At 40.7% G+C, this 144,179-nt stretch overlaps 7 protein-coding genes across 7 annotated transcripts in view; 3 read left to right on the top strand and 4 right to left on the bottom strand.

The window, feature by feature from the left end:
• socs5b (suppressor of cytokine signaling 5b) overlaps nt 1-12,251 on the bottom strand; it is a 14,701-nt gene extending 2,450 nt beyond the window's left edge. Inside the window, exons 1-2 of the mRNA XM_061087217.1 lie at nt 11,982-12,251; nt 1-5,419 (exon numbers count right to left, since the gene is read on the bottom strand). The exon at nt 1-5,419 is cut by the window's left edge and continues 2,450 nt beyond it. Coding sequence (XP_060943200.1) covers nt 3,709-5,400 — 1,692 coding nt within the window. The 5' untranslated portion in view covers nt 5,401-5,419; nt 11,982-12,251 and the 3' untranslated portion in view covers nt 1-3,708. The remainder of the gene's footprint in view (nt 5,420-11,981) is intronic.
• An 11,536-nt stretch (nt 12,252-23,787) lies between these two features.
• Nucleotides 23,788-26,070, top strand: LOC133020915 (GTP cyclohydrolase 1-like). Its single transcript, XM_061087680.1, has 6 exons — nt 23,788-24,064; nt 24,322-24,431; nt 24,524-24,579; nt 25,125-25,156; nt 25,252-25,336; nt 25,885-26,070. Exons 1-6 carry the CDS (start codon nt 23,788-23,790, stop codon nt 26,012-26,014), a joined length of 690 nt encoding a protein of 229 aa, XP_060943663.1. The 3' UTR covers nt 26,015-26,070.
• A 3,928-nt stretch (nt 26,071-29,998) lies between these two features.
• LOC133020800 (rho-related GTP-binding protein RhoQ) lies at nt 29,999-44,789 on the bottom strand. Its single transcript, XM_061087510.1, has 5 exons — nt 44,648-44,789; nt 44,108-44,166; nt 35,152-35,316; nt 32,285-32,380; nt 29,999-30,459 (listed from the first exon to the last, which is right to left on the bottom strand). Exons 1-5 carry the CDS (start codon nt 44,787-44,789, stop codon nt 30,298-30,300), a joined length of 624 nt encoding a protein of 207 aa, XP_060943493.1. The 3' UTR covers nt 29,999-30,297.
• Nucleotides 44,790-59,512: 14,723 nt separating this feature from the next.
• tmem254 (transmembrane protein 254) lies at nt 59,513-65,002 on the top strand. The gene is made up of 4 exons (XM_061087023.1): nt 59,513-59,653; nt 62,937-63,040; nt 63,637-63,696; nt 64,291-65,002. The coding sequence occupies exons 1-4, from the start codon at nt 59,567-59,569 to the stop codon at nt 64,409-64,411; spliced, it is 372 nt and encodes a 123-aa protein (XP_060943006.1). The 5' UTR covers nt 59,513-59,566; the 3' UTR covers nt 64,412-65,002.
• A 2,241-nt stretch (nt 65,003-67,243) lies between these two features.
• LOC133020280 (L-threonine ammonia-lyase) lies at nt 67,244-78,786 on the bottom strand. The gene is made up of 11 exons (XM_061086778.1): nt 78,671-78,786; nt 74,527-74,854; nt 72,636-72,752; nt 71,507-71,748; nt 70,448-70,613; nt 69,553-69,652; nt 69,374-69,449; nt 69,015-69,140; nt 68,574-68,741; nt 68,425-68,482; nt 67,244-67,342 (listed from the first exon to the last, which is right to left on the bottom strand). Exons 1-11 carry the CDS (start codon nt 78,784-78,786, stop codon nt 67,244-67,246), a joined length of 1,596 nt encoding a protein of 531 aa, XP_060942761.1.
• Nucleotides 78,787-84,418: 5,632 nt separating this feature from the next.
• On the top strand, nt 84,419-90,753 carry LOC133021069 (placenta-specific protein 9-like). Its single transcript, XM_061087835.1, has 3 exons — nt 84,419-84,661; nt 89,962-90,053; nt 90,467-90,753. Exons 1-3 carry the CDS (start codon nt 84,598-84,600, stop codon nt 90,608-90,610), a joined length of 300 nt encoding a protein of 99 aa, XP_060943818.1. The 5' UTR covers nt 84,419-84,597; the 3' UTR covers nt 90,611-90,753.
• Nucleotides 90,754-96,307: 5,554 nt separating this feature from the next.
• LOC133020918 (serine/threonine-protein kinase 32C-like) lies at nt 96,308-122,532 on the bottom strand. The gene is made up of 10 exons (XM_061087683.1): nt 122,399-122,532; nt 114,656-114,829; nt 109,333-109,370; nt 108,047-108,136; nt 106,588-106,691; nt 106,343-106,459; nt 102,924-103,049; nt 102,227-102,355; nt 99,358-99,425; nt 96,308-96,509 (listed from the first exon to the last, which is right to left on the bottom strand). Exons 1-10 carry the CDS (start codon nt 122,515-122,517, stop codon nt 96,308-96,310), a joined length of 1,167 nt encoding a protein of 388 aa, XP_060943666.1. The 5' UTR covers nt 122,518-122,532.
• Between the last annotated feature and the right edge of the window lie 21,647 nt (nt 122,533-144,179).

The raw sequence follows: 144,179 nt of genomic DNA, 5'->3' as shown, positions 1-144,179 counted from the left end.
CCCAGACCCAGGGGTGTAGAAAGCTCATATCAACTTAATTCAGAGGCTGTCAGGATGCTTCAACAAAACCTAAAGTAAATTAACTATTTCAGTTTTAGATGTTTAATAAAGTGGCTAATATTTGTAAAAACATTTTCATTTGTCATTATGGTTGCTGAGTAAATTGATGGGCAATTTTGTCAGTTTATAAACACATTAAATCTAAAACACATTTCTGACTAATTTTGGGGCAGTGGAAAAGGTTCCAGGCTTTATGGGAGGTAACGTTGATCAATTGACAACGCAGTGTGAAAGGTAAAACTTCAGGTCAGTCAGATGAGAAATATGAACTTCTTTAACTTCATCTCATTAACCACCTGCATCGAATATGTCTAGTCACTTATAAATATGTGAAAATTGATTTTTGAGTTTCAGGGTGTAGATGAGAGGTGGACATGGCCAGCTATTTGCAGAAATATGTTGATGCAAAGAGCAGTCTAAATCCCAATTCAAGCTTCTGCATCAAAGCTAAACCGTAGCATTTGCGTGGTCGGGTACCCAACACAGCGCCGACGCCGTACCCCGATGTAAACCGCCCCAGAAATTTAACGCAAGAGCCGTTATTGGTCCGCTGGGTGGCATCGTATTTCCAACGACTCAGCACCACTTTTGAATCAAGTTGAAGAAACGAATGTGGACAACCTCTTTCTTTTCTTCATTCATTGCAACACGACTCACATTCACCAACGCACAACTATCAGTGCTCGGCTACACATGTAGACTACGTGCGTACCTACGGCCTGGCCTCGAAGCAGAAGCATGAATTCCTCCTTAATGAGAATGAAAATAACCTTTAATGTACAGTATGTGTGTAATGATTAGACATGACACATAAGACTGAAAACATTTTTTTAGAGATGAACCTGTCCAGTGATCATCAACTTGGCTGTTTCAAAAATTATGTTTTTGTTTTATGCATTACTTGCAGGGTTTCATTTACATGCTTTGTAGTTAAGTTTCATGTATTTTAGGGAATCTGCTGTCTTCTCTGCACCCGTCTCATTCTCCAAGTCATGTGCATGTGATTTGTTAATATTAATCAGTGTTTCCCATTAATTATATAGACTGCAGCGGCCCCCCATATTTAGCTTGACCCACCTTATAGTAAACGAGATCTCCTACTTGGTATGTGCAGCACTATTTGCAGTTTGCTCACTCACGCTGTGGCACGTCCATGTGGTTGTACTACCGCGTGTTCGCACTACAGTCCATAATGTTTTTACTGTTCATGCAGACACAGACCTTATAGTTTTAGCTAGTTAAGGCATCAATGCAATTTTGTCACTCCCGCGAGAATTTATGTTTCACTGAATTTCATGTATCTTTCATTTGGAATCTGTTAGAGTGACCTTCATGCATGTGAACCCGCTATAACCGCAAATATGAAATAAATCTGTGGGAAACACTGAGGTGACTAATGTCACTAGCGTGGCACTGTCATTAGAAGCTGAATTATTCTGATTAACATGCTCACAGTATAGATTTTACCTTCTCATCGAGATTTGTTGGAGCTAAGACCCTACACATGTGAGGACCAGACAAACATGGATATCTATCACGGATATTTGCTACCGTAGGGCTGGCATTGGACCCTCTAACGACCTAATACTACTTACCACACAACCCATAATGTGGCGACTAATGCATGCATCTGTGGGTGAGATGTAACTAATGTAAAACTTATTTTTATAACCTGTCATGTCTAAACCAACACAGCACCACTGATCTTTTGTTTTTTAACGAACATCAGAAGTGAGTGAACCATCTTGCATGGTTCTTCTTTTCAGTGTCATTTGAGAGCATCCATCTCTCCAGGTTTGGACTGATTATGGAACGAGACAAATGGTTTTTCTAAAAAAGGCACGTAGGTTACACTTCCTTCCTCTTCATGCTGAAACGACCAGCAGTGTTTTTTTTCCCCGAGAAGCACAAACTAAAATCATTGTGATTACATAACTAAAGCTCTCAAGTATATGCTGACATCTCAAGAGTTGAGTGCGGCCTGCACTCAATGCCATGACTGTAAATGCAACCAGGCAGTAAGGGGGTTGAGTCCTCTTAGTAATAAGTTGTGAAGTGGAGGCGTCAACTCCCAAGAAAAAGCCCTCATGACCACTTTCCTGTTGGAGACACGGGGCTCTTCATAAAAACAGCTCCACATATTTAAAATTGTTTTATAAAATAAATATTAATTCAGAAGGGAAGTAAAATAAGAAGCAATCTAATCATGGTAGTTTTGCTCTACTATCTCCATTAGCAGATTCTCAGAAGAAACTTTAATTTTACATCATCTGTCCTCCACACCTATGATATTATATTATTTGGGGTTTCACATGGACGAGCCCCCTCCGAGTCAAACTCAGGTAGTTTGAGCAGATTAAAGTCAGTCATGTTTAAAGGGACACTGGCATTTTGAATTTGTATTGATTGTCCTCACCTGCAACTTGTCACACGCACCCTTAACTTCAACACCTGTTAGTATTCCTCACAATAGTGCGAAGCTAGCTGCACCAAGGTTACAAGAGTATGGTGAAAATAAAAGAACAATGACCAAATTGGACACAGGGTCAAACCCTGTAAAGCCAGATGCCACTAAAGAGAGTCGATTGAACAAAACAGGTGTAAAACTAAACCCTATAAAGCCTTAGTGCAATTCCATAAAGACACCAGACTGCTCAAATGTTCCACTAGGAGCTAACTTTTATACAGGTTGAATTGATATAGGTGATGATGAATTGGGACTGGATGAACATGTGCACAGAGAGTTGAAGAGCCTGCGGCCAGGGAAGAACTGACGGGCCGCTATTGACGTCTGTAGATTTGAGTATTTCCTCAATCTGCCCATCTAGTTTCAAAGTAATTCTGCACAAGTATGGAAACATGTTGATTTCACTTAATAGGACACAGACTGATTTATTGTTTAAGAAGGAACTAGAGTTTCTTAGGACTTATCTATTATCCTTAGAAAGCACTTAATTTCCCTGATTTGCTGTCCTGAACTCTGTGGACCCCCTCAGAATCGGTTCCTTTCGCTGGCTTAGCTGATCCTCATGCGTGCAAAGAGATGGCAAAGAATGTGCCTTATGTAGCTTTATCCATGGGACAAGCTCTGACTGCAATTTACCAATAGCACCTCCATATGCCCTCTGAACCCTAACACCCCGTAAAACCATCCTGGGAAGGTGCTCCACTAGGTGCTTTAACAAGCTAAGGAAATAAAATAGGGGGGAAAAAATTGAAAAAGCACAAAGTGAACTGTACAACGTAGCCATGTAGGCCCAGATAGTAATTTGGGATGAACATGGGAGGCATGCAGGCAGGTCTACAGGGTGATGTTGTGGGATCAGGCAGACATTTAGCACAAGCGGAGAGAAAAGACACAAAGCACTGATATTTGTGCTTTCCCTTCCTGTCAAAATAACCTGTTCAACACAAAAACATGTGCTTGCCAGAGAGCATTATATTGAATATAATCATATGTATTTTCTGTGATGTAAGTAATAACTAAAACAAAGATTAGAATGAATCTTGTATAGCTTGTTACACTTAAAGTCGATCGCTCACCAGAAAGAGAACAGACATCAGTATAGCCTCTAATTGACTAATGAGGAATTTCTCAAGTTCTGTGATCCTGCTGCAGTGTGTGTACAGGCGATGGAGAAGCCCACCCTATTTGACCTTGAGTGGCGGTTCCCTCTCCAGCCAGCGTACTCGTACTTTTTGTTTATAGTGATACTCCTTGAGGAAGTCCTGCAGGGCAGGGGGCAGCGGCAAAGAGCCTATTCCATCGTACGTGGTCCAGCGGCAGATGGCAGCTCGTGCCAGGTGCTGCAGCCCAAAGGGGAAGGTTCGATGGAGAGGTGCTGTGAGCAGCGGTTCAAAAAACATGCAGGCGCTGGGGTCCTTGTAGTGCTCGAGCAGTCCTGTGACTGTGGAAGAGTGGAATACACAAGGATCATGAGCGTCAAAGCTGAAGTTGTGGTTCCATTGCTCGATGCGGGCGTGCAGTGAGCGGTTGTAACGGCGGAAGCTAACGGAGAAGAGGTAGTCCTCTTGGGCGGAGTCACGCAGCAGGAAGGTGCCCTCTGGCCGTCCGTCCAGCAGAGCCTCGGCCTCATAGCGGTCCATCACACCCCAGTAACAGGGCAGAGCTGTGATCTGCATTAGGTCGGGCACCAGACAGTGGATGTAGTCTATCTGGGTGTGAACCTTCCAGGGCCCAGGTTGCTGCCGGCTCAGGTGACCCTCCCCAGAGGCGTGCCTCTGCTTGGGCCTCCTGGCCTGCAGACAGAGGGTGGTTGAATCCTCCTCAGAGTCACAGTCCTGAGCTGACGCTGAAGCCCCCAGCACTGGCCCACAGGCCCCTGATGATCCAGCACCCAAGGAGCTGCCAGTCCCTGAGGCCCGGCCGTCCCCAGAGGCCTCTCCAATGCCAGGAGCCGTCTTTGGTCCCAGTTTGTAGAGAGAGGAGCCCGGCACTGAGGCCTCCAGGGTGTGGATCTGTGCATTAGGTGGTGGGTCCACACCTTCCTCAATGCTTAGTCGGCGGCGCTCACGTAGACGTTCCTCTTCATCCTCAGGAGAGGTCTGGGCCGGGTCAAAGGCATCAAGCAGGGCGGTGGAGGAATGCGGGCTGACCGGTGCTGTGTGTTGCTTGATCAAGTGCCACTTGTGAGCAAGGTCTGAGCCTGGTGGGAAGGGGCACGTTTCTAGCATGAGCTCTGTAAGGTGAATCTTTCGTTTAGAGGTGACAGGGTTCTTTGATGAACGAGAGCGTCTACGAGCAGGTAGGGGTAAGCACAGTCCCACTGTATCGCTTAGCCGTTGACGCAAAGACCGGGAATTTAGACTGCGTCCTCCAGATACAGAGTCACTCATCTCCTGGATGGAGCTGACTCCATAACGCCTTTCCCTCCGGTTCCCACTCCCCCGTAAACGCCCAGAACGCCTATCTGCTTCCAGAGAGCTCTGGGTTTTGGTGGAACATGAGTGTTTTTTCTTGCCCCCCCATGGAGCATGACGGGAATAGGAGTCTCTCCTGGCATGGGGAACAGCCCCCGACCCACCTCGCACATCCTCTGCGTCCTTGTCAATACTAATCTCTACTATCTGAGGGATGTCTGACACACAGTTGTGATGGCGGCGCCCTGCGGTTGCCATTGGCACTGGTAGAAGGCTCCGTGTTGGGCTGGAGGCTCCTGATGCATTTGCATCACCTGAGCTGCCTCCTTGGCCAAGATCCACCACACATAGGACAGCATCTGCCTCAACCCTGGTCTCACCGAGTCCTGAACCGTTGTTTTGGAACAGCGTCTGGCATTTGTTCTTCAGGTTGCTCCACATGTTGCCCACTTGCTTCATCAACAGGAGCCCCTGGGACCTGCAGGTGACAGGAGAAAAACTGACTTAGTCACAGGTGGAGAAATCTTGCAACAACTTCTACATTAAACACTGAGGTTCAAGTTATATAAAGAATGTCCTATATTTAAATTCCCCAGACTACTGTGTATCTAGTAATTAGACATGGTGTGATGATAGCAGGGCCAAAGTGTCTGAGAGGTGGGTGAGCTTGAGTAGTTGGAACAGCAGAGTTAGGAGTTGCCAGGCAGACGTGCAGGGACACAAGGCCACAGCTATAAATGAACCCAGGATCTGCTCACAGCTGATCTGCTGGTATGTACTGTATTACAGAGCCAGTCTAGACCTGACCAAAAACTTTCCCTGGAAGAGCAGCAGACAGGGCACATGCACACACACACACTCCCATATGCCATTAATTTATTACTCTGCTAGAATTTGACATGGATTTGGAGGCAGTAGTACCAAACCTTGTTTGCATCTAACAGTGAGCAAAGTCACCACAGGTGTGTGACCTGTCAAATGCTAAATCTCGAAGGGTTCAGTAAAAGTTGTGGACTTCAGGGATTAATTAGGCTACAAATTTTAGTGTTGCCAGAAAATCCAAATCACTGCAGCTTACAGCCTGATCCATGAAAAACAAAATGGAAAATATCCCAAAACAAACTCCTCAAACTGAGGTTTTAGTTTCTTCCTATTATCCCTTGTGTGCATGGATTTTCACTGTTAGAATATAATTTACTCCTTTCTTAATAAATGTAGGAAATACTGAAATAAACAGTGACTGACAACATTATCTAACAATAACTTCATCCAGAAAAAAGCTGCAAGCAGTAATATGCATGCACTTCTAATTTTGAAAGTTCTCGTTGAACATTTGAATTTTTAACTCTTCCAGTATTAGTTTTGTGTGCTATTCCCTCTGGGACTTGTCTATCTCACTACTTCCAACTTCTAGTCTTCTTTGATAATTTAAGTCAATATGCCTCTGGGCTAAAAGCAGCTGTCAAGCTAGCTAGCATCATGTTGACATGCATGCAGACTTTGTCTCTTGATATTGATAAAGACATTGTAGATTGTCTCTGTTGTCTGTGACAGACAAGGGTTCTGTGTTACAGAGGAAACCAGACTTCAGCACATGACTGATTAAAGTTGATTTGCTGAGGGCAGCTCTAAGGGCATCACTAACAAACTCATGACGTCTCTCCAGATGTGGCCATGGTTATCAAACCACATACAGACTTTCTTTGTACTCAGAGAAGACAATGGCTCTCCACTTGAAAATCATTAGATAATTGTGATAAATAAGTCAGTGATCAATTGCTTGCTATGAAAAAAATAGTCAAAAACGACTAGATACCAACATCAAATGTGAAATAACTGAATATGCAGTGATTCAACTCATTCTGTATGAAATGTGCAAGCACAAAATAATCCTGTCAACATGCATTATCTGGTCCACTACTTTTGTTTTACTGTTAACACAAAATCCATAATAACTGGTTAAAACAGAGAATGGATACCAGGGCCTGATCAAGCAGGTTGGACTCGATTTAAAAATGATGTTCAGATTTGGGTCAGGTAGACAAATAATCTACCTATATAGTCTGGATTAAACAATGCATTTTGATAGTCATGTTTACAAGGTTTCCAGACATGTACTAGAACCATGGTTATGACAAGGTAATAGTTATTTAGTGCTTCACCTTTATTCAAGTTAACTACCATCTGGTTCTGACATAAAACACAGTATGTCTGTCCAGTCCGGGTGAGACTCAGTTACTTTGAATCATGTTGGGTTTATATAGAAAAATGCAGCCTGAGCTGGACTCTCACCCATCTCAACGACACTGGCTTGAGATTTGCAGATTCAGCAAAGCATGTTTGTAAATGTTCTTGCCCTTATGGATTTCATTGTACCAACATCTGTTTGTGTCATTAACAACGCTTGCCCATGTCATCAATGCAACACGCACGCATGCACGAGACAATACATTTTCTAAAAAAAACAAACTTTTTTTTTAAGTGGGAACACAGATTTGTACCCATTTTGACAAAGTGTCCCCAAAGCTACATGGACACACACACACACACACTGACTGAACTGTGATGCTGTTTGTGTGCTGCTGCAGATCAGATTTCTTATTGAAGTCTTAATTAAAGTGTTATTGTTGATTCTCGCCAAACACAACATTTAGATTACACAACAATCTAATGTGGTTCTAACTAACTAATGTACTCACCCTAACCCTTTAGAGAAAGACAAATTTAAATGGGGTTTTCTTACACAATACTTAATTCTTAATGAATATGACGATATATATTTACGCTGTGAAATCCTTGTACACAGTGGTAACTACCTCATCAAATACTTTTCACTGATTCATCATTTCCCAGGGGATATTGAGCAACATTGGTAACACCAGTCACTAACTTTACACTCATGCTTTTTCCACATCAGATTGAAATCTTTCTGATTGAAGACTGTGTGATTTCATAAGCTGTAATATTACCGTGTGCCAACGCATCTAATTAAGCAGAAGTGTGAACTGCGCAGACTTGACAAATATGTTCATCTTTCCCAACAGCTATCTTATCTCTTTGGCATATGATCACGTGACATGAACAAATGTACATCTCCACGCATTAACGCAAAGACAGAAAAAAGATTGTATATTTCCTTTATGGTACAATTTTTCTGTTGATCAGTTTATGATAAGGGTCAGCCAATAATTTCAAATGAGTTTGAGGGCATTTATTCTGATTGAGGTGATAATATGGAGCTTTTAATTCTGCTTGGGTTCCAAGTAAAAATACCTACTGTGAACCGGTAAGACAAAGTGCTGCAGGTAAGAAGAGGTGGCTCCAGTTGAGGTGCAATCAAATCTGCAACATGTCACCACGGCAAGAATCACCTTTAATGGCATTCCTGGTGTATGGAAAACAACTGGCACTTTGCCAACAGCACCAGCTCTGATCATGATTCCTCACAATATGTCAAGTCTTCACACAGAGCGTCACTTCGGCTGTCCAACAGATGCACACATCATGATGTGCCGGCTAATTAAATCTTGACTAAGCTCATAATTACCTTCATGTGGAACAATTAGTAAGTTATCCATGCAATCAAAATAAAATGATTTGCCAGATATTTAAATCTGGATTCTTATCTTTGAGATTTATTTTCAAACAATGCAAATCATTGCTTTTGTGCTGTATGATAGACATGTTTTTTACCGTTTTCTCTGCCAAATGATTAATTGAGAAAATAACTGTCAGTCTAATAAATAATGAAATGATCATCGGTTGTAGCCCCATTCTTAACAGTGATCATCGTTTCATAATAACATTGCTAGCACATTTCAATCTATTAATTAGTCTGTCTAAAACGCAATAGTAACAATTTAATGATTTTGATTTATTAATCCAAAAAAAATTCACTCAGTAGAGCGCATACATCTGCTAGGGCCAAATAATTACCTTATATTCTATCAAGCTGCTTCAAATTTCACACTCACAGAAATCAAACCCCTAATTGTCAGATTTTTTTATAATTTTTTTTATAAAAAAAAGGTCAAAAAATGTATCTCTAGGAAATAAATGTTGAAAATTCCTTATAAAACTATCTAGGTGGAAAATAACTTAAACATTACTTGGTACTTGAACATTTGTCCAGCCAATCCCACTTGCTTTAGAAATCAAACCATGCCAACAATTACATATGGTTCATTAAAAATTTTGTTGGAGCACAAAATCTTACTAACCACAGCCTTAACTAGACAGCATATATCTTAATTCTGTAATTGTACCGACAGCATGAGTGCACTGATCTTTGAGTACAACTACGTGTTTCCACGCTGCTGAACCGGATTTGTGAGGCTCGTATTATATCAGTACCATCTTGAGAGGCTGGATTTTCCATCCGGGTTGGTGGCTTTTCATAACTCAGCTTGCTAATCACTTGAAAAAAATACAAACAATGAGAAGTTCCAGTGACTATTGGACAATCCTATAAATGAACTCTGTGACTCTCTGCAAGATCATAAGCGTGACAGGCTAAAGGACAGAATGCTGGGAGTTTAACCATGAAAATGCTTTGAATCTGCAAGTATGTGTGCAACAATATTAGTTCACCAATCTATTCTGTATTCTCATTGACAAGACTCCAGTATGTAAGACATTGAAGAAAAGAATGTAGCTCCATCCTAAACAGACACGTATCAAGAGAGTTGCTACAACGACGCTGTATGTAGTTTTAAATATTCAACATGTGCTCTTTGAAATCTTAAAGTATGCAATCTTTAGATTTTAGGCAAAGGTAAATTTGATTGAGTGACAAAATGATGAAATCATTATAATTTGAAAATTATAGGGGGGGATGCAAGCCAGCAAAATGTCACAAATGAAATAAGTGAGCAGCAATTGAGGAAAAACAACATCACTTCTTTATCTTAAAGATAGGTCTTTTTAAAGACTATGTGAGATGAATCACACCCTTTGTTCATCATGAGAATGTTTGTATAGTGCATTTCATTCATTGTGCTAGTTCCACCATTTGTCCTCACTTCATCAGATGTGGAGGAAACCATGTGAATCTTCAGGAGATAGCAGAAGATGTCATCAGTGATTTTAATCAGGGTTCATCAAAGGCCTCTCGAGTTATGACAAAGATGTGATAAGCCATCCCTGCTTGCACCAATCAATAACGCACTTCAGATGTTAATTAAGACTTGCCTTTAAAACAAGGACATCTATTTTTGTGTAATGTTGACCTCTGGATTTGAGGTACATGTAATTAGTATTTGTGAATCAAGGTGAAATGCTGTGGGAGGCCTATTCGTAGAAAAAAAAAAAAAAGTTGATCTACAGAGATTTCTAAATGATTGCGCAACTTCAAGGAGTTAAGGCTGGTTTTGTTTATGGTTTATTTTTTTTGACCATTCTTGCTAATTTACAACAGAATTGTCTGTACAACAACGATTGACTCTACCCTTAACCAACTTTCCAATATGAATCCAAACTGGATTAAAGCTGCCTGTTGTCGCTGTGACAGAGACAGACTCACACCACCTAATACATCTGCATTTTACCGCATATTACAGTTGTTATAATGATACTGCACATGTCTGGTCAAACAAAATCAAAATAACATCAAAAATCTAAATTCTGGTCAGTGCATTGTACTAGTGCAAAGATGATTAGATCCAATGCATAACCTACAACTTAAATATCAGGCATTTTGCATCAATGCATTAATATATTCCAACATAGTCCATGAAGCGACTTTACAACCAAGAAATTGAATAGTACGCCTGCAGCATGATGCTAATGCTAAGGCTTCTTGTGTAGCTGATTTCTGTCCAGTGTCAACTCTGCACGGGTGAATTTATTAAACCATTGTTGTCATATATCATTCTCTAGGAAAGTCACCAGTGATAACAATGGCCACACCAACAGTGCAACTCAGTCCACAACCATTTTAAGTCGCCCTGACACAGAACTAGGCTACTTCTGCTCTCTGGCAGCCCAACACACCCATTCTCCTGGGATCACACGCTGATCTAAGAGAGGGCTGGAGAGAAGACAAGATTATGGGAGGGCGCCTTCTCTGCTGAGATTAATAAGATATCTGTAGCGACTCACCATTTGTTAAGATATCGGATATGCAAATGACAAATAACCCAACCTTGATTGTTCCTATTAGATCTCAATTAATATAACTAAAAATGTTGATGTGATATTCCACAAAAACAGGCTATAAGTTCTGCAGCTCACTATTACACTGTTATTAACATGGTACAAGTATAAGGAGTATCCTGCTCATATGTTGATCTGTTAGTTGTTTGAAAACAGAAGTTAGCAAAGAAAACATTTAAAAGCAGATACAAAAATAACTTGTAGTGAATTAACAAAAAAAAGCCAGAACTTGTAGGTAAATGTCAAACCCTACATCATCTAAATTGCCTTCGTTTCAATATGATAAAAATTGTATACAGATTGAAATAGACAGTCATATGTAATATTGGCATGTGTGTCAATGCAATAATCGATATATAACGTTACTATAGCTGGTCTATTGAAATGATTGGGAGGCCTTTAGGTTCTGGAGGCCCCACTTTTCCCAGGTCCCAGCCAAGTTAGCTGCCATGCTAACACGTTAACCATCCAAAGCCAGACCGAGTGCACCGCTAAATGTAGCTTCGGCCACGGAGATAACACTAGCCAGGCTGATATTTCCCAATGTATCTGACTAGCCTAACTCAGGTATACAACATTTTTTCATGAGAAAATTAAAAAACAGCTTCCAAACACTGTCCTAAAAGACGGCTAATTCACGGCTTACGAGCTGTCAAATGATGCTAACGGTTAGCATTCCCGGGAATAAGGGGTTTCTGGCGTTTTCGCTAGCTCCGGCTAACCAGCCAGCTAGCTAGCGGGGGGCTAGCGTGTTAGCATGTGGAAAAAAAATCGACACAAAAAATGATAGCGATAACACAAGTGCTGCTGTGCGGGTTAAACATGCAGCGTGGACCCGTGTGCCGCGTCGAGCAGGTCGGGGTCGGGTTCCAGGAGTCGTATCTTACCCGGGTGCCTGGTGGAAGCCTATTCAACAGCTCTCTTTGTCTGCAGAAAATGGCTATTAAGAGAAGTCAGGCACAGATCCCCTCTGCGGACCACGGTGTCGGAGGAAGGCGAGAGAGGTTCGCGGGCACTTGGAGGTACCATCCCGAATATCCCCACATTAACCAGTCGAATACCAGGCTGAGTGGGTTCAGTTGTTCTGTGAGTGCCGCAGAAGCCCGGTCCTCCTCGCCATGGTAGGGGTCTCCGCTCCTGCCGTGGTCGCAGCTGCCTCCTCTAGCAGCCAGTATGACGGAGGTCTCGGCAGACAGGGAGCCGGGGAGGAGGGCGACTGACAGGCGGATCGGTCCAATGGAGGAGCGGGAGAGGGCGGCCACTTCCGATGGGGAAGAGCCCGGCGCTGGCTCCTCCTGACGGGCGGGCTGCGGCTCCAATGAGCGGCCAGAGGAGGCTGGGGCTCTCCGCTGGCAGCGACTTGGAAACGTGGAGAGGAGAAGTGATGATGATGGTGTCCCGGCCCGGGCCGAGCCAAGCCAGGCCAGGCCGGGCCGGGCCAGACTACTGGCTCACTGATGTCATCCAGGTAAGAGGCTGAGGCTCTGCCTGAGCAATGAGCGTCACCATATCCACCACGCAAGGAGGAATAGCTTCATTTAACAACTAATATTGAATCAGAATCAGAATCAGAATCAGAAGTATTTTATTGCCAAGTACGTTTACACATACAAGGAATTTGCTCTGGTTATTGGTGCAAACAATGAACATAGAAATATAAAAACGCAATAAATACAACATACATAGGAGAGCAATACAAAATAGGAAACCAGTATATATTTACTCACTGTTTACTTCTTATTTACTCACTTTTTACCAATATTTATACAAAGTAACATTTATTGTGACATAAACATTTCTGAATAAAAATATATAAAAGATAAAAGATATAAAAAGTGAAGTAAAAAGTGAAATGCTAAATGCAAAACAGTGAACAGTGTCAGATTGCAATATGCAATGTAATGCAGTATAATATAATATGATGTGATATAATGTGTTAATTTAACAAATTCTAGAGGTGTGGGGGTGGAACAAAAGTCCGAGTCAGGTGGGGGTCCCGGGCCTTGTTGATAAGGCCAACTGCAGTCGGGAAGAAGCTGGTCTTGTGGCGGGAGGTTTTGGCCCGCAGCCTCCTGCCCGAGGGAAGAACCTCAAAAAGAGTGTCACAGGTAAAGAATGTGTAATAATAACTACAATAATCGCATTAGTCCCACTTATATGCCTTCTTCTGTCTTCATCATCATTATCATCATAAGACTTTTAAACTCCTCTGAACTGCAATAACTCCACCAAACAAGCACCCTGGAATATTTGCATATTTGCACCAGCACCCTAATAAGCATATTTGAATATTTGCACTACTGCACAAATTGAACATTCATCTGTAAAGATATATATTTAGATGTATATATTATTATTTTCTATTTTAAATTTTTGATATTCTATTTCATTGTTATTCTATTTTATTCTTTTTTATTCTATTTTATACTATTTTTATTTTATTTTTTGGGGTTGAAATTACTGAGCATTGCTTAAAGAGAGTGTGTGACCCAAGCATTGCATTGACAGTGACTACTTCATGTTATCTCTGTTCATTTGACATTTGAATCTTGAATCATCATTATCATCGTCCAAGACATGGTTCCAACTGCTCAGGGGACTTGAAGAGCTCCATCCTGGTTTGTATTCATTTTTATTTCCAAATGTGTTTGGGAATATCCACCACTAAAGTACAATATTCACTGATTTGACATTGGCAAAAGGCTTTTGTTTGTAAAGCATATTTCATACACATATTCCAGAAACATGAAAAGCAACACTGGGACAAAATGATAAGAAATCAGATACAAATCTGAAAACACAGATTAAAACAACTTTCAAGCAAAATAAAAGAGATGTAAAAAAAAGATTAAATGAATAAATCTGCATAAAAATGGAAAATAAGTTAAAGGAGAAAAATTATCCAAATAACTTAGATAGAAATTTGTAAAATAATAAAAATAAGAATTAAAATGTTTTTTTTTTTATTTTCAAAATCCTGCTTTCAAGCAAACCAACCAACCCACAAACCAAGGGACACGTTGCAGAACCGGGGCTCAGAAGCTCTTCACCACATTGCAGCTAACCTGGACATACAAGCTTTCCCTGCCACATCAGCTGATCTTTAAATATAAAGGAATTTATTCATGAAAATGACAGGATGGTGAAAAAACCCACAGTCCTCCTGAGTGACATAAAGTCAAACACTTGTTAAAGCCACCATCTCAAACCTCAAGTGCTGTGGAATTAGATGTGGCACTGTACATCCCTCGCCAGCGAAAATGTGTCATAGCTTATACCAAAGTCAATATTAGAACAATTAGAGCCTCTGAATAGCAGCATTCATAGTCACTCGCACCCACACATGAGGTCATCTCCTGGAGTCGGATCATTCATGTGCACATGACACGAGGTGTAATGGGAAGGGGAAGTGGTGTGAGTGTTGCAGTAGTGAGCTGGGGCTGAGTTCAGGGGAAATCACCGGCAGCCTGAACACATTAGCGTTTACATCTCCGAGATGCTGATCTAATTTGTGCTCATGAAAGGAAATGAAAGGGGATTGCATTAGCGCTGATTCCTCTGCCAGCATGATTCACACGGTTTGAGTCAGCGACGACCTCTCCTTCCATGTCTATGCTGTGTCATCTGCAAGCAATCCACAGAACGATGACTCCCTGCCGTGTCCACGCTGAATGAGTGATACAGGTGGATCAGAAAACTAAATGTCTGATGACAATACCACATTCTCAGTTCTACTACAAATGAGAAACTGCAGAAAATACAGAGAGAAAAGAGTCCCAGCCTCGTCTTCACCCTACAGTTCATGATATGGATGGTTTGTATTTCAGTACAATAAGACTATTTTCAGATGATAGAAGGATTAGGAGATGTTTGTTATTCTACTGGGATAATTTTAAAAGGATAATTTTCTTTTACAAATACAACCATATTGTTGTTTAAGTGTACAGTAAACTTAAATTCCCTCCAGCAAACTACAGGTCTGACATAAACTCACATAAATCATCAGTGCTGACAGATAATGTAACAACATGGGCAATCAATACAGAAATAGATGTAGCTACAGATCAGCAGTGATATTGCATAGATGGAAGGATACAGAGGTTTGGACCGATGTTTAGTGGTTAATGGGTTTTTTTTCATTGGAAGGTGTCTCAGAAAAGTACATTTTATATCATTTGCAGATTATATTTCATGTTGAAATGATTATTTAACACTCTTCGACGGTACTTGATTGGTCCTGTGGTGTTTTCTATATCTAAAGACGTGATGGTACATCAACCCTTTAGCAAGTTAATTTAGCTGACTTAAATAGTTAACTATTTGATAAATTAATAAAGCCAACATCTCTCTTTAAAGTCACTTAAGGTGAAGCTATAAAATAATTGAATAATTGAATAATTGAATAATTTACATTTGTTATTTTGTATGACTATTTAAATTGTTATAATCCTTCCTCTCAGGGTTTTTTTATCTGACCTTATTGCATCACTTAATATTTTGCAATTTTCACTTCTTTCTTTCACATTTTGGTTATTGCACAGAGGTGTGGGGCAACACTCAATTAATTTTAGACCCATGTATTTTAGAAAAGAGCAATAAGACTCATAAAAGAGGTAAATGTAAAAGAAATTAGGGTTAGGGTTAAACAGACTGTTTATCAAGTCCCACATGTTGATACCTGAAAACCCATTTTAATACATTAATAACATGATGGGGATCCCAATAGGAAGTATAATATAACAAATCTATATGCACGCATTATATTAAAGCAGATTTCTGTTTATGGAGTAAAACTGTGTTATTCTCTGGAAAGGGATTTAAGTTGTTTCTCAAATATCATTCACTTTAAGAACATTGACAAGGATTAAATGAAACAGTAGGAACTTATTGAGTAACATTTATGTTATAATGATGGCTACTGATAAATTAATAATTGATTAGTCCTGGGATTTGTGAAAAGGCAGGAAATCAATTGCCATTTATGTCATGGTATTTATATGAAAAAGGAAGGTTAATATAAGATTTCTCTTCCTGCTCCTTTTTTCATTCATGGAATCTGCATAAGTAAATGGTAAATGGATTTGTATTTATATAACGCTTTTCTAATCTGATGATGACCACTCAAAGCACTTTACAGTACAGTTTCACATTCACCCATTCACACACACACATTCATACAGTGCATCTATTCGCAGCACTTAGTTATTCTATGGGGGGGGGCATTCGCGGGTTCAGCATCTTGTCCTTGGGCAAGACTTCGGCATGCAGATGGGTCAGACTGGGGATCGAACCGCCGACCTTCAGGTTGGAGGAAGACCACTCTACCCCTCAGCCACAGCCGCCTAAGTGTGTTGTTTGTTTTGTTAAATCATTTAGGTTAACACAGAAATCACGAAATTAACTAAACTAAATCTAACTGGAAGATGCTGTTTTTATTGAGTTTGCCTATTTTTTCATTGTTGCGTCATGGCATGTATACAGTATCCACTATTTTTAATCATGTGGAGTGGCTTATGTATTATAACTGCAACTGATTGTATTGCACTGCTTTGAGATTAATATTACACAAACATAAATTCAGGACAGAACTGATACGACTTATAATAAGTCCTGTAAATTATGCTCAGAGATGAGAGAGAGACATTGTTCAAAATAAGAGCAATCTGCACGGAGTGACACGGACTGAAATGAAAACCCACATAAACTACACAAAGCCATTTTAAATTGACTGCATGAATCTTAATGATGAGTTTCTCAGAGTTGTTCATTTGCAGACAGAGTAGGGTTGCCATCTTGTGGCAAATGTTTGGAAACAAAATAGCATCAACCCTAAAATTCAGATTTCATAGATCCTTGGTGTATGACTTGAACATCAAAATTTGAGATTTGTTATTCTCTTTATTTCTTGTTATCTTTATTATTTTAGAATGGTGTCAGTCAGTTGAGATTCATTTTACACATGATGCCTCCAAGTTCAAAATGTCGGCTACTTATTTTGCCGCAGCACGTCAAACACTGCTAAACTTTAAGGTTATTGTTAAGGACTCCACTTTTGTCTATTCTATGACCATATTATAAACATTGTCTTTGAATTTGAAACCTAATAGTATCCATAAGGATTAAAATAATTCAAATATTTGCAGTAGTCTGTACTGCTGTATTTTATTGAATGCTAAAAACACCAATTCATAAATACATCTCTGTAGAAACATGTGAATACGACAGAACATACAAGAAGAGGAAATTTAAGACAGCAGGTGTTGAGAATTCAAAAAGAACATAACTTCCAATATATGCAACAACAAAAAAGTGAAATCAACTTCTATCACCAGCTTCCATTCAAATAAAGCAGCCAGACAGGAGGCTGAAGAACCACACAGCTCCACGCCTGTGGAAGATCACGTTGGCCGGAGAGTAAAGCACAGACACTAAAAACAGGTCTGTATAGTATAGTATGGGAAATATGCGATTGCTGCAACAGCTTCGGACCAGTGAGCAACTTAAGGAATCCGCTGGGATCTAATGAAGATTTTGTGTCTTGTCAGATTCCTATGTTTATCAAGACATCCCTTAAGGGTGCACAGTGTATCCGATGGCAGTCACACTTCAAAATATGTCAATAATAAAACACAATATATTTCATCAAATACATTTTTAAGCACCATTAAATAAGCAAATGCACGCATGAGGTATTTAATGAATTTGCTGCACCATTAGTCATAGCAGCATTGTGACAGTCAGCCCACCAGCCCTCGATGCTGCCTCCACACTCATGTCTAACAAAAAAGATTAACGATCTCAAATAAAACAATTCAAAGCTCATCAATGTTTTCCTTTGTGTAAGAGTGTAATCCGTCATCTCACTTTCTTTTTCGCAGAAGAGTCACAACTCAGGATCAGCTCCAGGGTAGTGTCACTGAAGAATTATAAAACTTCAGCAACTGCACAAACTTATGCAAAATTAAGAGGAATTGTTTTTACTGCGAATGATGTAGAAGTTTGGTTACGCAGCATTTCATGTTACATAGAGAATATTTGACTCTACAGAACAACAGAAAGATAATGTAATGTTATGATACAGCCGATGTTATGTTGGGCATCAAACCATTCACCAGATGTAGAAAACCCAGCATGTATATATATCACTGGTTAATGTAGCTATTATAGACATTACAGCTGTACCAGATTCGTTTGAATGAATGTCCTGTAAGTGAATCCAGATGTAGATCCCATATTGCCTTTGAAGAACAAGAGAGTCATCTGGGTGAGGTTTGATCTCGTGCTGAAGAGGATGTATATTCTAAATTGATGCTCTGCTTTTCACTACCCAACTCTAGAAACCCCAAGTAGCACCCAGTAACATCAAACCTCAGCAGGTTAAGGCAGACACACAAGAATCGTATATCTGAAGGATGAGGCAATTACATGTTCAACAAATTTAATACTTACTGTGTTTTTACTTGTCATTCACTAAATATTTCATAACTAAGAATGAGTTTACAAGTCAAAAAAGGTTATGTCCCAGACTGACATGCTGTGGTGGTTTTGGTTAATCAGTTAAGCAGGGATAAAAGGTTATTTGAGGCCTCAGTGTCCTTTTGTTTACTCAGCTCAGTCTTTTATTCTCTCCGAAAAGTCAAGGGATCAAAATCCAAAAGGGGAAAATTGGAGGTTAGGATGGGATGTGAAATATCTTCTTCACAGAAAAGAACGGTCATGACCTAAACAGTGTAAGCTGTGGAAAATGGGAAAATGAAATCTTTCTAGTGCACAACACATGAGTAAAGTGTAACAAAGCGTTATCTGACGTGATGCTTGAATTGACTTCACGTGGATGACAGGGATTACGCTGATTTACTGGAAGGTCTTTGTTCAGCTGGCTTCTCCACACCAAAGTGCGTGTTTCACATCACATGTTACAGTGTGATTCGTGTTCATGCTAAATTCTAATTTGTGGAATTGTCCAGCACCCTGTGAATCCTGAGCTGATGTATTACATTATACTCAGCTCCTAGAAAACTCTTCGGTATTCTTGAAACTCCTGAGGTCCTCCGAGAATGGACAAGATCTGTGCTAATGCTCCAGAGCTATTTGATATATATTCCTTTTGGTTAGTGAGTTCTCTTTATACTGACCTGCAATATATTGTCACTTCTTGGTGTGTGTGCTGGATGTTTTCTGCAGAGCTTTTTATAAACAGTCTTTGTGCAGAGTGAAATTAGAAAACTTTGTGTTCATCCTACCTGATGCATCTCCGATGAAGATTTAATCAAAGTCAATGTTTTACCTTAAAATTAAACAGCATTTACTTGATTAGTATTCACATGTGTGGTATATATATATAATTTTAAAGAAATTACTTAACTAGTGTTATTTTTCCAAACATAGGAACAGGGGTCTGGTGAGCATCAACACAATCTCTAGACCCGAGATTGACAACTTTTCAAAATTAAAGCTCTGTGATTCAGCTCGATATAAAGCATTACATCTATAAAATAAACATTGTGCTTTTACTTTGATGACAACTTGCTGGAGAGGAAGTGTTTTGTAAATGTTGCCATGATAAGCACCAGCGAAACCCGTGAACATCTGTATCTGTGTTAGTCCGATATGGGGAAATAAAAATTTTTAGATTGTCAAAATTATCTGGCGGGTCAGATGTCAGGCCGACTCTGCTCTGGTTCATCCAAGGACATAAAAGAAGACACTTTTATCTTGGTCCACACGCTGAAGGCACAATCAACGTGTCCAGTTCCACTGCCCTGGTCATACGGGATGTGAACAGATAAATATTGTGCCACATGTTATTATTTTGTCAAGCATGACGCACAACATACAGACAACACTTGCAATGGAATGGTGTTAACATAGTTAACAATATGTACTGTATTTCATTAGTCTGTAAATGAAAAAAAAAAGTCAGTGATGGTCAAGTATACTGTGAAATACCTTTAATAAGATGTGTTTATGCTTCTTGCTTAAGTTACCAGTCAAATAGAAGTCTATAGCTGTGTCTTAATTCAAAGGTTGCATCCTTGGGAGACGTGGCCTTCTCTGCCTTCAAAGATGGGCTTTCCTAGACCACGAAGGCCGAACCAAAATGAAACGGTCTCATCTACAGATACTTTCTGTGTTTGACATTGCCAGTTCAATGGAGGATCCTTTGTCGCGTTGGCATCGGATGATGAGGGACCACGACCGAGGCGGCAGCTGATGATGGATTCTAACTGGCGGCGGTGGACAATGACTGTGGATTATAGTGGATCCCATCCTGATGCTGGATCGTGGTCTTGCTGCTGGCCAGAGACTGTGATTGCAGCGGGACTGCCTGACACATAGTATTGAAAAATGTTTAGCCTAATGGATGCTGCTAAAAATCCTGATGATGTTTTCTTACACCTGACATCTATTGCACTTCTGTCCGTCCTGAGAGAGGGATCCCTCACATGTGGCTCTCTCTGAGGTTTCTACATATTTTTACCTGTGAAAAGGGTTTTTAGTAGTTTTTCCTTACTCTTGTTGAGGGTTAAGGACAGAGGATGTCACACAATGTTAAAGCCCCATGAGACGAATTGTTATTTGTGAATGTGGGCTATACAAATAAAACTTGATTGATTGATTGATTGATTGAGTTCATCCCACCCTAATTGCTGTTGCCTAGCAACAGAACGAAAGTTGGACAGAACAAGAAAGTTTTCATGTGTAGTATTAGCTGTTCTGTCGATTGAAGCATGATATTGGACATCTTGTCACTTGCCAGTCTTTGGAAAGCGTTTTGTCACTGAAGCGAAATTAATCTTGGGATATGTTGGGAATGATCCAATTGAGACACAGCTAATGTTTTATTGGGAGGCTCGAATCGGTACCGGTTACCGAGAACACCTGTGACACTTTAACTCTCCAACTCAGTTAAACTGAATAAAAACTGGGTATGTCTATATTGCGTGATCTTAATCTTACAAAATTCCCACTTAAATGCACAATGTTATTTAAGCCATGGTACATCTTTAAGAGCAATATGCAAAGTAGTTATTTATGACTGCTTTTAACTTATTGCAGATTGTCTTAACTGTAATAAACACTACTTAAGAGAGAGTTACCTTATACATATAGCTTAGCATCTTTTGAAGAAGTTAAACTTCAGTGTCAACATCTATAGCCTCAGAAAACCTGTTTTCCTGTTGTTGCTAAAAATAAGGTCAGGCCAAATGTTTTTTGTTAGCGTTACATTCGTAGTGTAATCAATGTTTATGCATCCTCATCTGTGGTATGTGGGTATAGTATATCATGCTGGTTGTTTGTAAATGGTGTAAATATCTGTACACATTATTGTAACTTCTCAGAAATAGTTCAATGGACTTAACTTTGTCAACTTTTATTGAAAGTTACTTTACTGGGTATATATCCGGAGTGCATATGTAGTTTGCTGACTTATTGCGCCAGTAGCTCTAACACAGATCAGAGAAAAGTCCTACAAAGGTCCCAACAGCTGAAACAGAGCTGAGTGAACCTGCATTTTTCCTTCAGTGCAAGCTTGACATTTTTATCAGAACAGTGGCACTGTTTTTAACATGAGCTTTTATTTGCCATGATTCTTGTTAATCCCTGAGTCCTGTATATTTGATGTCAGTCTGGTATGTATCTCCAAATCTTGTCTGCATGGTCCATGATGACCTTAGCTCAGATCATGAGACTCTCGATTATCTCCACTGATGTCACAGGATCAGCTTGCGCTTGGCATCAGCTGTTAGATAATTTGGAATTGATTTGCATGTTGATCAGATGCTCAGTCGGACACTTTAGGATTTTTCTAATAATTCTAGATCTCTGTCTGCCAGGAGAGTCAGACGGAGTCACATGGAGAAGGTTAACCACAATACAAGAAACAAAAAAAACTTCATCCAACTGTCAAAAATGGGGCAGTTATGAATCAGAGATAAACTTGAAGGTACTTGGAAATACTCAATGAAGTTGTACTACTACAGGTGATAATAATGTTTTCTATGACCACCTGCATCCCCAGCATGGCCATCCGACCTGCCCTCGGACATATAGCACCAGATTTTGGTTCACTCATATTTGTATTATGCAAAACCACTTTCTTCACTGACGCAGCTCAACTGGTGCTAATGCATTTATAAAAAAAGTGCAGATATACTTTAGGGGGCGGCTCCCTGACCAGTGTTGTGCATTATATTTTTCATGAACGATGAACTGAACGAATCAGTTTTCATATGATGAATTTTTTTAAATCATCATCGTACCAGGCCATCATGTGAAATACCAGGAACTAGGGGAAATGTTTGTGTGGGATCAGAGCTCGTTCACGTGAAGCAGCCGGTCAGTGACTTTGTTGAAGAACAGTGGAAACAGTGAAAACACAGAGTTTCTCTCTGATCAAACCTGCGTCATGAGCAGAGCAGAAGCTGCAGTTGGTTTGTACCGAGCTGGAGTTTCTGTGTCCTCCTCCACTCTGCTCTCACTGTAACTAATCCACACTCATCACTAGTTCTCAGGACCTGATCAGTACAGTCACTCAGTACAACACAAGACGTGACGCTCACACTCAGGACTCAGTGTTAAAATGAGCGGAGCGACACAGACTCATGATCAGACAACATCAAATAATAACTAAACACGTGATCGTAAGTTTGTAACCTAAATCATCATTTTGGAACCGTGAACTTAGTTCAACATTTTTAAAGATTTAACCACGAACGTAAACTGGTTAATTTTAAGCGTGAATAAAGCGTGAATCAAATATGTTTTGGTCATAAGTCAATCATAATTTTCTATCAGCTCAATTTCATATAGGTCCCATATGAATATGTGACTCTGCATATATTTATTATTTATATATTGGAGAGGCGGTGGACTAGTGGCAGAAACTTGGACTATGGGCAGAAAAGGTCTCTGGTTCGTCTCTGGTTTGACTCCACGGAGAAACAACAAAAAGACGAACCTGGATTGATCTGTCCAAAAATCCCAGAGGATTCTCCCTACCCTGTCTAGCGCCCCTGAGCAAGGCACCTTACTCCCCCAACATCTGCTCCCCGGGCGCCGTACATGGCTGCTCACTGCTCTGTGTGTCCTGCACCAGATGGGTTAAAAGCAGAGGTTAAATTTCCCTCCTTGCATGAGTGTGCTTGTGCATGTCTGTGCATGTGTTTGGGACAAATAAATGTATCTTAATCTATCTTAATCTATTTGGTTTCAATTGTACATATTCTTATTTTTTAATGTTGCTTTTCTTTTTATTGTATTATTTACCTATTTGTTGTCTTCACTGAATGTTTACACTATTCCCTCTTTGCTGCTGTAACATAGTAAATATCTCCAAAGTGGGACTAATAAAGATATGTTATCTTTTCTTCTACTATGCAAACACGCTATTTTTACCTCTGTGCAGTGCCACACTATTCAGATTTTTTTTTTCCAAGAATAAGATTTATGTCACATCCCATGATGTGCACTGGCCACCCCTACGACAAGGTCTGACTCCGCTACTGTCAATTGGGAACACGTGCCTGACAGTTTGACTGGAAAGGTTACGACTTTGCCTGAGGAGAGCTTCTCATCGGCTTTATAAACCAGCAAGATCTCCCTCCCCTGACCACTGATCCTACAACTCACAGCAGAGGCTAAACTCACTTCGTCCTGCAGCATCCTTCCTTTCAGCAACCAAGAGTCAGAATGGAGTTTCACTACGCCACGGAGATGAACGGAAATCTGCCCATGGTCCCTAGATTGACCAAGTGCGTTGAATCTAAACAGGTTGATCTGTGCAAAGAGGAGAAGGACAAGAAGGAATCTGAAGTTTTGACCAAGACGTCTTGCATAGAGAAAGCTTACTGTACGATACTGAGCGAGCTTGGAGAGAACACTGAGCGGGAGGGGCTTTTACGCACACCGTTACGCGCAGCCAAAGCCATGCAGTTCTTCACGAAAGGCTACAAGGAGACGATCAATGGTGAGTACCCAAGGGACAACATTCATACATGTTACATCTCAATGGAACAAATCATTACAATTATATATTATACAAGCGAGAGTTTAATATTGGGTATGCACAACTTTTCGCAAAGGCTCGACATTATTTATGCCCGTGGGAAACATTCAATAGCGAAAGATGATAGCCCTTGTTTCAATGTTAAATCAAAATATACTGCAATATATTTTAAATTATTTCAAGACATTCGAGATATAACGAGTATTTCCATCACACAGATATCTTGAACGACGCAATCTTTAATGAAGATCATGACGAGGTGGTCGTTGTCAGGGACATCGATTTCTTCTCTCTGTGTGAACATCACCTGGTGCCCTTCTTTGGAAAGGTAACAGAGCTTTTCAGGCTCCTGGGGGGGCAGGGACATGTTTGGTTCTTACTCGTATTGTTCTCATGGTGCGCTTTGTTTCATTTTGTCAGTGTCACATAGCATATCTCCCAAACAAGAAGGTGGTGGGTCTGAGCAAGCTCGCTAGGTGAGTGGTGATTAAACTCTCTATCTGTCACTCTGTCCCTCTCTCTCACACACACACACACACACACACACACACACACATATAACCAGTGGTGGAGGAAGTACTGAAGTTTAGTACTTAAGTAAAAGTACAAGTACCCAGGAAAATATATACTTAAGTAAAAGTAAAAGTACTACATCAACAATCCTACTTAAGTAAAAGTAAAAAGTACTTACTTTTAAATTTACTTTAAGTATTAAAAGAAAAAGTACTCACGCAATGGGTTGTCTCAATGTCTAGGCTGTGCCATTTTGATAAAGAATGCAGATATAGCTACTGGTAATACTCATGCCTCTACAGATGTCACTACTAGTAATAATTATAAGCAACAACATTTGCAGGTATGGCCTGCCCCTTTAAGGAACGGGCCCAGAGAGTGACGTAGTTCACCTGGGTAACTTGCGCAAGAAGTGTGTGAATACGAGAAGTGAACGAAAAGTAAAAATACTTCGTTACATTCCACCACTGCACATAACCATTATTCACTTTTGTTTCTTCGTTTCCAGAGTTGTAGAGATCTTCAGCAGGAGGCTTCAAGGTAAAACACATCATGTCTGAATTTGCTTTGGTTTCTCATGATCTTTCCTGTCTCTTATTTCTGTGTTGCTTGAGCTGTGTTGTTCCTCTCCACAGTTCAGGAGCGTCTAACCAAACAGATTGCCTCAGCTATCCATGAGGCCCTGGAGCCTGCTGGAGTGGCAGTGGTGATGGAAGCTGCGTGAGTTTGAACTCTTTCAGCCCTCTACACCCACTTCTAATTTTCTCGTCTATACCTTTAGCTAATGCAAAAATGGTTTTCGACAGGACCTAATTGCAGTTCATCTGCATTTGTTCAAATAAACCCCTGTTTTGATCCTAACACAATCCACACTTGTATTTATTTGGAAAAAAAAATCCTCCAAAACGTTCATCACACATGTGAGGGGGTTTTACTGTATCATTCCTATTTATACTATATTATTATATCTGATTGTGGAAGGTCAATTTGCAAAAAACTGTTATTCTGAGTAAATAGCCTACAGTTTATGCACCAAATGAGGAGATATTATTATTGACAGTAAATACCTAAAACTACTAAATAATTGTGTGTCTTAGAACATCTGTGTGATACTATATACAATACAAATTGTCATGTAGCCACTAAGAAGATTAGATATGATTTGTGACCTAAACCTCTGTAAAAATGTTGCAACACAAAGACCTTCAGTATGCATCATGGGCTTTGGAATTTAACGCTAGGTTAAACTGTCTCTTTCATTTTTTCAGTCACATGTGCATGGTGATGAGAGGTGTGCAGAAGATGAACGCCAAGACTATCACAAGTGTCATGCTGGGAAGATTCCAAACAGATGCCAGGAGCCGGGAGGAGTTTCTGTCCCTGACTCTGGGGAAATGAGAGATTCTGATCTCAGAGAGCAGGTCTTCAGGGGGATAAGTCCACTTTTATTTTGTTTTGCCGTGCAACACCCTCGGATCTCCCTGTCCGCCAAATTATTCAGTGAAATGTTAGTTCATCCATCTTCATTTGGGGATGGCTGTCTTACTTACATTTTTAGGAGGTACCCAGCACTGGTCTACAGTTGAAATATCAGGTACAAGCAATTATTGTGAAAGTAATTGAAATATGAAGTCTATTAATTTGATTAGAAATTACATCTTACATACAATTAAGAGATACAAAGATTTAAAATATGAATAAAGCTGCCAACAATTATTATTTGTGTTAAGATATAGCGTAATATTTTAAAAACAAATCTCCCTCGCACCCTACACAGGGTCTTTATATATATATATATATATATATAAATATATATACAGTATATACACAAACACACACACACACACCTGTCATCTGCCCACCTCAGTGCTGGAAAATGAGAAACTCTGTGGCTACACCTAGTCTTTGCACAGGAGGGGCTACACCATAAATTGTGTGATCACTGACACGTCTCCTCCCACAATCAAGACATTAATCCAAAATATCCAAACACTATGCAAATTAAAACTGCCATATTGTGCTTTTGGAGCCAGAGCCTGTGCAGTGGTGACCAGGGGAAACCAGAACAAGCCAGTTGATAGTTAGCCATCCTCGGTTGTGCTCACTGTTGCAGCCTTGAGCACATCATAGTTAGTTTTAAAAAACGACCTTTACTGACCTCAGCTCTGTGACTGACAGGTACACAACCTGTTTCACCTTTCTGCACGGCAGCTAGCTGATTTCTGGGTTTTTTCTTTGGCTCCTCTCTACAGAGTAACTTGATCCAGTTGTGGTGGTTATGTGTTTACCTTTACTGGTCTTTGCAACACCCATAGACTGAATAGGCAACACCTTGAAGATGGAGGGAGGGGGAGGTGTCTGTAGGTGAAACACTTGTTTGGGTCTGAGATGCTGGTGCTAGTGCGACCTCTAGTTGCAGTGAATCTCATATTTATATATATATAACTTTGAAAGTAATTTTTAGTTGGTGTTTCAGTCATATTTCCCAATGTTAGAATTATGATTTCCTTGCAATGATTTAAGTTTGTTATTTCCCTTGATTCTTATTTATTATTTAAAAACATTTTCATTTGTTTTATGCTGGAATCTGAAATAATGGACTTATTATTGGCTGGTGTTCGATATGAACCGATGATAGTGTGCTATATGGTGCTATGTTTGATCACAATGGATTGTATTTTCAAATCATTTTGAGATATTTATATATCTGTACATTAAAAATCAATAAAGCTGATAACTCTTTCTGCCAATTGTATTCTATATTGTTTGCTTTGTTATTTGTCTTTTTGATTGAGCATTTATGATTCTATGGGCCTAATGATGCATACTTAAAATAATAGTGTGGCATTAAAGTGCTCTCGAATCTCCAAGTAAAAAGCAAAGGTGAGGGATATTTAAAAACAACAAATCAGCCAGCAAGTGGCGCTAATGCTCCACAACTCCCCTGTACATCCTCAGCAGCAGTATAAAGAGTCGCTTGAAAAAATGTCACCAACTTGAAAAGACTGAAAGTAAAAAGAAACTTTCCAAGAGCTACTTGAAGGATAAAAAGCATAAACCAACACAGAGGACGAGTGCACTCAGTCAAAAACACCTGTTGACCTGCTTATCAAGTCAAACTTGAGATGTCTGACCCATTCTCCAAGTTAAACCCTCCGAGCCGACTTATTAACACAGTAAACACATTTATTGAGAAGAGAGGAGCATCAACGGGAGAATGCATCGGTGACCGCGGCACTTCGGTCCTGGATCCTGAGGCTGGACCTTCACACAACGTAAGCAAGCAAAACTGTCTGAGCGGGAGAGAGGGCCGTTCACCCCCCCAATCCACTGTTCTGCTCAGAAAGACAGTTACACATCGCAGGCTGGGACAGAGAAGAGGAGCACCATGTACATTAAAGCTTTTAATCAATCATCATGTCTGACTTTGAAAAGAGGATGAACAGAAGTCATTTAGCAAGAGTTGGCACCTTCAATATATATGTTTTTAAAGTAGAAAAAAAAGGCTAATAGCAAATGCACATACACAAGCAGAACTGATAGTTTGGAAGTGTGGCTTGCATGAAAAGTTACATCCTGACCTCAAGTGTGATAAACATGTAGGCCACAAACCTTTGTTGCATAAAACTGCTTTTTTAAGCCTCCTCTTTAAATCTTGTAAAATTCCATAGATCGTCTCCATTTCTGTTTGAAAAGTTGTAGAATGTGGCTTTAATACAAAGATCAATGAATTGTTATGGAATCTATATGTTGCTAAAACTGAATTGGGACCTTATAATGTATAACAGACTGGGTTGCATCAGCTGTTCATGAATATATCTTTTTTCAATAGTTAGATAGTTCTTGCGAAGTTCTTTGCAATTACTAGATAGTTTCAGTTGCAAGGCTAAATTATAAACTCTATATTATAATATGAAGCTGCCAAAGGTTAAAGTTTTATGAGACCAAGTGTTTTTTTTAAATTAAGTGCTAATTCACTATAAATGTAGTTGTTTAAAAGGCACATCAGATTAACACTCATATAGTGATACATTCATCATATACTCAAGCTAGGATTATTGAGCTATTCTGTGGTATATTGTGTTGTTTCTGTGCAGTTTAGTATATAATCTTCTCGATTTATGCCACTATTTCACATATATCATTAATTAAGTATCAGGTGAGATGTCTACCATATGAAATATTTACACCTTGTACTCAAGAGTAAACATAGTGTAAATATTCAGGGAACACTATTCTGTCACGCTGTTACTTGTTCCGATTTAGTGATGTGTACATTTTTTAATTCACAAACAGCTGATGCAAACGATTGAAACTCCTTCTTGTTCCCTTTCAAAATTAATTAGATCAGTGTGTTTTCTGAAAAGCTGACATTTGGCAGGTACAAGGTTTTAACCCAGTGCCTTCTCAGGATTTAATGGTGAGGTGGTGAGCTATACTGTACTTGTGCCTGTTGGACCAGTGTGCGATCGTCTGTGCTTCAATCAGTCTGTTTTATTTTCTCAGAGAGGGACTGTGTGCATAAGCGGAGGAAGGTGCTTTGTTGTGCTGGGAGATTGATAAGTGGCGTAGCTGTGCTTCATGTTGTGCATTTCATTTACAGTACTGGGTCACTTAGCCACTTGATTTAATCAAAGTGTGTGCATTTGATTCTTTGGATGTTGGATATGAATAAGTTTCATTTCTAAAACGAGATCTCTCTTCTTCTCTCTTCTGAAATTTCTTAAAGGCGATTGAGGGATAACATATTATTGCAAAAATAACAAAAGATGAACAGAAGAGTGTGAGCTATCAGTTGACAAAAATAATATTTGCACATACTGGATGAACCCTACTTAAGAGATACAGAATCATAAACTCTGGATAATATACATTTTAAAAATGGATAATAAACCTTTTTCATTTTCTGATGAAGCATTCAGCCCCAGTCTTATGTTACAGTATGATTTGGCATGCCACACTTTAAATTGATGGGCTTTTCTTAAGGCAAAAAAACACAAGACACTTAAACTTTAAAATATTCAAGTTCTAGGTCCAAAATCTGTCGTTTGACTAAAGCTCCACCATTGTCCCATACACACTGCAACATTTGGTGTGGTTTAAATTGCAGGTCCTTGAAAGACAAATAATTGGAGCCAGACCTCGTGGGCCAGCATGAAGGAAGAGAAACATGTAAAGAATCAGGGCCCTTATGTCCTGAAACATTTCCTGGGCACCGTCACAGTGTCAACTTAATTTTTATCAGCTGCAGTTTTTCCTCTCTGATTTTATCTTATCAAATTCACAAATCAACAATCAAACTTTCAAAAACGATAGCAATCATATGAACTCCATAAATGTAGCATTTTCACTAGAAACTGAAGAGCCATTTTGTAGCTTTTGTACACAAAAAATGATTAAAAATGGTTATAAAAGAGGCATAAAGTCTTTAAGAAGAGACTGACATGGGGTTTGTGCTCCTTTGGTTGTAAAACTGCATCCTCAACCCGAGTGGTGGAAAGCAGGAGAGAGAATTAGGGACTGCCAAGAGCACTGCAGCTTAAATGTAGCTCTTGCTTTGTCCGTTTCAGTCGTCTCTCATGTCTCACTGTGCTCTCGGTGCAATTTACTTCATTCTGTCTTTTGCCTTCAGTCCAGGTTTGGTTTATGGTTGGCTGCTGAAAGATCTCTGTGTTCAGGGATCACGTGATCAGACAGCAGTTGATGCAGCGGGGTCCCAGTCTTCTCTTCAGAGTTCCCTGCTTTCTCTTGGGAGCCAGGATGGCGATGATAGCCTCGTCGAACACCGTCTTCAGGCCCTTCTGGGTCAGGGCTGAACATTCCACATAGCAACATGCACCAATCTGATGACAAAGGACAGACCATCAGTAAGAAAACAATTGATCATGCAGTGGTCAACTAATAGCTATTCTAAGTCTAAATCAGTTATGTGTCTGACAAAAACCTGGGAGCAGTTGTCAGGCAACTGAAGTCACTGGTCCCTACCAGGAAATAGTCTGACATAACAAGACAAAAACTGTGGTACACTGTGGATCACTTTCTGTTGTATCACTCTAATGAATATATGTTATTTGGGTTTCAATCATAGACTGTATATATAGATGGACTCACTTCCTCCCACTGTCAGGAAATAAAGCCAAAATACCCCTGATACCAAGAAGTATGCACAGTAGAGGTCACGTGATGTAGCCGCGGTAGCGAGGTCACGTTGACACATGCGCTCGACCAATCAAGAGTCAGTCTCAACTGTCAATCATAATGTTTCTCCTGAACTGTATAATCAAGTCAAGCTTATTTATAGAGGGCATTTAAAAACAAAAGCAGTTGACCAAAGGGCTGTACAATAAAAGAAGACAAGGCATAAACAATAAAAGAACAAAGACTAGCACAAAAAATAAAAAAATATGTCTTGTGTCCATGTCCCATCTACTAACTAACATATTTATCTTACTTTCTCTTATACATTTTCGAAGTAACATGTTTATTAACTTATTGTTATGTTTACCACAAAACCTGGTGGAACATTTCATCGATTTTCTTTTAGAGTGTGAGTATTTTACATGGGACGTGATGACATTTTTTTGGGGGGGGGGAGTTATATTTATCGCTGTGTGCAATTGGATGAATATCTTAATATAAATCTGGATCCAGTGAATTTAAATGTCGGCCCCACCTGACAAGCGCACTTAAATAATATGAAATGTATACACAAATTTGAAGAGTGTGGTTAAATGTCTAGATTAACATTTTGGGGAATACGCACATTCACTTTCTTGCCATTGTAAAGTAAATTTTAACTTTCCCCAACATCATGTTAGCTTAGCTCAGCATAAAAACTGGAAATAGGGGGACTATATTCCTAGTCAAGAAATATTCTGGCAGTGGTTTTTACATTTTTGGCACAAGTTACACAGATATAAATTTAGATGTGTTAATCAGAGAGCTTTAGAAGTGCTTGTAGGTGGATTTTCTGTCCTTTGGACAAAGCCAGACCAGATGTTTCCCTGTTTCTGTTCATAAAGAAAAGCCAAGCTAACTGGCTGTTGGCTCCAGCTACAGATCTAACACACAGCATTCAAGATTAAGCATAATTTCATTAAAAAAATTATAATACATGAGAGGCACAAACTTGGGCTTGTAGCACTTTCAGGACTTATAATAATCTTAATATAGATTTACATAGAAGTCAGTATCATCATTGACGACAAAATAAGACGAAATGATACTTAAATAAATTTTAGGAATTTTTGGATTATCAAACATGGACTCATGTGGCCTAGGAAAACTCAAGACCCTCATGAGACACAAATTACATCCAAATCCTATTATGTGATTCCAACACTTCATGGATATTTGCCTTTCAATGAATCTAGACTGTAATTTCTGAAGGGATGACTTATATTCATGCTTTCTGTCTGACAGGAACCATTAATCACACACTGGACTCTGCTGGCCATCACTGTTCACCCAGCATGTATTCCTGGAACGTTTAAGGCAAAAGAATCTACTCCAACAATCCTACATTCCTGCAAAGACTATCCCTGCATCAAATCAACCACGAATAACTGGACCTGACGCCTCAATTCTGCAACACAGTGAAAACAGAAACTTCTCCTCTTTCTCCAGCGATGCATTACTTCACTTCCTCACTCAGACAAACATACAAACCTCCTTTGCCAGTTTCTGTCCCTGCTCAGTAGCTATGGGCTTCTCCTTCATGTTGTTCAGTTTGGCAATAGTCTTGGGGTCATCACGAAGGTCAATCTGAAAGAGATCAATAAATCAATCAAAACTTTATTCATAAAGCACCTTTCAAACAAATCAATTGTAGTGCAGAGTGATTTACAAGCGATTGACAAAATGTAAAAGAAAAAAGGATTAATAATTTCAGAGACCAATGCAGTAATTTTACAAGTTTACAAAGTAAATTATAGTAAAAAAATATAGAAATATTAATAAAACAAGAAAGAAAGAAATAATCTGAAGAAAGAGATTATAATAGATAGTAAACAGTGTAAATCCATAAAAATTATACAAATTACAAAATGAGATGAGGGATGCAAGTCAACACTGCTAGAGTTTTGATATGAATTATAATGATTTGCTGGTTTTAGAGATGTCTAGTTTGTCAACATGAAATCAGTTATTGCAAAACTTAAAAATAACCTTGAGTTGAGTCTTAACTGTATAACAGTCCTTCTCATTTTGACACAAAGCCATGTTGGCCCACACTTCCTGCTCTTATGGAAAGTCATTTCCCCACACACAAGGTTCCTCACTCTTCTTTTTATTCTGTGCAACGCTGAGCAACAACCTTTCAGTAATAACCTGTTGTGATGAATGCATCCATCTGCACAGTGCTACCGGGAGGAAACCTGCAGCAAACAGTATCCTAATTGGTGTGATCTGTGTTAGCGAGGCTCACTCTTATGAAGTAAAAGCAACATCCGCCCCGAACAGCGGCGGGTGAGTTATGATCAGAGCTGATAAAAGAGCAGTAAACATCAGCTGACACAAGATAAATCAGACACCCACTACATCCTCCTCATCACCACTGGGCCTTGGCTGCACTGGCATTTGGTTGCCAGGGAACACAGACAAAAATCGCCCACCAGGCAGCTCTGGTTTTTAAGAGGACGTGTTGCTTTTAAGGCTTCAGAAAGCAGCTATCTCTCTAAGTCTAGTGATGCATTCCTTAAAAATCATTAGGCCATTAGCATATTTGCATACTTTAATTGCTGGTTTAAATACAATATAATTAAAGATAACATTCAAGGAAATTAGGCCTACAACAGCAAGCAGAAGGCAGTTTACTGCAAAATGAGCCAGATCAACGTGAGGCCTCCCGCAAGGATTGTACTGGCTGTTCGGGATGGACCACAAAACAATAAAAATAATTATTGTGACATAAATCAATTCATTCAGACCAATAGCAAGATAAAACCATTTGAATATATCTCCATAAGGGCCTTACCAATTCATCGGTCTTAATACAAGTTCAAGATATTTGGCTGCATTTATGTTTTCTTGAATTTTTGTTATTTTCAATAAAGTTTATAGTTAAACTGTAAAATAACAATCCTTAGTTACATTCCTTTGTCATAAGGGTTTGATAACAACTTCTTAAGAATAATTAAAAAAAAAAAAAATCTATCAACCAATATATCAATATCAAAAATCTCTAACTATCCAACTTCAGTATCGGCTACAGAAAATCCCTTTTGGTTGGGCTCTGATATTGATATGTTGCTTGTGCATAAGGAATTGTCTGGAATGACCATTTTTGTGATAATCATTTAATTCAATTCAAATTTTATTAAAAGTATATGAATATATATATATATATATATTACCATATGTCCAAACCCTGTTGGTTGTTAAACATCTTTTACTTTAGTAAATCTTCCTTGCCATGGCTAAGATTCAGGGCTATGAGGTTCTGATTTGTTCCTGTTTATTATTTGCACAATGGTATAATGATTAATATTTTTAAATATACAGTCATAAAAAAGGATTTTATGTAATTGGAACCCAGGTAATTGCTGCCCACCTCTACAGTTACCCTCAGGTCTGGAGCATTTGATCAGCTTTCAGGTAAGTGCTCTGAGTTTACGGCCCATCTGCTCATTGGATTAAGTCTCACACCTCTGCTTAAACAAGCAGCAGCTGCAAGAAAATGTTTTCAACATAAAACTCGGATCAATCCACTGTACACTATACCTGCTCATCACAAAACAACACACAAGGTCCATAACTAGCTGGTGAGCTTGGTGGAGCATTTAGCAGCTAAAGAGTCAGATGTTTCCCTCAGGAGTTGGTGGAAGAAGAAGAATATTGGACTTGAATCCTCCAGGTGGCCAGAAACAAGACTCTAAATTAAGCTAGTGTGTCAGAGTGAAAGAGAAAGGCACACACATACACACACACACACACACACACACACACACACACACACACACACACACACACACACACACTCCTGCAGACAGTGGAGAAGTTCTTCGAGCAGATTATAAGACAGATCAGTGTTTAAACTTCATGGTTGCAGAAGGAACATAAATATGAATTCAGCAGGTTTCTATAAAGATCAGATCTACCTGTGAGTTATTGTAAAAGAGCGAAGGAGCAGAATCAATTGTCGAGGAGCACTGAGTGATGCGCCTCATACGTAGGAAGGGCATCAAATAATTGTTTATTAAGTCATATAGCCCAGCCCTACGAGTAAAAATAAGAATTTCATACTATGGAGCTTCAAGTTTAGTTTGTCTGTTTAAGTTGCTAATAGATTTTCCGTCACATGAACAGAAGTGTTACCCACAAGACAAATGTGTTGCTGTTTGTGTTTACAGATTCGGTTTGGCAGATTCACATAGAAACACAACATAAAGTTCCAAATCAGTACGTGAGAAATAACAAGTGTACAGATGTATCCAATGATGTTAGTGGTTCCTAGATGATCCGGGCATATAACCGTAAAATCACACTCGAGCAGCAATTTGAAGAACCGTGTCGTTGACTGTGTGTCAGGGACTAACCTGGGTGCCAATGAGCAGGTAGGGGACACTGGGGGCATACTCCTGCAGCTCGGGCACCCACTCCTCTCGAACGTTCTGGAAACTGGCCGGGTTCACCACAGAGAAGCAGATGAGGAAGACATCGGTCATCGGGTAGGACAGCGGCCTCAGGCGGTCGTAGTCCTCCTGCAGGGAAACAGGACACTAATGGTTAACGCGGACAGCAGAGAGAGGATTCATTTCCTTTTGTTAACATCTGAGAAATTATTATTCATGAATTATTAAAGTGTATTAAAGAAACTGAGCTCCCAACGCAGCCAGACCGTTCCTCCTCAGAGGAGCCACGAGAGCTAACTTTACACTGTGTGCACTTAGGTAGCTCTTTGGCTGTTTATTGCAAATTACGTGAACTACTGTAATATTACACATAAACAAGGGTTATGAAGAGGAATAATGTGAAGATGACCTTCAAATCAGAGCTCTCCCATCCTAACGGAAAGATCTGCATTCCTCTGAGGCCAGCTGAGCACAAGGCATCGCCAGAAGACTTCGACGACACACTGCCATCTCTGATATTTGTTTGGCGTAAATGGATCGTTCACAGATGCGAGACTGCCCTTTGTGCGTCAGATCAAGCGCTGCCTTGTCCGTGGCAAAGATAAACCCTTCTGACAGAGTCTCTGACACGCACACACATGAATATTCATGACCCATCACACTTCTTCATCTGATGGTAACATGGTTTCCTGCTGCAGGCTTGAAGACATAGGAATCCATGAATCTCACGTAATTGGACGTGACTCAGGCGGACTAACCCGGACCAAGAGAATCAATCTCATTCTCATGTCCTGGAAATTTATCGTCCACATCCCTGAAAACAAAGCAAAGTGGATACAACGTCCCACTGTGCCAGAGATGCTTGTAATAGGACAGCTGAGAGCTGGCATGGCAGTGTTTCACTCTGATGCCAAACACAAACACACACACACACACACACACGTCACAGCCCAATACCATCACACTGCTATACCCCAAGAGACTGGGCCTTCTCACAGAAACGATTAAAGTGATATAGTCAGAAGATTCTCCAAACAACAGAGGATCAACCAAGCAAAGGTGTCACCTTCCTGCAGCCTGTGTAATGAATTACAGACACACCGACTTTGTGTGAGACTGAAGTAGCTGATCAAAACAGAGCAGCAATCCTCACGCCTGTGCCTGTTTCACAGATGACTCAACTACAACTCACTGGAGTGGGTCAAGGGGATGATGTAGCTCAGAAATGTACGAGTTGCTCATCCTCTTAGTTCCAATTTGAGTGAAGTATTTCACAGCGTCCACAGAGCTGCCTCAAGCAGGAAATGACTATAGCTGCCCTCAGGCATGTACTGCGCGTCTAATCTCCAGACATTCTCCAATGGGTCTGTGTGTGAGAACGCATGTGTCAGAGTGAGAGACAGACTCAGGCCAGAGTTTCTCTAGCCAGCTCCCTTGTAAAAAAATACAGAGGGATGTCCCAGTGAGCCAATGTAAGAAAACTAATTTAATTTATATTATCTCAGGGAGTATAGGTTATTGTAGCCAATGCTGCAAATCCATGAGCAAGACGGAAGTAACTCAATATTCAGGTATACTAATATTGCAGTGTAAGATTAAATATCCTCAGGTTGCCCACAGTGTTACATACTGTTGCTGACTCACCTGAATTAAAGAGCACCTCTGCTTATTATATAAAATCATTAGGATTATGAAGCTTCAGTGAGATTACAGAGTCGTGTTGCGTCACAGAGCAAAGACGGCAGATTGTCTGTGTGATTGGGCTCAGCATGTGGTATCGATCGATCACATTCTACATTTGCGTCACAGTAATGAATTGGAGCAGGGTTAGTGTATGGAAAGAGTACACATACAAACATAAAGACACACAAACACATACACAGGTTTGCACAGCTATCCCTATTGACTTCCATTTATTGTTGACAGACTAAATAAAACCGGATCTCTAACCTTAACCATCACCCGTTCATGCCTAACCCAAACCTAACTCCAACTCACATCTTACCCCTGACCTTAACCAGGAGCTCAAAAATGACATTTTGCTTCATAAGGATCAGTCTTTGGTCCCCGTGTGTGTACTATTCAGGACAAGGTCAGTGTGACTGCTGGTTTAGGTCCTTAAGTGGTACCAAAAACAAGTGTGTGTGAGTGTGTGCGCTCTTGTACAGATATCTTTGTGAGGACATTTTTTTGTCTACAGCCTACAGAGTGAGGACATTTTGGCCGGACCCACCTTTAATGGACTGTTTGAGAGTTAAGACTTGGTTATAGGGTTAGGGTTAGAATTCAGTTAGGGTTAGGCATTTAGTTGGGATGGTTACGTTAGGAGCTAGGGAATGCATTATGTCAATGAGTGTCCTCACTAAGGTTAGGGTTAACAAACGTGTGTGTGTGTTTTTGTGTTAAATTGAAAATGTGAGTTTGACCTTGTGTTAAGAAATATGACTTAATAAACCCTGAATAATCGAAAATTCATCATAATGATGCAATAACTAATTGTAGTAGAGATGTTATGTAATGTAAAAGCTGCAGTTCACACTCATTCTGCTCAAACGTCATTCTCTTCTCAGTTTATCATACTGACCCCCCCGTCAGATACAACTGTACTTTAGTCTATCTCATTACATGTAGTTTAGAAGCGCAAGTATCAGTACACACCATAACAATATATGCATTTACAAACACAACGTGCTTTCCTATAAATATATATATAGATTATCTGTCACATGGGATCAACTCCTCTGTTTATTATCATGTCTGTGTTCATGACCTTTGCTTGCACAAGTGAATCCTCTGATTCCCCAATGAGCCTCAGACATAAAGGAACACAGTGTAAGCCACTCAGCAGTTTACTGTAAACAGGCCTCGCGGCCTCTCACACTGTTTCCTCAGTGCACCCCCCTGACACATTACCATAGACAGTAAGCCCGTCAGCCACACAGAGTGGATTCACCGAGGCACAGACTGAGTTTATCCTCCTACTTTGCTCCAGTCTTAAGTTTGATTAGCACCCCACAAATGTTTACACGCTGCTGTTTCAGTGCTTTGGAGGAAAGCTTGCACCAGAAACATGGTCTGCCATTCCACGGTTTGTGTGCACACCACTGACACATTGCATAACAGTCTCTCCAAGGCAGTTAGGAGTGTAGAGTAAATATTATGACCTGTGAAGAAAGGACTGACTGAGACTCAATGAAATGAGAGATGTGTAGTGTGTGTTTGCTGAAATCCTAAACACCAACCGCTCGACACACGTTTACATCACGCAGGGTGAGACTCAGCGTCTTCATTTGGACCCTGTGTGAGCTCCGCTGTGTGACTGTGTTGACTCAGTGACATACGAGAGCTATAATATCAGTGAGTCATTCCCAACTCCATCACCCCCTCCTTCTACCTCTTTCTCTCTCTCTCTCTTTCTCTCATGTCTTTCTCTCTCTCCTTTTCTTCCCCTATCTCATCCTCGGGGCTCTATAAACTGGTGTCAACAGAGTCAGAGACGCCGGCTCTAACATGGCTGCCGGGTGGGAATGCAGGCTTAGAAATAACCACTTCGATTCGCAAAGCTCTGTCACTGATCTGAAACTTGAACTGCATTTAACCACAGGAGCGAAAGTAATCTAAGTATGCTTGTTTCTACTTTACAGGCTCATTAATGGTAATTAGTCATCATAAATCACATCACCAGCACTGTTACACTCCATTCATGTATATTCATGCCTTCATATCCCCGATCCTTTCAAAAAATCGAACAGTTAACATTGCCTGTAATGGCAGTGGCATACACATTACAGAAATTAAGAGCTTCATTCGGAAAATCGCTGGGTAACCTCCAATGTTCCAATATGAATCTAGGTGCTAGAAATGATCTAAAGTTTTTCAATGATTAATCACTTGAAGCATTATTTTAATGAATAATTTTTTAATAATTTTACCTGCAAAGCTTAGATTGTTCTCGATAAGATGTTCCATCCAAACGGTTGTATAATCTCCTCTGTGGCTCTGCATGAGCTTTGTCAAGTCCCTGATGATGTCATGAGGACTTATTTCAGCTTCAGCTCAGAGACAACACGTTGGATGAGGCTGCAATGTTCTGTATTTCATTTCCTCATGACAAGACTTAAAACAGCAATTAACTGATCCCACTAACAAGTGTAGTCTGTGTAGCTGAAGCCTGACTCATCATAATCCTCTTTGCCACAGAGCACTGTGAAAACCCATCAGTGAGTCACAGTGTTGCACTGTGTGACTTTTGATTGTCTTACACACACACAACACTGGTGCCCACTGTCTCGACAACAGAATGCTTAAACCTAAATGGTCGAAAGTGTGGATGTATTTCAAGCGAAAGGATGATGACACCTGGACGTGCAGCAAATGTTAGAAAACAATTCTGTGTAAAGGGAGGAACACAACAGACTTAATGACGCACATGAGACCCGTTTGAAAGCAGAAGGATGCTCTGTGTTTGACTGCTTGTGTGACCCCCCCATGTAGTACATCAGCCAGCAGTATTGGTTCCGGCACACTTAAGGCACCTGTGCCGTGTTAATAGTATCAATTTAGCACGAGTATCGTAAAAAAAAAACTAATAATACCCTTTGAGAAGAAACCATTTTCAAAAAGCCCAATAGAGTTGTTGGTAAGCTAGCCAATAGGTGAAGTTCCCAAAATGTTAAACTATTTTGCTAATTCAGCAAATTGTTTTAATTTGGCCAAGGATGTTATATTTTCATCGGCTTAATGTAAAAACTAAAGAACCAATATTCATGTAACCCATAACATTTTTGAGTGGACTCTTTATCATGGGGAGATGGGGTGGTGGCATCACTTAATACTTTAGAAATATAAACCATATGCCTTTGTCTCTCTTAAAAGGGTGATGGGCCTTTTATCACTATTCTGAACCTTGTTTACACAAAAAGATGAATCAATTAATAGACACACTCATTAAATCATTCCATGAGTAAAATACTCACTAGTACTGAAATTGTTCCTCCTACCATACAAAGAACTGAGGGTGACTCTTAAGTTAAAGTTTCATGTTGAGAGTGTGAGCTGAGGCACGTCTATAGTGTTCCTCTTCCTCTGTGTATGGGCAGCTGAGTGGTGACAGGCTGCCAGCTGAGAAAACCCATTTCCAGTCCCCACCCTCCACCCTCCAACCCTCACCCCTAAATCCACCTCCCCACCCCCTCATGCCCACTGGGACATCTGAGGGTCACTGGGCCACTAAGGCTTGCTTAAAGACTCTGACTCTACCAAACACAGAGGAGAGAGGGAATCTGAGGGGCAGAGGAAATGAAGAACAGTCCTGCAGCAGAGAGTGGGCTAATGGGGGCAGCAGGACATGGACCCCTGAGGGTCTCAACTCCAAAGAGGGTCTGTCCCTAAACCATTTCCATGGCTGCTACAGCACTGAGCATCCACTTCCTGTTTCCTCCTGCACCTCCTCAGGCCGCGGCGCTGGATTTTCTTGAGTGCAGCAGGAGCAGCAGCAGCAGGAGAATGAATGAATAAGTAAAGACTTTCCCCTCTGTTCCCTCATCGGATTCAGCTAAACAGACTCTGCAGACCTTCCATATGGAATAATTTAATAGGAAGCGGCTGGCGGAGCAACGTGGCCGCGTGCAGACAATGGCTGAATGCCGAGTCGTGATTATGTGACCTGACATGTAACACCGGCGTGACGGCGTGGAGAGCATGACGCCAGCGTGTATCTGTAACGCTGCTGATATGCTTGTGGAGCAGCAAAGCATTGTGGGAGCTATGCAAGGAATATAGATATTACAGGGAGCTCGAAGCTAATTGAACATGTGTAGGACAGGCCAGAGGTGGAGATGGTGCATGGAGATATTTAAGAGACGGGAAACTGAAAGTAAGACGACTGAATTTATCCAGTTTCTGAGTAAACCCCCTCCCCCCCCCTCATCTGTCTCTCACTCTCTTCCTCTTTCTGTTTTCCTCTCACTCTCTCTCTCTCTCTCTCTCCCCCTCCCCTCTCTCTTCGGGGCGCCAGGTCTTTGATCAGATGCTGCAGCTATAAACATTACCAGCTGGCCTTGTGCTCCACATAAAGAGGTCAGCCGAGTTGGAGGCGCAGGGTGGAGGGTGGGGGGGGGGGGCTGCGTTTCCAGGAGCAGTAACTCTAACCCTCGGCGGCCGGCAGCACCCGCAGCAGACATCTGGGGGAACTTCTCCATTTCAGAGGGACTCTCTGGATCAGCTAAAAACAAACCCTGCTCTGACACACACACTACCTATCAAACACACCAGAATAGACAATAAGGTTGTGTTTCTTCTATTTTTTTACAACCGAGTAGTAACACTTCTACCATCTGTTTGTCTGCAGGACAAAATACACATCGCAGCCACAGGTAGCTGCTTGCCTGGGAAAGAGGAAGGATGACAGTGATTTGCTATTCATGGACTTTGTGCATTCAGCCTTCACAGATGAACAGACGAGACAAACGGCTGAATATTCCCCAGTTGACCTTTCAGTGCTCAGCTTTCTTTTCCGAGCAGCTGCTCACATTTCAGATTGTGACTCAGTCTGACTTCATACAGTCGAACCTGGTTCTGAGGTGTGAACTTATTCAACATGTAGGTTGCTGCAAAGGCAGGTTAAAGGTCTTGAGGCAGAGAATGGATGCAGTAAGTCCAAACTTAAGAGGTGTTAAAGTCATAATTACATTCAGTGTTTCTCGTGCCAAACCAATGTTGCATCATGTGATATAAAATATGTGCTGAATCCATTTCCTTCCTCATAACGTTTTTGTAAAACAGATTTTTTTTGAATATTTCGAGTTGTGCAATGTTTACATCCCGCTATTCGCTAGCTTGTAGTCTTATTCTCTTTTTTTGCATGTTACTGCAGGAAACTGTCAATCAGCAAAATATTATCTAGCGAGATCATCTGTGTGCTTGTGCATCCTTGTAAAAACAAACTCTTTGGGGTCCCATTCTTAGAAATTCTGCTCTACAGCACTACAAGTGCACAAACACTGCACGCGGTGCCTTTAATGTTCATGTTAAAATACAGGAAAATCCCATTCTCAGAAGACACCTGATATGGACACTCAGGACTACTGCTCCTCTGAAAGTTGTGTATTTATGATTAAAGTTTACATCTTATATAGGGCTCCTTATACCTGATGTTGATTTTCAACTCATAATCAATCAATCGAAAAAATGTAAAAAAAAAGAAATAGACAAACGATGTATTGAAATTGTTTGATTTGTGCAGCTCAAGGTCCTAAACCAAAAGGAGGCCGGGTTAAAGATATTCTGTCTACTATCACATATGATTGAAGATCTGAAAACCTGAAAGAAGCCATTTTTGTTTCCCAGTTGTTACTGACATTTACATTGTGTGATGTACAATTTGAAGCAGACTCAAACATTTAAATAATTAATACTTAAAAAAGGGAATCATGGAATCTTTAAGTCTAAAGTAAATCAAAAATGTTCCAGTCATTCAGCAGCCAAACACTTTAACCTTCTCTCAACAATTAAAATGAAACACTGTGTAGAAAAGTGATCGCAACACTGTTACACAAGTTCCCACAAATGTGCTGCACTTGTGTTTTGCTTTGCTTTGCTCTGACCTTCAGTCCAGTTCACCCCAAACCAGCTGAGCTTCCCGTCATCATGTGAAGCCTCCATCTATTTGTCTTTTTCTCGTCATTCTGATTGAAACCTACAGTTCTACTTCCTGTTATTGTGCTAATAGTACATCAGAGAGTGCCATACCACGGTTTATTCTAATACAGGGGGTTTCTAAGTCATCGGCACATGCAACAATTGTTTGCTCTAACTTCCAAGGCTTCATTTACTTCCATTAGTGCAGAAAAGCTATAACTTAATTAATTTCTTAATCCCTGAAAAGACCTCGTTCTATTCCATTTGTATAATTTGTGAGTACTTGGTGACCTAAACTCTTGATTTTCACTTTGTCAGATTACCACCGTCATTTGTACCATTCATGGCTACTCACTGGATTTGAACTGTTCAAATTTTAAGACAAACTGGGGAAAACTTTTGATTGATGAAGTCTTTCTGACCACTTCAAGCTCTTTGCATTGGCCATTCACCCATTCATACAGTTTATATAAGTGCACTTTCTCTATCATACACTGTCTGGAGCAATTTGGGGCAAAGTATCTTGTCCAAGGACATATGAGCTTGCCTCTGTGTGTTGTGTGTGTGTGTGCGTGTATGTGTGTACGCACGTTGGTGCTTGAATTGATATCTTTGTGAGATTAGTAGAGTGAGAACATTTTGGGCGGTCCTCACTTTCTGACCCACCTTTTATGGGCTGTTTCGGGGGTTTAGACTCGCTCTTAGCGTTAGGGTTAGAATTAAGTTTAGGTTAGGGTAACTGTTAGGGTTAGGGGCTTGGGGCGAGTGTCCTCACTAAGATAGATGTACAAACAAGGGTGTGTGTGTGTGAACATGCATGCCCTGGCTCTTCTGCTGAGTGGAAACACTATTGTGTGTGTGTAGCACAGTGCATATGCAGTTTTAACTCTCGCCCGTTGAATGGCACATTGTAAAGTGAAAGCCCAGGCATTAGCTGGCCCTGTTAACAAACCTGTGACATCACTGCTGGACATAGGAGCCCTGTTCTCCACATAATAGAACTATTGAAACCCCTCCACTACCATAACTGCCCATGGCACACCAGGCCGTATAGCAGCAAAGCCACGAGAGAAAACCATCACCTGTTGCAGCTTAGTGTCTATAGCCTGAATGTGAAGCCTGTGGGCGTGTTGGGTAGTTACTGGTCCCAGGAGCACATGGGGAGGCTGGGTTAGAGATAGAGTGGAAGTAGGAGTGTGTGTGTGTGTGTGTGTGTGTGCATGTGTGTGGTGTGTCCTTGACATGCTTGGCATCCGGCCAGAGAAGAAAAAATAAACTGTACCTGACCGGCTGTGTCATACAGTCCCAGCAAGTACTGCTTCCCACCGACGTTCACACTCACTGCAGGAGAGAAACGACAAAGAGCAGTTGAGAGGAGGAAGGAGGAAGGAGGAAGGGGTGAGGGTGGTTTGGGGTGGGGGGTGAACAGGGAAGGAAGGAGAAGAGAGAGAGAGAGGGAGGGAGAGGGAGAGAGGGAGAGAGAGAGAGAGAGAGAGAGGGGTTGGGGGACCCTGATCACCTCCCCTCCCCTACTCTTCTCTCTCTCTCTCTCTCTCTCTCTCTCTCTCTCTCTCTCTCTCCCTCTCTCTGCTGTGGGGAGAAGGCAAACAAGTGGTTTTGATTATAGCAACAGATGCAAGCCAATGCAGTTGGAGAGAAGCACAGGAAATTCACTCATGCATTTTTTCTTTTAGAATCCTCTGCCCTCTGGATTAGAATGAGTCCAGAGGAAACAGGAGCTCAGCACAGCACCATGTTATTATCATTATTATTATTATTATTAAATAAGACAAATAGAATAATAGAAGAAGTGGATTCATACCTGCATAATGATCAAACACTGTGGGGACGTACTCCTCGGGAAAGGCGTCATTGGCATAGCTCATGAGCAGACACGTTTTGCCCACCGCCCCGTCGCCCACCACGACGCATTTCAACATGATGGTGCCGGTTCCGTTAGCCATGATGATCCCGACCTCACCACCACCATCCTCCTCCTCCTCCTCCTCCCCGGCACCCGACGCCCTGTTGTCCCGACCTCCTCCTCCTGCTCCTGCTGCTCCTCTTCCTCCTCCTGCTCCTCTTCCTCCTGGTGCTGATGCTGAGGGGGGGTGATCCCGGCGCGGCGTGCGGGCATCACCAGCGTCGGAGGCGGACTGCGCGGAGCTCGGAGTCGCGCTGCTGGAACCGCATCCTTCTCCCCTCCTCCTCCTCCTCCTCCTCCTCCTCCTCCTCCTCTTCCTCTTCCTCCTCCTCCTCCTCCTCCTCCTCCTCTTCCTCCTCCTCCTCCTCCTCCTCCTCCTCCTCCTCCTCCTCCTCCTCCTCCTCCTCCTCCTCCTCCTCCTCCTCCTCCACCCAGAATTCCTCCCTGCAGGAGTTCCCCCTATTCACAGCTGGCGGAGCAGAGGAGGAGCTGTCGGTTCGGGTTCCGAGAAACAAGGTACAAGTGCCGCGGTGTGCCCCCCGTGGCCCCCCGTGGTGCACCGTGCTGCTGCTGCTGCTGGACAAGGTGGGTGCGCTTGGTTGGAGAGAGGCGGAGCTAAGGTTTGAAACCAAGGGGCTCTCTGGATAAAGTACACCCCGCCTGGTGGGGATGTTTGGGAACCAAGGACTGTAAGGAATTACATCACTGATACGAGAAAGACATAGGAAGTTTATGTCCCTCTATTAACTCATATTAAGACTAGGTATGGGGGGAAAAATCGATTCAGTTACAAATCGCGATTCTTGTGAATGACGTTTTAAATCGCCATGCTGCCTCTCAAATCGATTTTTTAAAAATTAATTATTTTTTTTTACATTTTTTTTAAAACATATTTATTGGTTTATACGGGGGGGGGGGCGGTGTATGGGGGGAGCAATATCACCCCAGAGCATGTTGACCAGCTCTTGTTTTTGAACAAGAATCTAAACATACCCAAGCACTAGCTTTGTATCGCCTACATGCAAACAACAATAGCCTTCTTTTTGTTTATTTCAAAGTTTATATTTTAAGTAAACTTTTATTCATTCTATTTAATTTAACTTTTATTTATTGTTTAAAAGTAGCCTAAGTGGCATACATTTCTTAATCTGTCAGTTTGTGTGCAGTTGACAGGGGCTATACAATAATAGGGCACATCTTATTTATTTTCTCTATTGGCTGCCCGGCAGTCATTAAGTTAATGTTAATATCTGAAATAAAACTGGTAAAGCTCTAAGTGAATTTGACTGTGTTGTATTTGAAGGAGTGATTCAACATTTTTCCATGGTCAAGTACTAAAAAAAAAAAATAACCTAAAGAAATCCCAGGAAAACGTAATATCGAATCGCAATACTTACAGAATCGCAATACCCACAGAATCGCAATACATATCGTATCGCCACCTTAGTATCGTGATAGTATCGTATCGGGAGGTCCCTGCCTATTCCCGTCCCTAATTAAGACACAATTTGATAGCAGAGTAAATACAATAAAATGATATTTTTATTCTATTTTATTCTATTTTGTTATATATTGTTGTTTTTTATATTGTTGTTTTATGTTAAGTGCACCAATGACACCAAGGCAATTTCCTGTATGTGCAAATATACTTGGCAAATAAAAGAATTCTGATTCTGATTCTGGTATTTATTGCCAAGTAGGTTTACCTGGAATTTGCTCTGGTTATTGGTGCATACAATGAACATTGAAACATAAAAACACAATAAATACACCACACATAAGAAAAACAATTAAAAAACAATATATATTTACTCTTTACTTATTTACTTACTTTTTCTAATATTTATACAAAGTAACATTTATTTAGACATAAACATATCCATATAAAAATATATAAAAGATAAAGATATAAAAAGTGAAGTAAAAAGTGAAATGCAATATGAAAAATTGATGGTTTTACCAGCGAATATGGCAAGGCAAAGACCTGGTGTACTGATATAATCCTCTGATCCTTAGTTACAGTAAATCCTCACTGGAATATCCTTCCTAAATTAACAGGGGGTCATTTTAAAGTCCTGTCCTAGTAGGAGTAGTTATAGGTCTACTGCAGTCTCACTCAGTCACCATGAAGCCTATAGACACAAGAGGCCTTCTGACTGTATATTGATTTAACTTTGGCTAAATGTGCATCTGTCTTGTACAGTCTAGCCCATGAGAATAGCCCCCACCTGTTTGTTAAGTGTTGTAACTTAAGTCATACTCTGATTCTAAAATTAGTCAACTCTGCTCTGCACATGACTTTGTGGCTGAGGAGATGAACAGATGATCCATGATGATCCATTCTTACTGTGCAAGTGTTCATCTGTGTGTGTGTGTGTGTGTGTGTGTGTGTGTGTGTGTGTGTGTGTGTGTGTGTGTGTGTGTGTGTGTGTGTGTGTGTGTGTGTGTGGGTGCAGGATGGATGGGATATGTGAGATGGGAGCGGGTGGGGAGCTGCAGATGGAGACGCCACAGGAGGAGGAGGTATGTGTTTATGAAAGAAGGAGGAGGGTGGGGGTGCAGGGTGTTGACCTCTGCAGAGCTCTGCAGGCCAGGTGTGGGCTGTCTCCTTGAATTAGCACAATCGTAGCCACCTCAATAAAGCACGTCCTTCTACAAACAGAGGGGGAGCGAGCGTGCACATGCCACACGTGGCTATCATTTTTCTCTCTGTCTTAATGGCTCTGCTCTCGAGGCCAAATGTTCCTAAAGTGCGAGTTAAAAACTCCGGAAAGCTCCAGGGGATCCCAAAGCCAGCCAACCAGTAATTCATGTAATAAGGACACGGGGGTAAATCTCACTGAGCATGACTCAGCTTTATTATACACATCTGCTCTAAAGCTCTCTTTATAAGGAACATGCAAATCTTCAAGCAAACTCCAACCTTTTAGCCACTTTTCTAACAAGACTTGGTGATTGAAATACTGTTCAAATTTATAAGCAATTTCATGTGTTCATAGATTACTCATACTTATTCTCCAACCATCTATTTTAATAACAGCAAAACAATGAAAAAACTAATGTCAACAAATTCGTGACCATTAAAATGCCAAATTCAAAACGAGTCTTAGAAGACAGGACTTCATGGGTAAATTCACGTTTTTGCAGCTTTGTTTTGTTTTGACGTCTTTTCCCTGTCTCAGTGTTTCCAAGTTAAAGCTACACTCGTGACCCCCCCCCCCCAACAGATTCTCACGGATCTCAGGGTTGATGGTCCCTAAACGTGTGTGGACTGTCCAATCAGCTACCGGGGGGCGTGGTCGAAGATTACCCTGCTATCATCACATTTGACAGCTGCTGCAGCCGCTCACATGACCAAACAACAATTACCTCATACATGTAGTACTCCTGCTGAAGGTGTTGTACTGGAGACATGGCAGGGTTGGGCAGGCGAGCCACCAGGAGTGGGTGGCTGACTGGTGGGGGGGGCTTTTAGCTGGAATGACAAAACTCCGCCTGCTGGGATTTTCCCTGATGGCTGCACCTATACTGTTATGTCACTCCAGTGTTAGTGAAAGATAAGATATATGTATCAATCAATGTTCAGTGAGCATTGAGCATTTATTGATAGCATCATAAAATTAGAGCTTTATATAAAAACTTTTTACTGTCTGTGTGACACTGTTTACTCGAATGATATATATCACAAATCTGTTGATAATCTTTCGGTATATACCATAAGATATGGATATTATATTGTAATTATATTTGATTTACCTGAGGAGTTGTGTTTTTATAAGGATAAGAAGCATTTTGTCTTTAGGATTTGAATATTTTTACCACATTTGTATGATGTTGCCAGTTTGCTTGACAAACCATAAACACAATATTTGAGATAAATAGGTGTCAAGTGTTAAAGAGTTGTGCAGAGTATATTTACTTTTGGCGGATTTTGCGGATTTTTACTTTGGGCGGATTCATGTATAGTGACCCAAAGCAATACGAAGACGATAGAAGCAGTTGTAAAATGTTACCTTCAACAGTCCGTCCGTCTGTTAGCAGGACTATACAAAAACTACTAAACCAATTTTATTGAAACTTGGTGGAAGGGTGGGGCCCAGGAAGAATTCAAAAACTTCTGAGGAGATTCAATTAAGGGGGCGGATGTTATGTTACGAATATTACAAAAATATTGTCTCGTTGTCCGGGGTCCAATCTCCCTCCCCCAAACACACTATTTGCAGTTTCTGGCTGTAGAGGATGACACTGGCTGTCGGTGTGTCAAGACTGAAATATCTCAATATCTCTCGATATCTGTTGGGTCGCTTGGTAACGTTACATCCTCAAAGGTCTGCTTGCCTGGCCGTGGACTCTTGTTCTCTATCAACCAACTAAAAAAGCTTATCTCATTGAAAGGACATGGTTAGCACTGTCACCTCTCAGCAAGAAGGTCCCCGGTTCATATCCCAGCTTGGGCGTGTTCTTTCTGTATGGAGCTAGCATGTTCTCCCTGTGTTTGAGTCGGTCTTCTCCAGGTACTGCAGCTTCCTCCCACATTTCAAAGTCATGGAGATTAGGGGTATGTCAATTGGAGAGTGAATAGTTGTTTGTCTCTGTTTGTTGGCCTTGACCTACACCGACAACCTGTCAGGGTCTTTCCCGCCTCTCACCCAATGTTAGCAGGGATTGGCTCCAGCCCCCCCTTGTGACCATCAAAGGACAAATGGATGATACATATTTCATTTAATCAGGCTAATTTACTGTCTTCAGTCTAATCTATATCTCCATTTTGGATGTCCATTAAAAAAACAGTTTCTTAATGATCTTTTTACATTCCATGCTTTTGTGTTAATTCTAAAAGTTTTATTTTGATCTTGATAATAAGTTTCAGATGTCACCTTGCCACCCACACATTGGTTCTGGATTGGATCTCGTGAACATTTCTCTTATATTCTTATGAGAAGTTACTCATGTAAAAACTCTGCTTGTGAAGGGCAGATTTTACATTCACGCAGTGTATCCGGTTCATTAGGTTGCTCTACAGTAGGTTAGCTCTGGCAGGTACCAGAAGATGTTGTGGCCCAGGAGTTCATTAATGAGCCGCTGACCTTATTTCCCATGTGGCTGACATTTAATATCAACCGTCTATTTCTGTATGGAGCTGAGTTTAAAGGGGGAGCTTTCAATAAAATGTAATGGTTTGCAACATTGTGCACTTTCACGTGTAACCAAGAAATTTAAACACAAGACATGCCTGTTCCCTTGATGTATTCTCAACCGAGACAATGATGTTTGTTTTAAATATTAAATTGGGTTTAGGTGCATTTTATTCACCTAAACCGAATGCGAATGGAAGTACACATATTCAATAGTATAGTATTACATCAGTGTATTTGCAGGAGGAATGTAGTCTGGCCTGCAAGCGCTTCTATTTTGGGAAAAGCAAACAAATGCAAGAGCCTCTCGCTCACATGTCTCCTTTCCAGTTTCCAGACACTCTCTTCCTGATCGTGTCATATGCACGTATGATCGCACATGTACACACTCACACACACACACACACACACATACACACACGCTCCCTCCCTGCCACTGACCGACATCAATCACCGTCTTGCAAACGGAGAACAAGGCTGTGGACGGGAGAGAGTGTCGCGGTGCAATCACAAAGCTCTCAGATGAGCTCCTAAATTAGAGAGTGTGGCTAACGTGGACTCCCGGGGAGGGTTTGGTTAAATTACAGGCCATATTTTTAGTGAAGGTCCTGGGCTTCATCCCTGTATCAGCCAACAGCTGAGGACCATCACTCACACGCCTGTCTGCCCCCTGTTCAACACCGGGGCTGTTAACACTTGTGCGTGTCTGAGTGGGTTTGGTGAGCAGGAGTAAAATGAAACCATTCCTCACAAAACAGTGGATTTGATAGCTGTACATGCATGTGACTATAAATAATAGGAAGGATTCTTATTATCAATCTTTGCTTAATAGTCAGGCTGGAGGATGAAAGGATTGTGTAGATGTTGTCTGCAGCAGAATGTGGGTTGTGTCGGACTCGGTGGTCGTGCCAAAACGTCAGTGGACACCTTGGACCACTGACACACACGACCTTCATCACATGAGCCGCTCAGCTGAATACAAGCTCACCACAGCATGTCTGGAAGAAGGCTAATCAGGGACAGGGAAGGCCCCTTAGTATTACTAAGTAACCCTGATACACATGATAAACACATGATGCTTCTCACTATATGTTGATCCACTGTAACTGAGCATTGTTTTAGAGGTTTTTCTGTGCATCACTGCTGAATGTAACAAGGTCACAATTATTTATTCCACCCCCACACCTCTAGGATGTGTTAAATTAAATCATACATTATATCATATCATATTATATTATACTGCATTACATTGCATATTGCAATTGGACACTGTTAACTGTTTTGCATTTAGCATTTCACTTTTTACTTCACTTTTTATATTTTTTATATATTTTTATTCAGAAATGTTTATCTCAAACTAAATGTTACTTTGTATAAATATTGGTAAAAAGTGAGTAAATAAGAAGTAAACAGTGAGTAAATATATACTGGTTTCCCATTTTTTATTGCTCTCCTATGTATGTTGTATTTATTGCGTTTTTATGTTTCTATGTTCATTGTTTGCACCAATACCCAGAGCAAATTCCTTGTATGTGTGAACGTACTTGGCAATAAAATACTTCTGATTCGGATTCTGATTCTGAAACATACAGTAAGCTAACTCATTTACTGCAATCAGAGACAGCTGATTAGCACCATACATATTTCTCTCATGCACAAACAGTTTAGCGGGGGGGGGGGTCCCATTCACACTGACATCTCAAGGTCTTATGGATAATAATGTTTTCATGGTTACTCTCATGCACACACACTCTCCCTTGTGATCACGTCACCCTGGGCTTAGTTTCCTCATAAAGGTAAACAGACTTCATCAGTTTTGTTCACTTGTGTGTTCACATGAAACAAGATGGCAACCATTACATCTGGTACGTTTCTAGGAAAAATTGTTCAACGTTATTCCAAGAGTTGTTGACGATTTGCAGAGGGATTGGGAAACAGATCAGAATTATGCCCCCTCAGACTCTGAGGCATCTGCTTTAGTTTTGATTGTGTGTACGTGTGTGTGTGCGTGTGTGTGTGTGTGTGTCTTATATTGTATCATTGTATAAGGTTTTTTATTGAGAGTTTATTGGTATCAAGCCTATTCCTTTCCCAAAAGCTTCCACTGGGTGGCTTTCCAATGACTTGACTTCAACATTTTCACCATCAGATCAATTTATCCATTTATTTATCTTAAGTTAATGACCAAATATAACGCAAAACTATTGACGTTTTTCTTAGCATGCTAACATGTTAAGGTGATGGTAAGAATTTTTACATCTGCCAAAAGTCTATTTTAGATTTGTTATTGAGTGCATGTTGGGTTAGCATTTATCTCAAATTACCACGGTTTTAACCTGCAGCCTCAGAGCTACTGGTCTTTCTATGCAATGTACAGTAACTTCTTGTTTGGTTTTCAAAGCAGATGCAATGTTATTTAGCATGAGTGTGTACAAGTCCAATGTTCACCCTGTGTTAAGTTTTGTTTTTGGTCTCTGTACGTCTGTATTTGGCTCTTTAGCTGCTAAATGCTCCACTGTGTTGACACATATTTGCAAAATTTGTTTTTCTCTGTAAACAGCTGGCTGCTGTGGGTGAGAACTGAGCTGATGAGAACAGTGAGGTGTGCTGTAGATATTGCAAAACCCCAATCTATGAGCTAAAAGATGCAAAAACCTCTTGAGATCAACGTTTGCTGTAGAGTCCCGTGAAAAATAATGTGGTCCATTGATAGTTTAACTCATTTATTAAGATTTCTGTACATTCATGTACTAATAATTGATTGAGCATCACTCCATCTTGTCATCAATCTTTAAAAACTCTGATGCACCCGTTCATAAGTTGTTTAAGTTGTTCATGCATAAATCACTTATTGCTGTTTATGACATGTTTGTAGAGAAAATGTAAAATACGCTAAGGATGTTCTCTGTCATATCTCAATAGGAAAACTGTTCCAGATCTGGGAATAGGCAGCTCCTTGCAGTGGTCACATTTTTTAAGAAAAAGTGAAAAGAAAACACACATGTTTGTAGCTTTAGTCCAAAACTATAATCAACATGAGTCTTTAGAAAGTTCTTGATCAGGTTTCCCCACAGCGTTCTGCTTCAGTTGATGGAGAATCTTGTTGGGGGACACCTGCCCGACACACATCAGACGGCGACAGTCTGGGATACATCCTCTGCTGAGCTATCTTAAGTACGTACCGAGAGCTGAAGAGCCACGTTCCCTCCTATTGTGTGTGTGTTTTCTGGGGGACAGGAACCTACGCCAGACATTAACAAAAGGACAACACCCTTCCTCCCATGCTGAGGATGAAGGCAGGAGGCCAAAACAGAGTAAACAACATGAGCACATTTCTCTGTTGTGGGACACAGCATGAAGCTGCAGGCCCAACATCCTGTGAACTGTCTTGGGCTTTTTCCATTGCATGTTTGATAAAGAAATATGTGTCGGAGTCATGAGGTCAGGGCAAAGCTGTGGGCTGATACACACCGGGGCTTTGGCAGATCGTGAAAAGACGGTGTTGTTCATCCTGAAAGAAAACTTTAACCCTCTGTGTCTTATGGTGGACAAACTCAGACTAAGTGTGGGAGAGTGAGAAGGAAAAGTAAATGAGAGGGGCCTTTTCCATTAAGAGACAAATTACAGAATAGCTCTCGAACAAATCTAGAATTATTCATGAAAGCTCAAAATTGTATTTCCCTATTTGTCCCAATATTGTTTGTTAAATGAACTATCACATATATTTTCATGAAAATAAAGTGACAATCTGAATGGGGGGGTCACTCGGAATGATGACGCTACATAGTGTCATTACTTCAATCTGCAGGATCCCTCAGCTTTACAAAGTTAAACGATGAATTTCAGATCATTGTTGAGTTTTGAAATCAGTCCCCGTCTCTTCCTTCTCTCAACTCACAGGCACCATCTCCTGGTTGAAGTGTGTCATGTACTTTTTAATCCTCAGTAAATCCATCACATCTGGACACCAGAGGAATTCACATAATGGATTTGGCAACAAACAAACAACAGTCAAACCTTACTGGCTGTAAAGTGACACAGAATATTGGTTAATAAAAAAAAGAAAACTGTGCTATGCTTCGTTACTAATGATTTATTTTTATAAAAGTGCAGAAAATCTTATAAACGTTATAAATAGCAAACAGATGAATAAATACATTAACAGTTGTCAGTGTGGAAAAAATACAAAGGCATGCTGGGTTGTAGAGTTTTGAAAACATGCGTCCGATATTCCTGCTGAGTTTTTGATATATACAAATGGCAGAATACACAAATGACTTGAATCAAACTAATACATATGATTTCTGAGTGTCCATTATCAAAAAGTCATCAGCAGAAAGCCATCTTCTCCACGGGGGCGCGGCTCTCCAGGTCTTTTCCTCCCAGCCAGTCCTCGTCCAACTCTCCCAGGATCTCCTGCAGGGACAGGTGAGGCAGGGGGGCGAGCTGACCCGGCCCCAGGTGCCTGGACTCCCCACAGCCCTCCAGAGCCAGCCCGCTCCACGAATCATCCAGCTTTGAGTACTGGCCATCCGTTGGTGGGCTGTTCTCCAGACTCACATCCCAGTATCCAGAGTCAGGGGTGTCTGGGCTGGAGGAGAGGGAGGTGGAGGAGGTCATGAACGCCTGCTGCTCTGCTGACCCTGGGTGCATGAAGGCTGCTGCCTGGCTGGAGCTGGAAGCATAGTATCTCATCTCCAGGGGAGAGTGGCACCACTGTGGCGTGGAAGGGGGGGTTTGGCTGCCTGACCGGGACCAGAAGCCCCTGCCCATGGGGGGGCTTGAGCTGCTGCTCAGCGATCTGGCCTGCTGGAACCCGTGCATGGAGCTGTAGTGCCCGTGCTCCTCGATGGTAGAGTACGCTGGAGGACAATGTCCATAGTAGCAGGTTTCCTCCATCTCCTCCTTCACCTGGGTTGTGTAGGCTGGTGGGGGGCCCTGAGGTGGCAGAGGGATGGGGCCAACCTGCGGCCCCCTGTTGGCGACATCATGAGGCAGAGGGAGAGCATCGTGACCGGGGGGGTCAGTCTGCCACGGCGCTTTCTTGGCTCCTTTGCACTTTAGGGTGCGAGCTCGTCTGTTCTGAAACCACACCTGGACAGGAAGGAGAGAAACAAGGGGCTTAGATTCGAAGCAGGACAGATAAAGTAAAACACACTGTGCTCTGTTAATGATTTGCTGGGCAGAGCACATCTAGTAGTGGTCAGCTGCCGGAGCTTGTTGTACAGTCTATCTGAGCTGTCAAACAAGATGCTGATAAAAGCAGCTTGTGTCATCTCGGTGATAAAGAAATGAAGTGACAGAGTGATAGCGGTATCTGCAATTCTGTGCAGGATGAATTTGAAAACAGAGGCTTTGCATGATAAGAAACCACAGTGCAATGTGTAAAGCACACATCTAGGAGCAACACTACTATCCCATGTCTTAAATAAAGACTATGACAACTTATCTGAACTCACAGTTTCCCTTACTCCAAACAACTCAATTTAATTTATTTTTTATTTTATTATCTATTCCACGGATAAGGCTTTCTGTTATACAAGGTGCTCGGTGGTGACTTGTTACCTGGATGCGTGACTCTGGCAGGCCGGTGGTCTGGGACAGGGTCTCCCTGAGGCTGATGCCGGGGTACGGGTCGGTTTGGAAGGTGATCCGCAGCAGCTCCACGTGCTCCTTGGAGAAGCTGGTCCTCTTCCTGCGGCCGGCGCTGCGAGAGGAGCCGCCACTGGAGCCGGCAGGCTGGGCATCATCTGAGGGGAGAGAGGAGAGCAGGTTCCACGTCAGAAAAATAATAATTGAACGTTTTTATGAATTCATCTTTTTCTTATAAACTTGTTATTGTATAGGAAGCATTGTCTGTTCTCGCAAGGCTTCTCATTGTGGATGCAACTAAACCAAACACCTCACCACTGCAGAATTTTGAATTTGTACAATGCAGCGAAACACATTTTTAACTGCCTTTCATCATTGTTTCCATGGTTCTCTTGCTGTATAATCTGAAGTTGTTTGTGTTGTGAAGCCTCTAATTTTAGGTTTATGAACTAAGAAGAAGCAAGGATGGAGTTAGTATCCAGCAAAGTAACCTAAACAAGCTTTTAAGGACTAAAGATGCAGTTTTTTGCCAAATAAACTATTATTTCTGATGTGTGTTATTTTATTTTCTCATCATACCAAACCTAGTTCTAATATTTGCAAAGACCACCTAGTGAGTAAGGGCCAGCATGTTTGCACAACGAATCTGAAATTCGACCACTGTCTGAAAGTCCCCCTGATGCAGGAAAACACATCCACCTGGTGCAGCTCAAATAAACCCTGAACTTTTTCATCTATGATTATAAAATGTAAAAAGCTGACATTAAAAAATATGTGTTGATTAACAAACATATTAAAAGCAAATTGTTTCTAGTAGTAAGATCCCATGTGAACAGATAACATCTCTTACCGTTGTTGGAGTCCTTCCACATGGCAGCAGTTGAAGGAATGAAGCTCTGGACAGTGTGTTCCTTCACTGAGAGTCTGTGGAGTGTGTCTCCTGGCTGGTTCAGGGTACCTTTTATATTGATCACCTGAGGCCCCAGAAGGCCAGGGTGGTGAAGCCAGGACAGAGGGATGGGGGGGTGTGGGTGATGGGTCATTGACAGAAGAGCTCTGTCCAGAGCAGGGTCTTTCCAGCCCCGTTGTCACCTAATCACTTTCAAAGTAGCAGCAAGGTCAATAGCAGATGTAACATAACGTGGAGGATTTGGGGAATAACCAACGAGGGTCTTTCTGGAGTCGTCGATACCACTTTACTATAAGTGAAGTTAGTATAACATGTGACTGGCTGTGTTTTTGTGCAGCTGAGGATGTTGCATCTAATAGTAATAACACAAGACCAGGCCCAAACACAGACTTTTATTCATGTGACTTGTTTTCTAGTTTTCACAATTATTTATATACGTATAATATGTTTGTATTTTTATATATAACATATATATATATACATACATATAATATATATATATAAATATATATATATATATAATATGTAGATAAATAATATATATGTGTTATAAAATTATTTAAAATCTTGTTTTTACTTCGGAGGGGGTTCTACTTGTGAGTATATGTTTACTTGGGGGAGATTATATTTATGTAAAACCTTTTGTGTTACATTCTATTTGTATGAAAAATTATATATAGAGTCTGATTGATTATTTTACTCAGGAGGTTCTGTGTTGGTCAACAAGTAGTTTGCCATTGATGTATATTATCTTATACTTATTCTTTTATTTTAATTTTTAATATTTATATTTTTTTAATAATCATCACTAATTCATTACAATTTGTATTTTTATTATTATAACAGTAGCCATTTTTATGACAACAATGTTCTCAAATATAAAGTGGCAAATTAAATCGAATGACTAGAGACTTATCTTTTAATATTTCAAAGCCTCCCTTTAATTTAAATTTGGCTCCTGGTGGTCACCTGATCAGTCAAAGACAAACACGGGTTGTCTTTGCAAACTGTTGAACATTGATTAACCAACAAAAGCCTCAGAGAAATATCTAACTCACACACTTCAGCTTAAACACAAACTAGCTGAGCTGAAGCCTATCAGCGGCTCCAGTTTTCTTTTCATGTGCAGATTTGCTCCCCACAATCACCAGGAGAAAAACAAAGCTGACTAATTATTCAGTGATTAATTGGACAGCTACTGCGTCCCACACACCGGCCTCAAAGTGAGTGTCAAGCTTGTCACATGGCTTGACATGTCCAGGCCATGGACGATCTGTTTGCAAACAATATGACCTTTGACCTAAATATGTCAAATTTTTCTTTCTGACGTGCTGCCAGAAAACAATATATGATTAGCTAAACGAAAAGTCTTCTTTTATCTGTATTTACACAGGCAACATACAATATCCACAATGTAGTGTTGATCTGTAATAATAATCTCTGAGCTCCGGTTTGATGTCAAATGCATTGGAAATATAAATGCAAACATAGAGAGGCAGAAGTCAAACAGCCAGCACAGCAAGAAGTGTTGCAACAGATTCACAGTGTTATTATGTGCATTACAACACAGTGCAGCTTGAAGTCTAGCAGAGTAATCTGATGCTCCAACCACTTCTTTCTATCTTTATCTGGACAACCAGCACAATCAATGTGTGTGGAGACGGCTCCTGAGAGTCCAGCAACTCTCCCTGGGCTTCATCCGAATCCTCACACATCATGGGAATTATTGTGCCAACATGACATTTTCACATAGTAAAGATGTTAATTTATCCTGGATATTTATATTAAAAAAAACGTACACCAAATATTTCACTATCTAAAATTTGTCTGATAATAAGATACTATAGGAAGACTCTTATCAATGCACCGTTTCAGCAGATCAAATAGTTGCCTTGGCCAAGTTTACATACAATGATCGAGTGATAAAAGTTAACACTGATGCAGCCCGCAGCCTTTCAGCTCATGCAAAATCCCTGTGAAGAGCTTATTTTAGTTTTGTCTCGACTCTGCAGAGATGTGTAAGTTAGATAAACAAAAGGCCATGTGATCAGCTTATCTCTTCATGTTAATTTAAGAGTATAATCCTCTGAACAGGAAAACAGTGACGCTGTCTGTCTGTGATTGTTAGAGACTCACATTGTGCACCAACAAAATGACTTAGATGCTGCAGTTTTTTATAATAATTTTTATCATATTTGTTTTTTTTGACTGAAAAAATATGCCTTTCACTTGAAACATTTTCCATTATACAAAATTACATGGCGAGAGGTAGACATGTTGTTGTAAAATTAATTCTATGAAACGAAAATTCATCAAAATACTTCTGTTGATGCATAACAAAGAAATGAAACCTTTTTTTTATAGGGTCAATATTCATTGTTTCATTTGTTTCCAATAAAAACATTTGTGGTGATGATCATTTCTTTTAAATAAAATTCAAACAGTGATAGATGGTCCTTCCCACATCCTGTGCTCAGTTATGCACCTCCACACCTCCCAAAAGAAACCTGTCTCCTGCAGTGTTTGGGAAGAGTTAAAACACACTGTATTGGTGTATGTATGTATTTAAGAAGTAATAGAAAAAAGTCTAAATTCATATCTTCACCCGAGTGTCCATGCCACATAATGACTTAAGTTAGTCACTGGGGAACTAATAGAACAATTTTTCCTTGTTTTACATATATGTGGCTATACTATAATATGTTGTGTAGTGAAACAGCTCCAGATGTGTTTCAGAAAAGAAACACACACGCATTTGGAAGCTGGCAATAGGTGTCATTAATCACAATAGGCCCATTTTATGTAACTCGCCCAGTTTCCTTACTAGCCTCACATTTATTTGCAATTACAGTCACACACACATTCGTTTTTTTTCCCCTCTGCCACATAGGAGCCTCCACGTTGCCACAGCAAGGGGCCACAAGAGGGCAGCACTGGGGCCAGATTGTGTTGCTTTCGTCTAACGTTTAATATATAAACATGCATCGTAAATATCAAGAAAACGAGTGAAACCCAGGAAACGACCACTAGAGGATTTTTCATGGTACAATTTTCCAGTTATGTAAGAGTCCATGAATAAACAGACAGGACACACCCTGCTGTCAGACTCCTCGCCGCGGTTTCCACCCGGTCGCATCAGGGAGCGGGACCAGAGCAGAGCAGCCACTGACAGCAGCAGACATGGCGACGAGTGATGGAGGCGATTATTTTAAAAGAACCAGCCTGTTCTGGATCGTCTCGGTGACACTCGGGATGTCCTATTTCACCGTAAGTCAACTCGAACGATCACAATAGAAAGAAATGCGGAATTAATGCGGCAGATTGTGTGGTTATCATTTCTTTTCCAGACGCCAACGTGTTGTGTTGCGCCAAATGTCGTCCGGGTCGAGCTATTATTCTCTTCTTACATCATAATTTTGTACTTTTCTGATTTCTGGGGACATTCAGCGACACGTTTTGCTTTACTTCCACTCAGCACTTGTTAATAATGTGTTTTGCATCGACAGGGTCTCTGTGGTTCATGTTGAATCTTATCTGGAGCCATTCAGGTCAACACACTTGTACAAAGTCCACTGGACAACTTGGCTGTCCACTGTTGTTAGACAACACTAGCTAATGAGTGTCGTATAAAAGAAAACAGCAGTGTTTTAAATATGATAACAGCAGTTTGTCAGTGGTAAATATTTACTTAAGCTGGAAAACAGTTTCCTCTCTAAATATCCTCGGGGACCGTAAAGCTAACATGTAGTCAGTAAATATTGGGACAGGGTAGTGGCTAATGTAAGTAAAGTTTATTACACATTAATACACAGCCAAAGGTATATCCCAGACACTAGACGTAACAAGGTGAAACAAAGGTTAATTTAAAAAGGAGACAACAGAGGCTGCAGAACATATTTTCATAGGAAGAGAGTTCTCAGGCGAGTGCGAAGGGAAACCTTGTTATGAAACTGATCCAAAGACCTAAGATACAGATTAAGATTAAGATACATTTATTTGTCCTGAGTGACTTCCTGGTGGTTGGAGCAGGTCAGAGATGTGTTCACAGAATCATACGCTTCAACCAATACAGAGCATTCACCCACAACAGTTTGGCAACAACCTTCTCTAATATCTATGAAATAAAAGGCAGCTGAGATATCGGCCTGTAGTGTAGGGGAAGGGATGGATCAAGATAAGTGTTTTACTAATGTATTTGTAGCTGGTCAATAAAACAACGAATGACTGAGAAAATATATTTGTAAAATGTCTTTAGAGTCGTCCTGAATGTGTTGTTTGAAAACATGTAAAATGATGAAAGGTGAATTGTCCACATAAATGGTTATTTCCCGTGTACAGGCTGGTTTAAACATTTACAGGGTTCGTACGGTCATGGAAAACCTAAAAAAGTCATGGAAGTTTAAAATGTGTTTTTCCAGGCCTGGAAAAGTAATTGAAAAAAATAATCTCCCAAAAAGTTTTGGAAAAGTCATGGAAATTTGATATATTCACATTTTCATGTCGTTCATTTTAGGGATGGGCATAATTAATAGACGATCGATTAAGACAATTTAATCGAATGCCCCTTCCCTAGTTCATTTACGCTGAGTTTTAAATAATTCATATGCTTTTAAAGAAATACGCTCAAAATATAGGCAGGCATACTTGGGTTTTTGTCATTTAAGGTAAACTGTATACCTTGGAATTCTCATTGTTAGTTTGAATACTACATTTTGTCACTTTTTCGTGTATACACCGAGATTTCACAAAATGTTCGGTCACGGAAATTTGGTTTAAAGTTATTGAAAAGTCATTGAAAAGTAATGGAAATCCATTGGTCACAATGTGTATGAACCCTGCATTTACCACCACTTGTCACGTGTCCAGTTGTTTAGACAAACACAAACCAATGATACAACCTGGTTAATTGTGTTACATGTTGTAATAAGTGTAAAACATCATAGTTCAGTGTTTGGTTTGACAGTTTATAACCTGCAGCCTCTGGGCCCTTCCAACAAAAGCCCTTTGTCTCATCCACCATCTATAGTCCATGGACACATACCTGGCATGATTCTGTTGGACAGAGCAGGACAATAGCAGCATGACACAATGCAACATGTTTGTTGGACTTCCTTGTGATTCATGGTTTGTTGTATGTAACCATATGTGTTTGACTCTTATGTTCCTTTGTGCTCAAGAATATTAGGCGTGTTTTGTATATTGTTCAGTCTTTTATTTAGGGGTATTTTTCATAGTCACTCACCTAAGACCTCCTGGTTTCTTAAAAACATTCACGTGTAAACATCTATTAAATGAATGGTACCTTGCAACTTTCTCACAAAGTAAATTTCAAACAAATAAAATAATATTTCAGAAAAACTACAGTCAAAATTTCTTGGTCAGGTTTTCACATCTAAAGCTAGTCATTGTGATCTGTGGCACCAAATAACTTCTAGATGTGACAGAACTTTATATCATTACCCCGAATCAATATTTTGAAAAGCAAGTTTCACTGGTACATTTGTTTACATAAAAATTCCTCGTCTGGGTCTAAAACTATTTACTTTTATGAATTTGACTACTGTAAAAACGTTCAGTATCACAAATGCATGTTGCAAATTATCCTCAAGGATTCTCGGAAATGCAGCTGGTGAGGCTGAGAAAACACTGACAAAGAAAAAATGTATGAAAATTGCTCTGAGGGACAAAAAATGTACAAAACCAAACTATTGAAGTAGAGCTTTTGGACTTTGTAAGGTCAATTTTCCCACATGAAAATTACTGAAGAAAATCTGTCATATGAGTTGAAAAAAGTTGGGAATTCTGACTGGGTTAGCCAGAAATTACATTTATGTGAATCTGGCAGGCTTTGACACAGAAAATTGATCATGAACAATTTAATATACCATTAAATCACTTTGATTTCCACATAAAACCATTGATTTCAGTGGTTTTCAGTTTGAATTCACATGATAAAACTAAGCCTCGCCAAAAAACCCTCCATGATGCAGAACTAATCCTCCTCCAGAACTGTAAGAGATTAATTAATATCACATTTCTCACAACAAGGCTGCCCTTTGCTGCACATACAGTGGCTGCACTTATGATCCAATCAGCTGTAAAGCTCACAAATGTCACTGGGTTTCTTTCCAAACGGAGACAACCACTTATTCTCTTAAGAGACAGATGATAGTTATCATCAGCTAACCTTGGACTTTCCAAAATTAAAAAATCTAAATGGTCCACAACCACTGGGACACCGCAGAGTCAGCTGTTTGCCATGAAATGCAGGTCATATTAATGCTCAGTGATCACCACAAAGAGTCCTGATGAAAATGGTGCATGAAGACAGTCCCTTCAAATCCCTTCAGGAGACAAGTCTGAAGTAGAGAAGTGAAGTTATTGTGTCAGAGCGTTAAACAGGAAGATGTGCGCTTAGAAATGAGTCACTCTTAGATTTTTAAAGGTTCTTCTCTCAAAATGCACAGCACAATTTATGTTTTAAATGTTATTCATAGTTAATGTTGTTAACATGGTTTGATGCTGATGTGCCGTGTCTTGTGTTTTGCAGTGCACCGTGTTTGCACCAGAACAAATCCCATTTGAGAGCCTTGGTGTCTTCGGCAGCTTCTGCAAACACCTTGTGGATAATTATGCAAACATCATGTACAAAGGGTGAGTGATGAAGCTTTATACTATATATAGAACATACAGTAAAGTCTATACAGTGAGTGAATAATCCCGGTTACACCTTTCCTTCTCTGGAGAGTGTGATGTGGTCGACACTAATTCTGTTGCTCGCATTAGCGCTGCAGAAATGTAAAGATGTTTTCTCATTAAAATATAGACGATCACTTCCTCAGATTTTCTTGAGCAGCATCGGTGACTGTGAGTTTGCACCATGTGACAGAGGCTGAAGAACACAGTTTCATCGACTCGAGCCTTAACGCTCTTCATCGTTAACAGATCGTTACCACTGGTTTAGAGCTCATTGAGTCTTCCTCCTGCAGAGTGTTAAATACGACAATCACATGATGACGTTTCACTGTGGTGGAAGTCATGTGCTGCACAGTAGCGTTTAATGAGGATGGTTTTAAGAGGAAGTCGTTGAGTCTTTTGTGGTGGGAAACATGTGAAGTGGTCGATCTTTTAGGTTTGTCATGTGACTCCTGTTAATTCAATGCTGGTGTTGCTCAACTGTGCTGAAGGGTCATTTAAAAACATTGTATATAAAGGGTCTGTGGAGTTGAACTTGTGTTTTTCTGTTACAGGTGGTGGGCAGCCTGGGTTATCCATGCCTTCGAGGCCTTTACTGCTCTCAGGATGTGCACGTAAGAATGACAAGAACCTTGTGTCCACTAGAGGGCAGTGTGATTTAAAGGTTTTCAATAAACTGGCTCCCCCTCAAACTTCTATGATTAAACTGGGCCTCTGCTAAAGTTTCAACAATTTTAAAGCCTAAAAACTCAAACACACTCTTAAGACCAGCAGCTGCCTCTTGTGTTTTCACTAGAATTACCCTTTTTTGTGTCAATTCATTATTCTGGATGATACTTTATATTATGTGTATCATATGAGTGTAAAAATATGAGATCATTATTTACATCTATGGTTTTGATTGAGTAATATTAAAAGACATTTTTCTTACATCTTTATTTGTTTTTAACTTTATTCAAGTTTACCTGTTAATATGTAACTATATTTTTTATCTCAGTTTATCAACTTTTTTTCTTACATTTATTTAACTTTTGATATTTTATCTTTTAAAATCTATTCATTGGTATTTCATTTGTATGTTTGACGTTATTCTTGGCTCACCAGTCAATTGTGAAGAGCACGTTGAACTGCACCAACCTGTATGACAGGTGCTAAGCAAATAAAGCTTCATTGACTAAGTAAACCTTTTCTTCTCCACATCCCTGCAGCAACAAAGGGATCCACGACTCAGCCACTCGCTGCCTGTGGTTCATTCAGACCTTCCTGTTTGGCTTCGCCTCCCTCGGCCTGCTCCTCAAGTACGACCCCGAGCGTCCCAAACAGAACTGACCGCAGCAGCAGCAGCAGGAGCCGACAGGATATCACGGCATATGCTGAATTTAACAAGCCGGTTACTTCCTTGTGCCTCTTCTCCTTCCTCTTTGTCCTTTCTCTGCGAAATGAAATCTTGCAGAGCGGGACAACAATCGGAGGAAGACCCCTGAGCCTTTTTTAGTGTTAACACTAGTTTTGAAGTGGAGATGTAACTTTGATGAATATGCTGCGAATAGTTCTCACTTTCTTGTGATAGCATCATGGACGGACCTTTCATTCCATAGATTTTCTCACCATCGTACCATACAAATAATATTTTTAAGAGTTTTTACTGATCACGTTATTACCAGAGCCTATTTAATCATCAGAGATTTTCTTGATGAGTCTTCCTTAGATGGATATTTCAGAGATTTTATATTTAGTGCAATACAAGAGGAATCTTTAAATACATTTTCTTTGTACACTCATGTTGTTTACAGCCTGGATGGATGGTGGCATTAGGGCTATTTTCTCAGCTGCTGTTATGAACATCATGTCGGACAGGTTGGCTGCAGATGGTTAGTGCCACCAGCCTCTGAACAGAAACAAGAGCTGCTGCATGTAAATTGAGATGAGAATTGTGATTTAAGATGCTGTGTTTTTAATTAAGTTCTTAATATTAACTTGGGAAAATAAAAATGAACTGAGAGACTACCTGAAATGTGTTTTTTCTGAGTTTTTTAACTCTGAATATGTTTAGAATACTTCACTGTATTTTATAAATTTTACTAAAGAATTAAACATAACAAAATACCGGGATTCCAAAGCCGTGCTTGCAGAAGTGCTTACAATGGCAAAGCTTAAACACTGATATAAACTTCACTTCTTGTTAAGCTGTTCAGTTTGTTAACTTGATGGCGGCGTGAGAGGGAAAAGTCCCAGCATCGTTTTTATAATCCCCTTTGCTGCTGTCTTGGTTTTTTACCAAGATGATGACAGCAGTTCTGTATTTTGTATTTAAGTTAATGTGTCCAGGTGCAGCTATGAAAAGCACAGTTTTTTTGCTTTAAAAGTTGCAGGCACAATTAATTGTGGGGCATCACTTTCTCCTTTCCTTTCTTGCAAGATGTATCTGTTTCCACTGCTAAAGGAGATAAGTTAGGAAGCACTGAAGCTCCTTTCCTCATCATTTAGAGAATTCAAACAGTTCTTATTATGACAGCCGTTGAAATTCCTCCAAGTCATTTCACTCAGTTAAGAACCTTCCTGATCCAAATGGACTATTCGAAGGCAACATATGAACTGCACCTGCTAGTAAGTAAATGTTCCCCGGATAAAGACACATGACTCCGAGGAGCAGGAAGTCTTTCTAGTGGTTGCAGGAGCTAGCTAATGTTAACACAATTAAAGCTACTGTCTCCTCACTTTGATGCAGCGTAATAATCAACTAAGGAGTAAGCTAACTATCTGTCTAGCCCATAGCCTTTCTATAAAGATGAACAACATGAATGCTCCCCTGAAGTGAAGCCAAAGTGTCTCAATCGCCACCTGGTGGTTGGCTGCAGTATAGATCATAAATCCTGCCTTCTCGATGTTAGTTGATGGGCGATGGACCAAACTAAAAGGTCAAAATACACAAAGGAAGATTTCTCAAAGGTTTTTTTCAATAATTTTCTGCTAGTACTAATTACACTGATGTATTTTCAAGTTTATTGTCCCAGAAAGTTAGATTTTAATTGGTTATTTGATGATATAAAAACAGGATGATACATCATGATTGACAGCTGTGGCGGACTCACGATTGGTCGCGAGCGTGTGTCGACTAGAGCTCAATACTGTAGAATCTTGCTCCAAATGACGTCTTCGATGCAAAATAACAGCATTTGTATCTGGGATATTTTGGCTTCATTTCTCGACAGTGGGAGGAAGTGGAGAAATGTTGTCCATCTTTATATACAGTTTATGGTTTTATAATCCGAGCACCACACTATAGGTGTGTGAAACATATTTCATGGCATTTCAGCTAATTGCCTTTGAAATGTTACAGCAAGAGTGAACGTGAAGTGATTATTCTCTCTTCATCACTACAACAACCCCTGTTAAATGACACAATAATATTTAGATCCATGGTTCCACTTCCAGCTGATGTGACGTTTGTGTCACCCACACACACGTACAGTGTGACGTTGTCTGACTGAGGCCGAGGCCGTAGCCTGGGGTCACAATGTCCTCTGCTTATGAACTTAAGAGCATTAGCCCTTCTTAAACAGCCCAGTCTAGAGCTGTCTCCAGCCATTAATCAGGGATTGATAGTATAGAAATGGCGTATACTCTCACATCCTGTGTCTCACGGTAGATTCTCTGTACTGGTGCCAAACACTTGTTTGAACCATTTATAAAAAACAGAAACGTACCCCCATCACCAAAGAATCACAGCGGGTTGTGGAGTTTGTCTAGTTTTATTTATCATTAACATGTTTACTTGGATTGACACTATATACCACGTCAAGACAATATAAATAAATATGTACAACAGTTTAAAAAGAATCTGGGTTTGGAAAATATATTTTCTGAGTGTTATCCGCCTGCATCATCAGAGGATGATTTATACTCATGATTAACGTTGAGAGCTTTATTCTAGTCACATGGTGCAGAAAGCACAAAGCAGCAGCAGAAATATTAAAAGCGGGATGGATAATATTTACTGTAATCTCAAGGCTTCTTGTATTAGGTTTGCTGATCAGCCATTTTCTTATTCTTTTATTTAACACAGTGCAATAAAGACGGAAGTGTTTGTTACGGGATGTGTTTGCAAGTGATCTCATGTCATGTCCTTTTCTATCACGAATATAGTTTGTGATGTTGTGATCACCGGTCCAGCCAGCATATAGAAGGGTAGCGCTCAGTCAGCATCTTACGCAGCTGAGCGCTCTGTGTCTTATCCCTGGTCTCCACCACACACTCCACCTGTGAACACACACACACACAGACAAAGTTAGCCCTCTGATGTCATTCACACCCACCAGAAGTAGGGCAGCGAGAGTGTTGCCAGGTAATTACGCAGCACTTCTCACCTTTTGACACCGCTGGTGAATAAAGCCAATTTGTCAGTGTGGACGGCAGAGGTACCAACGCAGAGCCACAGGATAATGAGACAATTCTATTTGTCTCCAATGCAATTTTATGGTTCCGTGAAGGTAAGTCAAGGCCATTCTAGTATCTAAAGGGAAAACTGTGGGTTCATGAATTCATGAATCTTGTTTATTTGTATCAGAATGCATCTGTCTCCACGTTTGTTCAGACGAAGAAATGGCATAAATGTTTTGTTCGTGAACACATCAGCCTTCATAAAACTCATGTCACCTTTATTCTTATTTAATAAATAATGTTTACTGATTTCCCAGGGAACAACTCCTGGATCCGGATGAAAATGAGTGTGTCACATTTGGGGGAGGTTGATTGAATGTAAGGAGACTATTGGGCTTTGCTGGAGGTATGAGCTCTACTGAGTCACATGGTAATTGATAAATTGATTTAAGATAATTCTTTATTGGTCCCACAACAGGGACATGTGTTGTGTTACAGCAGCAGACAGGAGGGTAAAACATAAGAGACCATGCAATATAAAGATATTCAAACATAGTAATAGCAAATGGAAAAATGATTGCAAATGGAAACATGGTGATTCCTCAGTTAGAAATATTAAAATTTCAGCTGCTTTTTTCTGCAGATTTGGTTCCAGCCAGCAACAGACAAATTTCCATATCCATGAAGTAATAAGTAAATTATTTAAAAAGAATGTTTGATTCTAATCAAACCTTAAGGTTTAAGGGTGCCTTATTAAAAAGGTGTTAGGAATATTTTCTTGTTATGTAAGCAAGGTTCTTGCAAATACGTATTATACGAGAGCAGCTTTTTAAAAAAAAAAACGTTTTGTGGATGTAGCTTCAGCATTTCAAAGCCCAGAGCTCCATGGTAATGAAGGAAATGTAGGTGAGGGAACCAGAGTGGAGGAGGAAGAATAATGAGGGGAGAGATTAGTCGCCTACCTTTGCATTGAAGAGATCGGACTTGTCACCGTGTCTCCGATGGCAGACGTCCAACAACCTGAGGGAGCATCAAGGGACATCAAACATACAGGTTGGAATTATGCAGCAACAGAACCAAAGATCTCTGGATGAACCAGTGTTGATTCTACCTGACGTCTGCTCTGGACAGGACGTCCAGAAGCTTGGCCATGTCTCCCGGCCACTCGCCCAGCTGCACGGAGAACTTGCTGACCCGCTCGTCCAGCACCAGGGCTCGGTCCATACACTGCCTCACCAGCTCCAGCTCCATGTTGGCACTGCTCACCACCACAGCCACCCTGCAGCACAAACACAGAGGAGGGGGAGGCATCCTTTATCTGCAGCCCTGCTGGAATCACTGTTCTGACGAAATTACACCTTCACGGGAAAGAAGGAAAATGTCTTTGCTCTCATAGTGAGAGATGCTTAAAATTTTACATAATTTCAAAAAGATCTGGGTAATGGACAAAATACAACTTAGGTCAGTGAATATGAACAGTGTTGGCCTCTGTCCTCTTAGTATTATATCATTATATAAATATTATACACCAATATGAACTAGTCTGCTGTACCTTTTTCCTTTGAGTTCAGGCAGTTGTCCGGCCAAGATGGCAGCCAGTCCCATGGCTCCCTCTGTGTCCACAGTGGAGCGTTCAAACTCCTGGAACCGCAGCATCGCCACCAGAGAGTCCTCCTCACTGTGAGTCAGGGGGCGAAGGAAGAAGAAAAGGTCGGTCTTGATAAATAAGTTACATCACATCTCATGAAAGTATTTCAGTCAATTTATGACATGATATGTCCAAAAATGCAGCTGTAAATTATTCAACAGGCAAAGGGTTGGGATGGATCATAACAGAAAATCATAAATCACACAGTGAATCTCCTCTACACAAATTCTGTCAAGGGTAAACCTGTTGTGATGACGCGTTACCTGACAGTGATGACTTTATTTACCAGTTTCTTTGCCATGTGGAAGGTGTTCTCACCGAGCGAACGCTCCACGAGATCTGTGGACACACAGAAGGAGGGAAACTAAGAGGCTTCCAACCGGAACACTGCAGATAATGATCACTGCTCACATGATACAACACATCTTTGTTCTGGTCTCACCTCCGTAGAGCTTCTTGTTGGGATAGCTGTGCATGTCTTTGACTGGACTGTCTATTTTCAGAGATTGTAACAGCAGAGGGAAACCTTCTGGTTCAATTCCCTGTGGAGGGAGGATACAGCTGGTTTACACTAGAGCTATATGCATGACAGAGAGTTATACAGTCGTGCCATCTTGTCACAGTGGAGCTTTGAATGCTAACATATGAATGTTTAATCTATATAAAGTGTACCATGTCCTCATCTTCATTTAATGGTAATACCATGTTAACGTGTCTTGTTCTATAGTTCACACAAGATTCAGCAGGGCCTGATGTGACTCTCACTAGATTTGTTCTGAACCGACTGAAACTCTATCTCAGGCCTTTATCTGCTAGACTTCAAAATGTCCAGTCTCATTATGTCAGATTCAATACATTTAATGTAAAATATTTACCTCACTTAGGAGGTCATCTTCTCATCATCTTTGATCTTTAGCAGAATCATTTAAAAACTACCAGACAGATTACCATGAAACCTGGTAGAAGGATCCAGTGTGGGTCACCACAATCATCTTTTAAGTTGCATTTTCCGACTATTGGATCCAACTTCACAGTGAATTTGATTGTCTTATTGTGCACAGATATTTTAAGAGGGCTGTCCTGTTCCTCTGGTGTAAATAATAACACATGGAACATGGAATAATGCATTTATCCATCAAAGCATCATCCAAAAGCACTTGGATCATCAGATAGGTGCAAGTGAAAAACTCATCTTTGCAATAAGAAATTAGGTTTAATGAGAGGTTGCCTCATTTAATCCACAAAACTGATGTGAGACAGAGGCAGCAACTGGGTCTAGTGATAAGTTTATAAATTCTGCTTCCGTAAATCTCTAAAATCAAACTGCATCAACTTACTATGACTAGAATTTTGGAGTTGAGGTGTTTGATGGCGGCGGCGGTGCCGGCCAGCAGACCGTACTGTCCAGCTGCAGGAACAATCACCGCGTCCAGATTGGGCACTTGTTCGTAGATTTCCATGCCCACAGTTCCCAGTCCTGCCAGGTACGCTGCACTTTCATCTCTGCACGTCAGAAAGAGGGAGAAATGCAGAGCTGATGATCGGCACAACATAGGATTTCCTACATTTTACTCTCTCATAAATGCAGTCTCCATTTCTCTCCGCTGTGATCAGACATCAGACGTTACTTCCACAATAACTCCCACTCGACATTTTCACATGTGATTACAGGAAAAGCACAAGAGTGATTACAGGGACATGGTGTTAACCCAGTTTCTAGGCTGGGAAAAGATTTCATGTCAATGGTTCCTCCTGAGCCTTTTTCTGCCCAGACAAGTCAACATGTCTGCCATGAAAGATGATCTGCAATATGTCTCATCAATGTTACATGATGCAGGTGAGACGTAGTAGAAAAGCTATAGTGAAATTAAACATAATGTACAATAATTTGACTGTTTATTCTGGTTGTGCTCAATTATGCACCTGCCTATAATTCACCCACGGCCCAATGTGCCACTGTCATGCACCAACCCTGAACAACATGTCAGCAAGTTGTAAATAAACCTATGATCTGATCCTATTCAAAACGGAGAGATATAAATGTGAGACTAGGAATTTTAAATAGGGCTGGGCAAGTTAACTCGTTTCAATCGAGTTAACTCAAGTGATGAGTTAACTCGATTAATTATTTTATCTCGCATTAACTCAGGTTTGATTATTTATTGTTTTATCGTGAAAGTCAGGCTTTTATTTTGTGAAAGTCTGTTGCTGACTGCTGCAGAACAGGAAAAAAGAAAATAATTGGCGGATAAACAATCAAGTTAACTCATCACTTGAGTTAACTCGATTAAAACGAGTTAACTTGCCCAGCCCTAATTTTAAACCATAATCAGTGTTGCTGTTAGTGCAGCAGTTTTTACAGGTACTTCAGACAGGTTCACATTAGTGGGACTGACTCTTCCATATAGAGGTATCCGTTCTCCTTGGCCAGATGGCTGGCGTGGTTCTGGGAGTCGTGGCCCGTGCTGCCGTAGGAGATGACCATGGCGCCGTAGTCCCTGTAGAGCCTGAGGCGAGGGGAGGAGCAGCACGACGGCATGATGACGAACACCGGGATCTTCAGCTCCACTGCATGGTGAGCCACGGCCATGGAGAAGTTACAGTCAGTGGCCACGATTACACCCTTCCTCTGCTGCTCCTGCTCGGACACCAACACAGACTTGATCGTGTCTTACAAGTATGTATGCATGGCTAAATATGAATAACTCCATTATTAAAAGTATACAAAAAACATCGTTCTCCACATATTCACAGATCTCCTCCACAGTAACACAATATGATGCATTGAGCCTGGAAGAATTTCTTTAACTTCATTATCATGGTTCTTTTCTTTACCTCAAATGAGCCAAATGAGACTTTCCAACACTTCAATAACTGCTTTTAAATAACGAATCACAAGGGAATTCATTACAGCAACATAACTCAATTATTCCAAGTTGTGGGACAGTTCGTCTTGAGCCAATGTTGTCATAGAGTTTCTCAAAACTTCTCCTATAATCCCTGAAGCTTCCTGTCACAAACAGGATCTCCACATGGCTTTACTGAGGAGCACATACAAGCTTTGAGCAAGAGTCAGCAACTGAGACTAACCATCCATTCATTAACTGTACCACTTTCCTCCGAGGGGTTTTCGGAGCAATCTGAAGCAACTCTAACTCAAAACAAATATTATTATATATTATTAAATAAATAAAATAATTATCTCAACATATTTTGCAATCTGTGCAGTTAAATGAATTCAAACAACATCTCATTGAAACAACTTGTCTCATTTGTCTGAGAAATTACACTTACTTCCTCATACACACAGAAAACTTTACAGTGTATGTGCAAATGGACACATTCCCACGTCCTTGTGCATTAAAGCTCCACTTTTGTCACAGGTCAGCAGTCGCACGTCTGCACGAACACACAGAGAGTAGATCACACTAGCTGTGACCTCACTGACCTAACTGACCTGACTGACCTGACAGAGGGGGATCATCCTCTGACACACACACACACACACACACACACAGATCTTACCTGAGAGAGGGAGCTGAGCAGGTAGAGCACTCCTCTCTCCTTGACAGAGCCTGTGTAGTGCAGATGCTCCTTCTTCAGGTAGATCTCCATCCCGTACTGTTTGGACAGTCTGGAGTACTGAACACACAAAGAAGCAGCATTCTTAGAGCAGTGTTTGATCGAAGGAGTGAATTCTACTGCACCGTGGGTTCATCCCAGAGAGCGTATACGGATGTGGGCCACCTTGGGCAATGATGCTGCACTTCTGGCCTTCTTGTGGCAAGTCTAGACATAATGGATACAAGTCTTTAGTGGCTTACTTGTAAAATAACCAATGAGGCCCAAATATCCCATAACATATGTGGGCCTTTCTGGCTTATTCGGGCCACATTTTGGCACCTTTGGATGACCTGACTTGTGGACCAGGTCTGGCAAACAGGATTGGAGCACCAAAGTCATTCCATGCAGCCAGTGGGCCAGATGTGGGATGTTTGTGATGTGGGCCAAATCTGGGCAAGAACAACTAACCCTGTTGTCTACCATGTTCATTACCTCCACCAAGAAGATTGTATTTCCACCCATGGCTGTTGGTTTTTCAGAAGGAATATGTGGAAAAACCTTGGTGCAAGAACGGGATATGGGTCAAGAAAATCCCCATTAAATTCTGGTGTAGGTCTGGATAAAGGGGCAGATGCAGGGCAATTTTTTTTGATCACTTCTTTAACATTGTGAGATAATGTTTTTTTTGTGAGTGCTTGTTTTGCATGGTCACCTGGCAATAATCCCTGGATCTTGATGAATCATGCCATGTTTAGGGTATTGATATCATAAATGTGTCTTGTGTGGCTTGATTAAATTTAAGGGGATTCTTGGGACTTGGTATAGGAATGTTCTTTATATGCAATTCTAGTTTCATATATCAATTTACGTTTTCTGTGGAAATTTACTTATTATATTATTAATTATTCTCCATGTAAACTCAAATACAACATATTTAATTGGGGAAACTTGCTATAGAGCTGTGTTCTCACTATGTCATTTTAGAGAAGAACATGAGTAAAAAGCAAACATGCAAAGTAATTATTAACATCACTGTCATTAGAAACATACAAAAGTGCATCAATCTGGAATGAGTAAATAAATACAGTATAAATGAACACACACACACACACACACACACACATGGTTTGTGATGGTGGGTTGTCTTCAAGGTCAAAGAAACTATTAAACAGCCAGACAACCCGTCACAATGTGATTAAAATGAGAAAACCTGGTTAAATAATATTAAACCCGAAGGCTGTTATTCTCTGAGCTCACAAGGCCATTTTCAGCTGTGACACAGTACAAACAGTGTGGATGAATGTAATCCAGCTACAGTGCCACCAGGTTATTTTACACAAAGTGTCTAGTGGTAGCTGTTCTCATAGTTGCTGTAGCTGGAATTAATATATTTCAAAAGCAAACCCTGGTGAATCCTTTTATGTCAAGAACTCATCTTCAAAATGTTTAAAACGGACTCGTGTCATTTCACCTGTGGAAATATGATACCCATGAAACTGAAGCAAAGGACGGAACTGAACCAAAGGTTTGTCCAAAGAGTTGTGTTTTTTTATCACAGCAGACAGCAGCTCCACAAAGAGTCCCAATCACTTTCACTTCCTGCTCTGGTTTTTACGCTGATGAACATGTTCAGCTGTGAGACCATGAGACAGATGTGTGTCTTGTCAAATCATGTCGTCAGTGGACGCCTAGTTGTTGTCCATTTGCCTTGTGACAAATAGATTCTTGATTTTCATTCAAATTTAATCAAATTCAAATGACGTTTACAATAAATCAATGTATGAATATCTAATAGACAACTCCTTTTCCACCAAATGACTGTATATTTTCCTGACATGCTATGCTAACGTACCGTGCAGGGCGTCTTCTGGATCCCAGACTGGATCTTGAACGCGGCCGCACTGATGTCCTCGAAGCGGAGGTAATGGACGGGAGGTCTGGGGACGTCGCGGAACTCGCTGACTCTTCTGGTTTTTGGTGGCTCCTGGAGTTTGAACTCAGGAGCCGCCACCTCCTTGGTGTCATTGACCTTCACGTCCCCGTTGAGAAGATCCTCCTCACCAAAGTCCTTCAGCCTCTCTGGTTCGATGAGGGTGAGTCTGCGGCTTGCCGAGCCATTACTGATGGGGCCACATTTGTGAGAGGCACCGAGATGACTGGGGCCCAGACGCAGCTCATCTCTGGGAGATAAAGGGAAAGACAAATGTTTAATTATCCCCTGACTAGACATTTTAGATTAGAACAGAAAGAAGGTAAAAGATGACTTTTCTCGCCTAACGCTTTTACAAACTAGACATCTTGAATCCTGGGAAACTGTTCTCACAATACGATCTGGGAACTCAGACAGAGTTCACACAACTCATTTTAAAATATGTCTTTATGTTCAATGCAAAATCAACTTCCAAGTACTTGGTACTTTCGTCATATCATTAATCCACAATGATGAACTACATGTGTGGTTTTATAGAACCTAAACATATGCTTTTGTTTCAAGCTAATGCATGCTAAATAAAACATTTTTAACTGTATGTGTTTATGGTCACGTTGGGAAGCTCCAGTAACTTAGATGTGATTTGCAGTTTAGCAATCAAGAAGATAAAAACAAACATGGATGGTGTGAAAATGATAGAAATACCTTCTCCAATAGTGCTCAGGTCATTGTTCTAAATCTTGTATATGCACAACTTATCAAATGAGTTCTTACAGTCAGTAAACTCATAACAACAAGCATTATATCCTGGTAAGAAGACCAATGGTTGAATTACCAATTTATAACTGGTTTCATATTGATATTTACAACCTAATGGAGCAGTCGTTGAAAGCAATGAAAAAGTTTAACTAGATATTGCCTAACTACTACAGCTGTGTATGTGTGTGTGTGTGTGTGTGTGTGTGTGTGTGTGTGTGTGTGTGTGTGTGTGTGTGTGTGTGTGTGTGTGTGTGTGTGTGTGTGTGTGTGTGTGTGTGTGTGTGTGTGTATAAAGACACTGACTGCAGCTTTAGTAGAATAACTTCAGGAATCCCCAGTGTTTCTACACAGAGAGCATATGAGTATTTTAGTTCAAAACATTAATATTAATAACATTCAGAGAGAGAGAAACATCGAAACAAAAGTAGATCTGAGTAGAGAGAAGGAGGCAGACTCCACTTAACGTAACTCAAAAGTTTATCTAGGTCAGTTAACAAATAATAGTTTTTTAATAAAATCTTCATTTTGAAAATATGTTTGACACATATCATGTTATATTTTCATCATTTTATTTCCCCCTGGCTTATGAACTAATTATCTCTTCCTCATTTTAGTTGCTATTCTTTCAACTTCCATTTTTTCTTTCCATGAAATTACAATTAAGTTGTTTCAAACTGAAGTTAACAATTCTATCAATTTAGTTTTTTTAATTCAAGTATTGCACAATTATTTTTTGGCTGTTACCCAGTATTTTTTAAGTTGTTCTAACAATTCCAACTTATTTAAATGGATATGATCCAGACTTTGAAGATGTGTTCACGCAGCTTCTGCCACACAGCCCATCAGTTGTGTTATTCCCTGGAAATCAGTTGTTGACAAAAAAGTGTAAAAAAGAAATATACAATGTTGAAGTTTCTAGGAACCATAATCTGCAATCCAAACACACACACACACATGTTTTTGAATGATTCCCTAATTTAATTATGCTCTGAAACTACATTTCAGAACTCACTGTTAGAGCCACCAGCCTCTTGTCTTTCTACAGTAAACTATACAGTTTAAAAAGTCTAGATATATTTCCAGAACTGGGCAAAATGTAATTAAACTGACCTCGACCCTGGTGGTACATGCACGTGCCCACACACCAACCCAATCCTTCACATAAGATGAATTGATTCACCTTTCATGTCAACCCAGCTTCCACTCACTGTGACAGATCACATCTATTAGTCAATTTTATGATTCATTGGGTCGTTCAGCTTCTCTTTTCCAGGGACACAAGCGTTAAAAAGTGGTAACGCAGGCCCAAAGCCAGGACAGGGTGATTTATATCCACTCTGTAAATGGAAATTGTAAAAAATGGAGCAGAATAATTCATTTAAAAAGGTTACATTTCTTCCTGAATCTACAGAATCAACTTTCATTTCTCAAATGACTTTGCTCAAAACAAGATTAAACATAAGTATCCCTTCTTCTTTCTTTTGGTTGTTTCTCTTACCACGTAGTTAAACAAAAGGCCTCTACGCAGTAGAAATATAATAATAGGATTACACCCATTGGAGATTAACCTTGTCACTTAGCCACTAAAGCAGATCACAAATAGTTAACAGCTAAGTTTGAAACTTTGAATAAGGTTGTTGGTGGAGCCAGGCCAGTTGTATTTGGATCTACAGTGTAAGTAAAAGGTTGCAGCTGACACACGTGCATCAGTCCACATGGAGCTGAGCAACCTTTTGACAGAGAATAGTAAAAGAAAGAAGAAGTCAGTGTGGAAAGTGCTGCAGTTAGCCTATGGGATGCTAAAATAAGATCAAAAGGCCACCAGGTGGAGCAGCTTTCTCTAACAACCTCTGAATTCTCCTCAGTGCTGCTGGAGCTCCACACAGAACATCCCAGTCTATTTATACAACAGTGATCTGCCATAAACATCACCATAACCTTTCACCTCATCCCCAGGGTCTACTAATGCCCTCTGGCCCACTTGTCCCTCACTCTCAGTCCATTATTCAGCCACAGAATGTGAGTAGTAAAGCCCAAGGCTGCACCTGTGATTCTGGTGCTTGGTTCAAAAGCAGTTGAAAAACAAGATCAAAGACGGAAAAGAGCAACATGACAGCGAGTGAACGAAGCATCAAAAAGAGGAGAAGAAGAGCTGAGACAGTAAAAATAGGCTCTTATAATTTAAAATGGTGTAACAGAACGACAAGTAAGGACATGCAAAAAGCAAAGGAGACGTTTCAGCCCACCGAGCTTTCATCATTGCACCATCTCAGCGTCTTTTAAAGACTAAATGCCCGAGCCGGCTCCTTTTACCGCTTCCTTTTCCAACTGAATCAATGTTCATTTGGGAAAAGAAATTTGCCTCCTAGCACTGTGTGACCCCGATTGTTGGTGTTGCATCACTGCGAGTGCTGTTTCACTCTGTCATTCAGGTTTTATCCGGTTTGTTTTAGCCTTTTCAGATACCATAAGTAGCGCCTGAAGGGTTTGGATACGAAGAGCAAAGACCCTGAAAATGGACTTTCTTTCATTTGTCTGTTGTGATCGAAGATGTTGCCCAAAAGTGTTGTGATGTGTTGAATCCTGATAATCATGTTGTTCAATGCAAACAAACAGAGAGGGAGTATTCGCAACCTCTGTTTGACCCTGGATGTGATGCCATTTAAATTTTGCACTAAGCAGAGGAACAGTGTCGTACTAAAATTACTCTTGAACACTTTATCCCTTTATTACAACAATAACTTTTGATTTCTCTGGGTCTTTCTCTAAATCTGTCATAATTACCCGGGAACAAATAGGACAACATGGTAGAGGACCGGGCGAAGGAGCAAGTCTTCCAGGGCATGGAACAAGATTAGCTCTCCTCTGAGAGAAGTTCTAATAGAACAAACCAAGGAAGTACAAAGATGGGGAGAGAGAAGATGGAGGAGGCACTTCCTGCTGGGGACCTAGATGGAGTAAGAGAGGTTTGGGGGGGAAACCATTTCGGGAGACAAACGATTGCCAAAAGGAATTCATACAATTGATGACCACAGCAGCCACATTTGGACAAGTGGTTGGTTTTGTTGATTTCCTTTTGCCATAAAAAGGTGACAAATATGTGGCAGATTAAGAAACTGAAGATCTGAGGGTGTGTTTACTTCGGGCACAGGCTGTAAACAAAGTAGACAAAGAGGAGAACTGGAAGTAATGGATGCCAAAGGGACTGAAGTTAGACCTACCTCCAAACGCAGGGCAGAAAGTAAATCTTTGACTACAGGGTTGATCTGGGTAGGGAGAGGTTAGAGTGCATGTTGTGATTTCCCACCTCTGCCAGAAGGGGTCATTCTCCTCGCTGTCTTTAATTGCAGGTTTGGGTGAGTACAACCTCTCAAGTTGCTCGCTCAAGTACCTAGAGTAGAAAAATTGGGCAGCAAAGTTCATCCTGGTCGATGAACTGTCCTCTTACAGTCCAACAAGTCTCTGTCTGTGAATCCCTCTCCTGTTGCAGCCGGAGTGGTGTGTCCAGCAGGACACTGACCAGTGTTTCTCCCACGGTATAACGTCCCCTGACCCAGCTTCCTCCCTCTTCCCCTGCCCACAAGCTATTTAAGAGGGGATTACCCAGGGACACATGCACCTTGGCTCTTGAGCATCTCTCCTGTGGCCTGTCCCCACCCAGGCCTCTATTCCTGGGCCCAGACTGGGATTACTTCCCCTTTCAGTGACGTAGTGCTAATCAGACGGTCTAAGGAGATAGATGTAGACTTAGGGTTTATCTAGGGAGCAGTGATCTGGAGGCTCAACCACATTGAGGAAACGACTGAAGATGGAGGATCAGAAATTAGGGATTGTGGGGGTGAGCAGAGTTGAGAGGTCAGAGGAGGTTTGAACATGCCCAGAACAGATTTCTGGGTAACTGAAATCTATGATAATTTTTTGTTTCTTGCTCATCTATCTCAGATGTCAGTGCTTGCATGTGTATAGAAACTGAAGCAGGGTGTTGGTGTAAAAGTGCAAGACTACCCTAGATGACTATAACACAATCTGTATATAGAATGATACTGTACAGAGGGACAGGCTGCCAGACAGACTTTACGGCAAGTCGAGAAGAGGTAAATTGGCTCCTGTCAGCACTCAGCAGCTTGTCCAGATGCTATTCAGCTCTGATTGGATGTCCAAAATGTCCCACAAATCTGACCTGAGGAGCGACAGTGATGGCAGTGTTCACCGGACAGGATGTCATGAGTGTGTCCCAGCTCTGCCCATGAGAGGAATGTGTATAATCATAGATAATCCTTTAAGCAGACATGGCTAGAACAGTGTTGCAGGTAAATCTGAGTGTAATGACCGGAGTGTTGATGGGTGGAGTTAACGGCCTCATCACAGAGCTGCAAGTCAAGTAAAGTGTCAGTCACACAGGGATAAACTAATGTTCAGAGGTGACTTTAATCTCTAGTTGTGATCGTGTTATCTTATTAAAGCTGCTTTCAGACATGCACTTAACTTTAAATGTTTTCCTGAAATTTCAAGAGGGGCCTTACGTGAGAGATCTGTCCAAGACAGGTGGCCCCTGGTAAAATATCACAGCGAGCGAGTGACCATGTTAATGATGACCACAAGTGAAATGCATTGAGAAATATGTCAAATTGAAGATTCAAGCTTTTGGTGGTAACGACTGACACCGTGTGATGATGTGTTTTAAATAAAAACTTGTGACTTCAGCAGCGGAAATTGACCTGAGCCCATTTTCTGGACATTTTCCAGAGTTCATGTAAGACAAAGGCTCCATAGTAATCCACTACAGACCTGCCAAAGCAGATCCAGTAAATTTGGATTTCCTTTGCCTTGATTATTCTGTAGTTTGGTGAGATGTTTACATGTCCGAGCATAAAGAACAGAAATGGAAACCCCACTTTGTTTCATGGCTTGGTCCGGTCCACTGACTGACGTCTATGATGAGCAGAAATCGACAACGTCCAACAATCTCTATCACATTCTGAATATTAAGCCCACAAGCACACGCCTGTCATAGTGTAGATGACCATGTGTGTGGAGGTGAGAAAAAAAAGCAGAATTGGAACTTTTTCTCTCAAGTTCTATTTTCTGATTATTCACACAAGCACTTGCGTCACTGTGTTTGTACCAGAGTGTGAGTGCAGCACCATGAATCCCTTCAAGCAGAGACTGTATGAAAACTGGGGACAATATTTCCATTTGTACAGTTCTTCCTCCACACTCGACTGTATGCAGCATCACATTTCCATGTGGCCCTTTCACCGGTATTTATCCCGTTGCATCACCTCCGTGAAAGTTAGAGATATTTAAATGCTCAGCCGTAACGGGCAGCAACACATTAATATGTTTTAGAAGTGTGATTTTTCTTTTTACCATAATGAGTAGTAATGGATTGAGTTTTGAAATACAGAAACTATTTTCTGCAACAGTTAAATCCAGGTAAAAAGAGAACATTATTCCACTCTGTATCAAAACTGAATTAGAGAGGACCTGTGTGAAATCACTGTGTTTGCATTAATCTATTCATCTGGAGTTCGGAGGGTTTGCAGTGTCATCACTTTGTTGGATGTTCCTCAAAAGGAGAAAAACTACAGTGTCCTGGTCACTTAAGTGTTGTCTTCACTCAACAAACTCCACTTGTATCAGACATAAATATACATTTGCCAACCTGTGGTTACATTTTTTAAGGGGCCGCACATCAGCTGCAGTAAAGTCTGCAGTAACCTTGGAACCCATGCATATATCTGCCATAGGTACAACAAACCTTTGTGATAGGAGTTAAACCCTTTGACCTTTCTTTCAAACAATCATACATACTGGTTGAATTTAAGGGGACTGGAGAGTGGATACCAGACCTAAGCCCTCCCAGGTTTTTCATGACAAAAAACAAAAGAATGCTTGTTGGGTTCAGGTGAGGCTGGGTTAGTTTTCTCTCTTGTGTTTAGACAGAAAACTGGAGCCTGAACCACACTCTATACTGGACCTTTTACATGTATTGTTATGGCAGAACCAAAAGCAGGCTAAAGGCAGGTACGATGAAAAGCATTTAGTGGGAAATAGCCAAAATAAAAGTCGACATTCAAACAACTACAGAAAACAAAGCAGAAATGCACAGGAGCTAACTCTTAAAAAAACTAGAGATGTTACCAAACCAGGAAATACCAACACACAAGGAAATAAAGGGGACGTTAAAGAGACAATCTGACAGAGGAGAGTGTCGAGCTCAAAGACTTTATGCACAAAGGAGGCAGAGGTAAGTGAACTCAGGTGTGACACCTTAGGGGGAGGGGCAAACAATTACAGGAGAGGGAAAATCAGACAGGAAGTCTGGTGCTCTGAATAAGAAACACAGGAAAGTACAAAATAACACAGGTTTGAAGGAATTAAGTATAATGATGTAATAAACTGAAAGTACAAATAAGGTAGACTGAGGCAGAGATCCATGAAATCCATGAATAATCTTCAGAGATCAATCAGAAAGTCCATAAAAAGTTCCACAGTCTCAAAGGGTCATGATCGAAGGGCAGAATTAACTAGAACATAAATAAGAGTGACACTTTTTAGAAAAAAAGGGGGGGGGGGGCATGTTTACCTGTAGAACCCTCCCCCCTACAGTTGCCTGACTTTTATTTATTTACACTGCAGGAGAATACCTCTTATCAATAATGTCTGAATGGCCTGAAGACCCCAAACAATGGGAATATACACAAGCAACTGATTCTGAAATTAAGGAAGCTAAACCTGCTCCTCAAAAAACAAGAAGACAAAAAATATTTTAAAATTTGGATGATATGGGCTTAATGTGCAGGTTTTCTATTTTTTCAATGAATTCAAATCTAGCTTTATTTGTTTAGAGATGAATTGAGTCGAGCCAGATAGCTGAGATTTTATTCAGAGATGCAACAAAAGTTGAGACCATGGAAATAAAACTCAAAACAACATTGAAAAGCTAAAATATCGATCTTTATACATGTGATGTGTGTGTGGTTGATTCTACCAGGTCAACATCACATTGACTGAATATATGGAGCTGTCCTTTCAGTGAAGCTGCTGATAGTTTGTGTAAGTACAGCAAATCTACAATAGGATTAGGACACAAGAGAAACCAAAGGTCAACTAATGCTTGTCTTAAAAGAAGAGGGAGGAGCTTTGTTTCTTTAATGGAAACACACACACACACACACACACACACACACACACACACACACACACACACACAAATTCGATTCAGCTTCTTAAAAGTGACAGGAAGTCAGTGTATGGCCGACAGCAGACAGGTCCAGAGCTGAGCTGTCTCCTGGCGACAACAAGGCTCAGTATGAAACCAGGGGGCCGGGGGCCGGGGGCCGGGGGACGAGGGTCTCCATCATCTGTCCGTGCTTGTGAGGACATCCGTTTGGTACACACAGACACCTCACTGAAGGAAAGCAGCAGGCTCACAGACAGCAGAGAGACAACAACTGGACAGAAATAGACGTGGGGGTGAGAAGGTGACCCTTCCTCCAGCAGTCTGTCGCACCACACACCAGCGGGACGCCCTGATCCTTTGGCTCTGTGGACGTGGAGACGCTCTGGGATTCAGCATGTGTTTGCGCACAAGATTTGAACCATGAACATCAAGGGTCATAGGCTGAACTCACACACTTTTACAAAATGTATATCACTCTTTCAAGGTGCCCTAAGGAGTTTCCTCACCCTAACCCTAACCCTAGATTTATATGGTGTTGACATGTGTGTGTGGTACATTTCTGTGTGATTAAGTTTGAACGTTCCATATGTCGAGATGATTAACTGACTTGTAGAGTACAAAAAATAAGATGTTTAAGATTATAATAAGCCATAATAATATAGTCATTATAAAAACAGTTTCCAATTTAAATAGTTAAAAAAAAAGTTTTTGTATGTATGTTATGCTACAGTATGCATTTTATGTATCATTAATACCCATTAATATCCCTTTTTTTTTATCTAGCATCATGCTTACTTGATATTTTTACTTACAGTTCCATTGTTATTGCTCTGCATTATTATAAAACTATCTATCAAATAAAACAATTTTTTTTATGTATAAAATTTCTGCAGTAATAACAAGTAAAACATTTTTTTAATCTATATAAATATTTCATAGAACAATTTTCACATGTCAAAGAGATTTTCTCTTATTCTTTCTTTTGTTTGAGGTTAAATTCATTCTGACAGGATGATAATGTATTATTCTTTTATTTATCTCATGTCTCCTAATTTCTCTTTAGCCTCATTTCTCCATTGATCCTGTCTTTCACTTTTCCTCTACTTTCCAGCTGCTTAACCTGTAGATCTGCTTAAGAGGCCAGACGAGCGAGCAGAGCACGAGGCTGAAAGACAGTCTGGCTTAATGCAGATGAGCATGTTCACTGCGTAACTGTCTTGGCTGAGAGAGAGAGAGAGAGAGAGAGAGAGAGAGAGAGAGAGAGAGAGAGAGAGAGAGAGAGAGAGAGAGAGAGAGAGAGAGAGAGAGAGAGAGAGAGAGAGAGAGAGAGAGAGAGTCAGAGCAGTGGGAATAACAGGAACCAATCAATATGATTATAAAGGGCATTCTCTGCTGCTGAATTGATTTTGATTCGTCAGACTTCCTGCTGAACAGAAACACCGTCTGATTTTCCCAGAAAATAAGCTCAGCCGCCTCCAGACCTTTTTATTATTCTCCTGACTTGATAGAAAAACACACTCCACAACAAACAAGAGCTTGTCTGCGTCAGTCCGACCTGAAATAAGTTTTCTTTGATGCAACACAGCCTTTTTTTTCCTGCTTTGTTGTAAGCCCCAAGATGGTGAGTGGGAAACAGTGTAATACTTTAGGATCTTATCTGTAAAAAAGGGAAGAGGCTCCTTATTTCATGTTTTCTTTCTACAACACAAAGCTTGCAGCACACGATAAGCACAAACCTTCTTAAAAAGTCTGTCTGCAACTTCTCTGAGATCTGAGTCCCCTCCCCAGTATGTCCCTCCCTCCCCTTCCCAGATACTCAGCTTTTTGTCCAGCATCTAATGTTTTCATTAGGAAACTGGGCGCAACCAAGGGAAGGAGGGAAAAGAGCAAAGAGCGAGAGAGTGAACTCAGGAAGAACACAGGGAGATTTGTGGAGGAGAAGAAATTGTGTGGTCTTCCTAGATTCAGGACTCTCCTCCTTCTTTTTTCGTCTCTCACACTCTCATCAGCTTCTGTCGTCAGCTGCTCGCCAGGTCTCCCTCCTCACCATGATCCATTCCCCCACCTCCTCCATTGGACTCCTCCTCCTCCTGATTGGCTACGCTGCGGCAGGTAAGGGAGATGACTCGGGTCTGGATGGGTGAGGGTAGAGTGTAGGGGTCAGAGGTCAGACAGAGAGGGCCGGGGGACACACAGCTGAGAGGATCAGATTGTTGATTTACTAGAAGAGATGATTTAACCAACGGTGAGGTGAAAATATATTTACATGTCTGTTTTACACATTATGTCTTCCTTGCGTGGCACAATGGATATTTCACAGTGTGTAGATGAGGCTGAGCTGACATCATGGGTGCACACACACACACACACACACACACACACACACACACACACACACACACACACACACACACAGACTCATGTAGGTCTGTGCATGTTCAGGGTTTTGCCAGCACATCTGTTACTAATTTAACTGCAGCTCTGGCAACACTTAATCTAATACACTGTCAGCAGAGTTTCAAACAGTCCCTCTTCTCCTCATCTATTACGATCATCTGCTCCGCGGCTCTGAGGACAGAGAGCTTTGTTTACCAGTGTTACTACTATCTGCTGGAAATTCACAAAAATGTGCGTCAATCCTCCAGAGTCAGATCTGTGAGTGACGGCCTCGAGTGTGATTTACACTGACTTCATACTGCAAGAATGACCAACCACAGGAAGTACGCACGCACACACACACACACACACACACACGCACTAACACACACACACACACACACACACACACACACATACACACACACACACACACACACACACACACACACACACACACACACACACAAACATAACTAAGCAACTACGCAAGCAGAAAAAGTATTTTTGCCTCATTTCATTTTATTTGCAGCAGTTTAATTCTGGATTCAATGCTACAGTTTGTAAATGTAATGTTTTTTTATGCCACATCAATATCACAAATTTGTTTAAATCTTTACTAAAATAACATGTTTAATGCGCTGCGAATATGTATATTTTCTATAACAATTGTGGTCATCTTTGTAGTAATATAAGTAAATGTAGTTTCTTTATACTACTGATACAAATAGCAGAAAATAAAAGATACTCAGTTTGACTATATTGAAAATGCAAGGTTATGACTCTAATAGCAAATTATGAATCCAAAACTGAACTTGAATGGAAGGACAACAAATAAGGAAGAAAAAGGAAATACAATATCAGTTATAAAACCCAGTAAACAGGGTTTAAATGTACCTAAACTTTAATGTTAGCTTGTGCCATGTAGCAGAGTGATAGGCGAAGAGGAACAGAAGCTGTTGAGGTGTCAGGTGAAATGTAAAAGGTTAAATGAGTTGATGTGTCAGCTGAAGGTAAAAGAGCTGAGCTGTGAGTGACAGAAGCTTTAAAATCGCTCAGAGCAGTTGAATTCAGTCAGTCAGCGTGTGAAGCATTTCAAATCAATGTTAAAGTTGAAGCCCTGGAGAAAGCTGAAGTGTGTGTGCACCTAATGCAAGTGAACTAAATGCAGATTAACTGTCAGTCGATGCAGGTGATGTGCATGGACTCGTGCACACATTACATATGGAGGGTTTTGGTATTGTGTCACGCAGATCTTGATGCAGAGTTTTATTAATTGACGATGTGACCTTACTGTCTTTCTAAAGCTGAGCAATTACAGCAGAAATAGTAGTCTTCATCGACATTTGTCTTTCAAGTATAAAGATACCGATTTTTGCAGTTGAAGCTGACTTGAAGAAACCAGACAGTTCATTTAGCTTCTAAATTAGAAATGACTCCTCACCGTACATCTAAGGATGTTATGTTTTGGTCTGTGTTTGTCTGTTTGTTTGTAAGCAAAAAATACCAGGATTGCCATGAAACTCAGTGGAAGGAAGTGGTATGCGTCAGGAAAAAGCCCATTCAATTTTGGTAGGGATACACATGGATCCAGTAAATTATTTTTAGACATTCCACAATAATTCATGGATGCTGAAGACAAAAAATAATATCAGGCATGTTTAGGGGAGTGATATTTATAAAAGTGTGTGCAATTTGGTGCAGATCCAATGAATATATCCAGATTTAATGAATTTAAATGTAGTTTCATAAGGTGACTGTTGGGCCTTGCTTGAGGTAAGAGATCTCCAGAGCGCTTCTATCAAAATACTTTGAACTTTTCTTGTATTGCTACAGATTAGTTTGCAGATGTTGTGAACTATGTCCTAAACGTCTAAACTCTTCACTCGACTGAACGCCTTCTCTCCTGTAGAGAGCCACATAATAATGGGTCAATAAACTGCATGTACACAAACACACAAACACACACATGCACGTTTCTCTATCTCTAACCCTAGGACGAAGTGTTAACCCTCAAACAGCCCATGAAAAATGTCCTCACAATGATGATATTGCACCAAAATTGGCCCTTAGGACTATTGATAGACATCTGCACACACACAAACACACATGTACACTCAGCCGCTCAGGTGGGGCCGGGGAATTAGATAATCATATCTATGTTTGCTTTCCCTGTGGTGTGTTTTGCCTGTTGAGTGCAGAGCGGGGGGGTTGTGCTGGGGGTTGTTTATGACTTGCACTCACCTGGAACAGTTCTGACAGAGAAAATAAATTCTTCATGTGAGCCAAACACACACCCAAATGTTTTGTTAAATGTCAGGAAACACCGAGTGGAGATCATATAACATGTCAGCCACACAGATAGCCTCTACTGCATCAGCCCTGTTATTCACATCCGTAGTTTATTACATACAACAGACACGTCTTTATTTTTTATTATGTGTTAGACTCACAGGGAAAGGAATTCACCAACATCAGCATGAAACCCTCTGTTGCACAGTTTCTCCTCCTGAAGAGCAGGCCGTGCTGTGTACGTGCGCTGATCACACAAACGCACACCAACACTTAAGATGGAAGCCCAGCTGTGGTGTTTCTGAGGGTTTAAGAGGCAGTTTTATGCTGATCTGGAAACCAGCAGCGTGTTCTGTTACAGCTGAAGACTGGGGTTGTTGTTGTGAGATGCAACAATGAGGAAAGCATCAATCCCATCACTTAAAAATCCAGATCCTTTGGAGGAAATGGCTCATGTGTTTTGCAGATTTCTGATAATTCATGAGCTGCTGTCAAACCAAAGCCGGCGAGCTCTGCCAGGTCTTCATCTGCACGAGTGATTTCAACTAAAAAAAAGGAAAAGAATGAAGAGGCCTCCATCAGCGAGGACACAGAGGGGCAGACATCTGCTCCCTGAGAAAACCCTGATGATGTTAAGGTGCCCTTCTCCTTCATCTGTCGTCTGTTCTTGGCCTGTATCCTGCATGTTCTGCAGCTGGCACCCCTCCAGCCTGTGTAATGGAGCTTGGGAAGTGTTTCCATGGGATATCATCGTGAAATCGAGACAGCCCGATGCTCAGGCACGGGCGCACATGTGAGGACAGTGTGCAGAATGAGATATGGGAATCATTTGTGGCCGATTCTGCTGTTTACAGCTCATGGAACAAAGGGGTCTGAGGTGGACGTAATGAATCATAAAGGTGGATCATGATTGAGGCAGAAGTTTAAAAAACGTGAAAAGAACAAGGATTGTAAATATCCGTTAATAAAATCCAGCAATTTTTATCTCTTAGTTCATGTGCGATGTGAGTATGATGAAGTTAAACTACTGAATTTAAACAAGCCTCAGTCTGTGTTTACTTGACAGCAGGCTGAACACCTGCTGTTTTTCGCTCTAAAATCATTATTTCCATGAGCTTGCCCATGTGTAGCTCCACTTTCCAACAGGAAGAGGAAAACACCCTGGAGAGGACAAGCTGAGTAATACAAAGGTATGAGATGGAAGGAGAAGCTTTAAACAGAAATCTTTCAAGTTGATCTTTTTCATTGTGTTCGAACATAAATCTCAGGAAAACCAAAGGAGGCAGTTTGAGGTTGGGTTTTCTTAAAACGTCAAGGTGCAGATCCTCAAGTGTTTTTGCAAAGATTGAACTGCTGGTTCGGTCCCTTGTTTATTTCTGTATATTCTTTTCCAGTAGAAAAGGTGAGAGCACATCTTTGTTCGGTCATTGGCAGGCAGCCACAGTGTGAGAGGAATGATACACACAGAACCTGCTCTGCAGAGAGCCTGAACATCAGTAATGCTCAGTAACTACACCCCCCAATAACAAGACTCAAAATGTTTAATCTAAATAACAGCGACAGCATCGCCGGCAGCGTTTGTTAAATGGATGAGAAGTCTGCTCATTTATAAAGTTCAAATGCCATCAACGGGAGCTCGGTCTCTGAGGAGGTGATGGAAAAAGGGAAGTTGTGTGGGAGAAAGCGAGACTCGCCTCGAAATGTCTCGGCTTCAAAGAGACACAGATAATTGGAAACATAACTGTGTGTGTGTGGAGGGGGGGGCTCAAACAATGCAGCTCCACATCACTGAGGCAGATCACTCGCCTGCTATTGCAAGAAGGTTATTGCCTCATTTAAGAAACATAATACTCATTTAAATGATTGTTTGAGTTGGAAACAATGAAGAAAAAAACAATCTACTATTATTTCTCCTCTTTAAAGCCAGAGTTTTCAATTTAGGAATCGGCATTCTGCTGAGAAGATCGATGTCACATGAGCTGTGGCTCAGGAGGGACAGTGAGTCCTCCAGAAGGTCGGCGGTTCAATCCCCGTCTCGCCCGTTCCGCGTGGCCAAGTCTCCTTGTGCAAGTCACTGAACCCCAAACCCCCCCTGACAGCTGCGGCAACAGTGTATGAGTGATCAAAACTGTAGAGTAAAGCATTTTGAGTGGTAATCAAGTCTAGAAAACACTAAATAAATATCTGTATCTGTCATCTCAAGATGTCAGATTCATGTGGACTATAGTGGGACTGTGGACTATAGTGGATCCCATCTTGATGCTGGATCGTGATCTTGCTGGCTGCTGACCAGAGACTATGATTGCAGCAGGACTACTTGACATATAGTATTGAAGTTATCCTTAAAAAATGTTTACCCTCATCGATGCTGCTAAAAAACTTTAATCCCGATGATGTTTTCCTACACTTAACATCTATTGCACTTCTGTCCGTCCTGGGAGAGGGATCCCTCACATGTGGCTCTCTGAGGTTTCTACGTATTTTTACCTGTTCAAAGGGTTTTTTGTAGTTTTTCCTCACTCTTGTTGAGGGTTAAGGACAGAGGATGTCACACCATGTTAAAGCCCTATGAGACGAATTGTTATTTGTGATAGTGAATGTGGGCTATACAAATAAATTTGATTGATTGATTGATTGATTATTGTCTTAACTGTGTTGTTCTTTTAATAGCTGACACCATGTTGTTTGCATCAGGATGTATTCTCTACCTCCTTCTCAAATGTGTGCATTGATTCTGTTCTCAGGTCCCGAGCCTGACCTGCGGCCTCGAGTGATGCGTACCAGTGCCTGTCAGGAGCACACGAACCTTCACACCCGGCTGGATGTAGTGGAGAAGGTGATGTTCCCGAAACCAACCTCACATTTAGCCCTTAGCAGTTTGAAACCATGTGGTTGGGGATGTTGTGTCTTTAAACCCCCCTAGGTGTTAAACTCAGTTTTAGCTTTTTTCCATAGGAAGCAGCTCAGCATTTACCTTCAAGGACTAAACAAAACCAACCTCGAGGTTCACTTATTGTGCGTCTGAACTATTTCCAAATTTCTGGTTGACTTACACAACGTTTCCACATTCATCTCATCTGACAAACCCAGTCTCACGCTGACCTCACCTTATACTGGCTGTTTTGGGCAACTGTAATATTCATATAAATAAGTGATTGTGTTATTCATGAGCTTTGATTCTATTATTCATACTACAACTTATTAAATGTATTATTCACATCAACTTCACAAATCTTGTGTCTCCTGTAGAAGGTGGAGGACACCGTGGAGAAGTTGGAGGTTGAGCTTGCTGCTCTTCTGGACACTATTGAAGCACCAAAGTGGCGCCCCCTGTTGGACTCTGCCGGACAGACAACAGTGGACATCCTGGAAGAGCCATTGCAGAGAGGCTAAACCAAAACCAACCACACATCCACGGGGGAGGGACTTAACAAGGCTCTTGTTTCAGACTTTGACGGATTTCATGTGTTTTCATGACAAAATGCAACTCTTTACATACATTGTGTGGATACATATACTGTATCTGTAAATAAAAGGAGGAGGCAGTTCTTTACAAAGCCGATTCTGCATTATTAATTCTCACAAATGCTTTGATAGCTTGTCTCTCTTCCAGTCTAAAGTTCAGTCACAGACTCTAACCTTCTGCAGTCAATAGTGGCAGAGCTGATGTTTACAATTCCATTCAAAGAGATAAGTTCACTTTGGACATCACTGCAGAGTCAACTCCCTCTACTGTTACATTAGTAAACTGTACCTTTAAAAGGGACAGTTCACTTATCCACTCACCACTATGCTGATGGGGGCGTGGGTGAAGTGTTTGAGTCCACAAAACACTTTAGTAGTCTCGTTGCAGCCAAATCCAATACATTTTAAGTAACAGGTTTCTGTTTATTTTTTAAAGTTTGAATATTCGGTGACCAGTTACTTCAATTGTATTAGATTTGGCTGCAAAGCTGTTTATCCATTAAACTCCAAAAGTGTTTTGTGCTCCTGAACACTTCACCCACCCCTCCAACTGCATAGTGGTGAGTGGATAATGAGTGCATTTAAAATTTTTGGGTGAACAATCCCATTAATGCTTTTAACCAGGGGTTTTCAACTGGTTTTGTCCCAGGGACCACCATTCAGACTAGAAAGTAATCCGCTGCTCACTGATGTGCCTGCGTGCATGTGGATAGAAGGAAGTTTTAACATTTGGTTTTCCATGTTGGTTTTATTTAAAAACCTCAAACAAATCTAGAAAAATCTGTGAAAAAACAACAAAAACGGTTGATTTTCAGTGCTTAAGAATTGAAAACAAAATTAAAATGCAGTTTGTAGTTGTACTGCATCTCAGAACAATATGTACATCAATATATAACGTTCATGACTTAAATGAACAGACATGTAGCTGACATGTTGAGAGAACGTTAAAGTAACGGTGATCAATAACGATCAACATACACTGGGGCTACAACTGAAGAGGGAAGATGACAAAGTAATGCAGAATATGTCACAAATTGAGGCCTACTTAAGTTTAACCTCATGATCACCATCACCTTTATATTATTTTAGACATGTTTTTCTTATTTTAGATATTTTTCAAGTTATTCAAGAGTAATCTGGAAATGTGTTGAAATATCAGAGCGAATTTCGCGGACCCCCTGCAATGCCGTCGCGGACCACTAGTGGGTCGCGGACCCCAGGTTGAAAACTCCTGCTTTAAACAACACAGAATAAATACACAAAAAATACACAGATGTAAAATTACTGGAAGGAGTTTTATTTCGTTATCAAAGCAGTAAAAGCAGCATGTTTTTAAACACATTTTCAGTTGGTACAGTAACAAGGCTTTCACTGACTCCCTGTGAAAAAATAAATCCTACAGCACAAGAACATTATGCAAAATAGGATCACAAGGAGGAAAAAGAGAAGCATAAATCACGTTTTCTTCTGGATTTGTTTTCTCACCAGGGCACTGAGTTTCAAACTGTATCCACAGAGATAAAGACATCTACAGTATGGTACTCCTTGAGAGCATCAATCATAGGAGACATGCTGCTGCTGGTCAATCACTAGCACAATGCCTTTTTTTTTTAAACACCTAACAGCATCCAGAACATTAACACATAAAGAAACATGTCAGTAGGGTTTGCAAGCACGGCCCAATTAGGAATGATCACTGGTATCAAGGAACAAATGTCAAAACCGTAGATTAGTATTGTAACTTAGAGAAAAGCTACACTTAAATGAACCGCCAAAGTCTGTTTTTAATCCATTTACAAATGACGAACATATAATTGCACACATCCATTTCAGGCCTGTGCCAACTCTGATGATGTGTTTTCTCATTTAAAGAGTCTTAGAAATGATTGAACTTTCTTTCCCACGAATGGAGACATTCAGTGATTTTAATAATGCAGCAAATTCTGTGTCGGGGTGAAGAGAAAACCTGCCCCAGTTCCAATTTCTTCTTTCTGCACAAACAATAACGCAACACTTAACCCACAACAGATCATCACACAGAGCCGCTGACCTCAACTTGCTCATACAGCGAGGGTACGAGCCTGTATGCTTGAACAGAGCATCACGACAACCTACAGGATGCCAAAGGTACTGCATATCATCTAAAAATATCATGCCGTCCATATAACACTGGGATTACACGATTTTTTACAGTTTAAAGTTCACAAAACTCACTATCCAGGAGCAGTGACGCAGGCCAGTTACACTCTGATTTGGACTGTGTCGATAATGCGGTGAGTATCAAGGTAAGCTATTACCAAAAGCTTGTGCATGCACGAATCAGCCAGTAGAGGCTCAAGCTCAAGACTTTGGCAGGAACAGGCTTATACTGTAAAGGTGCATGCAAAAAGAAAGCACAGGGCTTGATAGTATTAAACTCATCATATATTTTGGAGGATGCCACTTTTAAAACCCTTTAAAGAAGCTTCTTAATCTAATCATAATGTATAGTGTTTATAGAAATAATTTAACATTTTGGGAAGTACACTTATTTGCCTTCTTTGCGAGGGTGAGATGAGAAGATTGCTAACGCTAATGCTGGCCAGCTGATCTGTAAGCATGTTTAATGTTAGCTGACTATCACAGCACGGCCATAAATTACTTGGTATTAATAACCGGTATAGTGAAGGGATCAATCATTTTAACTTTTACAAAAATATCGTAACTCAGAGTTATTGTTGACTGTCTCAATCTGGAGTCTATTGCCTCTTTAGGTAGCAGTAAACTGCCTCTGCCAGTAGTGTTTTTCTAACATAGTAGCAAGTAAGACAATGTATCTATTATAAATCAAAAAGTACTCTTCACAAAACCATAAAAAAAAGAGGAATACAACTGAATGTTGGTTCACCAGTGGCTAACGATAGCGAGCAGCAAAGAACATACCAAATGTCATTAGTAAAATGAAATATTGCTGCTGATTATCTATTGTGTGATTTATTTTCAACAAAAGTATTTTAATTTTACCTTTAGAAAAACTTGAAATAAACTGAACTGAACTAAACTTTGAAGAATCAATGGGACGACCATTGCAAGTTTAAATATAGCCACTGAGACAATATATTGTAAAGTTCACTAATTTCCCATTTGCCTACACTTATAGAAATGTTACAACACAAAGTTCTTCATCAAGTGCTTAAGCCTTATAATCCATGTTAAACCTACTGGACGAGGAGTCTTCATTTAGTAGAGTTAAACTGCTATCAAACTGAGTTGGTAACGTAACATAGCGCTCTGTCAACTCCCCCCTGGGACTGAGAGGAATCCTCCTCCTCAAATGTCCGTATTGACAACAAACAAGCCATGACAGAGCTCCAGTGTTACACTACACTATGAAATGATTGTTTACATCATCCGTCTCTCTGTTTTTTTGGGGATCTTTGGCCATTACTTTACTGGCCAGTCCTCGTCTTTAGCACAGAAATTACACCAGACATGGAGGCCGTTGAGAGGTTTCATAACTGTGGTTTCTAAAACAGGATAAGGTTTCTCGGTACCTGCAGCCAGGTTAGCAGGAGCACCATGGAAATGGAGCCTCCTGATGTCTTCTACTGCCTCGTCGTCCCTAGAGATTCTCCTAAACAGCTATTCACTTTAGATCCAGACTTAACAAACAACTTCTAACTCTGAAATATGGTCACGCATTGAAACATATGTATTTATTTTGTTGGTTTAATTAAAAGGATCTGGTGTAACTGCGACAATTTTTTCCAACCAATCATAACCTCTGTGCAGCATGTCTGGAAATCAACTGTTCCTGGCTGTAGTCCTGGTCAAACAGAGTATGCAAATTAATATTAGTTGATAATTTAGATATTGATTATACACACACGATATAAAATAATAATTTTGGGCCTGTTACCAGTCTTTGAGTTAAACTCGGCTAAACTAAGCCAAGATAAGATAAGAAAGGCAAATTACCTCTAGGCTCTATACGACTTAGTGGTAGCATCCATATTCTCATTTCATCCTTTTGAAAAAAAGCGAATAGACATACTTCCCAAAACTATAACTTTGAGGTCACCCCCTTACCTGAAATAGATACTTTATACACAATATGATTGTATAAATGATAGTATTTTTTTTCACTTGCAGAAGGAACGCTGACTTTATTTTGTACTGGGAAACAGAGACATACATTCACACACTTTAAGTTCCTTAGAAATGGTTATGCAAATGGTAGAAAAGCTTTGGCATATTTTGCCTACAAGTTGTGCCTGCACACTTGGAAAGAGGAGCAGAATGAAGCATTAGAAGCTTCACGCAGCTCTTCCTTTAGTTTATACGTCGAGTTCGAAGTCCCACATAAAACTGTGGTGAGTTTAATAACCTACACTTTATGCTATTTACACGTTTTTTTATTTTATTAGGCCTTAGGGTTTTAAGGTGGACTTTTGCTACATGTTCCCAGGTGTTCAGACTGAGATCAATGGTGCCACCTTAAATGTAACACTATCATGATGACAGTAATAGCATATCTCATCTATACCAACAGGACACAGCTACACATTTAAGTACAGCCCCAAAACAAACTCTAGATGGAGATGATCTTTATATTAACCAAGCACTTAAAGAGATGATGGTGTCTAGTGAAGCAAATAGAGCATTCTAATTGATTATTAAAGGAGGTGACTGTAGCTTGTTTATATTTATTCCCCACAACAGAGCTTCTGGATTCTCTATGAATAAGAGCACGAGCTATAATACTACATCTTGGGAACCACAGCAGTGACAAGTGAAACCTCTCATCTTGATTGCTGCACTAATTTCCCATAGATTTCCCGCGCGCAGTGATCCTAAAAAAGCTCAGAGAAACAAGTTGGTTAACGCTTAAGGAGGAAAATGAAACAAGCATGGCTACACTGTTATTAACAAATAGTGATTATCATCAACAGGTTTACAACATGAAAACCAGCCACACTGTCTCGCTCGCTTGAAAACAACCGTTAACGCTTACTGTGTCTCATAAAGGTGTTACAATAGAAGGAAGGCGCTCCAGGGGAAAAAGGATTTTTCTGAATTAGGGCACACATTACATGAAAAGGGCAGAGGGAAGAAGACAGGCAATAACATAAACTTGAGTGCCTGCGAGTGCTGAATAATTCAGTCGACCCCATCAGATTTTGAACAGGATGTCTGAAGGGGGGGGGAGACGTCTCCGCCGAAACCACCAATCCCACTAAAACCCAGCACGGCTATTGCTCGGGATGTCATCATGCTTATGGGTCTCTCTGCTCCTGAACAACACCTCCTGGTAACTGATACCTTATTTGTCATGCTATACTGTAACATTGCATAGAAGTTAGAGCTGACTCTAGGGCTGGCGGACACAGAAGGTGGGGGACTCTCTGGGACTCTGCTTCATTCATGCCTTACCGGAAGGAAGGATGCTACAGAAAAAAAAAAAAAAAGATAAGAGAAAATGGTGGGGGCCACTTTAGGTCCTGCTGTGCTTCAAGTCGCCCTGCTGTGCCTTTCCTCCACCCCTAGCTACAATAGAGGAGAGAGGTGAGAACGGATCTACTGGTATGGCACAGACACTGCAGCGGCCAGAGAGAGCTGCAATCGTCACTGTGAGGCGATGTGGTGCTAGCAGCTGCCGGGGGAGGAGCACACCGAGCCGCACATGCTCCGCTTGGAGGAGGACTCGGGCTCCGGCTCAGGACCGGGATCGGGTTCTGGCTCAGGTGCGTCATCGCTGGTGGCCCCGGCTTCGGCCTCCCTCTCCCCATCTCCACTGGCATCTTCGGCCCCGGCCTCTGACTGGCCCTCGTCCGGACGCCTGTCCAACCTGAGTCCGGAGAGAGGGGGAAACAGAGATGAAAACACACATGTAACGGTACAACATGTGCATGAATATACACAGTTATACACCTTACATAAGCCTCTTAAGTAATTTTTTTGTATGTAAGTAATAGGGGTGGGAATTGGCAAAAATATGACGATTCAATAGTATTGCGATTCTGCGATATATGGCGATACTGCAAGTATTGCGATTTGATTCTGCGATTTATTGCGATTCATGTCCCCCATATTATTCAAAGGCATTACAGAAAATGAGGAAAATAAGACTGCTCACCTCACTTCAAATGTAACATTTAATTCTGTGAAAAACATTGTCTTCTACATATTAACTGAAGTGCAAAAACTAAGAAAGGGTAGTGCAAAAACTTTGTCCTTGAACATTCAGGACACAGGACCTTTGTAATTATTTTCTGAATAAGAGACCTCTCACATGAACACTGAGCTCAATCATATAAATAAGAGTAACCTAGAGCTTCAATCAAATTGAGACCTGCAAGGTCATGACCCAAAATGTTAAATTCATTTGGGAATATTGGCATTTTTGTTCAGAAAAAGGACAGCATGGTCAACATGCTCAGATGTTAAAGTTCTGGATGTTAAAGTTCCTCTGGGCCGTTACTATATCTCCTGCAGTGGAGAACATCCTTTCCGCATACACACTAGGTATCTTTTAAACTCTGAAACTCTCCTCGTCATGCTTTGCCAGCCAGGGGCTTTTACATATATAATTGTAAATAAATATAAAAAAAAAAAAAAATAATAATAATAATAATAATATTGCAATACTTTGTGCTACAGTATCGGTATAATCGCGGGCGCAAAATATCGCGATACTGAACAGAATTGTTTTTTTCCCCCACCACTAGTAAGTAAGTAGTTAAATCAACTGAACGCACACAGAAACAAGCATCCAGTAGTTGAATGTAAAGAAAGGCCTTGAGCTTATTGTGGAGTGCTCTTTTCTGCTCTGTATAACTCCAGATGATTACGACCTCCATTATAAATGGAAGTAGACTTGCAATTAATTAGAGCAATAGGATATAATAAGACTTTTCCCACACAGAAGGATTTCAGTAATGTTGCAGTGGCAGGACCTGGTCAATAATAAATGAGGCAATAATTCAGAGCAGCGCTGAACCGATATTCCTCCTCTCACACTGCAGATACACACATGTTCTATGATATATGGACCTTAGGCTCTTTATTAGGATGTGATGTGTGTATATTTGGCTTCACAGAAAGGAGGTTCTGGGTTTGAATCAGGGTCTCTCCGTGTCTGCATGCTCTCCTCATGTCTGCGTGCTGCTTTGGCTTCCTCCCAAAAACATGCATCTTAGGTTAATTTGAGACTCAGAATAGTGTGTAGGTGTGAATGTGAGTGTGAGTGGTTGTTGTTCTCCACATGTTGAACCTGTGATACACTGCTGACCTTTCCAGGGTGTAAACTGCCTCTCGCACAATGTCAGCTGGAATTAGCTCCAGCTCCCCCTGTGGCCCTTATTAGATAAGTGGTATAGATGATGCATGGCTGGATGATTTATAAACCAATGTCATGTCATTAAAGCGACCTGTCATATAGTGAAGAGTAATAATATACAATGCTCTCCTCTAAGCTCATTGACTTCCTATACCGGTAACTTAATTAAAAACGTTATGGTTTTGACTTATAATGCTCATAAATTTGTATTTCCTGCACCTCTCTTCACAAACTGCAGCTGATATAAGTTCCTAGCTTTCCTCACCCACTGTTAGTGTTCCCTCTGCTATTTTACACAGCAGTGATGCTTCAGGCTATGTTCAGTGCTGGCTCCTTTTTAATCCACGCTTTAAGTAACAGTCATGGTTCAAGTGCAGGTGACAGTGAGGCACATATTTCCTTTTTATTCAGTAAAACCAATTATTATGATCAAAGCGGAACTACAGTTTCTTCTTTTTTAACAGATTGAGATTTGTTTTTGTAGATTTGATCATTATTTACATATTCTAATATGATTTACATGTATTTAGAATTTATAATATTATGTACCTGGCAAGATAACTGCAGTAGTAATAGTCAAGAAACACTGCATGGGTTAATGGTAAATAACATTATTCACAGTCCACAGTAAACATCCACCTCTGACTTCAACTTTGACCCAATGTTCTTATCTTAGTAATGTGTTTGGTACTTATCGTTGTTGGTTCTAAAAGGACCGGCATATATTTGTTTAAGTGCAAATTAAGCAGAGTAATTGTATTATTTCCCCCTTTGCATTTGGTCTAAAAGGTGTAATGGAAATTTTGTCATTTGTGGATGTGATGCTGCATGAGCAGACGTGTATGTGGAAGATTGACCAGATTGTTTATCTAATAAGGCAACTTTAGATTTACGACCATTGATCAGAGACTTTTACTCTATGGCCTCTTGAAGCCTTAACTCCATGGTGTCTCTTTGCAAATGGTTCTCACATCTGGGGTCTCACTCCAAGGCTCTTCCACAGAGACAAGAAGGCACGATAGCTCCCACCCTGATAAGACATCAGGAGGGCAATAAATATCATTTACATACCCAATGGGAGGGAAATGTGGGTTATAAGAACACAACTGTCATCTCTGTTCTTTGCTCATTTGTACATGTTAGTCAGGTGATGTGTACTGTGAGTCCATCTGCAGATGTTGGATTAAACTTGCAGGAAGAAAAGTGTTTTACTTTGTGCTTGATTCACAGAATTTTCAACCACAAAGTATAATAATTCCTGTGTTGCCTTGATACTGCTAAAGGTCTGAAGAGGAAAGTCTGCATTTAGCCCACGTTACATCTGGTCTGCTGCTCTTCTGCTCTGCGGCTCTCTTACCTCTCCCGGTTGAAGATCATGAACTCTTGCTGCACCACTTCAAGGCACTCCTGTAAGTAGTCATTCTCCTGCGGGCAGTCAAAACAACAGACATCATCTTCATCGCCATCATCATCTTCATCCACATCAACATCAACCTCATCATCGTCATCCCCACCATCATCTTCTTCCCCATCAACCTCATCATCATCATCGTCCAAAACTACAAATCAAACTCCATCAGTCAACTGCGTAACCTCTGCGACCTCTGGAAATGTCTTTTTACTCATTCCTTGTTTTCCCTTCCCTCATTGCTCTTTTTAAACAAGTCATGAATTGTTTGTGAGCCCTCCTCAAATTGGATGTTTGGCCCGAGACAAAAATAGAAGCTCATATTTCCAAAAGCACTTGAGGCCATGACAACAGCACTGACGGCTTCATAATTTAATAATCTGGGTAATAACGCAGGATGAGCACACACACACACACACACACACACACAAAGTTTCATAACCCTGCTATTGTTAGAGGTACACACTCCTTGCACACGCTGATCCATACAGATAACACTCACGCACACACACACCACTGACGTTAATACCACTGATGTCATGATGACTGTCAGATGGGAACAGGCTGCTTCTCATGAATACGGAGGGGATATCTCTTGTCTGTGGTAAATAATTTCTCAATCACACATAACAAATGCAGAAGGGGCAAAGGGACACAAATTATGTGTGTGCACAAAAACTCTGCTCTCGGCACACACAGGGGATTTGAAAACATGAACAAGATATATCATATATGATAAGTTATCTTTGATTTAATTAGTGATTTTTCAAGGCTGAAACTAAGCATTATTTCCATAGCATTTTCTGTCACACGATGAGTCTAAAGCACATGAGTTATTAAATTTACATCAACCTGACGTCACTGTGAGTGTAAAAACCAGACTATATTTTCTGCAACATAAAAAGTTTACGAAATAGGTTTGTTGCTGAGAATCAGGTCAGAAGATTGAAACCACTCTATGACATTTTAAAGTAAACCAGTCCAGTGTCTGGTCTGTGGTGATGATGGTTGCAGTTTTCATTCTGAAACTGTGACCTGCAGTAATTGAGCCATGGCAAGCAAAGACAGACTGCTGCACTCAGTCCACAGAAGCCTGAAGCCGCCCCATCGCTGCTGCACAAAGATCTGTTCACCTTTTAGTTCAAAGTTCAGGTGAAGCTCCACTCAGTGCGCATAACCCTGAACTTGAGGGTCAGTTGTTGTTGCTGTAATCATGAATTTAGCCATTATTGTGTTCAACAACTTCTCTTGATTAATGACTCCAAACCAAGCATGCACTGGCTGCCTAATCCTTCAAGGTTTATTAATATTGTCCAAATCACACAAACTCAAGGCTATACGCAAAGTGTGAAGCCGATAAGATAAACAATTCTTGAGATATGTGAGCCACAGACAGACAGAGATTTCTGGAAATAGGAGATAGATACTAAGCTGGACTCTGCAGGTGGTTAGCTTAGCAATAGCTTCCAGCCTTAAAAGGTGGAAACAGTAAACATGGTTCTGTCCTAAGGGAAAAACAAGTCAACTACCAACACCTTCAAAGTTCATTCATCATCACATTACATCAGCTGCTGTCTGTGGCTACGTATATACTGTACAGACATGAGAATGGCATTACTCCTAAAGTAATTTTATTCTCAGCAAAAAAAGGGAACAAGCCACTTTTCCATAAAGGTTGAACTATTCCTTTAATTTCTAAATCCAGCTGTTGTGGTAATAATATACTTATTCTGTGGCCTGTTCAGGATGGAGTTTATTTTTATTCTTATTTCAAAGGATCACAAATAATCAGGGTACCTCTAAGATAGCTCACATGAACAGGAAGTCTCTCTTTATGCCCACTACTAAAGTCTTACTCACTCTCAGCCGAGATAATTCACTATAGCGGAGGAAAAGCAGATGCTGGGGATTGGCCCACCGCCAATCTAAAAATATGCAGTTTTGACGAGAAGTGACAGAGCGGAGACCGGGGTAAACCTGAGATGCATTGTTATCTCCACTAGGCCGTATCTCTGAGGAATCCTTCTATGCAGCAGGTAATGGTTTGCTGAGACACATGTGCATGTGCCCTCCACATATGAATTTACTTTTTAGAAGCAAGATGATGAAAATGAAGAACTAATCTGATCTGCACAAGGAGACCAATGATTAAATAAACAGAGACACAGCAAACCAAGGCATGGCATAAAGGCAAATAACCCTTTCACATGTGAGCAAAGCTAAACATAGCCTTTCTCTTATCAAAGGGAGTAAAGGGCTTTTAACAAATGCAGCGACATCTTGAATTCTGCCTTCATCCTCACAGCTGCTAAAACCTCCTTCTCAATCCAACATAATGCTTTTACTTCTGAGGTTATGAGATATTCCAGTATTTTATCTATTGTATCTAAGGCTAATATATACAACAGATTGTGCAGGTTAGTAGCTAAACTAAGGAATGAAAGCATGTCTTTTGAAAGAATAACTTAAAGACACACACACACAGAACATGTGTACACAAAGAGCATTCCCTTTGTTTTTTGTAAAAATACATATTCTTTGAATTCTTAATGGCTGATCAGACAAAGCAGGTCATTTGTTGACCCTCCTGTGCTCTTTGGGGACATTCTACAATTGCACATGACTTGTTTTTATACAAAATAATGAATTAAAGTGCATATTCATCATTGAAGATACTATTAATAAGTTTCAGCCAACTTCTTGACATTAGAACTAGTATTTCCAACTTGGTAAATAGAAACACAATTAATGATGCACTTTAAAATTCCTGGCTAGGTCTGACTCTGGGGGATTTACAAGACTGTGCCTTGTCACTCACAGACTGTGAATCCTTGCTGTTGTCTCGAGACCGGTTCTTGGCCAGCCTCTTCTTCTTCTTGTGAAGGGGACGCGACTCCAGGATCATCTCCTCCAGTTCAAAGGTCGGGTCGCAGTGGAGGCGACCTTTCTGTAGGCAGGAGATGCATGAGATAATTATCAGATAATTAGAAACACAAACACACACGCACACACACACACACATCAGATCATTAAGTCAGCCGCAGAGCCACAGAGTGCACAAACGCAAAGTTCACACTTAAGTCAATCTACTGAATAACACATTAATACACTTGCATGCACACACAAATGTTCAGTGAGTGCATGTGCACACACACTATAGTGAGATACCATAAAGACGCCATGTTCAATTTCCTTTGCATTATTTAGTTGTTACACATCCTCAGCACGTTCAGCAAACACGAGGAAGTGCCTAAGTGTGCTTGTGTTTAATGTGCATGTACACAGTGTGTGTGTGTGTGTGTGTGAGAGAGTGTGGAGCTTTGTTGCGATAGTTTAGGTTAGTATAAGGGGCTCGGAATGGCGAGTCCCCAGTAAGCCAATGATTGTATATATATATGTAAAATGTTTGTGTGTGTGTGTGTGTGTGTGTGTGTGTGTGTGTGTGTGTGTGTGTGTGTGTGTGTGTGTGTGTGTGTGTGTGTGTACAAGTGGATATGAGATCTCTTCAAACTAACATTAGGGACAAATCCGGCCTCCATCTTCTTCTCATACACGGCGTCCCAGTTAACGTCGGCGAGGTAGGGAGATGTCTGCATGTCGGTCACACGGGAGTAACGGTGCTCTGGGTTCACTGTCAGTAGCTGGAAGCAAAGGACACACACACACACACACACACACACACACACACACACACACACACACACACAGCAATGTCACCTACATCATGTCACCTCCCCAGTAGCTATATCACCTTCACAACTTCTCTCCTCAGTCACAGCCAGACTCTTCTCACTGGGAGGTGGAATAAACTCGAGTGTGAGTGTAAAATAAAAATCCATTGGCTGGTTTTGTTCCTTTTTACTGTGCAGTCTCCAATACAATGTGTCTGGGCTATTTCAAATGAACAAAGGAAGGAGCTGGAAACGTTCTTTTAAATTTCTACTCCTTCCTGGCTTCCCTGAAGGTCTTTTGCCATGAAAATGTCAATGTTTGATATAATTTATAAATGAGTTCAGAGTTATTGATTGTTTTTTAGAATGAAGTTACATAGGTCTTGACATTAAATGGACTGAATGGGCTGTATTTATACAACACTTTTCTAGTCCTATCGAACACTCAAAGTGTTTTACAGTAAAAAAATTTTTTTACACATTTACACAATTATTCAGAGCACTTCAATAAACAGCGCTTTTTCTATCACACACCATTTACACACTGCCAGCACAGTTCCGTGTCATGCCGATTGAAACGTCATGCAGACTGGAGGAGCTTGAGATTGAATCACCATCCTTCTGGTTAGTGGGCGACCCGCTCTACCTCTTGGTCACAGATGCAATTATGACTTTATGTTGTATTTCTGTTTTTGTTAAACATCAAGAAAACTATGAAGCCCCAAAGTAACAAAGTATGATCCAGCCAGCTAACTACGCTGTCAGTAGCTAGCTGTCTAACATGGATGAGGCAGGATTTATGAGTAATACTACAGGCTGCCACCAGGTGGTGATTGAGACGCTTTGGCTTCACTTTTGAGGAGCAGTCATGCCGTCCGTCTTTATATTCAGTCCACGGGCTAGCCAGCTTGGCATCAAAATAAGGAGACTCTAGTTTTTGCAGTAGAAAGACTGGTGCGTTACACAGAGTTGTTTGTCTTTCTCAGAGGAACATTAACTAGCTGCTGTAGTTAATAGTCTCTTTACTTTAAATTCAAGCCCATAACCTTTCCGTGCTAGTTTGCCTGTTAGTGAGGCAGCATCTGCAGCGTTAGGCTAAATAAATGCGAGATTAGTCACAGCACTGTGTCTGCCTATGGTGTTTATTTACAGCTGCAAAAGCATGTGGAGCAAATGAGGCATAAACATTCATTTCCATGTGTGAGCCCTGTCAGTGAGGGTGTGCACATGCACGCTGGAAACACCTCACCTAAGTGATATGCAGTGGATTCTAATGTCATGGATTTTGCCTGTGCTTTTCCTGCCAGAGGAGCAGTCACAGTGTCGGCTGTGAAAAAGCCATCAGTCTGACACTGTTGCTGCTCCAGCTGATGGGAGACGTGGCCACATTTATGAGCCCGCTCCGTAAAATTGGTCAGCAGTTGTCGGGCACGCTTGCATGTGATTGGCTAAAAGCTCTCACGGAAATTGAAATAAAATGTCACTTTACATATCAGTGAAATTCTTGTAAAATTGAAATAAAAAACAGTTAAACTATTTATTTACTATAGATTTGTTTTAAATAATGGTTCTTTATTTAACTATATAAAATAAACTGCATAATAGAACAGAAAGAAAAGTGATCAGTCCAAGCCCCTACTGGTAAACTAACCAAGAGGGGGCACTGTTCATCAATCATCTCATCGGGGCTTGGAACAAAATTGTTGCACTGATCAGGTCAGATGAATGCCACACATTAGTGGAGCCCCTTAATCCTGGTAGGACAGAAAAGCCATAGCTGATACAGTGGTGTTTTTAATGGAATAGGATCTGTTTGTTTCTGCACCTCAGGGTAAACACTGGAAATGAAAATAGGATGTGGAGCGGGTTTTGTTGTCGAGCTAATTATCTTCCTGTGCTTTTATTCCTTCCTTGAGTCACAGGCTGATTCGGTTTTCTCCTGCAGGGCGGGTAAGGTCTGTCTGGGTGGAGTCCAGACGCTGGTAATCGATCAGCAGCAGAGCGGAAGAGACCCACGCTCCGTCCAGAACACTCAGACACCGAGCACACGCACGCACTCATGCTCACATGTACACTCTGCCAAACAGAAAAATATCCTTTTCAAACAAGCCACGTGTGCTCTTACCCACTCTATAATCTTTAAATAACTAAAGAAAAAGAGCCAAATAATTTGTCGCACCACAGTGTCACTTGATTACAACTTGACTATAATTTTCACAGAGAAGCCCGATTTGAGAAAGTGTTGAGCAGATTTATTTTCAATTTAACGTAAATGAAATTATCTCATCCAACTGTAAGTAGAGAACATTTTGAGCCAAATATGAGGTCAAATTACTTGTTTTGACACACACACACACAAACAAACACACACCTATCTCCTCTCACCCACTTGCTCTGTTTCAGTGCTTCCATCCCTCAGTTTCCCATCTGTCGTTTTTCTTCTCCTTTGCCCAGAGGGTCTCAGCTCATCCTCCCCCCCTCCAGCTCCAGTCCCCCCACAGTACCTGCATCCTCTGTTCCTGTGGCTTCAGTATGTACCCCGATACCACCCCTATATCCCTGCCCTCCTTCCCTCCTGCTCCTGTTGCTAGGGAAAACCATCTGCATTCAGGTTGTGGGGTCTGCATTAGGTTTAGGTTGATTTCGCTTTATCAGAAATGTCACTTAAAAATCTTTAATCATTGATATATATATATATACACACATATATATATATATATGTATTACTCAATAAACAGAGCAACTGTTTATATATATATATAAGTAATACAGTTCTAATTTCTGCTCACCTCATTTTCTTTGGTATTTTGAGGTAAATAAGTTTGATTTCACCACAGAATGGACAACATGAACATTTTATCAAAATAAACTAGAAAATGCATAACTAATGAATATATAACATAAAAGTTGGACAACTGCCCACTGCTCCACAAATCAAGCAGAAGCTGGAGGAAACACATTTAGCAAAGCAGGATATCCATCATCAAACTTCTTCCAAAATCAGATAATTATGCGTACAAAAAAGAGACTGAGCATGTCCAATTATTTTCATAAATCTCAGCAGCTTTCCATTAGCTAAGTATCATTTATATTAGTAATATAAAACACCAAAAATCCCCCACCTCTACCGCTGATCCAATGTCATGATAATGGAATCTCTCAGCAGGGGAAGATTTCTAGAGTTTTGAATCGAGAAGCAAATCCTACTATTGAACTGACAGAGCTTAAATAAAGTAAATGATGCCCCACTGAGTGCAGCTCACCTTCCTCAGGAGGGAGACCAGGTCCTTGGGCCAGGCCGGGTTGTACTGCACGCTGACTGTGCTGAAGAGCTGAATCAGCGACTCCACTGAGTTACTGGCATGTATTTCATAGGGCCTCTGGGATGGAAACAGGGTGAGACAAAGAGGGAAAGTAGGAAAATCAAGAAAAAGAGGGTTGGATGAACTAGCTCAGCTTCTGCAATCTTTTGCAACAAGAAAAATATCAAATTGCCATTGTTTCTCACCCATCCACGCAACAATTCGAAGATTGTCACCCCCAGTGACCACCAGTCGACTTCAATGGCGTAGCCCGACCCTCCACTTATAAAGGACTGGAAGATCTCTGGGGCTGAAAGCACAAGCAGAGAATCTCTTGGTAGCTGAAAGGCTTTTGGACACTTGACAAATAGGGGGATTCCGGGTAATCTGGGACAAGTTTTGCAATTTTGATTTCTGCGACTAATTCCGATATCTGTTTCACACATGGAGATATCAAACTCAGAGGAAACATGACACAGCTTTTAGTGCTCTTTGTACCAAAATAAAACATTTGATAATCATGGACAGGTCATTTTGTAAGCTGGGACACTTGTATTAGTCTTTATGAATGACAAGCTCAATATTACCAATTCTTTAAAAGCATTCTGAAAAATGGCTATGAAAATGTATATTATTCATAGAAATGTCACTAGTTCATATTGACTTACAAAGTCATAGTTCTTCATAAAGAACCTTATCTTAAATACAGAAATTATAATATTTATAATTTTGGATCATCTCTGTCCAAGACACTGATTATGTGCTAGTTAACTAATCAGACAGTCAGTTTAAACAGACAGGGGCAGAGTGTATTTACCATTAATTTTTGTCTGACAATATGCTACATCTCTTTTGTGTATCATTGTTTTACTTCAGGAAGTCACTAAATGCATATTTCCCCATTTAGAGAATTTCAATGACTGTCCCAGATTACCCAAAGCCTGCTGTCCCACATTATCAACCATATTTAACAAAGTGGGCCAGCTTAAAAAAAAAGTCAACACATTTAACACTTTTTAAACAACTCAACATATAACAATTGGGAACATTGTCTTATTTATGAAAGATTTATATCCTTGACATTAATCTTGTCAGAATCTTAGGTCATTAACTGTGTCATGGTATTCTAAAGCAGGGGGGCTTCTGTTTGGCACTTGCCCCACCCCTTTCTCTGACATCACCCCCATGAAGTTAAGGGCTTTCAGTCACATGATGTCCATGCAAAAGTCCTGTTGACTCGATTTTGTTAGAACAGAAAATAAACAGACCGGGGCTTAGGTGTCCCACATTACCCAATGTCCCAGATTACCCAGATTCACCCGATCACCAGAAGCTGCTCTTCTTCTCTCCAGCAAACACCAGACAAGACAGGACAGTCATGTTTGTTTGTCTCAGCGTCCCACAAATAAACAAAAGATCTGTAATAACTACAGACGACGAGTGTGCAAGTGATCTAGTCGAGCACCCTCCAGAAGCAGTATCTAATTTTGAACACAATGTATATCTTTTTCCAATCCAACACTTCACATTTTCCCTGTGCATGGAATACAACAACCTTCTTCTTGTCCTTCTTACAGTGTGGATATTTATTTGTAGAAACAACTGAGACCTCCATCATGACACCAGACCTAGTTGATGAGATGGTTGATGGTTAATCAAAGTTACCCATGTAGGGCTTGGTCCCAGCTAAGGCCGTGGCTCTCTCTTCATTCTTTATTATCGTTGCAATGTTGAAGTCCGTCAAGTGAACATGACCTGAGAAGACGCAAGCACAAAACAAAACGCCATCAAAACAAAGTCCATCTGAACTTGTTCATTTTTTAATGACTGTCTCCAATCACATGAAGAGGAAACATGTCGATGTGCAATGTAGGTCCTGACATTTCGGTAAACTGGATTAATGTGTCCTCATGGTTTTGTGTATCAGATAAACATCCCTGACTCCTCTGACCTCCTTCCTGCTGTGATTCATTAGTAGCCTGCAGGTTCATTACTGTTTGTTTTACTTGTCATGATGGACTCAACCCCACTGCTGTCTGTATACTGTGCATTTTGTTTTGGCATTGTACATTATGAAGCACATTTAACAGCTTAAACCGAGGATGCTCCGGACACAAAGATGCATCTATTTAGAACCTTTTTTAATCTGTTTATCTCACTGAGCCCAGCATCTGTTTTTGCACAAAAATCTGATCACAGCAGAGGAAATAAGAAAACACGAAGACACACAGCAAGTCAATAATAAGCACATTCAAACATCAACAGTAACAAAACAATGGCCTTTAAGTCCTTTGTCATTCTCTCTACATATATGGTGCAATGTCCTAGGAGGCAGTCAGTCCATGTTAAGCATTTACTGGTGGGGTATAAAGAGGTGCTCAGTCCTCAGATCTGCTGTAATAGACAGTAGTTGTCGACATTTACTCACAAAGACATAAGTGGTGATTCATAAATGAAACAGTGGAAACTGCCTCAAGCTTTTTTAAGGTGGAATGTGTGTGAATTTCAGGAAGAGAGAACCATTGGTTGATGACAATAGAATATATTTTTTGTTTATCCATTTCAGTTTAAACAGTGACACGTGAAGAACTTATAAAGTCATTAAAGTACACAAGGCTAGAGTCAGAGAACAGACATTTTCAAAGAAATTATTTGTATCATCTGCATCGAAATTGATATTTTAGGATGTCAATAATGATCCATGGTCCAATTACAGAACCTTGGGGTACACCCTTAGTAATGAAACAAGTGGTCGATATCATGTGAGACCATCAGCACAGATCGCAAGGAATAGATCAGACAAATATTACTGAATGAATATATATGAATTTACTGATAATGAATGTATATGAAATATAAAAAAAGTTCTGACAGAGTGATGGATTTGTCCATTAACTCTTCCTTTCCCGATACGCACACAAACACACACACACACACACACACATCCTTACCTTGCTCATCCAGCAGGATATTGTCTGGCTTGACATCTCTGAAAAAGACAAACACAGACATGCAGAGGCGTCACAAGAAAATCACCTTTATAGCCCTGAAAAAAGTATTTGTGTTAAACAGTTAATATGGACAGCAGGTTAACCTAAAATAAACGTTTAACATTGGAAAAGGTTTAGGTTTTGTAAACTAAGATATTAAAACTTAAAAAACTGTTTATCTGCCTGAGATCAGACTTGGCTGATGACATAAGGTAACAACCCCACAACTGTCATTAAACTTTGATTAAGATTTATTTTGTCTTGGTGTCTGGAGATGAGTGACACAATATTTTATTTAACGGAGCACTGCTCACGTCAAACCAGTGAGAGGAGCCTGAACCAAACAGTGCAGAAAGAAATCTCTAACATGAAATAAACAATAATGCTGTAAGTCGAACATTGGGCTAATGCAGGCGCCTACAGGTCAAGGAAATGTAACGCTGAAAAACTGTAATCAGTGTTTTTAAAGCATGAAACCAGTAAAATCGTATATTTTCATACTGTACTAAGCTGTTATTGTAAGTTCAACGTTTATTCAACGTGTTCAAATACCAAACTTTACAGTATTTCTGTAATAAATGTAAGTCAAAGACAATGACTCAAGCCTTTATAGTTTGTGAGACGGGGATATGATGTGTACAGTATGTGTGGATGTGAAAGTCAGTAGGAGTTGTTTGTAGACTGATGCATGTGTGAATAACATGTTGGAGCAACATGTTGTTGTGTATGTGTGTGTGTGTGTGTGTGTGTGTGTGTGAGAGAGAGAGAGGGATAGAGGGGGAGAAAATACTAATTCCCTATATTTCGAGTTGTCTGAGCACATGAGAACACAACCATCACCAATCCCCCTGGAGGCTCTCTCTTTGTCGGCAAACACTTTTTACACCGGGCATCCGTGCTACACTTACTCAGGTACACACTCACACCCGTGCGCACACATCTCGACATTTCCCAGCCCTTCCAAGCCCTCCACAGGCAATTAACGGAGTGCACACAGCTTATTTAATTATGCCGCACGTCACACTGGTGTGGAGAATACACAGAGTCCGCAGAGAGAATCGGCACACCCCACAGACACACGTGTTCGCTGCCGCTCTGCAACGCCAAGCTGATGCTAGTATCGTCTGCCAAAACTCTCGCAGGGCAGTGATGGAGGTGGCGGTGGCGGTGGCGGGGAACACGGATCCAGCAGCACAGGGCTGGAGGGAAATACATACATGTTCACAGGAGGCATCCTGATTGAACTGGGAGCTACAGCGCCATTATGTTTGAAGTGCAAAATTCACTTCACGTTTAATTCATGTTGCAGCGAGCACGGAAACACTAATCCAACATGAAACAGCATGTAAAGTGAATTCTTATTTTGTCAAGGACGAAAACCTCCTGTGTGAGGTGATCTCACAAGTAAAGCTTTTAACATGTTAAGTGCGGAAGAGATGAGAAGAGAAGAGAGGACGAGGAGACACGAAGAGAAGAGGAGAGAAGAGACGAAGAGGGACTCCACTTTACTCTTCTCGTAGGACTAATTTTACCTCCTTGGGCATGGTGGCAGCTGACTGTTGCTAGGAGACCAGAGCCCCTTCTTCCTTCAGTTGGTGCAACAAAATAATTGTATAGTATTCTCCTGCCAAAAAACTTACAGGGTGGAACTAAATTGTAGAGAAGGGGACGACCATGGATATCCAGGGATTACATGACACAACTGTGTCAAAGGCTGAACAGTTGAAGGAGAGGATGAAAACACACCCACAAGGCATAGACCCAGTTATGATCTATCACGTTTTTCTAAATGAACGTTATGAACATATTGGAAAAAGAAAGGGGAGACAATAGCAAACTGTTGTGTGGCAAAACAAGGTTAAGTCATTTGTTGAACCTGTTAAATACTATACTGTAGCCTATATTATAGCAAATGAGAATTATTAAATATATGAATCTTTATGCAGCACACAAACACTTATATGTCTTATATATAAGTGCTTAAATGGATAAACACTTGTTCTTCATTAATGCTAGAATCTTGCTTTTAGTTAAAGGAACAGAATAACATTTTGGAACTTGCATAATAATGTTAATAAGAAGAACAATACCATTAATCATCAGTGAGTCTTGATGTCTCAACCTGTGGTTGCTAGGAAACCACAATAGGCTCTGAATACACTGCTCCCAAATTGCAAAGAAGTAGTTGTTAGATAATTATGTGTCAAAAAATGGAACTTGTCATTTTTACATTTGCCTTTTGTTTTAGCTCTGAACAGTGAACGGCTAATTGTTTCTTCCTGTTTTCAGTCTGTATGCTCGGCTTAGTTTACCATCTCCTGGACCCAGCTTTATGTTGAACACACACATGAAGAAGGTCAATTTGTCCTTTCACAAGCTTGACAAAAAAGCATATGTGTTTATTTCAATGTTTGAAAGCTAAGCTTATTTATTAAGACCTGATTTATTCAGTTTTTTTAGTATTTCATGCAGGTAAAAGTTGGCAGAGCGACAAACAATCTCTCTCTCTCTCTCTCTCTCTTTCTCGCTTTCTCTCTTTCTCTCTCGCTCTCTTTTGAGGGATGAGATGTAGCCCAAATGACGTTTTGAACAAGGTTCAAACTGTTTTTTAGCCATCTGGGGCACTAAATCTGCAGTCTGCAGGGATCCGGCTCTTTCACTTAGTGGACTGCCCAGACACTTACTGCTGCACTCAGCATATTTGGACAAAAAGCCAGTACACCATGGTTGGAGATGATGGATGGAAACAATTACTGGAACACACATGGGGGCTATGTTTAGATATGTAAAGTAACATTAATAAAAGCCTTAAGTAAGGCAATAACTTCAGTCTACAACAAGACTAAAGGAAAAACGGATTTGCTAGCTTTGCTTATTTTTTTGGATCTTATAAAATACTAATGCAGCATAATTAATGAAGTTAAGAATTCAAAATAGCAGATAACAAAATCATTCTTTCCAATACAGTGGCCATGATTTTATGGATATAGAAGTAAGCCAGATGTAGAGGGTACAGTTTACAGTCCTGTTTGCATGCTGCATCCCTCTGGAAGAATAATGTAGTGTCAGGTCAAAAGTTAGAGCTGGTGAGATTTGTCAACAGGACATGATAAAGGTAGGAATACAAATTTTAAAAAAGATGTCTTTATAGATAAACACATAAATCATGACTACAGCCGTAAGAACTGCATATAAAGCAAAGCTAGAAAGACATTGTGACTTTGTGGTTATGATAAAACACGTGTGTTTGCACAAAGATTACAAAGTCCCCCCCCCCCCTCTGGAAAAGCGATGAGATAATGCACTTGCTAAAGTTTCTGCACAGAAAAGATATTTGACTTTGCTGAAATGTATTTTGTTGTTTTGAGTTCTAGCCGGAAGAGTTAATCATTGCATTCATATATCACCAATAATGTTGCTGCACGCTGCAGGAGCTGAAGACAAGGAAATAAACCTCTGGAAAATTACAAGTTACAGACACAACCTTGAGCTGATCTTCACAGTTATTTCAATGCAGGAAAACGTCAGTGGTTGAAGTTGCAAACTGAGGCTTTGTGTATTCGATGAAAGAAAATATAATGAAATAATACAGAAATGATGCTGATACTGATGCTTTGTCTCGCTCATTTGCTGATTAGAAGGTTGAATTTCTCACTTTCACTCAGGTATTTTGTTGCTTGGACAGATGTGTTTCTTTTTCCCTGTGTATTTTATGGAAACAGGACCAGGAAACAAAAGTTACCAGTTAGACAGCAGAGTGAAAAAGTTAATTCAACTAACACACCCACACCAGCAATTCTATTCTTGGGTTTTTTTTTGACAGACTTGTTGCACAAATAGACCAGAGGAGAAATCCAAGAGCAGACGTTTCCTGACGAGATGAGCTGAAGCTGGTGTGCAAGAAATCTGTCAAAGCAACAAATTATCTGAGTACGAGCACGAGCTGAGCAATTATAAGCACAAGCAGAGGCTATTTGATTGAGCGCGCAGGGAATTGAGTGATTGCTTTACCAAAAGAGTGAAATCAAGTCCTTCTCTTAAACTGAAAAAGCAGGCTCTTGAATAACGATAAGAAACTAAACTCCATAATCGTTACTAGGAAAATAGGAAATTTAAGTAGGACTCGTCCCCATTATGTGCCTGTCAACACACACACACACACACACACACACACACACACACACACACACACACACACACACACACACACACACACACACACACACACACACACAAATACACACACACACACACACACACATAGTTTCATAACCCTGCTATTGTTAGAGGTACACACTCCTTGCACACGCTGATCCACACAGATAACACTCACGCACACACACACCACTGACGTTAATACCACTGATGTCATGATGACTGTCAGATGGGAACAGGCTGCTTCTCATGAATAAAGAGGGGATATCTCTTTTCTGTGATAAATAATTTCTCAATCACACATACAAAATGCAGAAGAGGCAAAGGGACAAAAATTATGTGTGTGCACAAAAACCCTGCTCTCAGCACACACAGGGGATATGAAAACATGAACAAGATTTATCATATGTGATCACTGGTCTTTGACTTAATTAGTGATTTTTCAAGGCTGAAACTAAGCATTATTTCCCAATTACCCAATGGATACACGTTAGGTTTGGGGATTGAGGTTGGAGCAAGTGTGATCATGTGCAGATCCAATCCTGAATACTTTGTACAGAAACAAACACAGATCACATCTACCACCAGAACTCTGTTTTAAATGATACAATAGTGAGTAACCCTCATAAATATGGGGGAGGCATGATAAGCAGAATCCAAGGGGCTTAAAAATAGAGGCAGCCGCACATCTGTAGATTACATCTTCATAATCCAAGACTGACACGAAAACTGCCTCAATAACCGACTTGCTCTGCTAGTCATTGAAAAATCTGGATCTGTTCCTATAGTCACCAGTGTTTTGGTTTGTTTTGCTGCAGTTTATGACCAACACTGTCATTGTGATACTAATTCTCTGTGATTTCCTTTTTTAATCTATGTTCCCTGTGGTTATATGCAATACATTGTATTAATGAATTCATATTATTAAATGAGTAAATAAATGTACCTCTGACCACTAAAAATGACATACATGCCCAAAATTAAGATTGTAAGTGCGGCCTATAGGACATATAAAGATAACTGCAAACATCTTCAGCCAATGCTGTTGTCCGAAATGGCTTGAAGGCAAATGCATTCTTGACACGTTCCAGTAAATATGACAGAATAGGAGAAAAGGCTGAATTTGTACCTATGGATGATGTGCTGGCTCTGCAGGTAGTCCAGCGCCAGTGTCATCTCACAGAGGTAGAGTTTGACGGCGTCCTCACTGAACTGAACGCTCTGCTGCAGGTGGTAGCGCAGGTCTCCTCCCAGCAGGAGGTCCACCACCATGAACATGTCCTCCTCATCCTGAAACGAGTACCTGGGACCAATGAGGGGGGCGGGGTGGGGACACACACAGCGCTAAGTCACGGTCCAGTGTGGGAAGGAAACACTAAACAAAAGTAAGCCAAAGACTGAGCACACAAACAAACACATCGTAGTCCAGAGGCAGCTTGAGTGCTAATGCATGCAGTGCACACAACACATCACAACACACACGTGCACGAACACAGTAGAATACATAGAGCACAGGAAAACTCCATATTCATGCATTCTATGCCTTGTAAGATATCTGAAGCCTTGATGCATAATGCATGTGTATGTACATTAATGCATACTTGAGTTTTTTTATGGATGTATATCCGCTGCTGCCAGGCTCTGAACATAAACATTGTACGGAATTGTCATATCATATCTTACTAAGTTATTTAAAAGGACGCAAGAAGAAAGGAAGTGAATTAAGAATTAAGATTAAAGCTTGAATCTGTGCTCAATGTGAACCGTCAACTGGAGGCTGCTCGGGGTCCGCTAAACAATTTTGTCAATCAGGCTTATAAATCATGCACATCAAATTAAAACACAGCCTCTCAGTGATCTGGGGGGGGGGGGGGGGGGAGGGATTTGTAACACTCAACTCCACAGACGCAGAACAAAACATGAAGCCACACGGGCAAACAAACTGTTTTTGTACAACGGAATCCAATTTTTCATCTAAAAGAAATTAAGGCAGAATAATATCTTAATAGGCCCCCCATGTCGACGCTGCAGCAGAGGAGGGAAGCAAACTTAGCCTTGGTGATTTCCTCTATCTAACGTGGTTTAAGTGGGGCTGCTACTGAGCCAATTCTTTACTCTCCCATCGAAGCTCTGATGTTGTGGTGGTATTGTTTCTTTTTATAGCTGCAGGTTCTCTCTGTATCCTCTCGCTTGGCCCTAAACACTCAGGGGGACATTCTGATTGGTCCTCTATGCTGCAATTTCCTGCCTCTCTTTAAGTGAGAAATGGGGCCTGTGTTCTCTGCAGAGCGAAAATCAGTCCATGTCATCCACAGATCGGTGGCTCTGCAGCAGAGAATGAAGCCCATTTACAGAACTGTTGGGTCTTCTGCTTCTTCACAAAATGCTGCGTAGATTGGTTGATAAACTGACCTTGATTTGATTGTGATAGGATGGATGATGGGCAACACATCAAGAAGTTTCCTTATGAGCCGTACGTTTTAATTGTTAGAAAAATACTTCAATATTTAGCTTTGTATGTCTATTAAAATAGTTTTTATAATATTATATATAAATCCATAATATAACAAGAATTAAGTTGTTATTTTAGGAGAATTAAGTCAAAATCTTAAGCTACCTGGTTTGTTGGTTTGGATCCAGAAGGACTGAAACTCTTCTTTATTCTCATGATACAACTTTTTCGCTTAATATTATACGTTTGTTATTGATTACGACTTTAATCTCGTAATACTATGACTTTATTACCATAAAATTGAGTTCCATCTCGATTACAACTTAATTCTCTTAATATTCCGACTTTATTCTTGACATTTCAGAATTTATTTTTATCTTCAGCATGGCCCTTATACTCGGACCTACACCTTACACACCCTGCCTCCACCAAAACAAGGCACTCAACAGAAAAGGACAGAAGATCCACCTCCATCAGACATAGTGAAGCAGCCTGTCCTGACCCATCACAGCTCAGCCACAACACTGAAACACATGGTGGCCTCAGCAGATGGCCGGCCCCAGGTTGTTGTTTGCGGTTGGCAGGGAATCCTCGCTGTCACCTTTTTATCACCTCATTGTCACAGTCTGATTCCTGGTACCCAGTTGACGGATGAGTTCCTCTGAGGCCACACACGTTATCTCAGCGTTCCACACAACACTTCTTTCCAATCCAACACAAAAAATATCTGGGCTCTTAAAATGGGAGGACTGTCACTGCCTCCCCCCCCACCTCTACTGAGGTGACAAGGAGATGTCAGATACGGGCCGACAACTGGAGCATGTGAAAGCTCCAGTGCTGACAAGACACCTTTAAGACTCGCGCTAAGGATGGGACGAAAGAAATGCAAACAATTTTACTCTCCAGTTATTTGAGAGCACTTCACTCTGAATAAACTCAATGTGAAGTCCACAAATTTGACAGTCCTTGAAAGACCAAATGAAGGTGTGTTCTTTTGGGAGTGGGAAAGGAAATGAAAAGCGACAAGTATCAAGCCTTATTCAGCATGAACTCCGGAAAACGTCCCCACAACGGGGTTCAGACCTTGTCTGGAGTTTGCCTTTTGGGTATGAAGAATGCAGAAGGAAATTCTATGTTCAGAGTTCACAACAATAGAAAAGTCATCAGAGCCTTCAGTTGAGAGGAGGTGTTTTTGTTTACAGCGCATAGACAAGACCATCGGCCCATATCTCGAAAGGCTATTGAATCTCATTTTTGTTCGTTTTGCATCTGTTGTGAAAACAAATGATTGTCTGGAGGGTCTGACTTGGTTTACCCCTGGGTCTCCTTGAAGGACAGCATGTCGAGAATTCTTCATTTAACAAAGGTATTTATGTAGAAGTTTTATATTGAGCTCTGACTCGTCCTAACTCTTTCTGTGAGTTTCTCAAAGCCTTGCACATTGCACATTGCCAGTTCATCTATTGTGGACATTTAACAAATATTAATTATTGCTTTAACTAATTTATAACACTGGGACACTGGAATGGGTCTAAATAATGTTTTACTACGAATCTCATTTAACGTGCCCTCTGCTTCACCCATTACAATTTATTGTGTCGGTCTTTATAATGAGCACAGAGGAGTCTCGGGGTCAGACCCTCAAGTCTGAACGAGTGCCTGGCAGTAATCTGGGGGCCTGGGGAGAGCTGTTACTGTCCAAAACTAGGAGGAGGCCATGTGGAAAGGCCAGGACAGGACAAGGCTGCAACAGTCACAGTGAGGTTAGCCGGCTGGAAGGAGTACAAGGAACAGGCTGAAATAATCAGGCCACAATGACAAATGAGCCCGGGGAGGCAGGGAGGAGTGAGGAAAATAAAGGGACAGCGGAAGAGGAGAACAGTTTTTAGGAAAAAAGCGAGAGAGAGAAAAACATGAGCTTGTGATTGTGTTGGCTCGAGTTGCTCTGCAAAGTTTCAGTGGCCTACATAAAGTTGAGGATCGAGATGGGCTGGCTGGAGCTGGCTGCATGACTCAATCACGAGACACTTGAATGCTCCGCTGAGGACTCCTGCAACAATGGCGAGAGTGAACGCTGCCTCTCCTGTCAGTCGCCTTAAGACACGGCACCTCCACTGGCCTCATTTCACAAAAATAACTTTGAAAAACATGTCCTACAAAAAGTTATTCTGCAAAAAGTAGTGTACGGTACAGTTTCACTAAAAGTCCTTCAAGACTGCAAGTCCAGGGGAAAATAATCCGGGGTTGCTCGATGCTGTATTAGAGAAACAGACTCCTGTGCCTTTTGGGACTGATCCCATATTTCGCCTTTTATGAGGATGATTTAAAGCTAAGCCCCCTCATAGGGCTTGTTATAACTGCTGACTCGGGGTGTAGAGGCTAATTTGCTCCCGAGTCTCCAAAGGCCTTGTTCCATCCCGCCTCAAATCAATATTCCTAATGGAGGCTGAACAGGACACGGCACATCCATCCTGATGAAAGGATGGACTGGAAGAGGGCTGCATCACACAACGCTTCCTCAGATGACTCACCCGTTTTGGTTTCAAATCCTTTAAGATGAGGCCGTGTTTAAAGCTTCAACTCGATGTTGACAGCTGCTCTGACAATCCCGGCTACCCTCGCCACTCTGTTTCCCACAGTGCTCGTGTCCATTTGGTCATGATTCACTGCCGTGTCTCTGAGCCCTGAGGGAGAGCGGGTGGTTGTGTTGCAGAGTGATTTGTTGTGATGTAACACTGAAGGCAAAATCTTGCTTTTACTATGATGTACTATACCCTATAAACCAGGGCATCAAAATTCGATGCTTGGCACTAATGCTGGTTACTCGCTGCCTCTGGATGGGGAGAGGTGACCCCAGCCCTTAGCTATTTTCAAAACTATGTGAAGGAAAGAGGCAGTCAGCGTCTTCTCATGTGTCACAAATCCTTTGAAGGATTTGTGTGCATTGGCCGTGTGCAGCAAATGACAGTTCATTTTTCCGCCTCCAAGGTAATCCATTCAGTGTACCCTGGACTCCTACACATCATATCCATGCAGCGAGGGAATGGTCGCAGCAATTACCGTGGGCTGAAAACTTGACATCCGCCCGGCTTACAGCAGCCTTGCTGATGGGATTCGGTGTGGGCTTTCACAAGGTTGCTTCCCTAATGAACTTCCTCTGAAGCTGCGGACGGAGCCATTCAAAAGAACAGCACAACTCAGGATTTGTCAGCGAACGCAGAACTGCTCTCTGCTTCGAGTCAGAACGTATTCGTGTCGTTGTGTGTGTGCAGGTGAAAGGTGAAGGAAAACCCAGCTGCACATTTCTTTTTGACAGATCAAATCAAGGCCGAATACTTCCTTTGTGCTGTCTTGCACGCGCCCCTCCTCTCCAACTGGTTTCCCTCCCCCTCCTCTTGATGATTGCAGGAATCATTACTTCCTCTGACGGCTATTTGGTGTGTTTTCCTGCGCGCTCTCTGACTGTGTCTCTTCGGCTCCCTCCTGGCACTGTATCAATAAAACACTCCTATGAAGCCCTATCAAAGCTGGCATTTCTTGTGAGTAGCAAATTTTTGTGTGTGTTTGCTTTTGAGAATAGGCAATTCCCACAAAACCCACAAAGGTCTATTGCACATTATTAACAACGCCTGAATGCCACGCTCCAGATCGGTCTGATTGAAAAGTCGATGGATACTGTCTGATCAACAGGGAATTGGTTAAACAGCATAACCACGCGGCTAACCAATTAGGTAACGAGTTGTTATGCAGTAAGGAAGAAGATGGAGAGATGAAGCAGAATTCTCATCTGTCCTGTCTCATTACCTGCGCCGGCTGAGAATGCATCTCCAGCAGCAGCTAAATGAAGCAGACAGTTTCTGGGATGCATACAGGTGCAACACATAACAATGCTGTCACGCACAGATGCTCGCACAGTGTCTGCATAAACTGGGGCAGAAATAAGAAACGCACCATAGACTCGAAGCTATAATTTATTTCCTTCTTCTCTCACTGTGTTCTCCTCTCTCCAGTTTGAGGAGAAAACAAATCTAAACTTTCCCTGAATCATATATCTTTGTTCACGGAGAAAGCGTTCCACGACGAGGATGGAACCAATCGAACAAGTACTTTCCGTCTGTACCAGAAAGTAGTATTCTGGAGCAAAATCCCAAAACACTTATTTATCATTACTCTTTCTGGTGGCTTTACATTAGGAAAAGATAGTTCCATTTAGAACAGCTGCCTCCAGACGCTATCACACAGCTGGTTTTATGTGCCGTCTCTCGCTCTGTGACACTTTCTGATGTGTCGGCTCGTTGAGAACGCACCATATGATGCTTCATATGTTATGCAGATTTGACAGCCTCCCTGTGCTTTTCAATTGGGCCAGTCAGATACAAGCAGGAAAAGTGCAAGGGAAATGAAGGAAAAGGACATTATTGGTTAGAAAAATCGTCTAAGGGCCAAAGAATGGACACCAATGACATTTTCTTTTACAAATACCCGGCGACTGTGGCTCAGGAGGTGGAGATGGTCGTCCACTAACCAGAAGATCTGTTGCTCAATCCCCTGCTCCTCTAGTCTGCATTCTGAAGTGTCCTTGGGCAAGATCCTGTCCCTGACAGCTGTGCCAACAGCACATGAATGATGGGTGAATGGGTAAATGTGACTTTAAAGCATTTTGAGTGTTTGATAAGACTCGAAAAACAGCTTGATATAAATACTGATCTAAAGACATTTCGACAACTTTCCTTCTTCAAAGAGTTGGTTTATCTTAAATATCAAAAGATTAAGGTCAATCTAGCTGCACCAAATTACACTTGCTAGTAGATACAGTCTCCTAAATATAACACATGTTTTCATCAGTATCTCTGTATTATTCCCTAAATTCACTAAAATGTTAAATAACAATATTCAAGATCCACCCACTGATCTAGATTGGCAACCAAATTCAATGGGCTCTTCCCTGAAGCCAAACCACAACCTTCAACTAAGTTTTGTGTTAATCCGTTCAATAGTTTTTGCATACTTCTACTAACAAACAGGCAGAACAAAAACATATGAAAACATAACCTCCTCGGCTGAGGTAATTAGATCCATTGTATGAGGCAGGTAGGTATATCCATCCTTGGCAAATAAAACAAACCTCTCTTTATGCTTGAGTATCAATAGAAGCTTTGTAGTATGTGTGAACTGCCCCTTTAATGTTTATGGAATTTTCTCTCCTCATTATTATTCTGCTACATGTAGATGAGCCTTAGAATTATACATACACCGGGTAATATGCCGTTACACATATGGGCTTGAATAATGGTCCCATCCAAGTGCATATGGATTATCCATATTAAAACTAATTGCTGAGAATTGGACGGACGAGGGAAAGTCGTTTGTGTTTCAAACATGATCCCACTGAGACACAGGCCCTGTCAGGAGCATCTCTGTAAGGCTAACGTGGAATATGTGAAACTACTAATTCCAACATAGATGCCACAATACAGTTTAGCATCTTATCTCTAATTGGCATTTGCAAATAGTGCAGGATGCAGAGTCAGAGAGAGCAGCATAGCAGTAGGAAAACTAGAACACAGAAAAGCTTTGGCAGCCGTACCCTCCCACAGGGAATTATTCTATAAAAAATACACAGGCCAGCTACTGTACGCTCATTAAAAAACCCTCAGTTTGTTCTAGAGTGGCTTCTCTGGCAGGAGAAAAAAATAAAACTTGTAGATTCAACTTAAATCATTGACAACTTGAAGAGGGATCGAGCCCAGGACATGACTTTGTCTGGAATCATCTACTCACTTTCTTCACATAATCGATCTATGGTGGAATGGCTGAATAGCTAAATATTCTGGGAGCGATCACTTAGAGAAGTTAGGCACGTGCACTATCATTCTACCAATTACAGAGGAGTAAAGTGCTTTGTGTAATATGCCGTGAATGCCGTGCCAGGTCCCCAATTACATTTAGAAATGTGTCCCACTCGGAGATGAGCGTTGAATAATGAAAGCAGCTTCCATTCACCCACATATCAGACTCAAGGGAAGAGTAAGGTCATTTCAAACCACAGTAATTATCAAATGTGTGCTTCATGGGCTCAGAGTCAAAATTAATATCCCAAAAATATCTCTCCTGTGTAAATACTTTCTTTTACTAATGGCTGTTGGTTTCTGGAGGAAGATTTGTTTCAAACCTTAATGAAAGCAACACTTTCTTCCCACTTAGTGAACAAATGCAGAATATGAAGTTCATGCAACACTGGGGACGTTATATCTAAAGAGCACATCTATTTTAGGGGCTGCAGCAGTTCTTAGAGTGCATGCACTTCTCTATTAAGGATTGCGTCGGGTAAATACACAAGACGAACAGACGAAGGCAAAGCGGATTAGCGACACAGGCAGAGCCGAGCACATTTAAAGTGTAAAAACGTGGAATAGTCACCAGAGATTTACTAAAAAAACATGTTCAATTTCCTGTAGGATCTCAAGCTCTCTAAAGACGTTTCGGACCTCATCTCTCTCGACGCACTGCTGCTTGTTCATGTACTTCATGGCGTACATCTTCTCCGTGTCCCTCTTTTGCACAATGCATACCTGCAGCAGGAAAGAGAAGAACAGAGAGAAAGAAACACATTTAAGCATATTGGCATGAGACAAACATGCATTCAGACAGATTTTTTTAAAAATACATGATTTTTAAAACAACACATGTACACATGGCCCTTTTCAGACCTGGTATAAACATCTGTTCTAACAGAATCTGTTAGAATCTGATCTGATCTGATGTGAAAAGACAAACTTAACACTTAAGTTTGTCTTTTCACACCACAAATGTTGGTGTGTGTATGTCAGTGTGTGTGTGCGCATGACACATTTGAGTCACACAGTGAAAAGAATGTGGTCACATGCGTCTGATTGATCGGATCTCAGGACACATTCAGGAAGCATTTAGGTGCATTCAGACCCGTACACACTTGGTATTAACATCTGTCCTCAGAGATCCGATCACACCTGGCATTAAAACGCATCAGAGCTGACCACTCAGTACGGCTGATTCCAATGATTCTGAACTTTGAGGAGGGAAAAAGAAACACATCGCTGCTAAAGTATCTAGGCCACAGCTCCACAAAACTGTCTGGCCGCCATGCAAATACTGTTTTCGAAATAGCACAGAGAATCTTTCAGCTGTTGAGGAATGTGATTGTGGTGCTAGAGGTGACCTATACCGAAGCATGATGAGCTGCCGCGCTGAGCAGCTCTAATGAACTACATTTCCGAACAGAAGTTTGTGGCAGAGACCACTTCCCAACAAATCGCCTCGTTACTTATTCATCACAAGTTTTGTGGTTTTGTCAGGAAGTGATTGCAAAGATCAGAGGCGGGATGGGACTCCAGAGGTCAGAGGCATTACAGTAGCATTAGTATCCAACCACAGTCAATTCTTAAAGTTGCTTTCTTTAAGTGTGTTACCTTTAGAGTAAATACTTGTACATTTGTAATCATGATAACATGGTATGGCATATGTTTTGAATCCTCATCCAACACACATATGGCATATGGGATTGTTTAATGGCCAATATGGAGAGAAGGAATGTAACATACAATTCAGAAGTCAGTGAGTATTGGACAGAGACTAATATGAAGATGGATGTAAGCTCTCCACTTCTTCCCACTATCCAGAAATGAAGCTACTGGAGTCTGCGCAGAAGCGATCAAGGGATGGAGCTGTAGTTGCGAGGTCCCGTCAAAACATGTTCTCAACCAATCGTGAGTCAGTCTCAGCTGTCAATCATGTCATTCACCCCATTTCATAGCATCAAATATCTAATTTAAACCAAACTTAGTGAAAAATTAACATTTGAACATAAATCAGTGTGATAAGAATGACCTAAAATGACAGAAGAAATGGATTCAACCATTATTGTGATTAAGGGTTTCGGTTAATGTCCCATCCACTTCCATGGAGGAGGCAGGGTTATGACCTATCCTGCAGCCAGCCACTCGGTGGAGATCGAGACGCTTTGGGGAGAAGTCATGGCGTCTTGGAAGTCTTAAAAAACTCTGAAACTGCATCCTGTTTCCAAAGGGTGGTAAGATCTAACTCGCCACCACCAACGCCATCAGTAAAACACAGTCGCTTCAAATGCAGAGTTGTCAAAAAGATGCACTAAAATAGCCTTTATTTCTTAAACTTGATCTATTCAAAATTATGTGAAAAGAGAAACCTCACTTCCTTTGGCAAAGGGGGAACTCTGGTAAGCTAGATTCCAAATGAAGACAGTGGATGTCTTTGTCTCATATGGGTTTTTCTTGGATTTCAAAAAAGCATGTGCGCAAGACAACAAAATGTCCATCACTGGGGCAGCGGTGCAGCAAGAAACATTTTTCCGCATCCTTGTAATGCACTTAGTGGGGGTCGAGGTGGAATCTGATTACCGACCACCTGCATGTAAGTGCAGTCTCTGATTTTCCTCCTTAACTTGATTTCTCCCTGTACCCGGGCTTCTTGTGTGCACGTAACCACAGTGAATATGAATCCCTCACAGAAGAATAGACAATTCTCTCCATCATGCAAAGTACATCAGGAACTAAATGTGGCCCAGGACAGTGTCCATCTTCACTACCAGATCAGCTCTAGACATATTAATACTGAAAATAAATCCTGGGACCACTTTACAGACAGCAGCATCAAAGCATGGGTATGCCTAGTTTAAAAAGACATTTTATCAAACCAATGAGGCTTTTGCCAAGTACGCACTGTGTTTTAGAAGTACGGTTACAGTCAGTTCTATCATATCAATACTTGGTGTTCTTTTTTCAAGGATAAGCTCTGGTAGTAAAAATGTGGACTTTGACAGGATATGTAGGATGTGAAAGTGTATTTACAAATCACCAGGTGTCAAACAGCACAACTTTAAATACTGAAGTTTTTTGTATAGATGATTTAAATTGTTCAGGCAGCTGAGATACGGCTTTCAGTTGTAGATAGAAGAGCTAAGCAGGAGAGAGTTGTCGACCAAGAGATAGATCTCCTCATTATAATCTGAGCTAGACAAATGGCTGCTTTACAGCACATTCCAGCCCTGATGCACCACAAAAAAAGAGTCATTTTCTCATTTGTTCAGTCTTTAAGAATCATTAAAGAGAAAACAAACACCAACTTGATTGAAGGCATATGGTGTTTGTGCAGCCGTGCATCTTAGAATCTATTTGCTGATACCATCTGAAAACGACTTCACTGGAAATGTATTTGTTTTTTATATACAATTCACCTTTCCATAAGTTTTTTTTAGGTTGTTGGCAGATGTTAAAATGGACATTTTCGAGTGAAACACTATTTATTTACCTGTACTAATACACATATAGACAGCTGTCGGAAGCACTGGCACATTTCCCAGGGGCCTGGGGATTCTAACAGCGACCTTGATTTAAGCAGCATTGAGTTGAAGGACCTCTCAGAATCCACTTACGTTTTTTCACCATCCATTAAAAATAGTCAAATGCACATTGAGTGCGTTTTTTTCTATTTGTACCGAAAATTCCCATTAGGAGATAAGATGGAGTTGAGCAATGAGGATGATTTTGTTGTCCTCTCATTTCTTGAAAAAACAAAACATTGGGTCCATCCAGACCTGAGAGGCCATCAGGGACAAAGAGAATTTCATCTTCTAATCAAAGAGCTGTGAAATTATCCCGATTGCTTCCAAGTCTATTTCAGGATGTCAGATGTCCAGTTTGATACGCTGGAGCAACACGGGGCCCACATATTAAATAGAAGAAAACTGATTTCTGTGATGAAATTGATCCAAAATGCTCCAAGGGCAAAACAAACCTGTTCAAAAAACTAAAATAACAGATGAAATTGTATGAGTTGTTGTGTAAACAATATAATGTTATTATAGACAATATAATAATAATATAAGCTATTATCTGATTGCACAGAAATACAATCAGTGAAGACAAAAATATTCTTAAAGATATATATTATATTATATTATATGTGCTATGACTTGGTGTATTCCTAGTATATTTTGAAAATTCACAACTGATAGTAGTATTTGTTGGTCAGTCACAAATTTAAATATAAGATAATTGATCCACAAACCAGGGAAATATTTATACTTATTACGTATTCATGTTTCCTCACAGATGACCATAGAGGCCAAATGTCTCCTTTGTCTTGTGCCTGTTACATCCACAAGTACCGTTCTGGTGGTTTGCGTGAACAGGAGTGATCTGCGATGGAGCCAAAATCTCAGCCTGAATATTTGTTAAGTCCGCCCCTGAACTCATGGTTTGCCCTCAAGCACAGATCTCATGGGTGCCAGGTCTGACTTGGCTTGGCCGTCTCTCCCCTTTCCTCCATCTGGAGCCCCTCCAAGCTCAGATTTCCCTGACTTCTGTCACTCTCATTAGCTCATCGCAGCTAAATACATCAAACCTGTTCCTCCTCTGCCATCAAGTGTCAGATTAAACAGACTAACAGAGGGTCTACGAGTCGGCTAAATTGACTTCTCCATCTTTTTTCCAATTAATGATATTGAATATCAGCAGAAAATGTTCACTTTTACCAGTTTATATGTAGAAAACCTGCCACTGGACTTCCAAGTGTCCTTATCAGTTTGTCCAGACCACATACGTCCTTCTTAAAAATGTGTTCCCGCCCTCAGCCTGATAACACACAGCTCCAGGCCCTCCCTTTTTCCATCTCCCTCGTTGGGCTGAATTCAGACCCAGTTTCTCTTTGCTCTCAGCCAGGTCAGTCTGTGCCATCTGCACTGTGCTTGAAGGTACACTAAATAAACTCATTTTAATCCTGCTAACAAGAATTACACCTTCATCCATCTTTCACAATTAAGACAAATACTGCTCTTTTCTACAGGCACATAAACCAATTAATTAAAATTAGTGTTGGTTGATTTTTAAAGGCTCCACTGACAGAGAAAGCAATGAGATGAATGGGGAAACCATGCTAAAGGTTGTAAGGCTCCTCCACACAGAAACCATGAGACTTGTAGACACTACATATTTGTTTTCAGCAATGAACCGTGGACAATTTCCAGACAATGAGGTCTGGAGTTTACCTTTGAATGTAGTAGAACATCCTTCTATCAGACGGTTCATTACGATTGAAAATTTCCCGCAGTGTTGAGGCAAGGGGTGACACAGCATGGAGGAGGCAGAACTAATGTATGAATACTGCTGTAGCGGTCATATGTCTTCGTTTGCAGCACATCAACACCAGCATCGGCCATAATCACCAAAAGCTCTATTTCAACCTAAGATATTTTTGCGTTTTTTTCACTTATTCTCACATGAGCTAATTCGGACATTATACAGAGTTGTTACAAAGGGACTGGTCGGAAAAAATTCCAGAAAATGTCCGGAGGCTACATCCATAATACTATGTTTTTTGATTTGAAAAAAGCATTTTGGCTTCCTATCAGTTTTACACACTCCTGAAATAAAATTCAGAATTTAACAGGTGTTAGCAAAGACAACTTGGTCAACACTTATAATTGAGTATAAACACTACATAAAAAAGAACCAACCAGTTATGAGTGTCTACGTCTTTGCTTCCAAACATTTGTTTCTGCCCATCCAGACTGAAATGCAGCATCGGAGTTTTCCAATTAAAACGGGGGAAGCAGCGTTTTGCAAACCTCTCTGTTTTACCTCTACTGAGTGGTGTTGATTCCAGGTTGATATCCATAGCAGAGTCGATACGTTTTCATATGAAAACGTAGTGGTATTGATATAGCCACTGACTCAGAATTGTTTATCTGGAGTTGAGTGCATGTCTGAAAGCAGCTCATGTAACATCTAACAATACATCCTGTGCAAGTGAGAAATAGGCATAAAGCGTATGGGAAATAACTTAAGGTAGAAGTTCCTGTGTGAGGCCCATGAGTGATGGAAATCACAATCCAATCTGAACAACTGCAAACTATAACTGTGCTCATAGTCCAGCGCTCAGTGGACATAACATTTATTTTCTATTATTGATACAGAACACACTTTTTCCAACAGACATGATCTGTTAAGTTGAAAGCACCGCCGAGTAGACTGTCATAACCATAACTACGTGAGCGTAATGCAACCTAAAAAAGAGAGAGATGTTCAATGTGTTGCATTATTTATTTTGAGGAAGCTTCAGGCGCTCACATACTGGGACGAATGACATGAAATAAGCCTAATATCTCATGTTACGCTAAAGAAACTGTTGATAGTAATAACGTAAAGCATATGCATGTATGCATGGTGTCAGTATTCACCAGGCTCCATCCTTGAGATTTCTTATCCTTTGAAATTTTCATCTGGCTTAATTTAGATGCAGGGAGGGCTACTACTTTTCAATCTGCCGACTCTTTGCCCTTTTTAGGACAACTCTGTGGACCAAATGGAAATAATTACTACCAGTTGTATCGATGTTCGTGCTGCTGCTGTTTCTTAAAATCACTGTTGTGAGAGTCCCTGCCAGGATCCTGTGGTGGGAATTGGTCAATGTTCTTGGTTCTGAGACAAGTTGTCTTTGTAAGTTTATTTGTAAAAATCTTTCTGCAGAAGGATCACACAGGCAAGGTGGAGGTTGCAAGTAAGATGAAAAGTGAAGTGTCTGTGTGGGTCACCTCCTGACCCAACAACACGCAGGAGGGGTGTGTGAATGTATTGTTCTGTGTCTGGATCATATCGTCTAGAGGTGTGACTTATAGGCTGCATCCTAAATGTGTTGGAGAGGAAATAGTATCGTGTATGGTGAAGGTGTTGTGTCAGTCAGTGGAGTTCTTCGAACATAGGACAAACACAGTTAAACCAAAGTAGAGGAAAAGGTCACCATAGAATTCAAGTGACCTCAGGATCAACTTCTGCAAGACATGAATAGACAATGGGCTCACATGCTGGACAGGGGGGGCACCATGAACTTTATGTCGAACTGTACCATAGACGGAATGTCTGCTGTAGGCATAAAATAAGAAGTAAATTTAGAGGATTTGGAGGTTTGTGATTGATCTACATGTATATCTGAAACTGATGACAGGGCTTTAGCCAGTGAAAATCTAAGAGTTTTGAGTAATTTATGTTTAACATTGAGTTAATTCTGCTCGTGTTTGCAAGACTGATTATTGAATTGATTGATCGTGGAGCATTCGATACCTTGGAGTTGAAAGCTTGTTGTTTAGCATGTAGGTAAAAGACTAACTGATCATTGTGGTAATTAAGGATTTACTTAAATCATGCACATTAAAAGGTACCATTCTGATATTGAATTCAGATAAAAGTCAGATAATAAAGTAGTTAAACGCTGGTATGAATCTGGCCAATCTTATCTATTCAGTTTGATGTTATTCTACTTTTTGGTCTTTGTGCTCATACAATCTGGCATGCATCTTCCATGTGAAATTAGACTCCCACACTTTGCTAGAAGTTTGAGAAGTTAAGGCTTTGAATATTGATTTTAAACTAAGTTGCTGGTGCATAATTAGACACAAAGTACCGAAGGGTTGTGTAGCGGAGACTCACTGTAATATCCCCGAGAGGCAATTTGCTGTGCAGAAAATTGTCCAACATAAGACATACAATAAATCATGCACAGATTCATCATACCTTCGCTGTCAACTTGAATCATTACAGGCATTGTTATAATTTATTTATTAAAAAATCTGTATCTGTTGGTGCTACCTTCGAAAAGACATCTTTCCGGATAGGAGTTTTCGAAAGACTCAACATTTAATGGATGCAGGTGCGTGAGTCATGCTGCACTTCTAGAGAGTCGAGGTCTCATCGCAGTGGGAAATAAACCCCGTATAGAAGTATAGCAATGTTCAAAAAAGTGGAAGGAAAAAAAACTGTATCTGCCTCTTGGCCCACACCTCACCCTTCAACCAGGTTTCACTCAAATAGATTCAGTAGCTTTTGTGTAATTGACAAACAGACAAAGAGCAATTATAACATAACCTCTACATAACCAATACTCATAGCACATGAATAAATATTGTTATCAGGACCAAAAAAGACTGGTGCATCCCTAGTTTCCCATTGATGCAGTAACTCAGAAGAGAGCAGCCAGAGGCAGATAAAGAGATGAGGAAGGCAGCTGCAGACTTTTATCAAAACTGATCTCAAAGCAGCAGTCGGCAAACAGGTGAAATAATATATTGCCCCTGAAAATACCTGTGATCCTCCCTTGTTTATTCTCATTTGTCAAGTTCACCTCTGTTGTTTTCCCTTGTTTTTCATATTCAGTGATGTAATTCTACTTTATATTGTATCATACGCAGCTATTAATAGAGTTGCTTTATTACGGAGACTCTAATGATTGCAGCAGATGTGTAGAATGTAAAATCCACAGTTTCTCAACCATTCACACATCACACTGTCAGTCATTTCCCACCAGCCCTGTCTTATCTGGAATCCCCAGGGGCCGGTCAGAGGAGTGAAATGATGACTTTTAAAAAGGATTTATTCATATATTCATAGAGCATATTAGCAATTCAATGCATTAGACTAGTTTTGTACCAGCAGGAGAGAAAGTAACAGTTTTGAGGTGAGAGGTGAGAGGCAGAATGTTTTTGCAGCGAATTAGCATATGAATAGAGACATTTCACCAAGACTGAGATTGAAGATTCTTTCTATCGTGGTGACGTTCGCTGAAGACTGAGGCAGCGACCGAGCGATGGCTTCTGAAAGAGCAATTCTCACCAAGCAATAATGGACACTAAAATGGCCCTAATTAATTCTCTAACATTATCTCTGAAATGCTAATGGTCACCACTGAGCCGTCCTGGCTATGACACTGCTGCTGAGCTTTTCATTCTTCAATTCGAATTTAGGAGCACCTGCTATTTGAATTGCCTCGGAAAATCTGCCAGAGGTAAAGGTCATTTTTTTTTTTTTTCGAGCAGGCGGGGGTGGAAGCTAGAGGGCCGAGACTGGTGCCAAATTTCTCTGCTGACTGGCTGCCGGTGCATCTGGGAAGAGAGCTGGCTAACAAGCTGGGCACGTTCACCAGAGCAGGCTGTGGATTTGACTGTTCCGAGCCAGCACAAGATATCACACTGAAGGAACTCGAGGTGAATGCCTCTGGACAACTACAGGCCCTTAAAAACCTGGCTTCAAAATAAACTAAATAAGTAGATATCAAATCATGATTTAGAGATTATTTAAATGGATGGTTTAGTTGAACCGTTGGGTGCCAATAAACCACTGCAGAAGAAAAGGGCAAAAAGGTGCTGATAGATGATAGATCACTGAAGAGTGCCAGTCACAAGTTTACTGGTATAAATCTGTATCAAATGTGATTGAAGCATTGAATTTATGTTTGTTTATGTCTCCTCATGAAACATTCATATCTCTTGTTTCGATCTTTCTTCAGTTGTAGATTTGGTAAACCTGCCTATTTAGAGTCATTAGTCATTAGTAAGTCCTCCTCAAACAGTTGTCACTTTTTGTTGTTTATGTACCGGACGTTGTGTAGTTTTTATTAACAGTTTATAGTACAGAGTGAAGTTAAAAAAACGTTCATTGTGGTTTTTTATTTGTATATTTGTAGCATTTAAGAAAAATCTAAACTAGAATGACACTCAGTGAAGCACAAACCACCGTCTCCTTATGAAACAACATTTAAATTCACTGTCGCTGAGGCTTGGTTTTCCAGGAAGCCGTGAATAATTCACACAAATGTTGAAGAAAGTGAAAAACATTTTATCCTGGATCCACCCCTTGATCTAGATCCACACCGAAATCCAACAGGTTCTTCCCTGATGCAGACTGCATCCCTTCCCCTGGTTTCGTGGTGATCCATCGAGCAATTTTTGTGTGATCCGGCCAGCTAACAAAAAACTGTGCCAGTGAAAACAAAAAACCTTCCAGGCGGTAAATATTTCCTGCTTGTTTCACTGATATTCACTTGTTTATAACCACTTTAATTAAAATGGAGCCTTGCGTGACACTGAATGTAAACCAGTGGTTTGACCAGCTGTATTTACATACAGCTTGTGAAGCACAAATAACCCACTGTTCCAGTTCAGGAGACAATGAATTTAACAGTTTAGCCGTGCGACTGCCTGGAGTCTCATGCAACAGAGAACTTGAATTGCATTGCAGCCAATGAGCAAATACAATCGAAGAAGAAAGAGGTCGTTTATCTGGGCTTTGTCCAGGGTTTTAACGTTTGGCTCCAGCATCCACATCTTGGAGCAGCGGGCAGGATGACAGCACTGGCCCAGGGTGAGAAGGTGTCACAATGCTGGCTGTAATCTGTGACCACCAGCTGCACCTAGCACCTGCTTATCTCTCCTGCAGAGAGCCTTTTAGAGGTGGTCAGGCATCACACACACACACACACACACACACATACACACACACACAAACACACAAACACAGAGTAAATGCAAAGCAGGACCTATCGATGCCTTACTGGCCATTGTTGGATGTGCAGTCATTTGATGTGGAGGTTTTCAAAGGAAGACGCACGTGAAGGAATCCAACACATGACAGCACCTGTCTGTCTCATCCTCAAAGTCAGTAGCCCATAGAACCCTTGCTTTGCATCACAAGGGCTCCGATGCGCCCTTTTAATAGTTTTGAGCTCTCAAGCGTGAAACTAACTTTGTTTGTTTTTGGAGTACAATCATTATTTAATCTGTGCTAAGAAAGGAGAACGGCACTAATAACGAGCAGCTCAGCGGGCTGTTTCCTGGAGTTAATCTCCATAGGGTCAGCCAGGGGCGCCTGGCAGCCACAGAGACACGTTCCTGCCACTGAACAACACATTAAAAACATCTACCATTCTAAATAAAGCCGCCGCAGATTCCTCAGAAAAAACTTTTGAGGACCCCTAATGAGGCAATATGAGCAGCAATTACAGAATAACACTACCAGGTCTTCCATAGCTTGTGATGGGAGCACAGCTACTTCTAAACCCCAATTTAGAAGCAGAAGTAATCCATTAAAAAGGCAACAGTATGCATTAATAATTCAGCATTTCATATTCAATGGACCATCAGAGATCATACAGTTAAGCGTACAGATTGCATGCAGCCGACTGAAAGGCTAACCGTGATGCTGTAATGGATACTGCTGCAAAACAGGAGCAATACAGGAGCTACTGCATGACCTAATGCAACCTGCTCCGTTTTAAAGCTTTTAATGTAAATTTCCGGTTTCTATCATCTGCTGAAGTAAACACAGGTCAACCACAACGTTATAAAATTCTCAAAGCAGGGGAACAAACATCCATATCTATGTTAAATGAACGGATACATCTACATGCACAGTGTTAACTTGCTGGCAACTATGCAGGTTATTAGACTGTATATTAAGATGAATGAGCTGACAGCTCCCCAAAAATGAAGCCAAAGTGTCTTGATCCCCATCTAGTGGCTGGCTGCAGTAGGGATAATAAATCCTTCCACCTCCATGTTAGTGAGTGGGACATAAAGCAAAATAATAAGATGTTAAATCAAATTAAATCAAAGTTGGTTTCTGTCATTCTCTGGTGTTTTTTCAAGTGTTCATGTTTATGATGAGTTTGGTTTGTATTGGTTAATTGAAGGTCAATTGTGTAAGTGAAAGGGATCTATTGGCAGAAATGGAATATAAAATAATCCAAGTGATGTTTTCACTAGTGTGTTTCATCTACATTGTAAACAATTGAAATTATCTTTACCCTAGATTGGCCCTTTTATATTTAAATTATATCTATATCTGGAGCGATCCTCTCTTCGGAGGCCGCCATGTTTTTGACAGTAGACCAAACTGGACAAACTCAACACCTTTTGAGTTTTTATGACAACTGAAGGCTGCCATAGATTCGTAATGTTTGGAAAGGGAGGGTAAGGTGAGGGATATTTAGTTGCAACATGCAACTTCACCACTAGATGTCACTAATTTCAACACACTGAACCTTTAATCGATGTTTCACGATTGATTGCGCACATGTATTGGCAGAGCCTTGCTACCACGACATTACCCATGATCACAACTGCACACACTCCGGCTCCATATATGAGAAGCCAGGGTTAGTCTCTGGGATATTTTAGCTTTGTTTCTGCATAGTAGGAGGAATTGGAGACGTGTTATTTGTCTTACAGTCTATTGCTGTCGCTAATAACTTAAGTTATAACTTAAGCTAACAGTATTTGCAGTTCCCACAAATTAGGGTTGGTCAAAAAGCTTATTCATGAATATGAATTTCAACGTATCCCTTCATGAAAATAATGTTTACTTTGTTGATGAAATAATTTGGAATATATAGTCTCTTATAATGATAAGCCCCTGTCAAAGAAAACTTCCACACAACCTCTTACACATTATGAAACTGTTTGATACCCATTCCTAATTCAGGTGTGGACAGATAATCACTGAATAACATTGGATTGTTGTTTCTGAAACAAATAACGCAAAATTAAAGTGTATAAAAGTTTTGAAATGAATATACAAACCACAAATGCAGACAAAAATCTCCCATAGCAACAGATTTATCTATTCGTTTATTTGTCTTTGTACATTTGCTGAAAAAAAAATCCCCCTGAGACTCGTTGTGACCTATCTGTTGGTGTGACCCATCTACTGCAGATCATGAGACTAATTATATATTCCACTGAGAAGCTCTGTCCAGCTCCAGCTCCTTTCACCAGGCTGCTGATGGCTGCGTGCTGTTCATTTGGGAGGTCACTGGATAATGATGCCACAGGGCATTGGAAGATTCACAATAAAAGAATCATTACTCATCCTCTTGAATTAAAAGAATCATATTCAGTGGAGGAAAGAGATGTGTTTTTAAGTACCAGCATGTTGAAAGAAAAACAATTATTAGGTAACAGGTAATTTCTTTGCTTTTCTTAATTAAGCCCAAGAGGCGTTTTCCTCCCTCAGTTTTTATTAAAACTTTATGTGGACTTGAGGGACCAGTGCTTCTAAAACATTAAAAGTTCTGTGCGGACCAAAAGGCTCTTTAAATATTTTTTTATTAACTGAGGGATACATAACAATTTAGTGTGATGCTGCCAGAGTTAAGAGGTGTGGGAAGTGCTGAAGTAGAATTCGACTGATAGACCTATTGAAGGTTTCATTACTCTGCTTCAATAATTTCTTTCATCCATCACAGAGGAGCTATTAAATCTCTATCACTCATGGGCTTTATGATATACGTCAACTGTATATACTTGAGATCTCACAGTTATGTCCCTAATAACCCAGCAGGTCAGACTTTAATGGCTTGTTGAAGAATAGAAAAGGAACTGAAACTGAAGAGCTGCAGTGGTTATAAACATCGGCACCAGCTCCCAAGTGCCCATGATTATTGCTAAGGGCATAACAAGAAGATTTATGGCAGAGAGCTGGATAACATATTATTGTATGAGGCTGCTCGTGTTTCCCTGTTATCATGTTACGTGTATATCTCGCTTTTCTCTCGGCTGTTTTAGTTCATCTGACTATAATCATATAAGTGTTGCTCATGGTTTTTCCACCTTAAATCCTCATAATGTCATGTTTTCATTAGTGTTTCATCACATAGGACACCTCGTGATCTCATTAGATTATAATTTGTCTTTTTATCTACATAAGAAGTGGGACTATTTTTAAATGACCTCAAGGCCACCTTAGATTCTCCTCCGAGTTTGGAAGTGTGAGGAGTTTTCAGTATGCAGCAATCTCACCATCACCACTACATGCCACTAAATCCTACGCACTCAACCTTTATCTCCTGAAATTTACACTAGATTACATCTGTATTATATCAATTTAAACTAATGGCTCTATGTAACATTCTTTAAAATGTATACTGTTTCACAATATTTGTATAGTCCAGAGGAAGATGACCTCGTTAAGATAAAGAGTAAATATCTGAACTTGGTTGAAATCACATTGGCCTTTTTCCTTTTTTTTGACATTTACAAGTCTGTGCATAATGTAAAAATGTAACAGTTATTTGAGTTGTCTTTGTTCACTCAACACAAAACCGTAAGAAGTTGTTTGCGTAATTTAACTAACTTGTAAAGTTCTAAAGCCGTGAAAAATGTCACTTCAACAAGGTGCAGAAAGTATAGTCAAAACCTGTAAACCTTTGTGATTTTAGCAAAGATAAACCAAAAGCAAAGACAAGACTTGAATAAAAAACATTTTCAAAAACATGTCTGACCACACCGCTACGCCTCGACTCACTCATGCACATCATCTGTTGCACTGGGAGCTTCACCCCACTAATGTGTCAGGTTTTATACACTGTACACACTGTATTCTCAGTACCACACACAGGGTCTCTTACCACTCACTCATGGACTACCAGGTAGTATTTTGATATCATATCTCCCATAAGATATCAGAAAAGGCCTTGTGTGCCAAGCCTTGAGGCAGGTGATTCACGTCAAATAAAAATAAAAGTCCAAATTCCCTTTCTGCTGCTCTAAATCTTTCATATGTTAAAAAATAGTGAAGTAGGTCTGCAGCCCGGCTCCTGCTTCAGCCTCTCTCCTCTCTGTCTACCCAGACGTCCCTCTGGTTAAACTCAATGATTTAACTACGCGCTCCTTGAACGCCTGCACTTATTAAATGCTTATTAGCAGAATATATCACTTGTATACACACACACAAAAAGGCTCTTTCATGTCGTTCTTCAAAGCGAAGCGTCACTGTTAAATCCCGGGGACGGTTGAATGTTGTTTACCTTTACAATCCGCCTTCTTCCTCCTCCTCATCCCCGCCACTGTTCTGCTATAGTTAGCAGTCCCATCAATTGTTGTCAGAAGGTCTAAAGCTCCTGGGACAATAAGGATTGCAGGAAGGAGAAAAGGGTTGGGTGTTAAATTTAGTGGCCTCGGTCGGGAAGCTGCGGATTTTCTGTTTTCTAGGTCAGGTAAGTGCCAAGTCGGCCAGAAGCCTCTGACTGAGAGAATTGGGGAAACATTAACAGATAAAAGACCCCCGACTGAGTTAAGAGAGAAGAAGAGGGAACATCTTCTCTTTCTCTTCTCGTTAAATTCAGCCAAAATTTCATAATTCATTTCCTCAGATTACGTTTCGGCTTTGGCGTTGTCTTTTTGATTGTTTAACGTTCATCGTAAGCGAGCGGTGATTCAAAAGAGTTGTATAAGTACAGGATAGCCTGAAAAAAACATGCAAACCCACACACTCGCTCACAAACACACACTCTCGCAAATGCTGCATTTGCGCAAGAGTGCTTTGAGAGGGGCGAGAGAGGCAAACACATTTTCAGGGTCTGATGAACATGTCATCCAGGGAGAAGAAGGAATAATTTGCTCTTTCATTTGGTTCATTCCGCTGGATGTCTTCTGCTCCACGGCGGCTGCTGTCAGCCTGTAGGAAATGAAAGTGTTTACTGAGTTGGGCCATCCATTTGCACAGCTCCAGGATGCACTATCAAGGAAGGCATGGACATTAATAAGCACAGTCGTGGAGCAGACTTCACTGAGAACAAAAAGAAGAAAGGGAGGAGGTTTCCGTAAAATGCGTGACTGTCATCTGAATAACAGATAATTAAAATTCATAATGTTATGATTTAACACTGTCAATGCGAACACACCAGGACTTCACAGACACTCTAACACATATTACACTGATATCTTGTGAGTGTTCCAGTATCTGAAGCCATCTCGTCTAACAATCACTGAAAATGTGGTGGAATACGGGAAAATGGTTTGAATAATTGCTTAAAAGACACATATTTTGCCCATATTCAGCCCAATAGTTTTAATTTGGGTCATTACTTGAACAGCTTTACATGCTCGAGAGTTCAGTAACCATCACTTTCTTCATACGGTCCTTTACTACAGCTCCTCTTTACAGCCACTCTGAAGAACTGGGCTTGAGCTCCTGTCGCAATAAGGTCCTCCTCCTAATGAAGCCCAGTCTGTTCTGATTGGCCAGCTGGCTAACTCTGTTGTGGTTGGTCAACCGCTTCCAGCGCATGCAGGAAATGTTGACCTCTGCTCTCGCTTCGCCTGACCTTGTTAGTGGATGTGTGAGACTATGGCCTCTAGGCACACATTATGCAAAGATGTCTCCTTTAATGCAACAACTCAAAAGATTTATAACAGTGATGCACCAATGTTACTCTTTTTCTCCCAATACCTTAATTAATTCAAAAGTTTACCAGCAGTTTCCTTTCACACATGCACAACACAGCATCAGCTGAAACGGTGAACTGTTGTGACTGACTGAGTTGAGCTGATTAAATGACTGAGCTTTAATGAGGTTTGGTCATGTCACGTACAATACTCATTAAATGACATTTGGTCATATGAATCAGACAGATGTGTTTGTTACTGATAATCTATCATTAACTTTCATTTTGAACTAATGATTGCTCTTGTCGTATACAACTAAACAAGTTTCCTCAGCGGGAAAAGAGAGTAAAGCAGAGTTCTACGTATTAGACTGAATAGTAAAACAAAAGAAAAACTTAAACACACACGATTCGACTGAGGTCAAATAAAAAATCAAAATATCCTTCTGGGCAAAGACATCAAATTAAAAACAATTGCTCACAAAGCACTTATGTATAAACAAGCCTGCCTCAAGTCTTTGCTTACCTCCAATTTACATAAAGCACCAAGAGAGACTTTGAAGCCACTCATGTATGAAGTTGGGGAAATATAGGGATGGCATAATCAGGATTACATGCATCAGAGAATGTAAAGGAGATTGAAGATGCACAGAAAAGGCCTTAGGCTCATCTCAACTATATTCTCTTTTCGCTTTACTGAGGTGTTAAAGGTGTAAGAGCATGATTCATTCAAGTTGGAATACCTCATACATATTTATCAGCATGGTAGAAAGTGGAAAGTGGTTATCTGGGATCTTGTTCTCTATCATTATGGTTTGATAACTCATGGTGCTGTGACCCAACAGAAGGTGTATAATATAACATGGCCTTTTTTCTAAACTAAGCTTTAATCAAAAGCAGTCACCGCTGATTGACATCCTGCCTGTTACCTTGATCCCAGTCTTGTTAACTCTGTCATGGTGTTTCCTGCGTCTCACAGTTTGCAGCCCTAGTGCTTCTTCTGTTTGAAGGTTTTATTCCCTGAGCTCTCTGTTTAAGGGAATTTCACTCATACTGTTTTCTGACATGTACTCTTGAAAATGTCTGGGAAATTGGGTCTTGACATTTCCAAGAGTTTGCCTTTCACATATGCAAAACGCGGTAGAAACATTTCAAAACATTTCAGGAAAAAGGAAATGGCATATTAATTCCACCGTGGAATGCACATTGTTTTTGTTTACAGCACATAGAAGATGTCGGGAGACGAAACAGCAGACTCAGCCGATTCATTGTCGTCTTTCAAGTTTATATCTTTATCAGCGTCTTCTTTTTTGGCACCTCTTTTTTAATCCTGAGATACTAGCGTTAGTAATATCCAGTTTCATGTCACTCACAAGTATACATTGACAGTGTCAATTAAAACCCAGCAAATTAGTTTTGCTGCATATGGCAGAAGTTGAGTAAAGTTCAACTTTGAACGTGGCAACTGAGGCAACAACCAATCATATTGTGTTTAAACAACACCCAAGCACAGCGATAGCCAATCAATTCATGTTATTGCAAAGGAGGATTCTTCTCTTTAGCATTGTACTGATGGCTAGCATGAAACATTACCAGGAAAGCCATGTTGTGTGTCCAAAGCATGAAAGTGATTATTATCTGTGAGTCCAGCTTTTCAAATACCAACACACCCACTCGCTGGCTGTTAAGGTTCCAACAATTTTCCTGCTTTAAGGTTTCAGACCATGTCCAGCACAACTGACATGGACATTTGTATTCGCAAGTATCTTGTCTTTTGAGTACCATATTCAAAGTCTTTGCTTGTCAGTGCTTCCAGCGAACTTGGTATCGGAAGTGCTTAAAAAAAAAATACAGCCTCCAAACTTGTTACATGTCGAGTTAAATGTTTGAACAACCCCATTATACACAGCTTCAGGGTAAGTTGTGGTGAGACAGAAAACTTTCATTCGTTTCTAAAATGACAATTTATAGTTTCTTCGAATACCTTAAAAAATCTCTCATCCGTCCTGATGTCCAGCCTGAACAGCTGCACTGATAATGATAGAAGACACAGCGTTTTTTGGGCTGATGGAATTCTTATCTGAACTTTTAAAGCCAAAGTGAAACCATTTCATCAAAGTTCACTGTCAGATTTTAATCACATAATATAACCTTTTCCTGAGAGAAATGCTGCATAAAGTTTGGCAATTTACTCTTCATGGAGCTGCCGATATCAAGAATGTGGAGGTGGAAGAAAAGTTTTCCTCCCGTTTCTGGCACAGAAGAGTTAAATAATATTACAGCACATGTGAATACCGAGAGTTCTGGCTATTCTCTGGGGAAGAATGTGAATACAGGGAAGAATTCTGCCACGTTATTAGTGGAAATGCTACGATACTCCTAATTAACGAGTGCAGTTATGTGTATGTACAAAGACGAGCTTTTGCATTTACTTGGACCATGATGAAATTAGATGCACTGCACTTGAGGTCGTGAAGGCTCTCTGGCCCAAAGCACTTCTGCCAATGTCATTTTTTTTTTTAGCATGGACATTATTTTTGTTGGCAGGAATGTTAATATGAACGCCTCCAAATGGCCTATTTTCTTCTGGAATCTGAATCTGCCAGCCATTTTGTTAACAAACACAAAGAGGGGTACAAAATGATCAAAAACTAAACAAAACAAATGAGCATAAGGCTTTTCAAAGATCTCTGGGCTCTCTGGATGTTGTGCTCTAACAGCCTTTCAAGTCCTGAAGCTATTTCATCCATATGGCCCCTGCTTCTTTTAGTGGCTATATGCAGCGGAGCTTTGTACTGTGAAACCTATCGAGGGGCAGTGTAATGGAAGAGCATACATTTCTGGGCTAATAGGTTGCTGTGGGCTATGCTGCGGCTGTGCTATGTGCACTCTGCGAAACCAACTCTCGTCCGCTCCTCTTCACACCTACAGCCAGAAGATAACATATGAGGGAGGGGTCTTTACGAACGAGACCAGCCTGTCAGTATTGAGAGGCACGAGGACTAGGGATGGGGGAAAAAATCGATTCAGTTACAAATCGGGATTCTTGTGAATGACGATTTTAAATCGTACCCAATGCATACCCAAGCACTAGCTTTGTATCGCCTACATGCAAACAACAATAGCCTACTTTCAAAGTTTATATTTTAAGTAAACTTTTATTCATTCTATTTAATTTACCTTTTATTTATTGTTTAAAAGTAGCCTAAGTGGCTTACATTTCTTAATCTGTCAGTTTGTGTGCAGTTTACAGGGGCTATACAATAATAGGGCACATTTTTATTTATTTTCTCTATTGGCTGCCCGGCAGTCATTAAGTTAATGTTAATATTTGAAATAAAACTGGTAAAGCTCTAAGTGAATTTGACTGTGTTGTATTTGAAGGTATGATTCAACATTTTTCCATGGTCCAGTATTTAAAAAAAAAAAAATAACCAAAAGAAATCCCAGGAAATCGTAATATCAAATCGCAATACTTACAGAATCGCAATACCCACAGAAATCGCAATACATATCGTATCGCCACCTAAGTATCGTGATAGTATCGTATCGGGAGGTCCCTGCAGGGCTAATGGAGGGAGGAAACGCTAACAAAGGCTCCATCATCTCCTGACCTTTCCACAGATGCTGCCACATTCGCCGATACGAAGGTGGCACAGCCCCTCTTGCCGTCCTTCCCACCCCCTTATCTCCTTCCCTCCTTCCAGTACAAAGTTTTTCTCTGCTTCCGTTCGTCCACCTCTCTTTCTGCCCCTTGTCACACTGGGTCCTAATGAGGGGTTCTATGTCACTGAGGTGTGCGCACAGTGCAGGGGATGAGGATGTAAGAACCACCAGCTGAGCTCTGGCACAACCTCTGACCCGACTCGTCTGTATCTATATGCCTCCCATAGCGCTCTCCTGTCTCTATTTAGATGTTTACCTGTCTGTCTGGCTCTTGGCATTAAGGAGCTGTCACTAAACTCCTGTCATGTCATGTCATGTCCCCCATGAGTGTTACCTCCCCCACTGGAGCTCACAAAGCACAGATGCCTTAACGAGCCCTGTGATGGAATCTGCAGTTTCCTCTGCAGAGATGAGGGGGTGGGGTGACAAAAGGGGGCAAAAGTGTGATGCTCCCGGGGAAAAAGTAGAGGAGGAGTGAGGGAGCAACAGTGGAGCAGGCAATTATCTTTACTCGGCTGCTGTATATGGCCATCCGACCCTCTGGCAGGCATATTACAAGTGAGCTATATATCCTCCACCCCTGTGGAAATAATCACACCTACCTACCATCACTCTACACCCCCACCTCGCAGGAGACAGATGCTCCCAAACATCACAGAGATAGGTAAAGAGAGACTGCGCTCAGAGTGGGAATTCAAACAGTATTAATGCCATATTTTATTTTCAATAACACTATATTGCTCTGCCAACACACGTTTCTTTCGTGTAGTGCCCATAAACGCACTCGAATTAAATTGTGAGAGGAGCAGAGGGGGACGATAGAGAGAGGATCCAAGGCTTATGTGTCAAAAGGAGAGAGAGGGAAAGATAGGAATAGGGGGAGAAAAAAAGGGTAAAGGAGGGAGAGAGGGAATCATATTGACAGAGAAGTGAAGTCACGACTTTCACTTTCCCAGGCGCTGTTTTTTACAATCAATCCCTTGTTTGAAATCTTTGCCAATCACAACAGGCCCCCTGATCCAAAATTCGAATACATTTTCAATCATGGATGAATGTTATTGACTGACTAAATAATACAAAAAATTGATTATATAAAAATTTGACTTGTTATATATAAATATAAATATATTAATAATGACACTGTAAAATAAGATATCAAAACCATATGAGCAGAATATATTTTCATTTGTGGTCTTATGTATGCTGTACCTACTAATAACAATCAATCAATAAACTGTATTATTTTATGTTTTAAAACATATTATGTATATAATTAATTAATACGTAAATTACACATATATGTCAATATTTATTGATAAAATCTGAATTAATGGCAATTTCTATTGTAAGTATGTGAGCTTTGAATGTATTTCCAATGCACTAGAATAAGGTTCAGATTGTATCCCTTGATGCACCGATGACAAATTAGAAGAACAACCAACTAGCCAAATATAATACCAATTTAATAAGTTATTATTACTTTGACGGACAGCCATGTAGATGTAATGTGCAGGTGTAACTATGTTACTCCAACTGGACCTTTTGGATTTCCGTATTTGAATACTTCACTACCAACAGAGCCCCTGTGGTTTCAACATCAGGCTGTTCTCAGCCTTATTCCCCAATGCTCAATTATCTTTAAAGTGAAGAGTTTAACCCACTTATTAGCATACTGTTTAAACAGCTTTAACCAGCAGCTGCAGCACCAATACACTGTGCATCAAGATTAGCAGTGTGTTACTGAATAACTTCAGCCAGCCATTTTCAGACATGTCCTGTGGAGGATCTCCGAAGATTTAGATCTGGACCTTCTCCACAGCTTCCTTTCACACATGAACAACGCAGCAGGAGGTTCTCGGCTCAGACGCGTTTAGAACAGAAACACATTCAGTCAGGTGACGGGTCGAGCAGCAGACAGAGACAGGACGTAACAATTTCCTTTTCAGAGTTCATGTCTTTTTGTTTACATCGACAATAGTGTCGGCTCTTATCACCACAAACTCTCTTGACATCTTGGTGGGTGTCTTCTTTGTGTACGCCTCTGCTTTTCACTCACAGATATTTGTTTTTCGTTTTGGTCTTTCCATTTCTGCGTCTGTCGCTTGCTGGAATTGTCATCATGTGATTTTATCCGAGGGGGCCAGACGGAGAGAGGGTCCGCAGAAACTCTGGAGGACATTTGCATTCACACATCTCTGGAGTTCAGTTCATGTCTGACAGCAGCTCATGTGTCATATTCTGGCTGCTTTCTTTGCAAATGTCACATTGCTAGAATTTGTTGAACAGTTTATCATGGGAGGAATTTTGACACAGGTGAAGTGTTACTGGACTCATCATTGTCATATATTTTTTTAAGATTAATGGCCAATTGTTTTTGCCAAAAACTGCACAGGGTTATGAGGCCTTAAGATTCATTTCTGTGTACCTCTATATGTTAATATGACAACAGCTTGTGAGAGAAAATGAGAAAGTCTTGCAGTCTGAGCAGGTTTTAAACCTGGGCGAGCTGACACAGAGAGAAGCTCTTGTG

This window comes from Limanda limanda, chromosome 15 (genome assembly GCF_963576545.1).
Source record: "Limanda limanda chromosome 15, fLimLim1.1, whole genome shotgun sequence".
In the NCBI taxonomy this organism is placed as follows: Eukaryota; Metazoa; Chordata; class Actinopteri; order Pleuronectiformes; family Pleuronectidae; genus Limanda; species Limanda limanda.
Note: the sequence above shows the minus strand (reverse complement) of the source record. Positions and strands in the feature narration are given on the sequence as shown.

Bases quoted from the DNA above. Each gene is read 5' to 3' on its own strand.
- LOC133020918 (XM_061087683.1), bottom strand. From the start codon at position 122,517: ATGTACGCCATGAAGTACATGAACAAGCAGCAGTGCGTCGAGAGAGAT. The intron at 99,426-102,226 runs GTGAGTGACAAG...GACTGCCCGCAG, and splicing joins ACAGCAAGGATTCACAGTCT to GAGAATGACTACTTACAGGA. The intron at 96,510-99,357 runs GTAAGAGAGCCG...CTCCGGACTCAG, and splicing joins ATGATCTTCAACCGGGAGAG to GTTGGACAGGCGTCCGGACG.
- LOC133020800 (XM_061087510.1), bottom strand. From the start codon at position 44,789: ATGGCTAACGGAACCGGCACCATCATGTTGAAATGCGTCGTGGTGGGC. The intron at 44,167-44,647 runs GTATGAATCCAC...TCTCTCCTGCAG, and splicing joins AGTGTTTGATCATTATGCAG to TGAGTGTGAACGTCGGTGGG. The intron at 32,381-35,151 runs GTTAGTCCCTGA...GATCTCTTTCAG, and splicing joins ACCTGCTCATTGGCACCCAG to ATTGACCTTCGTGATGACCC.
- LOC133020915 (XM_061087680.1), top strand. From the start codon at position 23,788: ATGGAGTTTCACTACGCCACGGAGATGAACGGAAATCTGCCCATGGTC. The intron at 24,580-25,124 runs GTGAGTGGTGAT...CTTCGTTTCCAG, and splicing joins GGTCTGAGCAAGCTCGCTAG to AGTTGTAGAGATCTTCAGCA. The intron at 25,337-25,884 runs GTGAGTTTGAAC...TCATTTTTTCAG, and splicing joins GCAGTGGTGATGGAAGCTGC to TCACATGTGCATGGTGATGA.
- LOC133020280 (XM_061086778.1), bottom strand. From the start codon at position 78,786: ATGAACTTTGCTGCCCAATTTTTCTACTCTAGGTACTTGAGCGAGCAA. The intron at 69,141-69,373 runs GTAACGCGTCAT...CCTGACTCACAG, and splicing joins AATAAAGTCATCACTGTCAG to TGAGGAGGACTCTCTGGTGG. The intron at 68,483-68,573 runs GTAGAATCAACA...ATGCTCCCTCAG, and splicing joins CTGTCCAGAGCAGACGTCAG to GTTGTTGGACGTCTGCCATC.
- tmem254 (XM_061087023.1), top strand. From the start codon at position 59,567: ATGGCGACGAGTGATGGAGGCGATTATTTTAAAAGAACCAGCCTGTTC. The intron at 59,654-62,936 runs GTAAGTCAACTC...TGTGTTTTGCAG, and splicing joins TCGGGATGTCCTATTTCACC to TGCACCGTGTTTGCACCAGA. The intron at 63,041-63,636 runs GTGAGTGATGAA...TTTCTGTTACAG, and splicing joins GCAAACATCATGTACAAAGG to GTGGTGGGCAGCCTGGGTTA.
- LOC133021069 (XM_061087835.1), top strand. From the start codon at position 84,598: ATGATCCATTCCCCCACCTCCTCCATTGGACTCCTCCTCCTCCTGATT. The intron at 84,662-89,961 runs GTAAGGGAGATG...TTCTGTTCTCAG, and splicing joins GATTGGCTACGCTGCGGCAG to GTCCCGAGCCTGACCTGCGG. The intron at 90,054-90,466 runs GTGATGTTCCCG...TGTCTCCTGTAG, and splicing joins GGCTGGATGTAGTGGAGAAG to AAGGTGGAGGACACCGTGGA.